Source organism: Camelus dromedarius, chromosome 18 (assembly GCF_036321535.1).
Source record: "Camelus dromedarius isolate mCamDro1 chromosome 18, mCamDro1.pat, whole genome shotgun sequence".
Taxonomy (NCBI): Eukaryota; Metazoa; Chordata; class Mammalia; order Artiodactyla; family Camelidae; genus Camelus; species Camelus dromedarius.
The window spans coordinates 23,062,116-23,193,298 of record NC_087453.1 but is presented as its reverse complement, the minus strand read 5'-3'; the positions used below and the strand labels follow the sequence as shown (position 1 = coordinate 23,193,298).

The 131,183-nt window shown below is 46.8% G+C and overlaps 4 protein-coding genes across 12 annotated transcripts; 1 reads left to right on the top strand and 3 right to left on the bottom strand.

The window, feature by feature from the left end:
* The first annotated feature begins 18,714 nt into the window (after positions 1 to 18,714).
* On the top strand, positions 18,715 to 42,698 carry SDCBP2 (syndecan binding protein 2). Of its 4 annotated transcripts, XM_064475812.1 has the most exons (11): positions 18,715 to 18,808; positions 19,688 to 19,763; positions 19,971 to 20,045; positions 33,835 to 33,906; positions 34,574 to 34,643; positions 35,253 to 35,353; positions 38,785 to 38,925; positions 39,592 to 39,767; positions 39,847 to 40,018; positions 41,876 to 41,967; positions 42,211 to 42,698. In XM_064475812.1, exons 3-11 carry the CDS (start codon positions 19,989 to 19,991, stop codon positions 42,263 to 42,265), a joined length of 936 nt encoding a protein of 311 aa, XP_064331882.1. In that variant the 5' UTR covers positions 18,715 to 18,808; positions 19,688 to 19,763; positions 19,971 to 19,988; the 3' UTR covers positions 42,266 to 42,698. The 4 variants fall into 4 exon arrangements, with proteins under 4 accessions (XP_064331882.1, XP_064331884.1, XP_010996277.1 ...); XM_064475814.1 differs by lacking the exons at positions 18,715 to 18,808; positions 19,688 to 19,763 and adding an exon at positions 25,600 to 25,787 and having other exon boundaries at positions 20,015 to 20,045; XM_010997975.3 differs by lacking the exons at positions 18,715 to 18,808; positions 19,688 to 19,763; positions 19,971 to 20,045 and adding an exon at positions 25,466 to 25,787.
* Positions 42,699 to 43,237: 539 nt separating this feature from the next.
* On the bottom strand, positions 43,238 to 84,013 carry SNPH (syntaphilin). 5 transcript variants are annotated; one of them, XM_064475810.1, is made up of 7 exons: positions 83,450 to 83,534; positions 75,052 to 75,221; positions 57,018 to 57,045; positions 55,597 to 55,693; positions 54,804 to 54,911; positions 50,460 to 50,609; positions 43,238 to 47,513 (listed from the first exon to the last, which is right to left on the bottom strand). In XM_064475810.1, the coding sequence occupies exons 4-7, from the start codon at positions 55,644 to 55,646 to the stop codon at positions 46,340 to 46,342; spliced, it is 1,482 nt and encodes a 493-aa protein (XP_064331880.1). In that variant the 5' UTR covers positions 55,647 to 55,693; positions 57,018 to 57,045; positions 75,052 to 75,221; positions 83,450 to 83,534; the 3' UTR covers positions 43,238 to 46,339. The 5 variants fall into 5 exon arrangements, with proteins under 5 accessions (XP_064331880.1, XP_031289908.2, XP_031289910.2 ...); XM_031434048.2 differs by lacking the exons at positions 57,018 to 57,045; positions 75,052 to 75,221 and adding an exon at positions 83,801 to 84,013 and having other exon boundaries at positions 83,450 to 83,556; XM_031434050.2 differs by lacking the exon at positions 57,018 to 57,045.
* A 5,472-nt stretch (positions 84,014 to 89,485) lies between these two features.
* On the bottom strand, positions 89,486 to 109,986 carry RAD21L1 (RAD21 cohesin complex component like 1). Of its 2 annotated transcripts, none has more exons than XM_031434046.2 (13): positions 109,838 to 109,986; positions 108,523 to 108,652; positions 106,897 to 106,990; positions 105,059 to 105,165; positions 103,161 to 103,331; positions 101,976 to 102,071; positions 100,898 to 101,008; positions 99,311 to 99,537; positions 98,973 to 99,072; positions 97,836 to 97,960; positions 95,747 to 95,842; positions 93,383 to 93,460; positions 89,486 to 89,755 (listed from the first exon to the last, which is right to left on the bottom strand). In XM_031434046.2, the coding sequence occupies exons 1-13, from the start codon at positions 109,979 to 109,981 to the stop codon at positions 89,567 to 89,569; spliced, it is 1,668 nt and encodes a 555-aa protein (XP_031289906.2). In that variant the 5' UTR covers positions 109,982 to 109,986; the 3' UTR covers positions 89,486 to 89,566. The 2 variants fall into 2 exon arrangements, with proteins under 2 accessions (XP_031289906.2, XP_031289907.2); XM_031434047.2 differs by having other exon boundaries at positions 95,747 to 95,839.
* A 13,924-nt stretch (positions 109,987 to 123,910) lies between these two features.
* C18H20orf202 (chromosome 18 C20orf202 homolog) lies at positions 123,911 to 126,189 on the bottom strand. The gene is made up of 2 exons (XM_031434450.2): positions 126,061 to 126,189; positions 123,911 to 124,144 (listed from the first exon to the last, which is right to left on the bottom strand). The coding sequence occupies exons 1-2, from the start codon at positions 126,124 to 126,126 to the stop codon at positions 123,911 to 123,913; spliced, it is 300 nt and encodes a 99-aa protein (XP_031290310.2). The 5' UTR covers positions 126,127 to 126,189.
* Between the last annotated feature and the right edge of the window lie 4,994 nt (positions 126,190 to 131,183).

The window sequence follows — 131,183 nt, the reverse complement described above, 5'->3', positions numbered from 1 at the left end:
GGTTTTAAATCAGTGTTCCTCAGTGAACACTTGGTGTGGATATTTTTTTGTCATGTGGATGGTCTGGGTGGTTGCAGTAGCTTCCCTGGCCCTACCCAGTATATGCTAGTAATACTCCCCTCCTCCCTCATCACAGACACCAGAAATAGTGGTGGTCCACACCTTTCTAGACATCTTCCAAAATTTCCCTGATTGAGAGCCTTTGTTTTAAACAGAGAGAGAGTTCAAGGACTTGCTTAGTGATTTTCCAAATCCACCCCTGTATTAATTTAAGTCACCAGAGTATTATTTCAGGGCTATTCTTATTGTCCCCAAAATTCATCTATAAAAATTGCCAGACAACAAATAAAAGATTTTTCCAGTGAACACCCACCCGTATACCTAACTACCTAGATTCTACCATAAACATGTTACTGTACCCCTATTTATCACATATTTATCTATTCCTCTATCAATCTGTTCCTTTATATCACATTTCAAAATAAATGGCAGATATCACTACAATTTCTCCTAGATATATATTAGAATTTAGTATTTGTTTATACTTTTGTACCCTAAAACCCTATCAAAATATAGAATGTCACTATCATCTCAGAAAGTTCCCTTACACCCTTCCCTCATCAGTCCCCACTCCACCCCCACAGGCAACAATTGTTTTAATTTTTTCTACCATACTATTGCCTGTTGCAGAATTTAATTTCAGGAAGATTTTACAATGTCTTGCACTCCGACACATGGGGAAGCTATTAGTTCTCATTGAACTTAAAAGTTCAAAGAAATCATCTGGATAGGGGACAGGGATCTGTGACAGGCAGAACCATGGCCCCCAAAGATGCCACATCCTGATTCCAGAAGCCTGTGAGTATGTTAACTTACATGACAGAATGGATTTTACAGATGTGATTACAGTAAGAACTCTGATGTAGGGAGACTGTCATGGATTACGTGGGTGGGTCCCTCGTAATCACAAAGGTCTTTAAGTGAGTTAGAGATGTGAGGATGGACGGGAAGACATTTGAAGATGCTGTGTTGCTGGCTTTGAAGATGGAGGAAGGGACTACAAGCCAAGGAATGTTGGCGACCTCTAGAAGCTGGAAAAGGACAGGAAAAGAATCCTCCCCAAGGGCCTCTGGAAGGAACCAGCCCTGCCAACACTTCGGTTTTAGGCCCAATGAGACCCATTTTGGACTTCTTAACTCCAGAGCTGAAAGATGATAAGTGTAGGTCATTTTAAACCACTGTTGGTGGCGATTTGTTACAATGGCAATTTCAGCAAAAGGAAACTTATACAAGGTCTTTGTTTCTTTTAGTTTTTAATGTATAACAAAAACCAGAATAATAATAAATCAGGATTTAAAAAAAATCTATAAGATCCTGCCACCCTAACAAATCAGACTTCAATTTTTTTCTTCTTCCCCTCCAATTCTTGCCCTAGGCGCTTACCGTTTTTAGTTTTAATCACAGTCTAGTACAAATTTTGCATGCTGCATTTTTTTTTCCCCACTGCATGTTTCTGATCAAGAGTATTTGTTAATGTAGTTAATGTGGTCTTTATAACTATTTTAAGAGGGCTCTAAATGAAATCAAGTGAATGTACTATGTTTATTTAACCACTTTGTTAAGGGATAATTTTTTAGAAAGTAAAATCCTGACTCAGATGCAAACTGAACATGTTAAAGATTTTAATTCATTAATTAATGAGAGAACTAGTAAGATGTTTTAATAATAAGCCTAGTAGGAATGCTGAAATGAATTTGCTTAATAAATAAAAAACTGGCAAAATTGGCCAGTATCCACAGAGCAATAATGTTACATTGTGCTGGATGAAATTTGAATTTCTCTGCACAGGAATCATCTGCATTATCAGTTTTCCCTTAATTTACCTCATTCTAAAGTAGCTTAAAAAGAGTGAAAGGTAGAGACAACCCAGAAGTGGGGGTAGATGGAACACCCAGTAATTGCCGGGGGGCAAGAGAGGGGAGCTATTTCAAAGTCTTCCGCAATGTTTCCTGACACCCTATTGTTGGCTACTTGCCGTACTTTCAATTTTTTGCTTTTATTAAACCGCTTTTGAATGTGTACTTTTTTCTTTACTAACTGCCTTGTTTTTATAGGATAAAATACTAGAAGGAGGACTTGTAGGGTCAAAAGAGATTTTTATAACTTTCAGTTCATGTTGCCAAGCTGTATAAGCCTTTTCCCATGCTCTGAAAACGAACCCCACTGGTGTCCCATGGCAGAAAATGGGCTATCACTTCCATGGTCTCCTAAAAAAAATGAGCACTTTCTTTTTCCAGATACCCACCCACCCACTTTTCCCTCATGCTTGTTGGCCAGAATTAAATCTGTGGAGAATTGGCTGATCCAGACCGGTTGAGACACATTACCCACTAGTGCTGGCTCTCCTGAAGCCCAGGGCCCCTGAGCCCCAGAATGCATCCCAGATCCAATACCAAAGGAGCAGGGCCACTGGTGGGCCCGGCTGGAACTGGTTTATGTTGATACTGACTTGATTGTTCCTTTTTTTCCTCTTTTTATTTTTGAGAAGCATGGTGGTTATAGTCACAGCCCTGAGATTCAGGAGCACTTCCTAATTCTGCTTCTGACCTTTGCTATGGCTTAGATCCTGAATTACCCTGTGTCTGAGTTTTTCCATTTGTTGAATGAACTTGGGGTGGGCGCTGAGGTGTGTGTGGTGGGTCAGAGTGACCAGATGTATTTTAAGATAACTTCCAACTCAAATTATAATCATTTCAAATTCAGTGATCGTGTGGGAAACTTCAGTTCATGTGGTTATGGCAGCCACACACCTCCTCTACTCGCTAATAACTAGGATGACAGTTTGACTACAAAAAAGCATTCCATGGACTCCCCACTTGCTCCAGGAAATGGCTGGCCACAAAAAACCCTCCACCTCTTCCGCTTTTGAAATGTCCCCAAACTGCTTGCCTTGCCCCTTGCAGCCAACCAAGGAGGGCCCAATGCGCTTGAAGAGCCCTGGTCTCTCCCTCACTCTACAGACCCTACCCTACCAGAACAAAACTTGCTGATGAGACGCTGCACCAGTGTTTTGTTTTTACTCAGTTAGCATACTCCCTGACACCTTTGAACCCCTGTTGAAGCAAAGGTGACGGCAGAAGGGTTTCCCTTGCTTCAGGTTTCTGAGTGAACAGGCTTTGTTCATTTTGTCTTGGACTTAGATTTATCTTTGACACATGTGGAATATGTGTCTAAGAATTCTGCCCTCTGCATGCACCTGCTTTCTGGATAAATGTGAGTTCACTTCAGTTGACAGCCTTGGCTGCACTGGGTTCTTGGGGACCATCGAGAAGCCAGAGCTTAGGGATTGCTGTTCAACCCTCTAATTAAAGCCAGTGAATTAATAAGGGACAGCTGACACCAAAAATGCATTAAATTAAAAATGCCAAGGGCAGCACTCTCCTGGCTTCTGCCCAGAGTGGTTCTGATGAGTTCCCCACGTGCATCGGGCAGATGGATTACGGACCATCAAGGGCTGGGCTTTGCCGCAGCTGCCCTGTAGGGCACACAGGAAAACAGCTGCCAGCTTTTATTAGGAAGGTGAAAATATTTGCCAGGAGGGTATGTAGGACTGGTAGATTATTGGATCTGTCTGCCAAATACCACAGTTCTTCCTAGTTTAGAATTAATTCATATATTTCTCAAAGCATTAGTTCTTCCTAGTTTAGAATTAATTCATATATTTCTCAAAGCATTAGTTCTTCCTAGTTTAGAATTAATTCATATATTTCTCAAAGCATTAGATGCCCAAGATTTAGGGAAGTTCGGTTAACCACAGAGTGTATTTATGGTATGCCATCCCTGTGATCAATGCTAGTCTAGGTGTTAGGAGTGAGTTACAAGAGAGCAAAGAGAAAAGTGCTGCCTGCAAGGACCTTACGTTCTAGAGGAGACCCAAAATGTGAGCAAATAAGTAATGTCAGCTCTCAGAGCATGACAGCAGGGAGAGTGACAAAGTACCCAAGTGAGGGCTTGGAGGAAAACTGTTCTGGGCTAATGGAACTGCTCATGCAAAGGCTCTGAGAGGTGATGATTTAGGGGTTATGAGAAAACAGGCCATATGGGGAGAGCAGAGGGTGAGGGGCAGAGTCGGGCAGGGGCCTGGTAAGGCAGGGCATTAGGGTACAGGTATAGTGAGCACTGGTGGATTTCAGCAGGGGAGTGATGTATGTTTAAAAGATGTCTCTAGAAACTGGGAAGTTGAAGTAGATCGTAGCTGGTCTCCACAAACGGCCCCCAGTGATTCCTCCTCTCCCCTCGAGTCTGTGCTGGCCTTGTGACAGCTTTCACCATTAGAAGGCAGTGGAAGGGATGTTTCGGGACTTCCAACCCCAAACCTGCAGAGGATTTCCAGCTTCCACTCCCTTCCTCTTGGAACACTAGCTCTTGAGCCCAAGCTACATGGAGAGGCCATGTGGAGGAGAGCTGTGGGCCATGGCTCACAGTCCCAGCTGGGGACCCAGCCAACTGCCAGCACCAACTGCCAGCCAGGTCAAAGCCACCTGGACATTCCACTCAGTCAAGCCCAAAGACGCCCACAGCCCCGGCAACCTCTCGTGAAAGGAGGAGCCACTTCACTCAGCTCAGGTCAACCACAGAATTGGGGTTGCTTAGGCCAGAGGTGAGGGAGGCCTTGACCAGACTGGTGGAAGCGAGGGTAGTAGATGGTCAGATTCAGGAGTCACTTCATCAGTGTAACTTTCAGGCTGGTCTGTGAGGGACAGAGTCCCCATAGAAAAGCAGTGCCCTCCTGCCTGGACCTCCTCACGCCAGCCCCCCCCCCCCCCCGCCCCCACCCAGGGATGACTAGTTTAAACTCTCAGTGCTCTCTTCTACAGTCACCACCATACTGTACCAATTGCTTATACTGTTGGGGTTTTTTAAAATAAAATAATATTAACATAAATATCTTTGAGTGGAAGGAGCCTTGTTAATCAAGAAACAAAACCTCACAGAGGAAATTAATAGATATAACCACCTAAAAATGAGATTAAAAACAAAACTTCTGTGTCATAAAGAACAGCATAAATGAAAGATAAGCCAGAATAGAGAGAAAATATTAGCAAAATATAACAAAAATCTCATACTATAAATACACAAATAAATCTAAAGAAAAAGAAAATTTAGTAGAAAATAACATTAAACTACTCTAAGAATTTTACATTATATTGCTGTGTCTTGGCATCTCACTTTTAGATTATCTTCTCAGGTGGTCTCTCGTCCCACAGTAGACATGCCCAGGCCTCTTCACATCATGACGGTCTCAGTTCCATGCGGGGGCCTCTCATCCAGAAGATGAAAGGAGATGTGTCCAGGCTTTTGTAAAGCCTTGGCTGTGGAACTCACACAGTGTCACTTCTGCCATGTTCTACTTGTTAGAACAAGTCACAAGTCCAGCCATGACTCAAGGGTCTGAAGAGACAGACTCCCTCTCACTGGCAGGAACAGCAGAATCGAATCCCAAAGTGGTGTGGCTGAGGAGGAGGTGTGACTCATTGGGACCACGACCATAACACTGCCACACGGTGGCGTCAGAAAATGGCTTTCTTCTACTCTCTTGATTGATAGTTTGGCTGGGAATATTATTCTAGACTGGTAGTTATTTTCCCTAAGAACGAAGCTTTGCTGCAGTGTCCTGTAGTTTCCAGTGTTGTTGAGAGTCATGATGCCATTTTGATTTCTGTTCTTTGTAAGTGATTGCTTTTATTCCTCTCTGAAATCTTTCAGGATCTTCTGCTTATCTGTGGTAGGATGAAATTTCATAATACAGCCTTGTGTGAGTCTTCTTTCTTTTATCTCCTCCTCCTCCTGTTTTTCATTTACTGTGATGGGCATTTGGAAGGTCATTTTAATCTGGAAACATATGTTCGTCAGTTTGAAAGTTTTTCTTATATAATTTATTTGATAGCTGTATTTTCCATAAATATATTTTCTTACAAAACATAATAGAATAATGGTGTTATTTTACATTTTTTGTACATCTCTTTAATGCCTGGCTTAATAGAAGATGGCTGAATTCTCACAATTCTGCATTCCTTCTGTTGCAATGTGTTGTTTTCAGTTGAAGTATAAGAAGAAATTTTGACTAGGCACATTTTATTGATTGATTAATTGCAGAACAATAGAGAGGATTTAATAAGGGGAATTAGTGTACAAAGGGGTTTGGAGGATTTTCAAATCAAACATGAGAAGGTCAGGTAACCTAAGAATTAGCAATGGTGCAAAGCTAGTGTCTTACCTAGGGTTGGAGGAAAAGGGTGAGAATCAGAGCCCAGAATTGGAATCACCTGGAGGGGACTAGAATCATGAAGAACCAGAGTTGGAAAGGAATTCCCTGCGTTACTCCTTCTCCTTGTCTTCCAGTCTCTTGAGAGTCTCACATTGGTTTGACTCTATCTAGAAACCAGATTTCAAGGAAGCCTGGAAATGTTAGTTTGCAGGGCACAGTTTCCTACAATACAGAACAAGAAGCAGGAAATATGGATAGGAAAAGTAGCAAATGATCAGCAGAGTGGTTTCAGTTCATTCCCAATTTGTATATAGGACTGCATCATTATCTCCAGATAAACAAGACTGCTCAACTTTCCTTGATAACAGACTTCAAGTTTTACTGTCATAGTCAAAAATTTATTTCTGTTATTTAAGATTTAGTTCATTTTAGTAGTCAGTTAATTCATTTTTGGTGGATTTCAGTGGATAATTACATCACATGTAGAGGCTTTGGCATCACTGTATTTTAAAAACTGTATAGATACTTTTTTTTTTCCAGAGAAAACCAAGTTAAATCATGTTACATACAAGACAATATCTTTTTGAAATTACTTCACTGCTTTTTGATTCCAGGAAAATGGTGGAGGGGAGTGGGTGGCTTGGAGAAGGTAAGAAAGATTTTGGCCAGTTTTCCTAGATGGGGTGGAGGAAGCCACAGAAGTTTGGCATGTCCTGCCACCTACCCTAAGCATGATTAGCCCTTCAGGGCCCTGTGGTGGGACGCGAGTCTATGGAGTAAAAGTGGCGGGACTGGGGGAGGCCCCTCAGTCTACTTTACAGACTTGGACCGCAGAGGCTTCTGGGAGCTCCTTCCACGGCTGGTGCGCATGCGTGGGAGTGCGCTGACAAACGTCTTGGCATTTAAGAGACAGCCAGCCGGTCCTGGTGTGTAAGGGCCGAGTAGAGCTTCGGCTTTTTAGTTCTGGCGTGATGACCAACGCAAGCTCCTTTACTTCGCGGGGACAGCAACTTCTGAGGCTCCTCTGAACTGGGTGTGATTGAACCGAGCCCTGACTGGGAGCCGTGCTTGTAGGTATCTCGTGGGTCTGCGGGCGATGAGGACGCAGGCGCATGGAATTGGAAATCAGACTTGAGGGCGTCCACATGGAATGTGCAGTTCTCCTCGTCATGTTTGCAGTTCCCTGGATTCCAGCTCTGTGCTCTGCAGTCTCTGCAGGAAAAGCTAGAGGAGGGCACAAGCTAACAGAGAGGTGGAGGCCTGGGCTATGGAAGGGAGTGCATGAGAGAGGGGAGATAGAGAGGGTTAGGCGTCGGATGTTGGATGGCTGGGTTCTAAGTCCAGTTCTGCCATTCTGTAATGGGGGCAGTCTCCAGGTGCTTAACCTGGTAAGTGTATCTTGCTGAGGTGGTTTCAGAATGACTAGTATGTGTTCCATAAGAAATGTGACTGAATCAATCAACTGGAGAATTTCCTTTAAAAATTTTTGTAAAGCTGGTTTGGTGGTACTGAATTCTTTTATCTTTTGTCTGTGAAGCTTTTGAATTCTCCATCATATCTGAAGGACAGCTTTGCTGGACAGAGTATTCTTGGTTGTAAGTTTTTCCCTTTCATCACTTTAGATATATTGTGCCACACTCCCTTCTGGCCTGTAGGGTTTCTGCTGAAAAATCAGCTGATAACTTTATGGGAGTTCCCTTGTATGTTATTTGATGTTATTTGTTGCTTTTCTCTTGTTGATTTTAATATTTTCTCCTTTTTTTTTTTTTTTTTTTTTGTCAGTTTGATTGCTATGTGCCTCAGTGTGTTCCTCTTTGGGTTAATCCTTTGTGGGACTCTGCACTTCCTAGACTTGGGTGACTGCTTCTTTTCCCAAGTTAGGGAAGTTTTCAGCTATTATCGCTTCAGTAATTTTCTCATGTTCTTTCTCTTTCTCTTCTCTTTCTGGGACCCCTATAATGTGAATATTAGTGCACTTCATGTTGTCACAGAGGTCTCTTATTAAGCTATTCTCATTTCTTTTCATTCTTTCTTTTTTCTGTTCTGCAGTAGTGATTTCCACTAATCTGTCTTCTAGATCATTGATCCATTCTTCTGCCTCATTTAGTCTATTCTTGGTTCCTTCTAGGGTGTTATTCATTTCAGTTATTGTATTCTTCAACTCTCTTTGGGTATTCTTTGTATTATCTAGCTCTTTACTAAAAACTTTACTCTGTGTATCTTTTCTCCTCTTGAGTTCTCCGAACATCTTCACAATCATTAAACTCTTTCTCAGATAGACTGCCTATCTCCTCATCACTTATTTCTTCTGGGATTTTATTTTGTGCCTTTGCCTAGAGTATATTCCTCTGCCATCTCATACTGTCTAACTTTCTATTTGTATTTTTAGGTAGATTAGTTATGTTTCTTGGCCTTGGAGAAGTGGCCCTTTGTGGGAGACATCCTATGTGTTCCAGCAGTGCACTCCTCTCTTGTCACCCAAGGGCCAGGGTTCAGCTGGTCCCAGAATAGAGTCTGGCCTGTGTTTGCAGATTCCTTCCACAGGCTTTGGGATTGTTGTTTTCTTACTTCTGGTATCTGCCCCCTATTGGATAAGGCTGGACTAGAGGCTTGTGCAGGCTTCCTGGCAGGAGGAGTAGGTGCCTGCCCACAGCTGGGTGGAGCTTGGTCCTGGCCCTCTGGTGGGTAGGGCTGTACCTTGGGGCATGTCTAGAGGTGGCCCTGGGTTCAGTAAGTCTGCTAATGGGTGGGGCTGAGTTCCTACCCAGTATATTGTTTGGCCCAAGGCTTCCTAGCACGTAAGCCTTCAGGCTGTTGGGTGGGGCTAAGTCTTGGTGCTAATGACCCAAGCAAAATATCAACCTCCAGGAAAGCTCATGTAGATGAACACTCCCCGAATGTCTGCCACCAGCTTTTATGTCCCCAGGGTGAGCCACAGCCTCCCCCTACCTCCCCAGGAGGACTTCTTCCAAAACCAGCAGGCAGGTCTGGCCCAGATTCCTATGAAGTCACTGCCTCTGCCCTTGGACCCGGCGCACAAGAGATTCTGTGTGCACTTCCCAAGAGAGTGAAGTTTCCCTCAGTCCCTTGGGGCTCCTGGAGTTAAACCGCACTGGCCTTGAAAACCAGATGTTCTGAGGGCTCCTCCTCCCAATACCAGAACCTTGGGCTGGGGAGCCTGACGTGGGGCTCAGAACTCTCAGTCCTGTGGGAGGGCCTCTGCACTTTAATTATTCTTCAGCTTGTGGGTCGCCCACCTAGGGGGTATGGGGCCTGATTATATCACAAGCATGCCCCTCCTACCATCCCACTGTGGTTCCCTCTTTATGTTTCCAGTTGAAGAAGATCTTTTTTGCTAGGTTTCAGGCTTTTTTTTTTTTTTTTTTTTTGATGGTTGTTTACCAGTCAGTTGTGGTTTTGTTGTAGTCATGAGGGGAGACGAGTTTGTGGTCTGACTGCTCCACTATCTTGACCAGAAATCGACTAGGTACATTTTAAAAGAAGCTTATGTCTGAACAGAAACCAATATAATTAGTGTTTTTCATGTACCTTGGTCTGAGCATGTGATTGGTATATGATAGAGCAGATCAATTCAGGTAAATATGGAAGAACCCATCCTTTTACTCAGATTTTATCCTAGCCACACCTTGAAATAAGTACTTAGTGATACATCAAGTGTTCCTTCCTTGGGTCAAAGAACAGGAACTTTGAGAGCAGAAATAGCAGTGGTGGTGGCAGGAGCAAGTGTAGTCCATTAGCTCTCGGGGTTTGTCAGGAAGGAGCAGAGGATGGTGACAATCTAAATGAAAGCATAGACAAACCAGAATGGAATACTACTCAGCAATAAAAAGGAATGAACTGCTGATATACCCAATGATGTGGATAAATCTTCACAGATATACCAGGTAAATGAAGACAGACTTTTATCAAAGAATACACTATGTGATCTTCTTTATCTGAAACTAGAAAAAAAACAAGTCTAATCCATAGTGACAGAAATCAGATTACTGCTTGTCTAGGCCTGGGATGGGAGTAATTGATTGGGAAAAGGCACAGGAGAACCTTTGGGGATGATGGAAATATACTGTATTTTGACTGTGGTTACATGTTTATACCTTTGTGAAAATTCATGGAAATGTGCACTTTAAATGGATACATTTTATTGCATGTAAATTATACCTCAAAAAGTTGACTTAAAAATTAAAATTATGGGGCTTCCATTTCCAAACAAGATGGAATAAGTGGATTCCATCCTATTCCTTCCACTTACTACAACTAAAAACTTGACAAAATACGTAAAGCAACTATCAAAATACTCTGACAGCGGGAAAAAGAAGGTGGACTGGCTAGGAAACTTAGGTCTCAAGGAATGACCTAGCCAGGAGTCCTCAGGGGTTTCATTAGAGGAGGCCACAACCCAAAACCACCACCAGCACAGACCGAGTCTCAAGGAAAGCCTACTTCCTCCAGTCAAAGGACTGGGCAGGACAGACCTTTAGACAATACTTGCTGTTCTCCAGGCAGGCACCATAAAATAAGCCCCAGCCCTCCCCCTTCCAGCCGGCTCTGGGGAGACAAGTGTGGACCTTGCTGACCATCCCTGCTGTGCATTAATGTGTGGGTAGCCCTCCCCTCCTCACACCGAGGGCTGGGATGTGGAGCTCTGTTGGTTAGCTCCACCCTGCACTAATGTGATCAGAGAGGACACTCTTCTCCCCACCCCATGGAGTTCTGTGAAGAGTGCAAACTCACTGGATGGGCACAGTGGCAGGATGGAGATGACAGAGGAAAGAAGCAATGAATCTGAAGATAAGCCAAAACAAATTACACAACCTGAGCAAAGAAACAATAGGTGAGAAAACCAACAGAACTTCAGGGGCCTCACAATACCAACATACATTTATGTCATTGGAGTCAGAGAAAGAGAGGACAAAGAGTGCAGTGCAAAAAATGTACTTAAAGAAAGAATAACAGAAAAAGTCCCAAATTTGGCAAAAGAACATAAACCTACAGATTTAAAAGGCTGAGTGAACCCCAAACTAGGAAGACATAAACAGTCCCCAAATAGTATGCAATGAAATCCAAATTTATAGAGAGCAGAATGGTAGATTCCAGGGGCAGGGCATGGAGGAAATTGAGAGATATTGGTCAGAGGGCACAAACTTCCAGTTAGAAGGTGAATAAGTTTGGTGCTCTAAAGTACCGTATGGTTAGTATAGTTAACAATACTGTATTATGTACTTGAAAGTTACCAAGAGAGTAGATCTTAAATATTCTCACTACAAAAAAGGAAATGGTAATTATGTGAAGTGATACAGGTATTAACTAACCCTATTGCAATATATGAGTGTATCAAATAATCACACTGTATACCTTAAAATCATTTGCAATATACGAGTGTATCAAATAATCACATTGTATACCTTAAAACTTCCACAGTGTTATATGTCACCACTATCTCAGTAAAACTGGGGAAAAAATAAAATGCAAAGTGGAAAGGAAAAAAAAGAAACCTGGAACAGAATATCTGGGAACTGTGGGACATTTACAAAAGATGTAACATACACATAATGAGAAAACCAGAAGGAGAAGAGAGAAAGAAGCAGAAGACATATTTGAAGTAGTAATGGCTTACAATTTTCCAAAGTTAATGATAGACATAAGACTACAAATCCAGGAAGCTCAGAAAATACCAAGCAAGATAAATACCAAAAAATCTACACCTAAGCATATTATATTCAAATGTAGGGAACCAAAGACAAAGAGAAAATCTTGAAAGGAGCTGGAGGTGGGGAAACCTTACCTGTAGAGGAACAGGGATGAAAATTACATTGGACTTTTTCATCAGAAACCATGCAAGCAATAGAGGGCGGTGTGAGATATCCAAATGTTGGAAAAGATAACCCTCAGCCTAGAATTTTGTATCCAGCAAAGTTATCATTCAAGAATGAAGGAGAAATAAAGTCTTTCTCAGACAAACAAAAACTGAAGGAACTGTGGCCAGTAGACCTGCCTTGCAAGAAATGTTAAAAGAAGTTTTTCAGAGAGAAGGAAAATGATACAGATTGGAAACTCAGATCTACATAAAGAAAGGAAGAGTATCAGGAAAAGAAGCAATGAAGGTAAAATAAAATCTTTGTTGCTTGTATACCTACCTAACCTTATAGATGGTTCTTTGTTCAGAGTAATCAGAGGCCACGGCTCCCTGTTCTGGGCTCCCTACACCTTCCCTCATTCACCCCTTTCTGGGGATGCCCAATGGTTAAATCTTGTTAAGATCATCAGAACAACACTTACCATGAAAGGAGCGCAGTGGAGTACCGCGGCTGGCCAGAGGGAGGCCGCCCGGTGTGGACAGTGAGGGAGGTGTTGTCTGTAGAGAGTTTAGAAGCAATCATGAAACCACCGAAAGTTGGCTTGCTTTTTACTATCACTCTGACAGGCAGTTCTAACCAAAGGCCGTGATTAAATTTCTCCTCCTGGTAAACTCTTTGGTGAGTCTAGGTTCTGAATAGTCACTGTGGTTACTGTTAAATTTTAATAATGTGATATTAGCACATTTTAAAATGACTCTTCCTGTAATAAACATGGAAGTTAATCCAGAGAACTTCATTATACACTTGGCTCCCGGCACACGCAGACCCAACTGCCGGCATTTGTTTCAAGTTTGATAACAATTTGTAATGGTTAACTCAGCTTCAGACACAGTTGGTGCACCACCCGGTGTTCTGTATACCCCTGCACTGAAACAGCAAATGCGAAACACACAGTGACAGCACTGATTGTGAGAGGAAGAAACAGGCATGAGAGGGACCTCATGCTGTCATTCCACGTGCAGATCACACTCTGAGCATCTTGGATTCACTCTTGTGCAAGTGTTTCTTAATGTGTTGTTTTTCCTTTTGGGAAAAAAAGACATTACTGTGACTTAAAAGTATTAATTCGTTACTGTTTTCCTTTGCACTGTAATATTGTATTTATTGATTTAGTTCATTATTTTTCACTGCCACAATTACATATATGTCAAGACTAATAAAAGAAAATTTTCATGGTCTGAATTTCTTTTCTGGTCATTATTCTTATTATTTATTTTGTGGTGATTAAGGATAATAGTTATGTTGCCTAGAGGAGGGGCAGCGAGAAAACAACTGATCGTGAAGGCTGATTCCGTGTCAGGCTGTGCTCAGCCCTGAGCTCACCTGAAACCACATCAACCCCATGAGAGGGACTTTTGCAGCCCATTTTACAGGTGAGGAAACTGAGGCTCAGTGATGGGGAAGGGAACCCAGGTTTACACTGTTAATAAGTGGCAGGAAGCATATTCAAACCCAAGGTTGGCCCAAATCCAAAAGTCCAAAGTCTGAAATGCCAGCAAGCGTTGAGACCCTGCCAGAGCTAGACCCGCGGACATGGATTGGGGTGATCAGGGAGGTTCTCTTGGAGGATGGGGTGCTGGGAGGGTCCATGGGGGGCAATGAAGAATCAGGACCATGTGGGGAGTCAGAGAACAGAGGTTCCAGCCCGAAGCCTGGTCACTCCCTGGGTATATGACCTTGGACAAAGTCCCTGGGCCTTGGTGTTTCCTCTCGAGTTTTCAAAGGCCCAGGATTCCACAAATCAGGCCAAAACAGTGGTCTGGGCAGTGAGCTTAGCTGGTGAGTGAGTATAATCTTTCCTTGCCCCACGTTTAAGAGCTGGACCCCCAAGACCCCCTGGGCTTCCCCACCCCCCACCACTGGGGTTAGGAGCCCAGCCGCTGGCTGTTAACTCCAGGTGGCATTAGGGTTAAAAACATAAGCATGAGCACTGGACAGGCCTGACTTTGAGCCCCAGATCCACCACCTCCTTCTCAGGTGCATGACCTTGGACATGCCGCTTCTTGTTCCTGTTCTCAGTGTCCTAAACCGTACTGTAGGGTCATCATTTTGATCTCAAAGAGGAGTTGTGAGAACTAAACAAAATAATAATACCTGATATTTATTGAGCAGTTACGATATGCCAAAATGTTCTGGGAGTTTTACATTGATTTTTCTCATTAAATCTACTCAACAACTCTGTGAAGCTATTAGTCTCATTTCTAGACGTAGCAGTTGAGAAACAGTGATGATGTTACTCGCCTGAGGTCACACCTCTGTTCTGCTTAGATCAGTGAATGTCCGACAGGAAATATCTCACAGTTACAGTCATAACCAGTTCTGACACGTGGGTTCCCCACACACATCTAAACATTTCTGGAATGAGGATGTGTCCCACAATTGATGTCCAAAGAACATGCCAACCAACAGTCAGAGGGTGAGTTTGGTGTTCTCACTGTTTGCTATCCAGTTGTTTGGGTGACTGGGATCGAGACTGGTGGAATTTTACCAGCCTGGATCCCTAATTATTACTTAAAGTGAATTCTAAAATGATGCCACCTAGAAATAAAAGGTTATCAAGTGTTCTGAAGGCTATCAACAGCCAGGCAAAATAAAAATTGCTAAGTTCATCCAAAGAAGATTTAGAGTTGAAATGTGAAGACCTTTGATCAAGTCACCAAAAGAGGCCAAGACGTGCAATTTTAGAGATTAAAAACATACTATTGTCAGTTTTTTAAAGAGCACACCTGATATGCTCCTTTTTTCACCAAAAAGTTGTTGAATAGATATATTTACCTTTAAAATGCCATCTTACAATTCACAGTATCATAAAATCAGGTAAACCCAACGAAACAGTCTTCTGGTTGTGAGCAACAGAAACCCACTTCAAACTGGCTTAAGTGAAAAGTGCATTTTATTGGACTTAGAAAATCTAAAGGCAGGCAGTTGGCTTCAGGCACAGCTGGGTCAGAGGGATTACACTGCAGCGTCAAGGCCTGATTTCCTGGCTCCCAGCTCTGCCTTCTCTGCAAAGGCTCCCCCCCCAACAGAGGCAGGATGGCCGCCAGCAACTCCAGCTGCCAACCCTCCCAGGTTTGATGCTTCCAGACTTCTCAGCATTTGGGACAAGTCCTAAGCCTGACTGCCGGTAACTGGAATGGGACCACATAACTACCCACTGGACAGTTCCACTGGAGGCTCAGGGAATGGAATGTAGGCATTGGCCTGGCCAGGTCACTCTCCTTCCTTTGGAGTCAGGGGTAGAGTCCACTCCACCCACTGTACAAGGCTGAGGGGAAGGAGGGAGGCTTCCCTTGAGGAAGACTGGGGGCTGATACCATAGGAGGGGGAAGTGGATGCTAGGTGGCCCCCAAATAACAGCCATCTTTGGAAGCTAATAATTGGTGATGAAAGGGAGGTTCAGAGAGTTGACTTGTACCAGATCATCCACCTGGCAGCTCAGGTGACCCCAGGAAGGGAAAGCATCATTGTCAGACCACCTGTCAGAGTGGGAAGAGTCCTTGAAGGTCCCTGGTGTGGTAGGGGTGGGAAACTAGAGACCCAGAGAGGGAGAACGACTGGTCCAAGGTCATACAACAGCCCCTAAGTGGGGGTAGGGGGTGAAGTAAAACTAGACCACAGATCGCAGGTTCTTGGTTCCCCATCCGGTGCTCCCAGCTGGCTTCGTGAGGGCCCAAGGGAGCTTTGAGGCAGGGGTTCCAGTTGGTTCATCATTCTTGGAAGAGAAGCCCCATCAGCCTCTGGGGGAAGTGCTTTCTCCCACAGATGTAGTGGAGTGTCTTGAACAACTACCCCACCCCCTTGCCTTGCAATCACCACTGCAGTGAAGTCTTCCCAGTCTGTCTCAGGAGGAAGGGAGTTGGGTAAGAGGTGCCCTAGATTCCCACAGGCTTTCCCAGTCATTGATGGCGCCCATCTGAGCCTGTATAAAAAAACAGGAAGCGCAGCTCCAGGCCCGCGCCTCTACCTGTTCCAGCTGCCCATGCCTTCTGAAGATTCTGGAGCCATCACCGACCTGCTGGGTCTTCCCGTGTCCTCCGCGGTCCTGAGAAGGGCCAAATCTTCACCCAGCCTGATCCTAAGAAACCTGCACTGTTTCCTCACCTTGTCTTCAAAGCCTAGAACCGCACAAGCAGGAACCCACCAGCCCTGCTGTCTCTGGAAATTCTCTGTGGGCGGGGTTTGGGTGCAGCAATGTGATTGGCGGTGAGAAGGAGGCCTGTCTTAAAGTTTTATTTGCATAATAAGCATGTCCTTTTATCTAGATGGTGCTTCTTTTTGGATGGTGATTAGGAGGGGCTTAAGCACTCACCAGTCCACCCCTTGGTGCCACTACTGTTACAGCCTATTTAAATTAGAGGAACCACACCTAACTCAGTGACAGGGCACCAGGGGTGAAAATCCAGGCCCCTCGAATAGTGGGAAAGACGTATGGAGTCGGGGCTGGGCACATGGACATCTTTCCAGCATGTTAGGACTTTAAACAAGGCATATATTTATGACATAGGAAGCTATCAATGCTTTAAGTGAAAAAGGAAATTTATGAGAGTGTGTGTGTAAAATTTATGGTGGTTAGAGCACAGGAAATGGAGCCAGACTACCCATGTTCAAATCTTGCTTTCACCTCTTACCTCGGACATTTTATTTAAATTCTGTACCTAAATTTCTTCATCTGTAAAGTGGGGGTATAATAAAGGGTAAGGTGAGGATTCCAAGAGATTATCCATCTAAATCTCTGAACGCAGGTCCTGGCATACAGTGAGTGCTCAGATTATGTTAGTCGCCTGCACAGGGACCTGGTTCCCACGGTCTCTGTGGCGGCCAGGCCGGAGTTGGCCCCACCCTGTCTCCGGAACCCAACAGCCCGCTGCTGCCACAGCCCATTGTTCCCCCTTCCTGCTCAGTCCCGCTCCGGGAATCCGGCAGGAGCAGCTCCCGCCCCCGCTGCTGCGCATCCGGACTGCGGGCGCCCTCCCCCGCGCCACCGCCGCCTCGCGCTCAGCCAGGTCCCTCCCGCCACGAGCACGGATCTGGGGTTGCGAGCGAGCACGGGGCTGAGAGCCCTGAGGCCTCAGTCCTACTGGCCCCAGTTCCCTCTCTGGAAAAATCGAAAACAGTGAAGGTACCCACCTCCCAGGGTGGCCTGAGGGTTAAAATGAGATCGCGCGGGCAGGAGGCCGAGCTCCATGCCAGCCTTCCTACCCTGAGCACAGATATCTTCAGTTTTACCGGCTCCCTGGGGTCAGCTTTCAGAATGCTGTGGCAGGTCAGGGTGCAAGGGCGACCCGTTCAGCCCTAGTGTTTGGGCCTGAATTGATTTCTTAGATCACGCTGCCTCTCACCCACCACCCCAGGCACCTTTTCCCCAGCAGGAGGCAAAAAGTGGGTGAGAGGGCTGGGCAGCTTTCCCAGGCTGGCAGCCGGAAGAGACAGAATCTGGAGTCCTTGAATCCTGGTTCTGCTACTGAATTACTGTGTGACTTTGGGCAAGGATCCCCCTCTCTGTGCCCCAGGTTCCCCCCTGGTTACAGCACTGACTAACTGGGTTACTGTTTGACCCCTCCAGGGCTCAGTTTGTTCTGTCTGCCAAATGACCTGCCTACCTAGATTAATGAGCGAACTCCTGATCTCGGGATCTTTCTTGTCTTTCTGCTGTCCTCTCTCCCATTTCTCTGCTCAGACAAGGAACTGTGCCACCAGCCTGGGGCTGGCTCTGTGAGGCTTCTGAAAGAGCACACCTGAGCCTTAGCAGCAAGTCTCTCTGTGCTGGGCAGGACCAGGATCCAGTTTTCAACGTGTTTTCTGTCCACGCCCACCCCCAGGAAGCAGAGTGGACCTCCGTGTCCACGGGTTGGCTTTGACTTGACATGGAGGACACAGCATGTTGAGTGACAATTGTGCAGGAGTGAACCCTCTGTCATCAGAGGGAGTTTACTCAAGATGTGAGGAGAGAGAAGGACCTGGGGCTTCCTTACATCACACCACAGCTTCAAAGCCTCACCCTGTTCTCAGAGTACCCTCCTGCTGCCTTCACCCTCCCGGGGACGTTCCTGGCCATACCTGCCAGCCTCTGTCCATCGGGCTCCTTCCCTCTCCTGCTCCCCTCCTCTTGCTCCCTGATCTTGTGAACCACCGCAGGAACCCCCAAATCTTCTCTTCCTACATAACAACTGACCTGTTCCCACTTCCCATGGGGGCAATCATGGGTGCTTGGATGCCCCCATAATCTCCGTCAACTCCCCCTGAACCATCCCAAATGAACAAGGTCACCCCCAAAGAAATCTTAGGAATATTTTGTTCTTTGTGAACACACAGTCTTCAAATGAGCCCCTTCCAATCTACCTCCCCCAAACCCCTCTTTGCCAAGCTCCTGCTCTCACATTTGCCCACCCAAGTTCACCAAGGGGCTCAGGAGGGCAAAGGGTCTTCCACTGAAAACATCCTCTTCCGTGGAAGGCTGCTGGGAGTATAAAGTCACATTTCCCCATGTTACTCATGTATTTTAATTACTCTTCACTAGAATCTGCCGATTGGGAAATAGTGTCCCGATTTTACAGAAGAGGAACCTGAGGTTCCTGGCGGGACTGAAAGTTCTGTCTGGCATGATAGTCCCAGGCTCCGGAGCGTCAGATGTCTTTCCTTCTCTTCAGCCCCGGAGGCCCAGGTAGGTCCCATCTGGACTCAGTGCAGCCTCTCCATCCCCTAGGTCAGAGCTGCTCCCTCTGCCCCTGCACAGGTGATCACAGCCACTTGGCAGACACCCCAAACAGAGGTCTGAGTTGGTCCTTAATGTCATTCGTCCTGGGCCCTGGAGTGAGGGGACTTGAGAGCCCTGCCAGTCCTTGATGGATGTGTAGGGTGAGTGAGAAATAACTTTGTGTTTGGAGCTGCGAAGATTTGGGTCATTTGTTACTGTGGCATGACTTTGCCTTGACTGGTACACATCTCCAGAAAGCAAAACCAAGATGGACCAGAGACATGATGTGGTGGACTTTCTGTCTCTGGAGATCTGCTCTGTATCCCTTTATGAGATGGTACGTCAGGTGCAGCCACAGAGGAGAGGTTCAGAAAAAAACAAAGGTTCTTCTACGCACGGGTCCTAGAGACAGGAGGCAGCACACCCTGTGCGTAGAAAAACACCAGGATGGCCAGGAGGGGGAGGGGAGAACGCTTAGACCACAGCCTTCATTGGGGTTTCTGTGGGAAAGTCAGGGCAGGGCGGAGTGAACAGTTTAGGACCGTCTAGTGTGGATAATTTCGGCAAGCTCTGAGCTATAGGGGTGCTCTGTAGTTCCTGGGTACCTGGCCCTGGGATAATTAAGGCTGAGGAGTGTGGCCTCCTGGGGTACACAGCCTGATAGAGTTACGGCTTGGGATTTAGGATGCTCAGTACCCAGGCTGGGTACCTGTGTTGTCTCAGGCCCAGCAGTGGCCAGGTGATGCTGAGTTGGCCCTTTGTTGGATCTGAGCACTTCCTGACAGGAGTGGCTGAGACTGCTTCTTGCCTACCCAGGATCCATGCTCCCCTTTTCCTTTGTAACAGAACCCCAATATTATCTGGTGGAGCCAACAGACTCCGTTTCCCAGCCTCCCCTGAAGCCTTGTGGCCTCCTGACTAAGTAAGTTGAAGTCTACCTGGTGGGCTTCCCAAAGGGTCTGACTCAGCTGGAGGGTCTCTGTGCCCTGCTTCCTGCTGCAGGAATGTCGCTGTCACATCTGCAGCCCCAGCAGCCATCTTGGGTGGTGCAGGTGGCACGTGGTGAGTGTGAAAATTGGGAAGACTGGGAAGAATGTTTTAGTATCTAATTAATAAAATCTCCTATCAGAATCGACTGTCCAGGAAGATGTGCCAAGAGTCTCATGTGGTTTTGTCCCCAGCTAGTGAAACCCTGCTATATCAGGTGAGTCACAGGAGGGGCTGGGAGAGACATCTCTGGGTGGGCTGGATGGACTGAGGACATTTCTCCAGCCATGGAGGAGGGCAAGTCTTTGGCAAAGCAACACAGACAACTGGAGAAGCGGGGCTTTGAACATACATTCTAGAGCTCTCCTTGCCTTCCTTCTCCTGCCCAGGTCACACCAGGGCCCATGCACCCCCACCCCACAGCCTCCACCAGGAGCTGGCTCTCTGCCAGGCAAAGATAGGAGGGACGGGTGCTCCCAGCTGGCTCTCCAAGCAATCTTCGGAAGGGCAGCCAGGCCTCCCCAAGAGGTCAGGCAGAGAATCAGTGAGAGAAGCCCGATGAGGGAGAGACCCCAGCCCTACAATGACTGACTGCTCCCTGAGCCAGGCAAATCCTCCCACCCTGACATAGGTTCCCCAGCTATAAAATGGGGTAATAACACTCACCCTGCCTCCCTCCCAGGGATGCTGAGGGGTCATCCTGCTGAGCCAGGAGACATGCAGAAGGCAGGGGAAAGGCAAGTGTGCAATCTGGCAGGGTGGGGTCTGGTAGCAGGAAGCAAAAAGCCATGACGTATGTCCTGGTGTCACCAGCCCTAGCTCAGGCGTCTGACGTATTTAGGTTCAACAGTGCGACCTGTCACTCATGCATCTGTAAACTGGGTGTTATTCCTGTAGATAAGGATTGAAGCTAACACTTGGGAAACACCTGGCACCGTGCCTCAGGAGCTGGCGGGGCTTTACCACCATTCCTGGTCTTGGTGGACATTCGCATTCTTATCGGCTGCCCTGTTTTCCAGCTGCCTTCCCAGGTTGGGTGAATCCCCTACCTAATGCCGCTTCTGGTAGGGCAGTTTTCCAGCATGCTTTGCAGTGAGGGCTGGGCACAGGACCCAGGCTCCCCCAGTCACAGGCCCCCGGCGCAGACCTTTTGGGGGAATCATGACCCAGGGAAGCGGGAGCACACAGCCCCACTTTGGCAGTGCCAGCATCCAGTGTCTGGAGTCATCGGGGACAGAGGTTCTGCAGGGACTGTCAAGTCTGGGTGTCAGCGGGACAGGCTGCCACACCAGTGTCCCAGGGTTGGGGGCTGGGGGTGGTCTGGGCCTTGAGGCCCCCAGGCCGGGCTCTGACTTTCTCAGAGCTTGTGGGCCCCAGTAGCTTTAAATTACAGTTCTTTTCCTGCTTAAGTAACCCGCAGCTGGTGTCAGTTGACGGGCGACCACAAACCCCGGCTGACTCCCCTCCCCCGGCCCAAAATGCTGACACTCCCTTTGAAGACAGCTCTCTGAACTGCTGACCTTTCCCTACCCCGAGTTGCTAGTTTCTGTTTAGATGTTTCTCCTGTGCCTCTGGCCAAAAAGCTTGGCTGCGGCAACCAGCTTTCACCAGGGAATTACAAAGTTAGACCCAGGCCCAGACTGATAAGGGTGGCTTGCACTTAAGGGAGAGCACACATTTGCAAGGGAACAGCAGACAGATTCTGGGTTCAAGTCCCAGTTCCATGACTTACCACGTGTGATCATGGGCCTACGGCGTACCCTTTCTGAGCCTCAGTTTCCTTATTTGTCACAACATGCAAACAGTCATTTTTTTTATTTTTAGGGGGTTAATGGCGGTAAGGGATGGAAAGCCCCTGGCTCCAGGCTTAGCACACTGTAGGCACTGGATCCGGGAAGAAACTGGGTCAGGAGGGAGCAAGACAGTAGTTCTCACGTTGCGTTTGTGTCTGAATCACCCAGAGAGGTAAGTCAAATGCAGAGTCTGATGCAGCAAAGCTGGGTGTGCCCCTGATATCTATATTTTTAACAAGTGTCCCCTGCCAAGAGGTCTCTGTTGCAAGTGGCTGGGGCCACTGCAGTTGGAGAAATACAGGATCGGAGGGGGAAGATGGAGGAGGCGAGGGCCCAGATGGCTGGGCCATCAGAGCAGTGGGGCCTCTGAGGACGGTAGCTTCTCTCTTGCTGGAAGCTTCTAACTGTCTCAGGGAAGAATCCAACCTGGGCTTATGTTCCAGAAAGGATATAAGTAATTTCTGTATGTTTGATCTTTGGTCACATTTAGAACAGTAATGGATAACATTTTTCTTACTTGGATAATATGATAATCCAATAATGTGGATATTAGAATAGTTTAAATTTAGTTAGCTCTTTCCATGAGCCTGGCATTACTTGAGTACGTCATCTGTGCAGTAAATACAAAGTGAAACCATTCCCCCATGTCACAGGTGAGGACACTTGAGGCCAAGAGGCCACGTGGCCTAAGAGGAGGGATTTAAGCCCAGGCAGCCTGGGATTCCACAGCTCATCCAATAAGCTGTGCCCCTTTCAGGATAACACTTCAGGGTATTTCAAGGGCGTTGTAGGTTGGGGTCTCTGGCAGACGCCTGCGCTTCCAAGCAAGGGGCTGAGATGCTGGGTGGGACTAAGCGGGGTACATGTGTGAGGGAGTGTGGGACGTCAGCCCCTTGGACCTCTGACTCCTTGGGCCCTTGGCCACCACCTGGGAAATCTGTGATCAGCTGTGTGGGGCTGGGAAAGACTCCTGGAGCCCTGGGGGCCCCATTCAGTTCACATCCAAGGACTGTTCACACTCAGGGCTGTGTGTCCTTGGGCGAGGTGCTTCATTCTCTGAATTGAGGGGCTGCTGGGAAAAATATGAAACTGGGTTATAGCCAGTGCCCGGCAGAGTGCCCAGCAGGCAAAGGGAGCTCTCTCTCTTACCATTCAGGTCTGTTACCACTCAGGGCTGCCCACGCAGCTGTGGTGACGTAGCCTGGGTTCTCTACACCGTCCGATTCCGTGCCGAGGGTAGAATGTGCGGCTGGTGCTTCTCTCTGCCCAGCAGCCATCCCCGCTCTTCTGGGAAGAGCACCTCCGTTTTCAGTTGGACCAGAACACTTTTGTTTCTGTAACTTGGAGCTGGACTCATTCCAAGAGGAAGTTGGAAACTGACATTTATTGAGTGCCAGATGTGTCCTAGGCACTGCCTGTGACTCATTTAATCCTTAGGACAAGCCTGTAGAGCAGGTAGCAGTGTTCCATTTGAAGATGTAGAAACTGAAGCTCAGAGAGGTTTAGGAACGTGTTGCAAAGTCACAGAACTGGGACTTAAGATCTGATGCCCCAGCCCCGCCTATGTTTTAAATAAGAGTTAGTCATTAAGCTTATGACTTTGATTGACTTTCCTAGGAGGGGCATTCATTTATTCAATTAATACTTACTGAGAGCCTACTGTGTACCAGGCTTGGTGCTATACCCGACGGATAAGGACCCCACAGACAAGCCCTGCCCTCATGGAGCGCCCATCCCATATGGCACAGAGTTTTCATCTCACAGGCCAAAGCCGGTGGCATTAGCTGCCAGCAGCACTATTGTGAGAGAATTCTGAGCCTCCTCTGGGCTCAGCAGGAAGGGGAATAGTGGCTGATGACTCAGGTCTGCCAGGGGGGCTGTTCAGGAGTTTCTGAGTGTCTGCCGCATATTGGATCACCTTGTTTTAGACTTTTGAAGATTGTTCACACAAATGTATAGCAAAGCAGAAATATATCCTGGTCAGAGCCTAGGAGCTACTTTTTATTTTGCAAATAGCCCCTAGAGATCTAATAATAAGTCCTGACCCTCATGGAACTTCAGGTCTAATTGACAGCCTAAGGTACACAGGAATAAAGGATGATTAATATCAAAGAGCTGAACGGGACACTCTGATCCAGACCTCAGAAGTGGGACAGGCCACATGGATGGGGATGACTGGAGGGCTTCCTGGAGGAGAAGCTCAGTGCATCTGGAGAGGTGCAGTGGGGTGGGGGGAGGCATTCCAGGAGAAGCAGCAGCCCAGGCAAATGTATGGAAATGTGAGGTTGAAGGGGAGAGGACTGTGGCTTGGCTGGGTAGAGGCGTTCAGGGAACAAGATTGAAATGGTAATAAGGGGGTGGACCAGGAGGCCTCAGTGTCAGGTCTGGAGTTTAGTCCTGACCCTGACCCTGACCCTCCTTCCCTCACCCTTCAGAGGGAGCCACTGAAGACTGAGCAGGGACATGCCAATGGAAAGGACTTCTTATTGGCTGGAAAAGGGATGAGCCAGAGATGGGAGGCCGCTGTAACACCGTGGAGCGTGGAGCGGAATGAAAGCCCCTGCATGTGGGTAGGAGTCAGGGGACAGGAGTTCTAGTCCCAGATCTGTGTGACTTGCTGTGTGACCCGAGGCGAATTCCTCACCCTTCTGGGCTGGTTTCCTCCTCTATCTTCTTGAAAAGGCCCTTTCAGACCTGGACTGAGTGAAGTGAGCTGTGTGTGTGTCGGGGGGAGGGGAGGGTGTCACTTGGTTCAGTTGAGGGTCTCTATTTTCTACTTTTGTTTGGTCATCAGCCAGGGTTTATCACATGCTTCAGGCCCACATGGCTTAGCCCTGGGGTGTATCCACGCCTCAGCTTCAAGGGCATTTGTCTCACAGAGGAGAAACCAGGAACTTGGAGCCACTGTGCAGCTGTGTAGCTTGCAAGAGGGACTTTGCCTTTGCCCTATTGCGCAGGGATGGCAGAAGCCACTGACATAAGGACTGTAAAGCCCGTGGGGCGGGCTCTCCATGCACTGAGCGCTCGATGATTGGCAGCTGCCTTTCTGGAACACTAGCCCGCCCTGGGCGGCTGCCCTGCGTCACTCCTCCTGGGACAGCCCAGCACGCAGGTGCCAGGCCCTCCCCAGACACCGAGTGTGACACGCACCTCTGAACAACCAAACCCACTGGGACCTCAGCTAAATTCCTCCCCCTTTTCTGTTTAATTTTATACAATTATTAGGAGGGAGAGTTGAATACAATCAATTTTTTCAAAATTTAAAAGGCACCAAAAAGTGCGCTATTAAAAAATCCCCTCCCTCCTGAGCACACAGTCCCTCAGTTTTCCTTCCGGGAGACAACCCACCTAACTTCCTTTTTAAAGCAGTTGGTCTTAATTTGATCCCCCCTTACAAAAATCATAAACATTGGAAGCAAAAACTAACTTCGAAAGAAAACAAAACCAAACCCCACTACCCTGAAACTCGCACAAAATTACAAACCAAAAACCCCGCCCACAGCCCCACCATCCAGAGTTCTAGCATTTTAGGATCTGTCCTCGCAGACTGTTCCAGTGCCTATTCACTTTTGAAAAAACAAAAACAAAACACAAGATGATTATCACAGTATTGATTTTTCAGTATGTTGCCAGAACATCTCCTCATGGCTTCTTCCTTAAATGGCTTTGACAGATTTATAATCTTCTACAGACACTGCCTTAATAAGGCAGCTCTAGTGATGGGCGTTTTCGGATGTCTAGATGTCCCTATTACAAGAAACATGGTGTTGGGCCCGGAGACCTCACTGCCTACTTTATTTTCTTGTAACAAATTCCCAGAAGAGGAAATACTGAGTCACAAGGTTATGGCCATTTTGTAAGACCCATCAAACTGCCCTCATGTTCAGTAGGACTAGGTGTTCAGTCCAGATCCGATGCTTGGTTTATACCTCTTTCAACCGCAGCTGTGTGAGCCCCTAACCCTAATTCTACATCCAGACTAAGGCCAAAGTCTTCCTCGGGGCCTGGTGACCTGCCTTGTTGACTTGGGCCCATCCCAGGCCGGGTGAGTCAGCTGACCGGGGAGCAGGAACCCAGCTGGTACAAGGGCCACCGCCTTCCAGGGAGAGGAGCAGACTCCGTCAGCAGTGCCTGGAGGAAGGCACGCAGCAGCACCTGGTCTGCAGGTAAGAGCGGAGCCCCAGAGGCTGGGACTGGGATAAGCGAGACCTGCTCTCATCCGTCTTCTTCCCTCCCTGTCCTGGCCATTCTGGGACCAACAGGCCTTTTCCTCTCAAGGTGCTTCTCTCTGAGGTTTCCTCTTCTGGCCCCAGCTCTGCGCCAGGTTTGAGGGCTGGGTGGTGTTTATCCAGACATCACTAGGGCCCCAGGCTCCTTCTGACTGCCTGGGCAGTGCTTTTGGAGGTGGGACCCACACTTTGCTCCTTGAAGAGGGCCCTTGGAAGGTCAAAGAGCAATTTCCACCGGGAGCTGAGGGTACCAGCTTCAGTTTCTGTTACTTCTCCGGCTGAAGCTGTTCCCATCAACAACCTCCCTGCCATGGCAAGGAGAGTGTGCTGGGGAACCGGGCTGGTGGCCTGACCTGAGGACTGGCGTCCTCACTGGGAGACTCCCACGCGGTCAGGAGAACTGATGAGGTAATGGATGTAAGGGGCCAGGACCTGCCCTCCACACAGCAAGCCCCAGAAAATGGAGCTTTGAATGGGGTTGCTAGGCACTGGCAGGCTCTGCACTGGCTTCTTTACCTACAGTGGCCCAGATACTGACAACTCCACCATCACTTCTCACCCGGGCTCCCTGTCCCTCTAATCGATCTTCCAAACACCAGCCAGAGGGGGCCTGTTCGAACGAAAGTTAGATCATGTCACTCTGCTGCTCAGAATTCTCCAGTGGTAAACGCCAGTCCCCAACATGACCCACCGCCCCCACGGGATCTGGCCCCTCTTGCTACTTCTCCAGTCTCCTCTCCTACTAACCCCCGCTCTGAAGAGCTGACTTCAGTCTCACTGGTCAGATGTTCCCTGAACGCAGCAGGCATCCCCACCTCCGGGCGCTGCAGTGGCTGTGCCCTCAGCCTCAATGCTTTTCCCTACCCACTTAGGCTTTTACTCAAGTCACCTGTCACCCTCCACCCCCGGCAGTGAGGCTCTCCTGGACCTCCAGGCGGGCTGTCTCTACCCACCACCCTGCTTTATCTTTCTCCCCATCACTTCCTACCATCTAACACAGCATCACACTTATTTATTGAGCCAGGAAGTAACACTCAAGGACAGATTTTTCTTTTGTTTCTTGCCTTATAACTGGTACCTAAAACAGTCCTGGGAGAGACATTCAGTACATATACTGGCTAAATGAACAATCGCTAATGATTACTGCATGCCCTTTATGTGCTAGTCCTTTCCATACACATCTTATCTAAGAATCTTTTCATCTCCATAACTCTCTGATGTCAGTATCATTACCCATATTATAAAGGAATAAATGACACGCAAAAGGGACTTGTCCATGCTCGCTCTCCCACATCAGGGGCAGCAGTCTGAACCCATCCTGCCTGCCTCCAAGGTCCTTGCTCTTGCTCTGCCTCGCCTGGGCCTGGATTCGGGAGTGTCTGCGTTCCTTGAAGAAGTCCAGGGTTTCTCCAGCAGGCAGTACAGCCTGAGAGAAGGAGGGGAGTATATGCTGGTGGCCTAGCAACAGCCTCTTCCTTTCCGACTCACCATATCCCTGGGCTAATTTGGCCTTCCAGGAGCTATTCCTCTGACATGCTAACCCACGCTTCCCTCCCGCACACTGTCTTCTGAAGGATGGATGAGCTGTCCACAGGAACGAGTGGGCGTCCTGTAGTTTCAGCTCTTTGGAACAAAGTGTTCCAAAGGCGCGCTCTCAATCCAAAGTCCAAAGATGGGGCTGACGACCTCTTTTCAGCCGTGCTGGTCTCTGAAGACCTGATGGCTGCTTTGTTGTGGGGGCTGTTATTGCTCAGAATGTCAAAAAGTATAGAAAGTCAGGGATGGAAATTCTGGAAAGTGCAGTGGAGAGGAAAATTTCTCTGGGTGAGATGGGTGAGGTTGGTTCTTTTCCTTTCAGAGGAGCCCATTAACTGCAGGAAGCCATCAGCACCGAACTGAGCAAACTCTTCCACTGTCAGATTGCAGGAGCCAGCCTTTCAGTCTACCTCATCAGGGCAGAGTTTCGTCTCCCTTTCCAGGCCCAGGGTTTTTCTTCAAAGGACTTTTTTTGAGGGGCTTTCTCTTCCCTCTCTGTCTGCTTTTCCATTTCTTGCAGAAATAGTAACTGGATGACTGCTATGTGCCAGGCACTGGGCACAACACTGGGGCTTCAGAAATGAGTGCCATTTCTGACCAGAGAGGGAGACAGGCAAACAAATACAGCACAGCGGAAATCCAGGAAATGCAGAAAGCCAGGCTCAGAGCAGATGCTTAATAAACAGTAGAGGAATGAATGATAAGGGAATATGAGATTCCATGGTTTAGAGATGGAAGGCTGCCTAACTCTGTTTGGTTTTGAGGATTTGGGGGAAAGAAGAGGAGTTCACCAGGTGAAGAAGGGGGCAGGAGAAGGTGGGCATGGCATTTGAGACAGAGGGAACAGCACCTGCAAAAGCACAGAGGCATCAACTAGCAGGGTGAATTTTAGGATAAGCAAGCAGTCTGGAATAAATGAAATGCAGCGTGAGTGTGGAAGAGTGAGGAGGGTACCGGGAGTCCGTGGAGAGGGTACTAGGAGTCAGGTCATGGAGATTCCAATGTCAAGTTGAAGTTCGAGATTTTATCCTGAGGGCAGCAGCTGGGTATGGCTTCAAGAAGGAGCTGAGGATAACTCCCAGATTTCTGGCTCAGACCACGGGGTGGATTTGGTGCGGTCACTGTACAGGGGCAGCAAAGCTGGGGGGAAATGAGTTGTCTGAATAACCTGCAGGAGGTGGTAAAAGATCTGGAAGGCAGCTGTACTGTTAGTCTGGGCCTCCCTATCCGTGTAGTAACATACTCCACTCTCACCCTTCTGAACTCTCCATCCTTCAGGATCCAGTCAGCGCTCCCTTCCGTCCTCCAGGAGACCTTCCTGGCTACCCTAGCCTTTTGTCCTGCACCCCATAAACCCAACTGCCTGAATCTCTAACAGGCTGTGGGTCCGATTTCGCTGTGGGAAGTGATCTGCCCGGCGAAGCACAAGACCAGAGTCTTGATTTTTTTTACCTAGTAGGGTGAACCACCGCTCAGGATGAACCCGCCCTCTCCCTCAGCCTTGATTTCCCGCTTTGCGAATACAGCCAGGCACAAAGTGCGCTCACTGTGGCACCGGAGAAAGCCCCAACTGTCCCTAGGGCCTGTTTTTCACTCCAAGCCTCAAGTTCCCAATCTGTCCGACGATCTCCGATCAATGATCTCCAGACGACTCCCACTCTGATCCTCCTGTTGCTGGTAACCGGGAGGGAGGCGACCTCCCCTGGTTGCTATGGATTGCGGCGCAGGGGCAGAGGCTCCGCCAGGCCGCTAGGGCGCGCTGCGGCAGCTGGTGCGCACGCGTCTCACCCACTCAGGCTTGCGCGCCGTGACGCGGGGCTCCCGAGGCCCCGAGAATAAGAAGCGGAAATGGGGGTGTCCTTACGCCCGGGTTGCTTTCCCGGTGGGTTCCTAGAATCCATCCAGCCTCTTGCTTTCTCAAGGCGCTAATGGCTGGCGCCTGCATCCACAAAAAAAAACAGGTAAAGCAGCAGAGTAAGATATGGGAAGGCTTGGCCGGGCTCCGTGTCCCCTCTTTACCGGACTGGAGGATGCGCGGTCAGATCGAGCTTTAAATGCGCGAATGTCCCTTCGCTTCCCCACACTCCGGACCCCTGGACCCTGTACGGCCTCCCGAAGGCGCGAGGCGCTGCTGACTGACGAGATTCCGTTCTAAGGCAGCCGTGGGAGGGGAAGAGGGCAGAGGCGACACATCTGCGCTTCCCGCTGCGCGTTGCTCGTGCTGAAAAGGAAACCCTCTCGCTCCCCCCGATTTCGGAAGCGCCTTCGATCCTGGGGTATTTCTTACTCGCTGTGACCTCATCGTCCCTCCCATTCTTTCACCGGTTTCTTGCCGGGCCCCGACTCCTGATCCGGTGCTGAGCTGCAAGTGCCCCACCCCACTCTACGCAGTTTCCCCACAAGAGTAACTTAGTGATGGAGCCCCTCCTAACCAGGGGAAGGCAACGTGATGCCCTGTCTGTGCTATACGAAATGAGGGCAACGAAAGTACAAAAGATAAAAGAATATGCCCTTCACTACGTAAAAGCTCCGACTGGATTGTACCTGATCATGCTTTTATTCTAACTTAAAATGAGTGAGTTTGGATTGACGGTATTCAACTGAATTTTGCCACAGTTTACATTTGGCATCTTGAATCCAAGGCAAAATGTATTGTATACAGGGGTGGCGTCACTGTGATGGCTACAAATGCAGACACACATGGGCGTGTTCTGGTGACTCACCTGAGGGAGAAGGATCAACAGTGATTTTCCAAAACGGGAACAAAACAAAGTGTAACTTCCCTCGGTGAACTTGTTATATACATTTCTGGATGATGTATATTAAAACTAGGGAAAATCTCACTGTATTTGTATATAAAACAGGTTGTAAACATACATTTTGCCTACATGAAGGTTTGGCAGGATATTGGCAAGTCATACAGGACAAAGGACAGTTTGTTCTGTTCTATGCATTACAGGAGGTCCAGGTCTCTGCTCCTTGCTTCCTAAATGCTCAATCTCTTTAGTCTTGTGACACCCCAAAATGCCCACAAAAATTTCCAATCTATTCCTTGGAGACCTACAGATTTATTCAGTCAAATAACAGTTTTTGCCAGCATACATGTGTGGGGTGCTGTTTTGGTGGGGAAGCATAGGGTGGTGAGCTGGACAGTCGCTGCCCTTCTGAGATGGGGTCCACTTTGAGAAAATACCCAGATAGTAATCATATAATATGATAAATAACTTGGCAATAGGGGCACTACAAGGCGGTTTAGGAACACAAGGAGACCCAGCCAATTAGCAGGGGGTCTCTTGGCCTGAAACAGCCAACCAGAGAAGTAGCATTTGAGCTGAGCATTGAAAGCGCACCATGCAGAGAAGGGTGGTGTGCCAAGCAAGAGGGACCAGCATGACTCAAACAGGTCCAAGGTCATTGGCACACAGTGAACCTTCAGATGTTGTACATGAATAGATGGATGATTGAGTGAGACACAGCGTATTTGCTGGCACAGAGCCATTCCCCACTGTATCATGAACTGCTGAAAGGGGAATACCTGCTTCATGATTCCACCCAGAGCCCAAACCTTAGCTGCGACCAAAGAAAGTGGCAGTGGTGAAGGGGTCCCAGACACAGAGGAAGGGCTGCGTGGTCCTAGCCTGGGAGTGGTTCCCAGGAAGTCAGTCTCTGATTCTGCACTCCCAGAGGGCAGCTGCTAAAAATATGACTGCTCTGCTGCTTCAGTGTTTGAAAAAGCAGGGCAGGGGTGGCCTTTTATTTTCACATCATGATCCTGGTGGCAGAGCATGTTTTGGGCAGATGGTACCTCCTCAGGACTGTCCCAAGATGCAAATCTCCCAGAGTGTGTGCAGAGTGAGGAAGACCACAGGCAGAGGAGTCTCTTCCCCCCCGCTTGTCTAAAGGAGATCAGAGCCAGTCCCCCTCTCCCCCAGGACAATACCTGACCTCTTGAGATGACTATTTCTGCCCCAAAGGTGAGGCTAGGGCAAAGATCTGGAGCTGCCTGCTTCCAGGAGCCAAGTAGCGCACCGGCTGGATGATACTTTGGGAAACAAGAAGTTGCGTGCAACCCCATGTAAGAGGGAGATCTGGCTGAGTGTTGCCCCGCACGATTGCTGCTCTTGCATTGCCGAATATTTCAGTTTTTTTTCCCAACGCAAGTTAGAAGTGAAGAATTTTCTATTTACAGATTGTAAAATATTGGCACTAATTCAAATAAAAACAAAAAAACAATGTGTGAGAGGAGAACGAAACCTGTTTGGGACCTCTTATCTTTGTTTCCATCCTGGGATGGTGGATGTCCTTAGGACGTCACAGCTTTACTTTACAAGGAGAAAAGTGGAAGCTCAGGCAGGATGCATCACTTCCGGAAATATTATTGAATTAGTGTCCCTGCTCCAGGCTAGGTGTTCCACAGCAAATTAGCAGGTCCAGTTCCTGACCTTTTGGAACTCCCAATCTGGGTAGACAGATAAGTAGAGTCAACTACAGGAGCAGTGAATGATCAAAGAGTAAGGATAAGGGGTGGGTGAGATTGGAGGGCAGGAGACAGAGCAGAAATCAAGGCAAGCTTCTCAGAAGAAGAGTCCTCTGGTCTGGGACTTGAAAATCATTGAGAGTTAGCCAGGTAGGGAGTGGAAGGAGTGGAGGAGTGCTCCGGATAGAGAGAAACACGTGCAAAGACCTGGGGACATGAGAAAATGCGATTAATTGGAGGATCTGAAAGTAGCTCATTGTGGCTGGAGCTGAGGGTGGAGGTTGGGAGAAACACCTGTGGCAAGAAATGAAGCAGGAGCCTTCCTCAGAGGTTGCAAGCAAACGTCTATTGGAACTCAGCTCCAGTGAGTAAAGCAGCCTCGATGTGAGAGACGATAGAGGGTGGGAGGTCTGGGGCGCCCTGGTCGGCTGCAGACTCAGCTGCAGTCCAGGGTTGCCAGAGTGTCCTGTTTTTCAGGAGCAGTGTGAAGTTAGAATATTAAACGCAGTGTCCTGAGTTCTGTGTTTAGGCTGCTAATTTGCATGTATAAAGTACTCAGCACAGGTCAAATACAGGTCAAATAAAATGTGTGCCTCTGGCCTGTGAGCCACTGGTTGCCATCTCTGGAGGAATCGTTAAAAGCCTTGTTGGCCACTTTAGGGGATGTGGGCTGGATTCGGAGAGTGGGGAGCCACTGGGGGGCTTTAAGCAGCGGCATGGCATCCCAGGCTCATGCAGAAAAGGTCTGTTGCCTGGAGGGCAGCATTAGAGGAGTTAGGACCGGTTGGAGGATATTGTGGTATCTATGGAGGGGCAGGGGCGTGGTGGAGGTCTGTATAACAACATGGGGATTAGGAATGGGATATGGGAAGAAGGGATCTGATGGAAGATTAGAAGGGATGGTGGTGGGCAGAGCATTGGGGAGGGTTAAGTTTGACACAAGGGTCAAGGCAGCAGGTACCAAGGAAGGAAAAAGAGCAGTGATGGGTGGGGATGACCTGAGCCCATGTGGGTCACTCAGGGGAGATGCCCAGAGGATGTGGGCCTGGCCCAGGGAATATGGGCCCACTGGTGAATAGGACACCCTTTGACCTCAAGGAGGGTGGGGCAGGGGTGTCCAGCTGGAGCGGAATAGCCCAGCAAAGGCCTGGAGAGGTGAGAGCCAATGTGTTAGTGGATAAACAGAAACAAACCAGAAAGACAAACTGCTCCTTCCTCCCATTTCAGCTAGGAAGGAAGTAAAGCATTTCTGCCAGGTGATTCCTTTGAATTTCTTGGGATCCCTTGCTCTGAGGTCCTACTAGTTCTCCTCTGGGATAATTAGAAGGCATTTAGTAAATGTTTCTGGTGCTCCCCCAAACCCCCATGCCCTCCTCTCTTTAGAGCAATGCTCTGTTGAGTATAAATTATGCTGCAATGTGCCTGTTTTTTTTTTTAAATTTCCATCGGTCTTTATTGTGATCAAGATCAAGGGTCGCTAGTGAGGCTGGAAATGGGTGGTAAACAGTAGGAGCTCAAATGCCTAGAGGCGAAGAGGGGTATCGGGGCAGGCGAGGACTTCTAAAGCGCCTGCCACCATTGTGTTGTGATATTAAGTCCCCACTCACTTGATAACAGGTTGAACTCTATGCAGTTGAACTATGCACCTGCTGGACTGAATTTAGGTCTTCAGACATCAGACCTCGTAAACCTGTCTGACCTTCGAAACCTGGCAGGGAAGGATGTGACCCTTGGTCGTGCTCTTCCTGGTCAGCATGTCTAGGGTGATCCTGGGGCCCAGGTTCTAAAGCCCAGAGTCTAAGGAAGATGTTGGGATGGGAACCAAGCAGACTGGTTTAAATCCCAGCTCCCCCGTCTCTAAAATGGGGATAATAGTACCTTCCTGATGTCCTTCTCGTCCTGAGAGTGCTGAGGGGCACGTGCTCGTGCCTCCTCTCACCCCTCACCCTCCTCATCCCCTGTGCTCCGCAGGTGTTCCAAGGGGCAAACATGTCCACCCTGTACCCATCTCTGGAAGACCTGAAGGTAGACCAAGCCATGCAGGTAATCTGCCAGGCCTGTGTTAGCCTGGGTCCCCTGACGGGGTGTTTGGGATTACCCCAGGATAAGCTTGTCTTGGATCAAGTGTTGGAGGCCCCTGGGAGTTCCCGATAGGCCTGCCCACTGCAGGGCCGGCTGAGCAGAGCAGGTGTCCGGAGGCCAGGGCAGTGGAGTTTCAGCAGGAATGGAGAACGAGCAGCTGCGAACAGGCTCGTCTCCTGCTGGCTCTGTCCCAGCGCTTCCTCCATCCGGGCTCGGTAGACCCCACGCTCTAAGGCGAGTTTCCCGAGTAAAACCTGTGGCCATGGCGTGTGGCCTGCTCAGCCCCCAGAAGCCCTTTCCTCCTTCCATCCCACATGTGGTTCCAGTGGGTTTTGAGAACTGGGGACTTTTTGACTGAGAATTTGGTTGGGAAGTGGGCCTCAATGTTCCAGCTGCCTCAGGTAGTGAGTGAGTCGTGACATTTGGTGGGTGGTGGGCCCCTGGGAGAACCCCAGAAGCATGGACATCTGCAGGGACCACATTTACACATGACCTCGAAGGTTCACAGACACCCCCCTCAGGCCCGCTGGCATACCTAATGCCCTGACCCCCAGTCTCAGGGAGCCCCAGGCTCCGAGAGTTCAGGGGGTCCCTTCACAGCTGATCAGGACTCCCTCTCCCTCCCCAGGCCCAGGCCAGAGCTGCAGCCAGGATGCCTGCCCTGCCAGCGCAGGAGACCAACGACTCCCAGCCTCCAGGTGAGTGAGTGGCTGGGTGATCCTCCCCGAGAGTGACCTCTCCTGGCTATTTCCGAGTGTCTGCCTCTTGCCAGCCACCGAGCTGTGGGCACAGTGGACCCTCACTAGAACCCTCTGAGGGGGACACTGAGAAAGCTAAGGCTTTGTGAGGGCACCAACTGTGCTGAGTTAGGGCCACCAGGGAAGGCCAGATGTGTGTGGCGGCCCTGGAATTGCTCGTGGCCGGCTTGATTCAGGTCCTGTGGTAGCAAACTTGAACTCAGGATCAACTCTCCTCCTCCTCACCGTGCAGTTTCCCCAGAGGTGCCCTGAGGTCTGGCCGGGGCCAGGTGAAGTCAGTTGAGTTGAACACCAACGTGTTCACGAGGGACTTGGTGTTCCGGCTGCTCCTGGAGAAAACTGACCATCAGAGGGGAGGACCCCCATCACCAGCGAGCGTTCCTGGGGATGCAGCATGCTCTCGGGAAAATACTGTATTCTTGGGAGTAAACCGCAGTCCCAGGCCCTGTTTCTTAATACAAATGAGTGACCACATGGGAGCCAGGCAGGTTCGGCTAAGCTCATGCCCCACGTAACACCTTTCTTCTTCCTTCCTTCCCTTTCCATCAGTTCTGTACCCAAACCTGGCGGAACTGGAAAATTATATGGGTCTTTCCCTCTCCAGCCAAGAAGTCCAGCAGAACCTGCCTCAGATTCATGAAGGTGCCAGTGTAGGTATTTGTCTCTTGCCTAATGTGAACACAGAATGTCCCAACTGCCCCTCCCTGGTCTTGCTGTTTAAACAGACTGGAATCTCCTCTTTCCCCAGCATTCCTGTGGCTCTGTTCCTTAATGGCACGTTTCATCCTCAGCCTTCATTAAAAGTGCTGTGCGATTTCATGGTTTTCCTCAGGGGCCTTGGGGCTGGAGGGCTACTGCCTGCCCTTTGACCTCTGACCTGCTGACCTGGGCCTTTTTGATGAGAAGGGAGGGCATTGAACCCGGCCTGAGCCTGGGCGCTTGCAATGAAGGGCTGCCTGGGACCTGACAGAAGCTGCGTTGCTGGGCCGGGCCTGGAGGGAGGAGCTTGTCACCCAGCTCCTGTCCCCAAATTAAATAGTAATGCTTGATTCCTGCTCTCCATGTCTTCAGGGAGCAAAAGAAATCATAACGTAGAAATATTCACTTCTGGGAATGTATTCACTTAGAGAAGCAGTCCCAAACCCTCTCCCAGTTAGCTCCAGCATCCCTGCGGGCCACTTGCTAGTGTCCTTGTCCGCCAGCCTCTCCCTGATCCAGTGCAAATCGACTGCACAGTGCAAACGCAGATCTTGCTAAGGCGGCAGGATTTCACAAAGTTGTTGGAAGCGACGATGTGTGCTGCGGCACTGACACAGGAGGGTCTCACCGGAGAAGCGGACAAGGATGAGGGCATGTGGGACCCTGAGAGAAACTGGTGACACCCTGGGGTATTTCTCCAAAATGACCCCCTTGACAGTCGTGTAGGGAAGTACACACGTGAAACAAAGTAGGTCATGTTGTATATAGTCCAGTTTTAATTCGGTGATTTAATCCTTCTTTGGTCCAATAATTAAGACAACCTAAATTTTGATAAAAATATGACAGATAAATGTATTTTTATAATTAAAAATTTTAAAATTGTTTTTTATTTAGTTTTAACTTTTTATTTTTAGGTTATTATAGGTTCATAGGAAGTTGTGAAGATAGAGAATTGTATTCTTCACCCAGCTTGCCCAACAGTTCCATTTTATGTAACCACACTATAGTATCAAAACCAGGTCTTTTTCATCGGTACAACGTGTGTCTAAGTTTCTATGTCATTCTCCTGTCTGCAGCCACCAGGGCAGTCAAGATACAGAACTATGTCATCACTGCAAAAGTCTATTTCTCTTGCTGCCCCATCATAATCATGTCCAGCCCCACCTTACCACCCTCAACTCCTGGCAACTACTAGTGTGCTTTTGTCCCTGTGATTTAATTTTGCCACTTCAGAAGGTTGTGCAAGTGGATTCATAGCGTGTGACCTCTTCAGGTGGGCTCTTTCCACTCCTCCTCATAGCCTGCAGAGCCTTCCAGGCTGTCGCGCGTGTCAGGAGTCCTTTCTTTTTTATCTCTGGGTTGTGTTCCATGCTGTGGATGTACCCTAGTTTGTTTAACCTGTTGAGGGACATTTTAATTGCTTCCAGTTTTTGTCTGTTACAAACTAAATTATGATGGATGTTTGCATCCAGCTTTTTGTATAGATGTAAGTTTTCGTTTCTCTGGGATGAGTGCTCAGGGGTGCAGTTGCTAGGTAGTGGTAAATGTATGTTTAACTTTAAAAAAAAAAGAGAAACTGCCAAATGTTATTTCCAGAGTGACTGTACCCTTTTACTTTCCTGCTAGCAATGCTTCAGTGTTTCAGTTTCTTCACATCCTTGCCAACATTTGGTGTTATCACTCTTTTAAATTTTAGTTATTATGATAGTGATGTCTTATCACAGTCTTAGTTTGCATTTCCCTAATGGCTAGTGATGAACATCTTTTCATGAGCTTATTTACTAGTTGAATAGTTTTGATAAAATGTTTCTTCATGTTGTTTGCTCATTTTCTAAATGGATTTTTGATTTTTTAAGTCATCCTTTGAGCTTTATTCCAGAGTCCTTTGTCAGATATGTGGCTTGTAAATATCTTCTCTCAGTGTGTAGCTGCTCCCTTCCAAAAATAAACCCTTCTTGAATTAAAATGGTTTCTTGCAGAGCAAAAGTTTTTAACTTTGACGAGGTCCAATTTGTTGCTTTTTTTTTCTTTTAGGGATCATGCTTTGGTGTCCTAAGAAACTTCACTGAGCCCTAGGTCCTGGAGATTTTTCCTTTTACTTCCTTCTAAAATTGTTATAGTTTTATGTCTTGCACTTAAAATTATGATTGAATTTGAGTTAATTTTTGTATTAGGTCTGAGGTCAGAGTTCATATTTTGCCTGTGGCTGCTCAGTCGCTCCCACATCCTTTGTTGAAAAGACTGTTCTTTCCCCACTGAATTGCTCTTGTGCCTCTGTTAAAAAAGCAGTTGCCTCTACGTGTGTGAGCCTCTTTCTGGATTTCCTCTTCTGTTCTATGATCCAGATGTCTGTCCCTCATCCAGTATCAAACTGTCTTGATTACTATAACTATATAATAAGTCTTGAAATTTGGTAGTGATTCCTCCTGCTTTACTCTTTTTGTCAGAACAGTTTTAGCTCTTCTAGTTCCTTTGTCTTTTCATACAAAGTTAAATAAACTTCTAAAGGTACCTTGCCTGTATCTACAAAATATCTTGTAGATATTTTGATAGAAATTGCATTAAATCTTTATATCAATTTGGGGACAGTTGATAGCTTTACTATGTTCTTCTGATCCATGAATACAGAATATCTCTCCATTTATTTAGATGTTCTTTGATATATTTTATCAGTGTTTTGTCATTTCCAGCATACAATCCCTGCATATGTTTTGTTTGACTTTTTTGTATGTTGGTCTTGTATCCTGTGACCTTGCTGAGCTCACTTATGAGTTCTAGGAACTTATTTGTGTATTCCCTGGAATTTTCTGATGGGTGCCATGCAAACAGGGGCCATTTTATTTCTTATTTTCCAATCTATATGCCTTTTATTTCCTTTTATTGCCCTGGCTAGTTCTTCCACTATATTTAATAGTAGTGGTGAGAGTGGGCATCCTTGCCTTGTTCCAAATCTTAGGAGGGAAAGCATTCATTCATTTTGATACTTTAAGCTTAATGTTTTTCAAGGCAAAAATCAAATTGAGCCTGTTCCCCCCACACCCCAATTGTTCACTATGTGATGTGAAATTTTTCTTTACTTTTAAGTGTATTTAAAGTGTATTCTCCTGATACCAGTTTGCCTTGGAAAAGGAGGGCCCCTTTCCTTTTTATCTGTCCTCTCTTCTCCCCGTGATTTCCTGGCTGTTTTTTATGGGTGTGGACTTTGACGCCCCCTAGTGGTTTCATGGAGCCATGTGTGTGTGGAGACACATGTGGTCTGGGGTGGGCTGGGGCCCAGGGTCCACTCCATTCTCCTTTCCCCATCTCTTCTTCTGCCCCAGAGACCCTTGAGGCACAAGGCCCCAGGGGCCAAGCCGACCCCCTGCTCCTCTGTTGTCTGCAGACGACGGGTCAGGTGGTGGCGCCGGTGTCCGGAAACAGCTTGGGCGTGCTGCGTGCGGAGATCAAGCCCGGGGTGCGTGAGATCCACCTGTGCAAGGACGAGCGTGGCAAGACGGGGCTGCGGCTGCGGGCCATCGACAAGGTGGGGCTGGGGGCCCAGCGGGAGAGGAGGGTTCTGTCAGAGGGCGAGCGCGTGTGCTGCAGCGCTTGGCCGCATCGCAGCTTCCCACGCTCACTCCCTCGCTGGTGTCTGGGGTTCTGGACGCGTCACCAGGTCGAGAAGTGGGCAGCCTGGGGAGCCCCGTCCAACCCTGTAAGGAAGGTGTCCGGCGGGCTGGGAGTGGAGGCCCACCTAACCCCCAAGGCCAGGCCCTTCCTCTCAGTCCCCTCCCGCAAGGCCTAAGGGCTGGCGCTTCTTTGCCCCAGGGACCCTCCACCTGCCCCTCCGTGGGCTCAGCTCAGAGCCTGCCTTCCTCCCTAGCCCCGGTCACAGGGGTCTGGCTTCTGGCCGGCAGTCTACAGACAGTGGAAGCCAGGGGCGCCAGATGCTGTTGTGAGAGACCTTGCATTCCAGTGGTTGGGGGTGCAGCCTCCAGTCCGGGTTGAATTCCTGACTCTGCTGCTTCCTAGCTGCGTGGCCTGGAGTGTTTCCTCACCAGGAATATGGGGTGGCCTGGTCCTGTGGTGCAGAACTGTATTTCCATACCCTGTAGGCTCCAGGAGAATCAGGAGGCAAACAGCAGCTTGGAGGAGGGACATGGGCTCAGGGTGGACCAGGGGAGCTGACTGTGGGGCCTACCTCCCCCAGGGGCTCTTTGTGCAGCTGGTCCAGGCCAACACCCCCGCGTCCCTGGTGGGGCTGCGCTTTGGGGACCAGATCCTGCAGATTGATGGGCGGGACTGTGCTGGCTGGAGCACGGACAAAGCCCACAGTGTGTTGAAGAGGGCATCAGCCGAGAAGATCGTCATGGTCGTTCGGGACAGGTGAGTAGCCAGGTCCCAGGATCCTCTCTGTCTGCCCCCGGGCACGCCCCAGATCCAGCTCACTGTCCCTCCCTGCCAGGCCATTCCAGCGGACCGTCACCATGCACAAGGACAGCACTGGCCACGTGGGCTTTGTCATCAAGAAGGGGAAGGTCGTCTCTTTGGTCAAAGGGAGCTCTGCGGCCCGCAATGGGCTCCTCACCAACCACTACGTGTGCGAGGTGAACGGGCAGAACGTCATCGGGCTGAAGGTAGGCGTCGGTGGGCTCTGTCCCCGGAGTGTTAGGGGCTGGGAGACTGCCGGGCTGCAGGAAGATTCGAGTCTGTGGGGGCCTGCTGCCCCCGCCCCAGCCTCAGTTTCTCATCCTAAGGCTGCTGCAGGGATTCAGCGAAACTAGGTACATTGAGGTCCACGCACAGTGCAGGCATGAGGTCGGTGCTCAGTAAATGTCAGCTGTTGTTAGTTACACACGGAGGCCAGAGCTGTGACAGGGGTGTGTGATGGCGTTTGTGAGGACACGGGTCCCGGGGGGCTTCTGGCTGTGTGGATACCTCCCTACTCTGTGTGGCACCTCTGTTTGCATCTTGGATCACATTCAGTGATGGGGATATTTCAGAAAACTACTATTCAGGACTGTATTTCTTCCCTGTCCCCCTACACCGAGGAGGTGTGTGTGGTAGGCTTTATCCTTAAACACAAGAAGGAGCAAGTGGTCCAGGCCAGTGCTGTGACATGGACTGAGGGGTAGGTGCCTTCAGTCCATGGAGGAGGATGAGTCACGTGGCTTTGGGTCCCTGGATAAGTGAGAGTGATTTATCCTGACTTGGTGCCGCTGGGACCAAGAGTGGTTCTTAATCCCAGTTGTGAGTTTGAGTTGGGGTCCCTTCCCTTCCTTCAGCCAGGGCTTCAGGGCTCACAAGGCAGGGCTCCCTGGTGGAGGTGTCGTGGGCAGTGGCATCTCACTTGACAGATGGCAGTCTTTTAAGCCAGTTCTCCTCCCCTCACAAGAGTCATCAGCAGGCCATTCATGTGTATCTGCTTCCCTGTGCTGGACGGTCTCCCCACCTTCCCTGGAGGCTTGTTCTAGTGGCTCATGAGCATGGTGATCAGGAAGTTCTTCCTAATGTCTGTCTAAGATCCCTCCTGCTGCAGCCTCCCCTTCCTCTGGGACCAGGCATGATAATCTGAAGGAAACACATTATACTAGGAAGCTGAGTGCAGTAATGCCGATTCTGAGTAACTGGCTCCATCAGATGTTAGTAAATTCACTCCTTTCAAAGCAGGACAGTTCTTTCCTCTTAAGATTTCTGAAGAGCATTCATTCTAAAAGGTGCTGCAGATTCTCTCATCCTCAGTGGTGGCTCAAGGCATCACTGTGAACTTATCAGTTACCCTGCCAAACCATGGTGGTGTAAGGCTCTTGGGAATGAGTCTGCCCCTTTGCTGAATGGCCCCAGAGAGTACCCTTCTTGAGGTCATTTTTATCTTTTCAAACATCTCTCTGTTTCCACCCTGTTGCCATCACTAGTCCTATGGATCACATCTTCTCCCATTTATCCTGGAACTAAGAAAATGCATAACCCAGTTAGAGACCCGCAATGGCCATAGCATCAGTCTTTGGACTGTTTGGCACATGCTGTGCAAAGACTTCATTTGTTGTTCTGCCTGTGATCTGAATGGCATCTGCAGGCAGGCCTCTCTTTTAACTGGTCAACAAGATGTAAGAGGAATGGGAACCCCGTGGGCTTGGCTCAGGCTGGCTGGCTGCCAGGAGCCCAGTGGGGGTGTGGCTGAGCCTGGGAGATGGCTTGGACGATGTGTGCTTGGTGAGATTCCCAGGCTCTCTGGGGGAAGGGGAGGAGAGTCACGTTTGTGAGGCCCTATCAAGGTGAGGGTGCGAATGGCGTGCTCACTTTACCGAGAGATCCTCGGGTGGGAGGCCCATGTTCTGGCCCAAGCAGGGCCTCACGTGGGGGCCTGCCACCCTCACCTGAGAGGCAGCTCTGTCCCTGCCGTCTTCCAGCAGGGGCCACGCTGACTTCCTCACAGAGGTGCCCGCAGAGTTGCCCCTGGCCCCCAGGGTGACCACTCACTCAATCTTCTCCAGGACAAAAAAGTTACGGAGATTCTGGCCACAGCTGGGAATGTCATCACCCTGACCATCATCCCCACAGTGATCTACGAGCACATGGTCAAAAAGTAAGCCTGCTCCCCTCCCACCTTTCCCTCATCGCCCCGCCTCCCGGCCACCTGGCTTCCTTGAGGCTTGTGCCCTCCGCTCTCCTCCCTTCGCCTCCCTTCAAGGTGGTCAGTGGCGTCTGATGATCTGAAAGTCTTAGGAATGGAAGTGAGGGCCCACAGGGCAGCACAGGCCGGGGGCGGGGCCGGAGCCGGGGAGGAGGAGCTGCCAGTTTTGGCGATGGGCATTGTCGCTGTATCCAGGTTGTCCCCGACGCTGCTCCACCACACCATGGACCACTCTATCCCGGAAGTCTGAAGCCGCAGGAGGGCAGCTCCGCCCTCCTCGCCTCCTGCAGGGAAGGGAGAGTCCTCGGTGACAGGCTGCTTGCGGAGGCCTGCCCCCTGGGGGCGGGGCTGTCTCTAGGCGGGTGTGTTCCAGGTGGGTCTGTCATTCATACACACTGGCCTCCTTGGGCTAAGGGGACTAAGGCGGGGGGTGGGGGCCCACTGGCAGCGGGTCTCTGTGCCGGTTTAAATGCTGGGCGTGTAGGCAGGCCGGCCACTCTCCGAAAGTTGCATCTGGGTCTCTTTCAAGATTTTGCCTCTACCAGAAAAAACAGTTCCATGTTTTGAGAGAACAAATACATGCTTTGTGAGAATTGTTTTTCCTTTACTTGCTCTTTGTCACAAACTGTATATAGTCATAACCCTTCACTGTCTTTTGAACAGAGATTTGATTTTAAATGAAATCCCTTTCTCAGAAGTAATTGAAATTCCAGAATCCTCGGTCCCAAAATATGCCAGAGCTGGTTTTCTTTCAAGCTGTGGTGAGACCAAGGCCTTTCTACGCATTGCCTCTGAGAGCAGTGATTTGGCTTTGCCGCTGTCACACGGCCCCTGCCAGTCTGAGGCAGGGGTGACTAGAGGGGAGACGTGGTGGGACTCTGGAAGGGGGCAGTGGCTTTAGAGCACCCCTGCTCAGCGACGGTGGCCGCTTCCGCACCTGCAGGATAGGTGTGAGAACACGTCAGGGGGGCTGGAGAGGGTGGAATATGATGCACTTACAGAATCTAGCGAGTCTGACACTTGGGGGGGGGCAAGTGACCCCCAAGAAGGGAGTCAGAGGCACGGCAGAGCTGAACCCTCAACCTCAGAAGAGATCTCTGCCTGCTCGGCTTTTGCCCATGTGCCTGTGATGACTCATGCAGGTGTGGACAGTTTGAGCCTCCGTCATGCCCCCACCCCCCAAAAAAGACACGATATAAAGAAAACAGGCCAAGGGTCTTGTTGTGTTTTCATGCTTTAATTCAGAGCTGTCGGCTGCAGGTACAACTCTGTCTGAACAAAAGGACCAAGGAGACAAAAGTGAAGACCCCTCCCCACCTCCCACCTTCCTGTATCCCCTGAATTCTCTGTTAAGGGCATGGCCGAATATGATTGCACACTGTAAGTTGTTTGCGCTGAGAGGGGTCATGAATTCACCGGGCAGAGGCCCCTCCGCAGGCCTTGGCCCCAGGACCTTGTCATTTGTGCACCCCTCCCCGAGGCGCTGCCAGATACCCCTGTGCTAGTGGCGACTGGGAAGGGTGTTCAGTAAAAAGCTAAGTTATCCCGTTGGGAGATATTTGGAATAAACTCCACTTGAGGCTAGCTCTCTGGGCAGAGTCCCGGCCCCCAGCTCTGATTCCTGCTTGAGCCTGGACCAGAGGAGCAGTCAGGTAGCTCCAGCCTGGGCCCCGCAACTTAGGAGAAGCCACTTCTGGCAGCGAGGCTCCAAAGGACCAGCAGTTCCAGAAGCTGATTCCTGGGAACATTGTCCCTCAGGATCTAATCAGCTCCAGCCAGAGGCTGGGGAGAGGGGAGGCCCCAAAGATTTCTGCTCCAGAAGCGGAGGGCAGGAGGAAAGGTCACAGCCCACAGGAGGAGGTATCAAGCAGGAAGGAAGAGGGAACCTTGGAGGGTGAGCACTCAGCAGGGGGGCCCCGGCCTTGCCCTCCAGCCCCACGTTCGGAGCCCTGCGGTCAGGGCTGGGCAGCGCCGCCCCTTTTGCATAGATGCGGGATTCTGAGCACACAAGCGCAAACACGCGCGGGCCGGCGGCCCAGCGTCTGTCCCAGGCCTGGGACAGCGGCCGCCTCCTCCACTGACAAGAGGCAAAGCCCATGGAAAGCCCCACCAAAGCCCCCAAAAGAGAGGACCCCCTGTGCTGTGGCCTGGGGCCCCTATGATCAAACAGGCAGGTCTCGGGGGCCAGAGCAGCAGCAGAGGGTGGCCCCGGCCCCACTCACCTCATCCACAGGCCTCGGGGTCCGTGCTCTTCACAAGTGGCTCCTCCAGCATCAGAGACAGAGTGGACCACAGCCCTGGGCCTGACCACATCCACCAGAACACAAGACACAGTAGGAAGGCCACAGACAGCAAGACGCAGACAGGAGCAGAGGGGCTACGTGGCTTGACTAGATTCCATTGGTGAAAAATATATAGATTTTATGTTGTCAAATATAGTCGTACATTTTCTTGGCAAAGCCTTGACTATCTCTAAGGAGACACTACGCAGCTCTGTGGGTACACGGCACAGGAGGCGGGGTCCGAGGCCAGTCCTGGCTTGGCTTTGGATTGGGTCTGTCCACTGCCCCTCCATGTCGCGACCCCAGGGTCCTGTGGGGCAGCCCAGCCCGGCCCCCAGAGTTCAGGTTTGGTTCAGCTGGGGCGGGAGGTGCTCCACAGAGGCTGGCAGTTTGAGGCCTGGAGCGAGGAGGGGGAGCTCTGGAGGCACAAAGCGCGTGGCAGAGGGGCTCTCCCCACGATGGCTGGGCCGGCTGCCCACTCCCAGTGCATGCAGGCGTCCCCCCTGGTGCGGAGGGCACAGAGAAGAAGGGCGGAGCCCACGAGTCAGGCAGCGGCTGTCAGAGCAGCAGGGGTGGGCAAGCAACCTTGGCAGAACCAGAGTGGCCCCTAGGCCAGAGGGGTGGGTAAGACACAGGGTCCCACCAACTGCCCCCCACCAGCAAATGTGGGGCCTGACTCTGGAGAATGAGTGGGACGACCAGATGGGTAGAATTCCTGCAGGAGAAAAGGAGTGGGTTTATTCTGCAAAATAATAATGCTAATAAAATGTCAGCAGCTTTGTTAGGAGACCAAGATGTGGTCCCGGGGAAGGAGGCAGACTGAACCTTCCCAGGCCCACTGGGCTTGGGCTGGGAGCCTCACTCCACCCTGATCTGGGAAACAGCCCAGGGCACCCTGCATGTCCTGCACGGATGTCGTGGCTTCAGTACCCCATCTTGCCATTCATCCCACCAGAACTGCCCCTTAGAGGATGACAGGTATAAGATTTAGGAACCTTCACCCTAGAAAGCAAGCAGCCACCTCACTGGAGATCCTGGGATATGTGAGAACCAAGCCCCCACAGTGCAAAGCAGAAGTTGGTCCTAAGGTCCCCAGAGAGACTCAGGCAAGCTCCAGGGAAGGTCAAACCAGTAGGGGAATGGCTAAGTCCAGCCCCATCCCCAGGCTCCAGGGCCTCGGCTCAGAGTCTGGAGGAGCCCCTTTGAGCCGCCAGCCCCTGTCTCCTCCTCTCATGCTGGCAGAGTCTCCAGACGGACCTGGAGCTCAGGTGAGCATTCGCACCCCAGCACTGACCCGCCTGGCCTCACAGGAGAATTCTCTGACACACCATGCCCAGGAGCACTGAGGGGAAGACAGATGTGGGGAAGGTCTGGGATGAACAGACAGACACAGAACCACACTGCTCTCTGCCACCTCTTCCCATTGCTACCTGTTCTCCAGCCCATGGCCTTGACTGTGCTCCTGAATCCCAAACGGGGAGCAGCTGGAAGAGACTGGAGCGCAGCCCAGGCCCAGTGGCTGCAGACCCTGCCTGAAGGGTTGCAGCGACCCCCATCTGAGGAGGGAATACTGGCCCAGAAGCCTTGGCTGAGGGCAAGGGGTGGCTTGGGAGGGAAGGTGTGGGGTGAGCTGGGAACTGGACAGGATGCGGGGGTGGGGGACAGGGAGGCTCAGAGGACAAGTGAAGCCCAGCCTCCCCAGATCAACACACCAGAGACTTCCTGAGCAGGGGCTGCCCTGTGCGAGGGACCAGGTGGGCCGGGGGGCCAGGTTGGGGACCTCACCCTCTCTCTCTGCAACGTGTCCCATCAGCGTGCCCCTCTTGCCTTGCTCTCTCCTCCCTTCTCTCCTGTTGAAGCTTTGGGATGCCTTTCCCCAGCCCCGACTCCCAGCCTCTGACACTGTTAACAGCCAAAAAATACCACTTCCAAACCCAAAACTAAATAAATAAGATGATGCCCCACGGGAACGTACGAGAGGGAGGATGGCACCCCTACAATCAGTAGTCAGGCCGCTGGAGCCCCGGCCAGGACGGGGCTTCTCAGAGCTGGGAGCTGCCACCCGTCGTGCGCACGCTCGGGCCCTGCTGGCTCAGCGAGCGGCAGCTGATCCTGCGGATGGAGTGCAAGGCCACGGTGCAGCAGCCCCGCAGCAGGGAGCTGATGTTGTAGATGGGCTGGCCCTGGCGCCGCTGGGAGCGGCAGAGCCAGGCCACCGTGGGCACGGCCGGCACCACCACTGCCAGCAGATCCACAATGTAGTGGCGGCTCCAGTAGCTCTTGGGCTCCTTCTCGGCCGCGGCCGCCTCCTCCTCCTCTTCCACGGGGCACGCCACGCTCACCGACAGGCTGGGGTTTGGGGTGGCACCGGGGTGGTGTGGGCTGGGCCCCTGAGTGATGGGCTCCGGGGCTTCGAGCTCATCACCCACCGTCACCACCACCACAGAGTTGGGGTCTCTGGGCCCCGGAGGGTGGTGATCCAGCTCCGGGCGCCCGTCCCCTGACTCGGGGATGGCCCCACAGACCTGGGCCTTGGTCACTTTCTCCAGGATGGTGTCCGGGTCCGGCTGGTACTGCACGAAGTCCGTCTGGATGGCGCGCTCCTGCATGCAGCTGGCCTGCACGCCAGCCTCCGTGCCGCACAGCAGCTTCTCGTAGGTGTTGCTGGCGGGGAAGCGGGGGCCCAGGCTGAAGGAGCTGTGCAGCGAGGAGGGCTCCTCGGGGCCGCAGTCCACCCCTGACGACAGCAGGCTGCTGGCCTCCAGCGCATCCGTCCGGCTTAGCGTGTCCTCGGTCGCCACGAAGCCACTGTCAATCCCGTCCTCGGCGGAGGCGCCGGGTGGGCGGTCACCACAAACGGCAGGGTCGCTGAGCTTGGTGTAGGTGGAGCTGCGGGTGAGGGAGCGGGCCGGGGAGCCGCCGGCCGACTCGGCAGCCCCGTCCTCCTTGGCCAGGCCGTTCTGTGCCACCTCCATGCTGTGCAGCAGCGTCTCCAGCTTCTTATTCTGGATGTTGATGTCCACGAAGTACTTCTGCAGCCCCTTGTCCTTGTCGATCAGGTTGTTTTTGACAGTGTCAATGACCTGCTTGAGCTGCTTGATCTCCTTGCGGGCCTCCTTCAAGGCCAGCTGGGCCTCCACACGGTGGCACTCCTCCTCGATCCAGTCCTCCTGCATGCGCGACAGCTGCGTCTTCAGGTCGTCAATCTCCGTGTCCCTGTGAGCGGATGAGACACACATGCTCACTGCCTGGCCTGTCACTGCCACCAAGGCCAGGCAAGAAGGGGGCTGTCACCAAGGACAGAGGGCCTGGCTGCTGCCACTCAGAGCGAGAAAACAAACGAGCGATTCGATGCCTCTTTCCTCATTCTCTCTATTCCCCAGGGAAGCAGTGTGGGCGGGAGAGGGACCACGGGGCCAGGACGGGCCCTCCTCGGGGACAAGAAGGAGCCACCGCCGAGTTCTGACCCCCTAGAGCTGAAATGCAGAGGACTATCCACATTTAAATCTGTCACCCAGAGGAGAGTAGACAATAAAGACTCTCAGTTTAAGAATGCCACTGCTATGAAAACTTAATACATCCATTTAAAAATCTTCACATAAAACGACAGAAACGAAACCTTAAATCTCTGCTCTGCAGAAGGGCACGTGGCCTGCCAGTGGTGGGCATTTTCAGTGGAGAGCTGTTTGGCCAGAGACCCCGGGGAGAGGGTGAGGAGCCACTTAGTTTTTATGAGAGAAATGACTGCCTCCAAGGTAGCCGGTAATTTTACATCTTCCCTCAAGTGGAGGGCCGAGAAGTGGTGGCTGAATGGGAGGAGAGTGATGAGAACAGGGTGGCTGTCTTTCACCTTTGCTGGATGTTGCATTTTTGTATCTACTGCAGAGAAGAAAGGCCAATAAAATCGCCAAAAAAAGCATAGAGCTACTCCTGCAAGAAGAGGCGAGAGCAGGCAGGCAGACAGTCAGAAGACGTGTCTAGAAACTCTCAGGCTTTTAAAATCCTTGAGTCATAGATGCATCCAGGGTGTGCAGGAGAGGGAGGTGAGGTAGAAAAAGCTGCTATTAAGTCCAGAGGTAAAGCCAGGGTGAGACTGAACAGGACAGACTAAAAGCAATGAGAAAGGAGGAAAATAATTCTTGAGCCTGAACTCCAGCCCTGGACGTTCCTCCTCCAGCAAAACGGCCCACATGCAGCCCAAACCCTACATTCACGTAAATAAAATCCAAAATGCCCTGACCACCACTTTGGGGTTTATGACTCCAGCAGAGTGACCATCCCAGATCAAGTACCAGGCACTGTGCAGTTCAGGAAATGGGACCAGGAATCTCACTCCATAAAGCACCGCAGGGACTGGGACTCGGGGGCTGCAGTGGCCACAAGGTCCACAAGAGCATCACCTGGAAGGGGAGGCAGGGGACAGGCTGCCCAACAGAACGCAAGTCGGTGACGGCGGTGGGATGGCGGCGGGGACCCGGAGCTGCTCCGAGCCCCACCAACAGACAAACAGGCAGGTGTGGAGACACTTGCTCATGCCTCCTGCTTCAGGGTGGGGGTGCTCATCCTATGGCAGCCCTCCTCACTGGTGCTGAGCCCTAGGGGGGAAGAGTGAGTTTGGAGAAGGCACTGGCTATGCTCAGCTCAGACCCCTGAGCTATGGCTTCCCAGCCCTGTCCAGGTCTCAGTGGGCTGCAGGGTGTTACACTTGAACAGGGTCCTGAAGGATGGATGCGTGTGCCAAGGAAGCAAGGTGGGGAATGGGCATCTCGGAAGTGGGGACCCAGCATATGAAAGCACAGAGTGTCAAAGCATCTTTGAGCAGAAGGTAGGCTACCGCGGAATGAGAGGTATCAGGCTGGATGTTCAGAGTGTGTGTGGAGTGTGACAGCACAGCCAGTAAAGGACCGCCACCAGTACTGCATGGGTGCCAGGCAGAGAGGCCGGGAGCTGAGGGGCGGGCGCCCTGCCCAAACTGACAGGCAGATGGTCTGCTCTGAGCCGCACCGCAGCCCTAGGAGGAAGCAGGGAGGTGGGCTGTCTGCTTCCTGAGGACATCAGTGCAGGTGGCCAAGCAGACCCAGGGCATCACTGAGGAGACGATGGGAAATAATAATAGGAATCCTAGCTCTGCAGACAAGGAGGCCCACAGAATGCCACCTGTAGCCTCCCAAAGTTCAAACCCACAGCAAACCCAAACTAGATGGGCTGGTGGTGGAGCTCTGGTCAAGAAAGACATGGTCAATGCATACTGTGTGCTCCCATTTACACAGAATGTCCAGAATAGACAAGTCCACAGAGACAGGATTAGTGGTTACCAGGGGCTGGGGTGGCTGGGGGGAACTGGAGTGTGACTGCTACTGGGAACAGTGTTTCTTTTTGGGGTGATGCAAATGTTCTGGGATTAGACACTGTTGATGGTGGCACCATTCTGTGAATACACAGAAAATCCCTGAATTGTTCACTTTAGACAGGTGAATTGTATGGTATGTGAATTCTATCTCAAGAAAGCAGTTACATTTAAAAAAGAAAAAAGGCGGCGTGGTTGTGGTGGCCTGACCTCCAGTGCTCTGCACGGCACCTTGTCCAGCTCAAAATCGGGTGCATATTTGAATCGACTAATTGTCTAGAAAAGACGCTGAGGCGATGAAGAGCTCAACCATAAAGATGAAGCTGCCGGCCGGGAAAGGCAGAGGTAGGAGGGTCAGGACTGACCCAGGGGTCCGGAGAATGAGTTCAGACAGGCCCACGGGGGTCCCTGGGAGACCCCGGGCTGGGTGGGAGCTCAGACATCATCTGTAAGTGGATGAGGAGGGAAGCTTCTGGGGCCGGAACTGCTGGGCCACAGGCCCTGGTGACTCTCTGGAGGAGGCAAAAGAGGGCTAACGGGTTGTTTTTCTCCCGCGGAGAGAGACGGGAGAGCCAGGAAGGAGCCAGGGGAGGAGAAGTGGCAAAAAGGGGCCGCCAGGCTGCAACACGCAGAGCACCACTCCCGGAGGGAGGCCGGACAGGCACTCCCAGGGCACACTGCTCCTGGCCTGGCCCCAAGGAGTGGGCAAGGAGCGGCTGAGGAGGGGGCAGGGGCATGTGGGCTTTTGTTGGGAAGGGAGCCCCCAGCTATTCCGTCCTCCCAGAGATGCCGCGGGGCCCCGGCCTCCCGCTCACCGGTCCTGGAGCCGGTCCTGCGTGTCCTTCAGCCGGGCCTTCAGGTGCCGGATGCACACCTCCTTCTGCTGCAGGGGCGTCAGGTACTGCTCCGGGGTGGGCGGCTTGATGCCGTGGTTGTCACTGCACAGCGTGTACTTCATGGAGCGCCTGCAAGGGGACGCTCGTCAGCCGCAAGGGGCACAGGTGCCGTGGCTCCAGGGAGCAGGGGGGACTCCGGCCTCACCCTCCTGGTCCCAGGGCCATCAGAGGGCTGTGGGCCAGGCCTCCCCCACAAGGCCCCTGTGGGCACGAGAAGACCCAGCCCTTCTGGAAAGCAGGTTTTATTAAGGCCCTTCTGAGTGATGAGCACAGTGTCGGGGTAGGGAGCTCAGGGCTCTTCTTGCTCGGGGTGGGAAGACACGTCACAGAGCACGCACACAAGCCTGGCGCCCCCAGGGCATGCCACCAGCAGCATCTCCATCAACCCAGTCCCGGGGTGCTGCCCAGAGCTCAGGTGTCCAGCCTCCCAATCCAGAGGACGATTTTGGGGGCCAGAGACTGGAGAGGGAGAGGCCTCCCCCTCCGTGTGACTATCCCAGGGCCTGCATGGTGGGCGAGGACTTACCTGTGAGTGACTTCATATGAAAATCTAATAACGGTACAGCAAGAACTGAATGAGACGTTTTTGTGTCGTCCTCATCATCACCTAAGCTTTCATGGTGCAGAACACCGTGTGCAAGACTGGTGTGGACGTGGACAGCCTATCCTTGCACTGGCATAAGGTGAGTGATAGTTCATAGAAAATCAATAATGTGTTAGTTTTCTTACTGTTCTATCACTTTGCTTTTAAAGAATCTCATCACTGCATAGTAAGCCTTTCTCTCATAATTGGAGACACTGCATATCGGCCCATCATCACAGGTAAGTGGTTTTTAGAAAAATGTAACAATGTTTCTAATACCGTATTATGAATATGGCTGTAACACTATATGCCATAAAAATTTTATAATGATTCATTCATTAGATAGGCTTGGTTACTGTGGTGCAATCGGGTTGATCACAAAAAAGCAATCATAGTGTGGCTCCTTTGTTATCAATGCATGCATTGTATCAGTGCATGTACCTGTAAATAAACATGAATTTCCTTTCACATTATCTTTTCACTTTCCACATCTTGCCTTAGTAATATGTATAACATCTACAGTGTTCTGTATCATATAAGACAATGTCGATGTGGGTACTGACAGACGATTCATCTTGGAAACAAACAGCCTAAACTTACAGTATCAATAAATTCAGTACCATTCTGTAAATGCCTTTTCTCTTCCTTATGATTTCCTTAACATTTTCTTTTCTCTAGCCTATATTATTGTAAGAATACAATTTATTACACATACAACATACCATGTACGTGTTAATCAACTGTTTAGGTTGGAAGGCTTCTGGTCAACAGCAGGCTATTAGCAGTTAAGTTCTGGGGGAATCAAAAATTATACGTGGATTTTCAACTGCACAAAGGGTCAGTGTCCCTAACCCCTTCCTGTGCCAACGTCAACTGTACTAGGACACCAGCTCATGAACGCATTCACACGAATGCAGGCAGGCCCTTTCCATCTGCACGTGTCCACACACGCTCTGGGGGCACAGAAGCGCACACGTGTGAACACCTGCCTGCTCTGGGCATTGACCTGTTAGCAGCTGGACCCGGAGGTGGCAGCAGGCACTGCTCCGGGCAGCCGCGCTCCCCGGCACGGGGTGGTACAGAGGTGCGTGTGCGGTGAGCTCGGCCTGGTCCCCCCAGGACGGGGGAGGTGGGAGGGCCAAGGCTTTCACCCAAGGAAGGGGCGCCCCAATCCCACCAGCAGACCACGGCTCAGTGCCCCAACTCATAGCTTCCTGCTGGTTGTTCTGTTTGTGAGGAAACCTCGGTGGATCTTGGCTTAAAAATGTGCGTGTGTCCTAACTACGGTTACCAAAGGGGAAAGGGCAGGGAGGGATAAATTAGGGGTTGGGGAATAACAGACATGCATTACTATATATAAAATAGATAAACAACAAGCACAGGGAACTATATTCAATTTCTTGTAATAACATATAATTGAAAAGAATATGAAAAGAAAAAATATATATGTATGCATATGTATAACTGAATCACTTTGCTGTACATCTGAAACTAACACTGTAAATCAACTGCACTTCAAAAAAAAAAAAAACCAAAAACCACCCAGCATGTTCTCACACACATTAGCAGAGGGCTAGCTGCCATGCAACTCCATCCCTTTAGGGGACAGGGACTCCCAGGTCTAGGGAAGGACAATGACAATTTATGGGCCTCTAAACGACAGGCCCTGGTGGGGCCCATTCGCTGAAGCAGCCAAGTTGGAGGCAGTTTTAAAAGTTTTGTGGAATGTTTACTGTATCTGTAAATTATAAACTATTGGAGAGAAAGTGTGGATAGGAGTGGAGACAAAGAGAAACGATTCTCTCCTGCTCACTCAGCTCCTGGCCCCCAAGTTTAGCTCAAGTCAAGTCACACACTGGCCTGTTTTCTGGGTGGCAAAGGGCAGAGGGGTGGTGTCAGGCTGGAATGGGGGTCCCCCTCTGGTGTTCCCTAAGAAATCTTCCAAAAGAGAAGCCAGCAGGGGCCCTGAGCCCCACATGCAAGTCCTGTGGACATCCTGGTGCCTTTCCCCATGCTGGGCATGGAGGAAACAGGGTTACTTAAACTAGTAAGAGTTGATGATTAGAGAGGAAGTAACTGTATTTTTAGTCACTAGTTCTATCTTTGTGGGAAAAAATATTTTTTAATCTAGTATGTATTCACATATATGTAACTGAGAAGAAAAACATACTATGATTCGTATCTCAGCTATTCACACCTTGAGCACCTGGCTATTTGCAGCGACGCCAGAATCGTGACCCCGCAGCTCAGCCAGTAGCAGCAACTCTGATGGTGGCAAGAAGACCCCTCCATGGAAGCAGCTCTCAGCCGCAGGGTTGGGACTGTCCCTATGGGCATTTTTGCAACATGATTCGTGTGGCAAAAACCTGCTACTAGTAAGAAAATATTAAAGTTGCCAATTATATACTTTTCAGAATGTAAGGCTCACTCATGCCCCCCCCCACCCCGCATTCTGGAGTGGGGTTACAGACAGGATGCTGGGGCCTGGGGTCTGCACACGTGTGTCACCCATCATGTGTGTCACGGTGGGAAAACTCAGAACTGCTGCCTCAGTGCGGTATGGACATCCCTTCGCACAAAATACACTCATTCTGCTGGAAGCAGCAAGACAGCCTTCCCAGGAGGTACTCTGGCCGTGGGAGCTGCAGACCAGAGTCTCCTGGCCTCCTGTTGCCTACGACTCTCAAGTTGAACCAAAGTCCTAGTGGTAGCAGCTATCAGTTCAGGGCCACCTGCAGTGTGGGGCAGGTGCAGATATCAACTCACTGAAGCCTCCAGGTTATTATCTCCACTTTACAGATAAGGAAAGCGAGACTCAGAGCCAAGAGGTGAACAAGTCCCAGACTGCACCCTAAGCCCGTGCTCCACCCCCACAGGAAACAGGATGGGGCGCCACCATCACAGCTCTCACTTCCTGGTCCTCGAGGACCCACAGCCCCCCCCCGACCTGCCTCCCCACCCCGATCCTGCCTTCCCTGCTTGGCTGAGAGCACAACTCAGCCTGTGCCGCATTTGGAACACGCCTCGCTTTCCAAACCGACTCCACCTCTGCCACCCTCGCAGTGTCTTACCTGGAAGAGCAGGCAGGCAGAGCTGTGAGCTGCCTTCCAGAATCCATTCTTGCCTTTTCCCCCAAAAGAACGCTCACCTACCCTGTCTGGGGACAGCGCTGCACCGGGAACCACTAACCCCCCCTGCAGCCAGTCAGTCACACCCAACTCCAGCCAGGACAGCAGAGACAGAATGTCCTGGGGAAGGTGTTCTGTCTCAGAAAACATGGGCCTCTGGGAAGCTTGGGGGCTTTGGCCCTTCTACCTTCTTTCCTGGATGCCGACCTGATGCCTGCAGGAGTAGCCATCTCGTAATGACGAGGAAAAAAGCTATACACCAAGGATGGTGGAGACAGGGCCCCCACGCTTCAGGGAGCTGCCTGCTTCTGGACGCTTGTTCTGAAAGCATCACCCCTACTTCGTCTCAGCCCTTGTCTTCAGTTATGTGCAGCTGGGTGTTATCATATGCATCTCACGGACAAGAACCGAGGCTTGGAGAGAAGGGACTTGCTCAAGGTCACACAGCCAGGGAGTGTGCTAGAGTAGGGGGGCTGTTTGAACACCCCCCCCCCCCGGGCACCCAGGTTCCCAGCCAGCTGGGCCTGGCGGGCGGGAGGCAGGGCTGGTTACCTGGGCGTGGGGCTGCTGTCACTGCCCTTGCAGGAGCCTGAGTTGCTGCTGCTGCTGAGGGAGGAGGTGCCGTAGGCATCCCGCACGCTCACAGGTGGAGAGGTGCGCCTGGAGGCAGGAAGAAGAGGCAGGTGCTCGTTCTGGCTGGGGGGCAGCTGCGGACACTGGGCGAACACCGCCAGGCCGCTGCGGCCCAAAGGGCCCCCACTTCGGGGTCACCGCCGGGGAGAGAAGCAGAGGGGGGGACGCACAGACAAGGGTGACAGAACAGACAGTGCAAATCAAGATGGAAAACCAGAAGGAGGCCAGTCCTCCTGGCTCCCCAGGATAAGAAGGGAGGCTGAGCAGGGCTGTGGGCCAAGGGTGGAGTACCTCTACCCTTATTAAGGGTCCCCCTCAACTTCTAGGGTCCCCCAAGCCTAGAGGGGGAGGTCACTGCACAGACTGAGACAGAGGTGGAGAAGAATGGGGCAGGCAGGAGTCGGGACAGGAAGAGGGGCACACGAGGAGGCCAAGTGAGCTTGGGGGGGAGGCGGCAGGACATCCCTCGAGTAACTGTGAAGGTCAAAAATTGACAGGGATCCAACGGTTTATGTCTTCAGAGAACTTTTATGTCCACTGTGTCATTTGAGACCTTAAGTAGTTCCTGAGATGAGCGTTAACAAGCCCATTTTAAAGATGGGAAAACTGGGGTGATGACTTGCTCAAAGACAAGTTAGTGGCAGAGTGGAGACAGAGACCCTCCCTCCTCCCACCTTCAGAGGCCAAGGCTCCGGGTAAGGGGGAGACTCACCTGCGGGATCCAGCAGAGGCCCGTCTACTGCCTGGCAGGGACATGGCCATGAGGCTGTGGGTCCGGGTGAGGGGCGGGATGGGCGGTGTCCCCGGGGCTGAGGAGAGAGGGCGGGTTGGGGGTGCCGTGGGGAGGGCCGGGCCTGGCCACGTCATCCTCTCGCTGGGGCTGCTGCCCGGCATGGCTTCTCCTCTTGCCCTTCAGCAGGACACCCGGGACCGAGCGAGGGGCTAGCAGGCCAGGCTCTGGCCACAGCTGCCTCCACCAATGAATTTAGCTGACTCCCACCACTCGACTTAAAATCACAATCGTCAGTGCCTCAGGGTGGCCAGAAATCATCAGTCTAACCTCGTGTCCTCCAGATGAGTGGGTGTGCCCCAGAGAGAGACAAGGCCTTGCCCAAGGTCACACAGGCATTGGGACAGGGTTTCCTGACCGTCGGCTCAGCACAGCACTGAGTCCTCTATGCTATGAGCCAGGCCCCTGGATCCCTGAGTTTCGGACCCCACCCTCAAGTTGGTCAATCCTCCCTCCTTGGCGGGGGCTGCAGACTGAAGGACTCCTGGAGCAGGACCAGGAACCCCAAATTAGGCTGGGCTAGTCTTGACGTCACCTTCCCAGAGTGCCCGCTGGCGTGTGGCTTGGGGCTTCCTGTCTACAGGGGAGACAAGACAGACCAAAACACCAGCACACGTGTAGAAAGACACATGGACACACATGAACATGAAAAAGAACCAGGTCCCTGCCATTCCGAGGCAAGCAGCACATGGCTCAGTGAACATGCTCAGGAGGCCCGCCCACAATGCAGGACAGGCAGCCCCGGCCCGCCCCCACCCCCTGCCTCACCCACGTGCCACACACAGGCATGCCCGCACCCTTCTACGCAAACATGCACGCTCATTTCGGGATGCACCAGGAACTCAGGACACAGGCTAGAAGCAGAAACCTCCCTGCCCAGGGGTGTCTCTGAACCCTAGACCCACGAGGAAGTGACCACGCCTTCAGAGATCCATCCCTGGCCTCTTGACAAGTGGGTAGGGAGGCTCAGACCTGGGGTCCCTCCCAAGACTCTCTAGGCCTCCTTCCTGAGTAGAGGCTTGGACTCCAAGGGCAGCCCTACAGGGGTTGAAGGACAGGAGAGGCCACATGCTGGGCTGGGCGTCAGCTGCTGTCGGGGGAGGCCTCGCTGGGCATTAGCTCAGAGCCCCTGGAGTCCGAGATGGGGGGGGCCTGGGCCCTTTGCAGTCAATGTGCTAGTTCCATGCCAGCTCCAGAGACACTAGGCCCCTCCTTCCACGTTCAGAGCAGGGACTAAGGACAGTAGCCTGTTACGGGAGACTCAGCCGAGGACACCATGCTGGGAGAGAAGCGTTCCCCAAGCCCTGCTCCACACCAGACCCCGTGCCAACCACGTTACGTACATTACACCATCGACTCGTCCCAACAGCCCTATGAGGAAGTGCTGCGGTTAGTCCCTGCACGGATGCGGAGTCCGAGAGGGAAGGGCTACCCGAGTCACAGCCCCAGCGTGGTAGGGCTGACACCTAAACCAGGCCAACACCAGATGCTGGGGGGCCGAGTCCCAGACCCCGGAGTCCCCGCCCAGGACAACACCCTTTCCCACGTCCCGGCCTCTGGGAACCCGGCCATCCCAGCCAGTGGCGGGGCTGCCTCCTGAGCCGACAAAGGCGCTGCTCAGGTGGCCTGCTTCCTGGCTGTGACACAGACGTGGCCTGTTCCCTGGAGGGCCCAGACACAGCCAGCATTGTCTCCCTGGAGGTGTTGGGTGCCGGGCACAGGAGCCGTCGACACCCTGCCTGTCACCTGAGCTGCTCACCCCAGCTTGGTGACATCCCACCCATCATGCCTCCCTGGGCAGGGCCTCCTGCAACCCAGGAGGAGGAACCATGGGACAGGGGCTGGGGGGACAACGGCGCTCCTCCGTACTTGCCAGGAAGGCCACCAATGGCCCACTGCCTCCTGGGCCCAGGAGGGCCTGGACTAGGGGCAGTGGGGACGGGGATCTAGTCCTCGCTCATGGGTGGGCAAGGGCTTCAAGGACCACCTGTCATTGACTGAACCCTTCTGTGGCCAGGTGACCATGCTGAGTGCTTTCATGTGCCTTGGCCCATTACTTCAGATAACATTGCTTCAAGACAGGATGTGTTATCACATTTGTGCCCAAGGTCACACAGCTTCATATCCAACAGACCCTGGCTTCTAGCCCCAAGGAGCCTGGCTTCACCGGCCATCCTCCCATCATCACTCCCTCCTGTCCAGGCTTTTGGGAGGACTTCTTAGCAGAGGCAGGACTCAGAGCTGAGGCTGGGCTTCACTCTTTCAAGCCAGCTCCAGTGAGTGTTGCTAAGGCGCTCGGAAAGTCCGGGCAGAGTTCTAGGCCTAGGTCCTGGGAGGCAGGCACGCTGCCTGGTTTGCCTCGGAGCTGCGTGTGGCCTTGGTACAATGAGGGCTTTGTCCCAGCTGTCCCTGCTCCTACCTTGTTTGGCAACTCCACTCCTCCCTCCTCTTGTGCTCCCTCTTCCTTCCTTTCTGGCTGGGGCTGGGAAGGGGATGGCATTTGTACTGGGATGGAGCTGACAGTCTCCTGGGAGGCCAAAGCCAGCCATTCATCCAGGACAGAGGTGGAAGTGGCATTTCCCCTGCTGGGACAGGACCTTGCAGACTGAGGTCCCTCGTGGGAGGGCAGAAGACACCAAGGCCCAAAGGGCATTGCCTCTCCAGAATCCAGCCCAGAAGCCTTGGTGCACACCCTGTGTTCTCTCAAGTCCTCCCTCCCCTCTGGGCCCCATAGAGGAGGCAGGTTGCTATGGCATTTGTCACCATGCCATCTGCTCGGCCTGGAGTCCCGCAGGCCTGTCCCCAGGTGGCCAGAGGCTGCCACTTGGAATGGAAGGTGAAGAGGAAACCCTCAGCTGTGGGGAGCTGGGCTGACACTCGCTCATCACCTCCATCCAGGCCAGGGTAAGCCCAGCCCCTTCTCACCCTAGCTTCCTACTTCCCCATCCTGCCCACACCATGGCAACTCTGCTGCATCCACCCCTTTGATCAGTCCCTCACATGCCCAGTGTTTCCTGAGGGCCCACAATGCGGATTCAGGGGATCTAGCAGGATCCAGGGAACAGGAGATGGAAGGAGTCAGAAATAGTCAGAGATCTGGGCTCAAATCCCAGTTCCATCACCCTCCAGCTGTCTGCCTTGGGCAAGTCACGCCACTTCTCTGAGCCTTCGCTTCCTCATCTGTAAGTGGGGCTCTAACTCAATGCACCTTATATGGTTACTGTGAGAATAACACGGGGTAACGCATGCATGGGGCTTAGCCCAGGGCCCACCACACAACACTCAAAATGGGAACTGCCAGGATTTTGGAGGTAGATAACTGCAACGCAATATGAGTTTCAAAACAGAAGCACATTCAGGGCTTAATGGTGGCTTCAGGAGGGTCAGGGAAAGCGTCTCCAAAAGAAAATTTACATTGAGTCTTGAAGGATGAATAGGAGTTCACCAGGCAGAGAAAGTGAGTGGGAGGGATGGAGAAGCCTGGGCAAAAGCAGTGAGTGATTCAATAGCGTGACTGCTCAGGAAACTAGGCAACCTGGGACAGGCAGAGGCACAGCGAGAGTGAGGCTGCAGAAGCGGGGTGTAGGCAGGTTATACAGAGCCACAAAAGCCAGGATCTTGTCCACTGGGCAATAGCGAGCCATGGAAGGGCTTAAAAGGGGGATGGACAGAATCAGATTTACATTTGAGAAAGCTCCTAAGCAGGGGCTTTTGTGGACTATAGCTGGAAAGGTGCAAGAATAGAGGCGGACAGATCAGTTAGAAGGTTATCCGAAAATTAGAAGGGCCTGGGTCAGGGCAGCAGCAGGAGCAATAGAGAAAAAGGCCTGGAACCCCAAAACTCATCAGAGGCCCCCAGTTGAGTAAATATTAGGGCAAAGCTCTCGATCCTGGCATTCAAGGCCCTCTCGTCTATAACCTTTCCAACTGACTCACAGCTGCTTGCTGACCCCTGAGGAAAGCCCTGTAAGTTCCTCCCACATCTTTGCACAAGCTGTTTGCCCAGCCGGCAGCACCTGCCCTGCCCTGCCCAGCCCTGTCCTCCTGTATACATCACACTTTCGGTAAGGCTCTGCCTGCCAGGCCTTCCCTCCTGGGACTTCTCCCATCACTTACTCTCTTGACCACTTAGCAGGCCATGCCTTGGGTTGAAATTCAGGGAAAACCACCCTCTGGAGTTCATAAAATAAACATAATCAACACACAACTGTTAGTAACACAATGGTTTAAACAGGCACGATTGATAGACCAAGGGGGTTGGATTAGATGGTCTCTGAGATGCTTCTGGGTCCAACATTCTCTGATTCTAGGGCTGTTAATGAAATGATAGACTTCCAGTTGATGCTTCCTTCCCTTTCAATCACTAGAACTCCTAGATTTCAGTTTCTCCATCTGTAAAACTAAGAAGCTGCATCCTCCAAGGAGACACTATGGCATTTTATTCTACCAGCAAGTCATGGGGGAGAAAGCAGGCGCTTGGGTCAATCTAATATTCCAGCTAAGTGAAAGTCCCTGTATGTACTATAAGTTATCTTTTTTTCCCCAAAGAATTAGCCATCGATAAAAGAAGAAAGCTATCCTAAAATCCAAGGGAACAGAACAGTCTGTGTCTGATAACTCAGGCCTCTCACAGCGGTGGAAAGCAGAGCAATGCAACCAACAGAACAGACCGACTTGGGAGGAATCGTCTCCCTGCCAAGGCAACACTAGAATGCAGAACATTCTGCCTGCCCGTCAAACAGCAGGGCGCCTGGTGCTCCTAGAATGCTAATGCAGAGGGAATTGGAAGGTGGAAGACAGCCGGGAGGGTTCCAGCAGCCATCCCTGGATCTCAGGGGATTAGTGCTGTGAGGGCTACTCACGTGGACCTCCCACTGGCTTCACGACCTCATCAGCCACTACACTTCCCTGAATCACCAGCGAAACCCAGGACCCTTCTTCCCCGACTTGGGGAGGGACGCGGTGGTGGCATTTTTCCAGTTTGCTTCCTGTTTCCTGCACAAACTGCTCTCAGAGCTGGAACCACAGATGGAGCCACTGGACTCCTCACTGCAGCAACCTCAGCACAGCCCGGGGCAGACCCACAGCTTGGTCAAATGCTGCAAGCACCCCCTCTTCCCAGGCAACCAGGATAGGAGTGAGGGCTGAGGAGGCTGCTAGGCAGGAAGTCTCTAGTGGTTAGACTCAGATTCCAGAGCTTGGAGGGCATCGAGCCCAGTGGTTTCGAAACCACCCATCTGTTCTACATATGGAAGGTCTGAAATAAGGCTGCATTTTCTAAAGGATTTTATAGGCTAAAAATCTACACCATGTGTATGTAAAAAAAAAAAAATACACACACACACACACACACACACACAATCAATTTATTTGCATCACAGCCCAGTCCCCATCACTTCAATGCAGCACAGGAGTAGAAAAGAGCCACACTGCAAGAATCATTTAGTCCAAGGCAGTACTCCAAGCCTCCCAACACAGCAAGCCTATCTTCCCCAGAAGCCCACGCCCAGAGCCAAACCGAACACACAAGCAGGCAAGCCCAGAATGAAGTTGGCAATAAGATACTACTTCACATCCACTAGGATGGCTGTAATCAAAAAGACAATAACAAGTATGGGCAAGGATGTGGAGAAACTGAAACCCTTGTGTGTGGCTGGTGGGAATGTAAAATGGTGCAGTCACCATGGAAAACAGTCTGGTAGCTCCTCAAAAAGTTAAACACAAATGACCTAGCAATTCCCCTAGTGGGTATATACCCCAAAGAATAGAAAATAGGTGATCAAACAAAAGTTGGTACAGGAATGTTCATAGTAGTGCGATTCACAATGGCCAAAAGGAGGAAATAACCCAAATGCTCATCAACGGATGAAAGGCTAAATAAAATGCAGTCTATACATACAATGGAATAACATTTAGTCATAAAGAAGCACGAAGTATTAACACATGCTACAACGTGGATGAACCTTGACAATATTACGCCAAATGAAAGAAGCCAGACACAAAAGGCCACATGTTGTGATGCCATTTATATGAAGCGTCCAGAAGAGGCAAATCCATAGAGACAGAAATCTATTAGCCGTTGCCAAGGGCTGGGGGACGGAGGAATAGGCAATGACTGTTAATGGGTACAGGGTTTCTTTCTGGATTGATGAAAAATTTTTAGAATTACATAGTGGTGATGGATACACAACTTTGAATGTACCAAAACCCTTTGTATTGTACATTTTTAAAGGGTGAATTTTATGGTATGTGAATATATCTTAATAATATATATATACATGTATGTGATATATATTTTATATATATATATACACCATTGTAAAAAGACAAGCATGGTCCAGGAAGGCGAAGGGAATAGCCCAGCATCCTGGCTCAGCAGGCAGCGACAGGACAGGAATGAGAAGCATCTCTCCTGCCTGACTGCAGGCAGCCGGGCCCAGAATGGGTGCCTCCCTGGTGCTCCTGACTCTGAGTCAGCCTGGAGGAGACATGAGACTAAGGCTGCCCCTTTTGAAGGTTTGGCACATCCCCAACCCCATCTGATCCTCACAGAGTCCCTGTGGAGGGAGGCAGGTGGAGACTGATCCATCGGACACATGGGAAACCTGAAGCTGCAGAGCTTTCAAGATCACTCAAGGTCACACCTGGGCTTCCAGGTCATAAGCGCCTGCGTTTCTACTGCATCATGAAGGTCTCATAGTACGACAGAACTGGGGCACATACCGTTACGCTGCGTGAAAAAGGAAAAATCTACTTTCCCAGGAGACTCTAAAATACCACGATGGAGATGCGGGGGTTATATCCCTGCATCCTGGGCTCCTCATGCTTCCACAAAAGCAGGACATTGCATGTGGAGGAAAGGGAACTCTCCTATGCTGTTGGTGGGAATGTAAACTGGTGCAGCCACTGTGGAAAACAGTATGGAGGTTCCTTAAAAAACTAAACATAGAACTACTGTATCACCCAGCAATCCCATTCCCGGGTATATATCCAGAAAACATGAAAACACTAACTTGAACAGACACATGCACCCCAGTGTTCAAAGCAGCACTATTTACAAGTAGCCAAGACATGGAAGCATCCCAAGTGCTTACTAGCAGATGATGTGGTCTATAAGCATGCAATGAATATTATTCAGCCATAAAAAAGAATGAAATATTGCTATTTGCAACAATGCAGATGGACCTAGAGAATATTATGCTTAGTGAAATAAGTCAGACAGAGAAAGACAAATACTATGAGATATCACTTATATGTGAATCTAAAAGTAATACAAATGAATCTATATACAAAATAGAAACAGATTCACAGATACAGAAAACACACTTGTGGTTACCAAAGGGGAGAGGAAGCGGGAGGGGCAAATTAGGAATATGGGATTAACAGATACAAACTACTATATATAAAATAGATAAACAACAGGGATATACGTAAAGTACAGGGAGTTATACCCATTATCTTGTAATAACCTATAATGGAAGATAATCTGCAAAAATACTGAATTGCTAAGCTGTAAAATACAATATTGCAAATCAACTACTCTTCAATAAAAAGATAATAAATAAAATAAAATAATATAGTTCCTGGAAAAAAAAAAAGCAGCACATCACAGAAACAGGACGTTAGCAGAGAAAGGGAGATTATTCAAAAAGAAATTCTTTCATGTATCTTCTCCGTAACCAGTGTAGGTCTCTCCATGTCCCTCCAGGAATCAGCCACGTGGGCAAAGGAGAAGCCCTCACCATGAGGACCACCATGTACAACCCTTCTGACAGCAGGGGAACCGGGTACTGTGCGAGCCCAGCACCGAGAGACCCTCAGCTCCTCGAGCCACATCACATGGTCCCTCTCAGTGACCGTGGGCCCTTGACCTGTTTGAGTCGCAGCCACCTCAGGCATTCAGCGAGAACCACCCTGCCTGTCTCTTCATGACTCAACCAGGATAGTGAATGGAGGGACAGGGGAAGTTCTTAGACAAACAGAGGATGGAACATTTCTCGCTATTACTACCAATACCTCTTGAAGGGGATCATTTCTTCTTTTTCAGAGGCATTCCTTGCTTTAGGATCAGCCAAGCAGACCCAGGGGGTGACTCTGAAATTACTAGAACCTCTACCAGGCCGACTGTCTGGCAGCGGCTCTCCGGGGCAATGCCTGGCAGGTCTCCTATATGAGGAAGGTCAGCAGAAGTAACCCTGGTTTCTATCCCTTTGCTGTCCAGCTGTGCCCCTCTGCAGACTGCCATGGGATGTGTGGGGGACAGACAGCCCACGGCGCAAGCCCCAGCTTGGCAGCTGCCTGGTAAGTGGCTCCTAGCAGATGGAAGCCCTTCAGCGACCTTGGCCACAGCATATGCCTCCCTGGGCTTCCCAACTGATAGAGCTGTCAAGCCTCCGCCTGGCTTCTCTCCCCACCACCTCCCCCTGAGGTCCCAGCTCTGAAGCCTCATAGGATAGGGCCTCTGACCCTACGGATTCTCTCTTTTTCCCCAGATCTCTGCCTTAGTTCTTAGGATCCTTGAGTCAGTGTCTGCTTCTCCCCTGCACTGACCCCAGGTGCCTATAGGCGCTAATACACAGAATTCTAGAATGCAGAGGCTCTTGGGTAGACTGTCACAGGCCATCATTTTACAGAGAGAAACTGAAACTCACTGAGCATGTGATTTGTCTGAAGCTCGCCAGCAAGTGGGGGACAGAGTGTGGGCTGGGAGCGCAACTCCCGACTCTAGTGATGAGGCTGCTGCTTTACAGCCCCCACCCCACGCCCCCATCTGAATCAGGCAAAAGTTCAATAAAGTAAGAACAAAGGGTGGCTTTTTGAGTAAAGAAACCATGAAAGGAAAGCCGAGGATAAGCCAGAAGTCCCAACAACTTAAGGCAGCTCACAAATAACATAGTAAAATATACACTGAAATCAAGCCCTGAGGAAGTAGGGATGTCACAGCCTGACTGCACACACAGACATGGTGGTGATAATGAGGTTCACTTTCCACCCTGAGCTTCCTGGCCACCAAAGCAGAAAGAGAAATTATACTTAATCTTCTTGTTCTTACAGTTAGGGGAGAGCGGCGAGCAGAGTAGTTCTTCAGGGGAAATAAAGATCCCCCTAAAATGAATGCTAAAAGAAACATTATTGCAGGGGGTTTGCTGTAAGGATAGAGGACTACCCGGTCGGGAACCTGCAAGGGGTGGGGGTCCCAAGACAGAGGAAAGACGGTGCCCTCAGCGCTTACCCAAGTCATCCTACATGTGCTGTGCTTTGCTGGCACGAGATTGAAGGACCCGTGGAACACAAGGACCAAACGGCTAAAGGAAAGCACAACATCCTCTGACCTGCCTGGGACCACATGCGTTTCCATGGAGTCAGAGGGCTTCTGTCTCCCTGGGAATCCAAAACAGGGAACCACGTAAATTCATGCTGTCTCTTGCATTCTCTCTCTTTCTCACTCTTGCTCTCTCTCCTGGCATTTCCTGACAATCTATTCCAACTGCCACATTTTCTAAGCAGAAAACCGAGGACGTGCCAAAGGCCATAATGTGAGCTGTAGGAGCAGGGGACATGAGACTGAAGGTGGGCCAGCTGATTCCAGTCTCACCGACCACCCTGGGCACGCCACTCCTGTTGGAAGCCAAGTTTCATCTATCTTCTTGAGGCTCCTGGTGGCTTTGCGAGGAGATACAGGCTCACCCAACCGTTCCTGTTTAGTCCAGGAGCCATGTCGATCCCACATCAGCATCCTTTTCCTCTCCTCTCAGACCCACTTTCTTTCTCCAGTTGCCAGCTCCCTGCCATCCTCAGCAGGTGATTCCTGTTCAGCCAATTTCCAGTGGCATTTCCCCTGTCAAGCTGAATTCTTTTTCCTTTGCTAAGTTGCAGGGCCTTTGACAAGGCCCAACATAGCTCACGCTTGCTGGAGGATGGTGGGTAATTATAAACCCCTCTCCCAAGAAGACTTCCAGCTCCGGAGAAGCTACCCCACCCCTTAAGTTAGCTAAAGTGAGCATTTAAAAATGTTTTAAGGGGGAAGATTCTGGAAACATCTATGTCCTATATTAAAAGCCCTTTGTCTCAGAATGAGTTTTTCCCCTTTGCCAAGAGGCCAACTTAACAGAAAGAAACCATGGCTTTGGGCTCAAATATGCCTGGATTTGAATTCCAAACCCCATCACTCTACCTTTATGCCAGTGGCAATGCCACTTTACTTCGCTAAGCCTCAATCTTCTTATCTGTAAAATGGGGCTAATCACAGTTGGTGTGCCGGAGTACAGTCACAGTTAGCAATAACACATGCTAAATGCCTAGCAAGGACCTGGCATAGGGAAAGCACTCCATAAACAGCACTGATTTATTTACCTATCTAGTCTTATTCTTAATGTTATTCACATATGTTACATCTTTATCCTACCCCAAAATCTTAATCTGAAATATTACAGTGGTTTGTATATCAGTGATGGGTCCCTCTCTTTCTTCCCATGCTTAATTTTCTTCACAGTCCTTGGCAACTGCTAATATAATTACGTATTTATTGATTTTGTTTATTGTCTCTATGAGCTCCAGGAAGGTAAGGATATTTGCCCGTTTTGTTCTTAGTGTAGTCCCCAGTGCCTAGCGCACTACAGGCCCTCAACAAGTATTTGCTGGATAAATAGTTGGTTCTGCACTCACTTGGGTTGATGTCACTACCCAAGTAAGTGTGGGCTTCTTAGCAAGTTAAAATGGGGCAAAAAATCTTTGTGGTACTTAATTTATATTATTATAGCCCTTTTTACACATGGTGTCCTATTTAGTTGGGTCTGTCTCTCCTGCTAGATTTTAAGCCAGGGTTTTATTCATCTACAAATCCTCAGTAGCTAGCAGGGTCTTGAGTGCAAAACTCTTAAAACCTGCATCTGAAGGAAAAACATGAAAGCAGCACAGTCTTAAAGCTGCCATTTCATCAGTCTCTCGCCAGGCACTGTCCTGGCCGCTCCACATTTATTCCCTCAATTCACCCTTATGTCCCCCCACAGGTTAGGGGGTGTTCTCTCCATTTTACCACCAAGGAAACTCAGGTTCCAGAGGCCAGAGAACTTGCATGAGGGCACATGGCAAGTAGGTGGTAATGCTGAGAGTGGAACTCAGAAACGATTCCAGCGGCCTCTCCAGATTACACCTCCACACCCAGGAAATCCATTGTATCAACAACCTCAAATCCTGACAGCAGACCCCGGAGAAAGATGAAAGACCCAGCAATTACAGTGGATCCTCATTGTTTGCAGATTCTGTTTCTGTGAATTCACCTACTGGCTGACATTCATTTGTACGCCTCAAATCAGGACCCTGTTCCTTCATGGTCGTCGGCACACACGTGCAGAGCCATTAAAACTCTGAGTTGCCTGATGCCCACGTTCCCAGATGAGATGGAACAAAGCAAACTTCTTGTTTTATTTCTCATAAACAAGTGTTCTTTTTGTGGTCGATTTAGATCCATTTTTTAAAACACTTTTGTGCTTTTTTTGTGGGGGAGGGGGGCAGATTTTGCGATTTAAAATGGCCCCAACCAAGCATTGTGCTGAAGTGCTGTCCAGGGTTCCTAAGCTCGGGAAGGCTGTGACACACCTTACGAAGAAAATATGTGTCAGGTAAGCTTTGTTCAGGTGTTTAGTTATAGTGCTGTTGGCACAAGTTCAATGTGAATGTTATCAACAACATATATTGAAGAAGGCGTTTTTAAACAGAAAAACAAATAAAGAAAACAAGGTTACGTACTGGTCAGTTGATTAAAATGTTAGAACCAGAGGCTCCCAGGAAGTTAACCCTGTGTTTTCCCTCAAGAGCAATGGTTTCACACTAACTCAGGGTTTGCAGCAGCTTTATATAACATAACTATTGCAAATAATGAGAGTTGACTGTACTAAGCACAGGTTCCCAGAACACAGATTTGCACACAGTAGGTCCAGCTGTGTTCACGCACAAGTGTGCACACCTAACACACTCATCTGTATGTGCTTGGCTCCGTGTCCTAAACAGTGCCATTAGCACCGGCACCAGCCGACCCCTCTGAGGGGCGTGAGGACTCAATGCAGGAGCTCAGGGAGTAGAGTCAGACGCTCCTGGATTCAAATCCCAGCTCAGCTGGGTGCTGTGTGCCTCCGGGCCAGCCACAATCAGGGCCAGTTTCCTTACGTGTACGTGAGGTTAGCCACTGTCACGACGGTAAAGTGGGGCTGTGAGGGTCAGGCTGCCAAGCACAGTGCCTAGCACACAAGCCCAGGCAGCAGGCCAGAGGCTTTCAAGGCCTGTGTGTTAGCGGAGGGCATGTATGGGGGCCCAGGGGAGCCAAACTGAGGGCCTCTCCCCCTTAGCAGACTGGCCTTTCTGCTCTCGCAGGCCTGGGCCTCACTGTGCCCGGAGCTACCTCCAGGAGCACCTGCAGACCAGGAGTCCAGGAACCAGAGGATCAAAGCCAGAGGTGCTCAGAGGCAGGTGATTCCAGAAGTCCCAAAGTGGCAGCCCATAGCCCGTACTGTGGCTGTAAGGCCACTTTCCTTTGGGTATTTTAATTTCAGTCAACACTTATAAATTGAGAGATTTCATACTTAAACCCTCTAGATTTCTAGCTTGTACTTAACAACCCCAAACACCCTGCAGCTCTGGGCCCACATTCTTGTCTGGCAGTGATGGGCTAAGGCTGAGAAGTGGCTCCTCTCTCCCAGTTCTTACCAGTGCCCTTGCTCTTAGACCTGGGCTGTTGTGTTCGTCAGCCGCCTAGCACTGGAGTTTCGAATCGCTAGTCTAGTCCAGTCCCACTTTATGAGCAGAGGATCTGAGGTCAGGGGAAGAGGTGGCACTGGCCCAAGGCCCCAGGTAAATCACTGGTGGAGCTGGGACTCAAACCCTCGCAGCTCTGAACCCAGGGCACTGGACACACAGGGAGGCAGGGAACACAGAACAGGGGACTCAGGCTGAGGGGGAAATCCAGTTCAGGAAAAGGCTGTTGGGTCCAGAAAGCCACAGCAGAGACCAGCACTCTGGTTGCAGTCAGCAAGAGCTTTCTCCTTCCCACCTGCCGGCAAACCCGGCCTCCCCGGCCTGTAAGGTAAACTCCTACACGGCTGTGTTGACACAGTGCTCTCAGGTGTCCTCTCCCCCGCCTCTTCCCCTGAGCAGGCCAAGATCTCCATAATCACAGGGGCTCCTGGGGCGGCGTGCCAGGCAGGGGCTCTTCCTAGGGCATAATCCAGCTGCCGAACCTAGTTCTCAGCAGAGGACTGACCATGGGCTTTAGCTTCCTCGTCTGCAACATGGGGTTTCAGCTGCGAAGGTTTAATCAGATAATGCCCGAAAGGAGGCTGGCACACGCTGCCCAATGAGCGATCATTTCTTTCCCTAATTTTATAAACCAAGGCCCAGACAAGTGAGTAATTCATCCCAACATGGTCACAAAATTACCTCCAACTGGATAATTTTGAAATGTTAACTAGAGTTATATTTATGAAAGTTGTCATTATAGCTGTAAAAGTAGCACATACCTTTTTTTTTAAAAAGCCTTCAATCTGCTACTCAAAGATAAACCCCTGATTAATTTGATTGCTGCTCCTTCTAGGTTTTTTTCTAAGCACAGGAAAAAAAATCCTCTTTTTCTGCGGGGAGATTGTTATTTTTACATAGTTAGAACCATGGTATAGAGGCACCATTATATCTCTGAAAAATTTAACGTAATTTATGAACTGCCAATAATAGGGCATATTCTGTATAAAAAGTATTTTATGGGCTGTATAACATTCCATGGATCCATCATGGTTACCGTAACATCCCCCTCTGTTGAACATGTAGACTTTCTCACTATCAAAAAGAACGCTACAGTAGACATCTTCGTGCATAATGATTCTTCCGTATTTAGAATTATTTTCTCAGGATGGATTCCCCAGCAGTAGATTTATGGGGTCAAAGAGTGTAAACATGCTGCCACACTGCCTTCCTAAAGGGCTGAGCTGCCAGCTGATTCTCCCCACATCACACACGCACAGCAGCTGTGTTTTCCCCTGGACAAAACCTGGGCATTTAGCCTTGCCTCTTGAAAGGCAAGGAATTCAAGCTCAAACACAAGAATTACCCAAGATGATCTTTCTGTGTCTCTTTGGCCTTGCGATAAGTGTCTTCACCCCCGAGAGGCAAGGAGGGAAACTGAGGCCTCCTGGAAAGACCTAGCTCAAAAGTGGCCCAGCTCCAAGATTGAAAGCAAGTCTCCCTAAGCTTCTCCCCTCTCCTCATCAGCCCTTCTTATCTGTGCGGCAGCCCTGGTAGGGCCATCTCAGTCAGTGTTCACCAAGTGTCTGTGCACTGGGTCCTCCCTGATAGCCCCAGTAATCAAAGTGTGTGTCAGGGAGGGGCTGAGCAGAAGAGAGAGGGAGTCTCTCTGCAGAACTCAGGAGCAGGCTTCTGAGGATGGATGCAGAGCCATCTGGGGAGGAGCATTCTGGATTCAGCACAGGTGGCAGGGCTAACATTGCAGAGGCACGGAGGAGTAGGGGAGATAAAGGGCGGGGTACACTAGACACCAGTGTAGGGGCCAAAAGGGAGCAGAGAGGAGACCAGGTGCTAGGGGAACAGTTTTGAGACTACAGGAAGATGTTCTGAGCAGATGAAGGGCAAGGTCAGGTTTAGGTTATAGACGATAATCCTGTAGCAGCTCTGTTGGAATGGGCTGGGAGGGGATGAGAGGCACCAGGAGAGCTAAGATGGGAGAAGAGGAAGTGATGAAGAAAAGATGGCTTTGAGAGAAATGCAGGGGGTAGACTCTTCAGGGCCTGGAAGAGACAAGCTGTGGGGAAGCAGAGAGATGCCCAGGTCTCTGGGGAGTGGAGGTGATGTGCACTAATCGCCGCCCACCCAATGTTCATCTCCCCTCCTTCCTTGATGACAGAACCCTATCTTTGTTCAGAGGCGGGCAATACATCCAGCTTAAAACATGCAAGTGACCAGAGTGGCAGAGGCCGTCTGGCCAGTGTGCTGTGAGCAGCAGCACCTGGGCTCGAGAATCTGGTGCGCTGCCGCTCAGCCTGCGAGGGCCAAAAGGGAAATGGGCATCGTGCCTTCAGGGGCTCGGAGTCTCCCCAGGTGTCAGGAACAGGACTGGATTCAGAATCCAGGCCTAGCAAACACCAGCTGAAGGAAGTCAGGCAGCCAACCAGGTGATCTGAGTTCTCAGAACCCCACATAGTCAATCAAGGTATCAAGAAAAGGGCCCTGAGGGAGCGCCACCATCCATCTCCTGCGACACAGGCCAGCACAGTAGAGGCAGTGCAGAACTAGGAACCTGGACACTCCGCTCTGCCACTGACTCACAGGCCTGAAGGCACACCTCTCTTGACTTGTTGGGACCTCAGTGCTCCCATCTATGTGTGGAGGTAGCGCCCCACCTCACAGAGCTGCGTGACAACCTGGCCTCTGCCCTCCTTGTCAGCCTCGCCTCAATCACATCTTCCCAGCCATCCTCACTGATTCACCTTGTGGGCTCACCATGCTTTTGCCAATGGGGTGCCCTCTGCCTAGAAAGCCGTTCCACGCTTCTTCTACCTACTTGTCTTCCAAGCTCTATTCAAACATGGACGCCCATGCCTCCACAGAAGACAGAGTTCACGGCTCCCTTCATGGTGGTTCCATTGCCATGCTCCTTTTGGAGCACTTCTTACATCAGCAGGACACAGGCTGGCTACACACATCTTCTGTGGACCACAATTTTTCCATCTTTTGAGGGTTTCTAAGTCTATGAGCACGTGCACACATACACACACATACAGGGGCATCTGGCTTGAGCAGCATGTGTACCGCTGGTGAACTGTGAAAGGGCCCTGGCAGAAGAGGCAATGATGCCCTCAGCCAGGCTTCACACAGCCCAGAGCAAAGCACAAGAGGATGCCCTGCACTGTTCCAGCCGGTGCATCCCAAACTGGCCCGGCACAGCACGGAGCTCGACAAACCTTCCTTAATGAGCGCATGGTCCCTTCTTCTCTGTCTCTGAAAGGCCTTTTGATGGCAACAGATAGATGGTGCCGACACACTCCTTGTGCTTGGAGTTGGGACGGTCAGCTAGGAAGCTCCGCACCGGCCTCTCACCCATAGGAAGGCACTGCTGTGCCCATTGTACAGACAAGATGAGGGAGGCTCGAAAAGGTAACCTGACTCGCCTAGAGTCACAGGGAAAGTGACTGAAGTCATTAAGGTACCCAGCATGGACCCTCTTCCTCTAGAGATCAGAGGTCTGGGTGGCCTCTGATGCTACACCCTATGGGAGCTCAGGGTGATCTCAAATAGGCTCCCTGTTTGTAAAATGAAGCTGTTGAGATGTGTGAACTTTGAGCACCTCTAGGTGCTGTCCTGTGACTCTGCATAATAGTAGGGAAGGACTGAATTCAGAGGCTGCAGTCTCTCAGGAAGCCAGCCTCTCTCTAAGTCTTTCTCTCTCAGACCCTCTTTCTCTCTCTCACACACCCACACGTACACATGCACAATGAGTCTGAAACTCCCACGGTGCCCTCTGGGGCAAGACACAGATTGTGAGAAAATATTTGCAAAATATATGTTTGACAAAACTTATATCCAGAATGTATAAAGAACCCTTACAACTCAAAAATAATGAGACCAATAACTAAGTGATTAAATACTTAAATGCAAAATATTTGAACAGATACTTTACCGAAGAAGATATATGGCAAATAAGCACACAAAAAAGATGCCGAATGTCATTAGTCATTAGGAAAATGCAAATTAAAGCCATAAGGAGATGCCACTATTCACCTGTTAGAATGATTAGCAGTAGAAAGACTGATCATACCAAGTGCTGGTGAGGATGTGGAGAAACCAGAACTCTCATACACTGCTGCTGGGAATGTAAAATGGTACAGCCACTTTGGAAATACTCTTGCAGTTTTTTAAAAGTTTAAATATACATTTAGCGACTTATCTAGCCATTCCATTTCACTCTTAGGTATTTACCCTAGAGAACAAGAAGGTATATCCATATAAAGGCTTTTATACACAAATGTTCACGGCAGCTTTGTTTGTAATAGCAAAAAACTAGGGAAAAAACAAATGTCCATCAACAGATGAAAGGAGAAACAAATGATGGTTTATGCAGTAGAATACTACTTAGCAATAAAAAGGAATAAACTATGGATGTACACAGCAACATGACTCTCTAAATAATTATGCTGGGTTAAAGAGGCCAGACCTGCCCCCCCCACCACAAAGTACATGTTGTATGATTCCATCTATATAAAATTCTAGAAAATGCAAAGTAATTGATAGTGACAGAAAGCAGATCAGTGGTTGCCTGGGGAAGGGAGGGGAGAGGGAGGCATGAGAGGAGGGGATTACAAAGGAGCAAGAGGAAACTGTGGGTTGATGGATATGTTCATTATCTGAATTGTGGTGTTGGTCTCATGGGTTACATACTATGTCAAAACTTACCAAATTGTATACTTTAAGTATGTGCAGCTTAATGACTGTTGACTACACTTCAGTAGAGCTAGAAGAAGGAGAAGGAGGGGAAGGGGCAGAGGGAAGAAGGGCAAGCAGCAGCACGCAGGAGGAGTCTTTCTTGGGAAGCCTGGCACACGCACACAGTACTGGACACAGACACACAGACGTACATGCACTGAGTATGAATCTGCCACTTGGGCTCTAGGGAGGCTCTAAGAGTCTCTCAGCTCAGGACTCCGACTGCTAGAAGCACCAAGGCTACTTGTCATTTGCTCATTATCTGTCTAGAGTACTTCCTGTGTGCCTGGCTTGTGCTGGGCACTGGGGATTCAAAGGTACATCAAACCCAGGCCTTGCCCCAGGTGGTTCGTGCTACGGGCCATGGTGGAGCCTTCCCAAAATTCAACTTAAACATTTAGCCTCATGCCTCAAACATCTCAGCCAGGTTCTCTTCACAGGATCTATTAGAATTCTTCTTGGACCTGATTTTGTTTCTAGCCTTGCCATCTCGTGGGAGAAAGCCTTCAATTAGCTCATAACTCCTGCAGTATTCTGTCTTTTATCTGAGCTAAGCAGACATCCAAGCTGAACCCCAAATGATTTCTAATAACTGACTAATGAGATCTGAGTCAAAGCCTTCATAGGATCACAGAAATTCGGTGCAGGAAAAAACTGGAAGGTTTCAAAGCCTCAAATCCATCTGATTGAAGGTCCATTTCTCTAAACAACATTCCTGTTCTGCAGTCACCCAGACCTAGCTTGAATACCTCCAGTGAGAGGGGAGCTCACTATCAACTAAAGATATATTTGAAAAACTAGAGAAGTTATAGAGTTCTTTCCTTCTAACTGTGGATGGAAGGGTAGTGGCATTTATTAAACACCGACTGTGTGCTAAACCCTGTACTTGGGGCTTTACACATATGGGATTTCTAACTTAGTTTAATTTCCCCCCCGGGTTTGCTCCTGTGAGGCTGGGATTATAATTATAATGCCCATTTTTACTACTGAGGAAACAAAGGGTCAGAGAAATCAAGTGACTTGCCCATGGTCACAAAGCCAGTCCACGGTCAAGATGGAGATGGCAGTTCAAGTATGTCCAACTTTAAAGTCTGTACTCTCTGTTCCCGACCACTCAGAGGGCAGGGCGAGTGGGTGTGATGCTGTCTAGGCTTGGATCCTGGTCTCCTTCATCTGAAGGCTGACCTCTGGGATTCCTCACAATGGCAATCTCTTGCCAGTCCTAATGAACTCCAAGGCCCATCCTCTCCCAGGCATGGGAGAGCACTGAGCTTGGCATGGTGACTCAGACAGAACCTGGGCTCTGGGGAGGAGCTGACAAAGAGGGACCCTTAAAAGATGGCATGTGAGCTGGGCCTCGAGACAGATGGGAACATGGAAACGGAGCAGCAGTAGTAGGAAGAACACTTCAGGCAGAGGGGACCGGGGTAAGTAAAAGTAATGGAGGTAGAAAAGAAGGGCCCATGGAGGGAACCCTGCTGAGCGGGGCTGGAGTGCATCCAAGGGCCCCCGAGGGACATTTCTGAAGTGACAAAGCTCCAAACTGCCCTTCTCGAGCTCTTGGGCCCGCTCACTCCAAATCAGGCCCAGGGCTGGTAATTTCACTCGTAAGAGCCCAGCTGAGGGCTGAGGAGGGAGGAAGGGACGCTCACAGGCCTAAGAGAAGAGAAATAGGGAGAGAAGGAGGATGACAAAGCAGCAAAGAGAGAAGAACGGGTGGGTTCTGGAATCAGATATTTGGCAGCTCAGCCACATATAATGGACACGTTGCTTACATTCCCTGTGACTCAATTTCCTCAACAGACAATAAAATAGCACCTTCTTCAACAGCTGCAGGAGGATGTGCTAGGTCACACATCCCTGCACCTGGTAAGGAGTGTAGCCCTCCCCACTTACCGGGACAAGAGCTGGGACCCGGCGGCGTGGAGGAGAGACTGAGGCTGTAGAGAGGGGAGGCGTTTGTAGGGACATCTGCTGTAGGCCAGGCCCTGTCAGCAGATTGTCCCTTGTCCCTTCTCCTTCCAGGCAGGAATGATCGATCCCCCTTTGGTAGATGAGAACATGGCCTGGGGGAAAGACACGTTGTCTGAGTTCCCAGGCTAACAAGCAGCGGAACTGGAGATGAGCCAGGCCTGACTCTAAAGCCAGTGCTCACCCTGAGCAGCAAGGAGCTCCTAGGAGGCCCAGGTTGGCTTCAGTGGAAGGAGCTGAGGCTGCCCCCTTCTGGCTCTGTGCCCCAAACGTGAGGAAAGTGGCCTTCGTCAGATGCCCTGGGCTGCCCCTCAGCCACCACGTTTGGCATGCCTTTCTAAGCCCAATGTCCAAAATTTGCCACTTCTGAAAGGGACGATGGGAGGGGGTGAATGGTAAAGTGAAGAGAGGAGGGGATGGCTGGAGGTAAGAGGGGGAAGTGGTGCCAAACCAGCCTCTTATTTTTTTTTTTTTAGGCAATGTTATTTATTTTCATTAATTTATTTACTTACTTACTTAAAAAAAAAAAAACTGAAGTATAGTCAGTTTACAATGTTGTGAAACCAGCCTCTTAATGAGGCTTTGGGAAAGACTCAGGATTCACTGTGCCTCCATTTCTGCCATTTTTCAAAAAGCTCCAGAGAGCAGGGGAATGCCCTTTGCTAAGAGGTACCAGCCCTACAGCCCAGCCAGACAGGTGGGCTCACTGCCCTAGGACTTGTTCACCTCACACAGTCCTACTCCTCTCCCCTTCCCCAGCCTTCTAGGTCCTGCTCTAGTTCCTCCTCCTCCTCCAGGAAGGCCTCCTAGATAGCCCCATCCTACAGCTACTCTTTCTCGTGGGCACCCACTGCTTGCATCGCCTGTGACCAGCCCTACACTAGGATTCCAGATCCTCTCGACTGCAAGACTGTCAAGCACAGCCCCGATACTAAACTCCCCCACGCTGCAAGAGTTCCTTCTAGAACATCCAGACCTATGTGAGCGGCCCAGAGATGAGGAGCTAGCTCTCAAAAGGCAGTTTCATTGCTAGATGGTTTTTCACTTCAGCATATTCTTCCTTGAACTGAGCCAGAATTTGCCTCCCTGGCTGGCACTTGTAAATGCTGCTCTGGGGTCTGCCCCTCCGGTCACGTGGAAGCCCAGCTCTCTCCTGTGACTGAACTTCGAGTATCTGCAGACCATTCTCTTTACCCCTGAAGACTACTGTTCTGTCCCAGCAGTATGAGAAACCACATCCAATACACCTGGGTTGGGGTCCCAACCCCACCACTTTATGGTTACAGAATTCTGGCAGTTCCTTCTTTCCACTAGTCCCCATTTCCTCACCTTTTACAAAAGCTCCCTACCTCACCAGGTGGCACTGTGCCTCACCTGTCATAGGGGTATTTGTTTTGTTCACTAATCACTTCTTTAGAGGCAACATGGCTTAGAAGAAAGAACAGAACTTTGATGCCAAACAGACTAGCATTTAAGTGTAGGCTCTGTTCCAGAGCAGCTGTGTCACTCTGAACAAACTACTTCCCCTCTCTGAGCCTCAGTGTCCTCATCTATAAAATGAGGGTAACATATGCTAAGTGGGCCTCAACTGTTTTGCTTCTTGTTTTCCCTGACGCATCTGTGTCTTGGCCTTTCTTCGGGATCTGCCCAGTTTTCCAAGTTAACAATAATGCAGCCACCCCTTTATGGAGCACTAGTATGTGGTAGGCACTTGCCGAGAGCTTCAGATGAAGGGTCCATTTGATTCCTGCATTATTGTCTCAAACAGGTACCATATGGCTAGCATCTCATACTCAGAAGGCTCACAATCAAATGGCAACTGTTATTAATATTTCTATGAGCCAGGCCCCGTGCACCTCCAGACATCTTTATCAGGCTAAAAAGCTCCATGAGGACAGGGTCCACATCCTGGTGGCTGCCTGTAGACACTTCATACAGATTGGCTGAATGAGTGGTTGTAAACACTTCTTTGCATTCCTGCACAGTGGCCAGGATAAAGCCTGACCACGGTAGGTGCTTGATGAATATTTGATTAACTGGAGCCACAAAAATGTAAACTGTCCTCAGTGGTTTTAGTCTGAATCCCAAAATGCCGTGAAAGCCTGTCAGCAGAGCTCCTCCTGCTAATTAGAACTCCTCCGAGTTCCTTCTCTGAGAATGCTCCAGGCCTCCTCCACAACCAGGCCCCAGCTTTTTCCTCAGTGGTGGCTGTGTGGCTGTCCGGGGAGAGACCGCTTGCCGTCCAGACCTCATCACAGCCCAGGCAGAAGGTGGCAGAACCAGCCAGGAAGCACCCCTCCCACTGAGGAGCTGCCCGGGCCTCTCCTCACGCCTGTCCCTCCTGGGCCGGCTTCACAGGCCATCAGCCAAGTTCCCTCTTCTGAGGCTGCTGACCAAGCTTCCAGAGACCTTGTGGTAGGAGGTCGGCTAGTGCAAGCTTTAGTGGGGCACAGAAGTGACCCCAGAACTCAGTCCTTAAAAAACTCAGTCCTGACAGTGCTACCAAAAGGGAAGGGGCACAAACAGGGCCTTTGAAGCTGGGGGCCCAGAAGCAGGAGATTACATGTGCTCCTTAGCCTTGCAGACAGGGCATCCGTGGCCCAGGCCTGCACTTCCAGTTATGTTTCCTTTCTCCCCTCTTCATCCTCAGCTGACAACCATGAGCACTACGTGCCTGGCATCTAGAAATTCACATTAGAGGACACAGACTGATGGCCTGCCACAGACACACTTTAATATATGCATTTAAAAATGTTGCCTAGTTGGCCACATTAAAAAAAAATCAAGAGATGTCACAAACATCCAGACTTCTGCCTTATAAATCAGAAGATCTGACAACATTGGGCCCGCACTCTTGAATGGCAGGAATGGGGGCAGCAGGCCAGCAGCTGCCTCTTTCAAGCAAACATTCTCCAATTTGCTATCATTCCCAAACAGCCCTGCCGACCTACATTGTCTCTAGACAACTGGGGTTGGCGTCCCCTGCTATACATGTTTTATTAGCTCATACAGACCTCCTAATGACCTTATGAGGCAGACAGCTTCATGTCCCCATTTTACAGATGAGGAAACAGAGGCTCTGAGAGAAGAAGTAAGTTGGCCAGGATTCGAACCCAAGCAGCCTGAATCCAGAGACAAACGCAAGGACACTGGTCTGCAGCAAAATGAGCAAAATATGGACAATGCGGTGAGTTTTTAAAATGTATTCATTTGAAGGAGTACTTTTTTTTTCCTGATTTTACACAGCCTTCTTACTTTAGGGATAAAGTTATTAAAATGCTCTTTCTCTCACTATGTAATAGTAACAGCAAACAGAACAAGTGTTGTTTGAATGTCCTTGTCTGGCAAAATAAAAAGCTGGCCAACCTAGGATAGATTCCCAAATGCACTGACGTTTGAAATCTAAGTCTGAGGACCATTTCTCTGATATACAGCCTTCCTGTCCCAGGATGACAGCATGTTTCTGCTGCTCCTCCTGGTTCAAAAAACCCCCACCTCTATCTGCATCTCATCCTATCTTTGAAGAGGCAGCTTTTGAACCTAGCCTTTCCCAAGCTCTCTCCCTCCAGCAAACCCACAGAGCATTTGTTCCCGCCTCTTGTTAAATTTATCTCACTCTTCCTCAGGTTACAGTTACCTGTATCCTACCCACTCTTGTACCCCCAAAGTGGTTCTAGAACAGAGGAAAGAGCTGCTGAATTGTTAGTCAGTCAGCGCGTGACGAGCCCTTAGAAGGGCACCACCTCTGACTATCACTTTGCTGGTGTGGGAAAGCAAAGAGCCGTGCCTCAGGCCACCCAGGGAGTCATGGCAGAGCTGAGAGGAGTCTCCCCACCCCTGGGTGCTGGCTCTTTCCACTGCACCAGGCTGCTTCCCAGACACTCCCTTTTGGTTGACTCAGCACCTCAACCCAGAGGTGCTTGAGCGTGTGACAAACACTTCATAAATATCTGCCCATTAAGCCCAGGGAGCACAGGCCTCCCTCTCCAGGCTGGAGTTTCGTATCACCTGCATCAAATCCCCACTCAGCGCCAGCTGCCCATCGAGTGAAGAAATGGCCCTTCGAGTCCCTGGTGACCTAGATGTAGAAAGACTCCCATATGGCTCAGAAATGCAATCCGCATTAGGCCAGAGTTATGATCTCAGCATTGCTGAGTACTCTTGGATAAGTGTCTTCACCTCCCCAGGTGTTAGGTGCTCCAGAAAGCTGGAATGCTGAGAGCAGATAAGAGGAAGAATTCCGCAAGCCTACTGGATTCTTATAGACACTAGATGGCTTTCTAAGAGGAACCTCAGACTCCTGCCTCTAGAGGCCTCTGAGGACAGGGAAGGATCTGGTCCACCAGGGGCAAATGGATGGTTCCACTGGAACTGTGCCAGAGTGAGCCTGGATGGTCCCTCAGACTCTGTGGCCACTTTTGGGGTTGCTGGGTCAAGAGCCAACAAGTCTTTTAAAGTTTTGTTTTAATGCAGTCTTTTATTATCATTTTTTAGAGGAGGTACTGGGGACTGAACCCAGAACCCTGTGTATGCTAAGCATGCACCCTACCACTTGAGCTATACCCTCCCACCAAGAGCCAATGAGTATTTAGAACTGTTTGGAAATGTCCTAAGCTGGGCAAGACATTATTATTATTATTATTATTATTATTACTATTACTATTACTATTAATATTACTATTATTATTCACGAACTCAATGCAGAAAAGAAAGCGATGACAGTGGCATCACCTCTCTAAAGCCTTCCTGCCCTGCTGAGTAGGAAAGACCATCCCCCTCTCCCTGTCCCATTGCACCCTTATCAGCATTATCACAGCTCCTTGATGGATCATCATACCTACAAGTTTAGACACTTGTCTCCTTGTTAGCCGTGAGATTCTTGAAAGTGGGGAGTCACCTCTTACTCCTTCCTATATTCTGTGTACTTGGTCCAAGGCCTGATAAATAAATAAATAAACCAATGCTGCTCAATGTTTAGCTAGAGAAGGAATCCCCTCAACTCCTATTCTGGGACAAGGTAGCATTTAGGTCTTTTAGAGCCATAGGTGCCTCCAGTCCCTTTGGGACATGCAGAGGGAAACTGGCTGACCCAGAGTTAGTCAGTGAGGAGGCTCAGACTGAAAAGCAGCCCTTTCAACTCCCGGTACCGTGCACTTGCAGCTAAAGTGTCTCAGGTTGTACAGCACACTGGCTGTGTAACTCGGGGCAAGATCCCTGGCCTCTCTGCCCTGGCTTCCTCACCTGTGAAATGGGTAAAATTATAGTGCCTACATAATGAGACTGTCTGAGGAGGAAGTGGCCTGTGTAAAACAGAGCACAGCCCACTGGAGGTGCTCAAAAAGTGTGCCTGTCACGACTGTCAGTCACTCTCAGCCGCTCTCCTTGGTAAAGGGGCACCCGCCATCCATCAGCAAAGCAGAGCTCACGGTGAAAGGAAGACTTCCCAGCACTGAGCGCCACGGTCTTCAACCTAGGCATGCGTGCAAGTGTACACACAACTCACAGCCGCGACAAGCAGGGGAGGTAGTGGAACCGCTGCAAGAACACGCTCCTCCCAGAGTCAGGCAGCCCGGGCGTCGCGTAACAGTTGTACCACTTACTGCTGTGCAGCCTTAGGCAAGCCAGTCTCTCTAAGCCTCAGTCTCCTCATCGATCAGACTGGCATAATCTGTTACGAGGATTACCTGAGACAGGTAATGGTCAGGTGCTCCATAAATGACACTGAGAGTCTTAATAGTTATCTCATTTTTATTTAACAAAATCCACCTGACAAAATGTCAGAACCAGAAGGGGCCTTAGGGATCACATAGTCCAGTTTTCTCATTTTACAACTGGGGACCCAGAGGTCTTGAGAGGAGGTGTGACTGGCCCAAGGTCACACAATGAGGTGGTGGTAGAACGAAACTCAGGATGTGAATCTCCTGATTTTCTACTGTGCATCCATTCTGGTCCACTTAATGCTCCTTTTCTGTCCCCCTCCCCAACAGGGGAAGTGGCTGGAATCACTCTCTTTCCAGACCCCTTCCCTTCACACTCATGGTTCACCAGCCAGCACCTTCTGTTTGCCAACATCACCACTCTCCCAGGCACACCTCGCCCCTTCAAGCCTGACTCAAGGAGCAGGTAAAACAACTGTTGGCCACTGGCCATAGCAATAACAACAGTATTAGCATAAGTAATAATAATGACAACCAACAATCTGCACAGTGCCCTATACTTAAAAGTGCTTTTACCTACACTGTCAACACATTCCCACAGTTTCTCCCTAACCCAGTTGGCTTAGGGACATAATTTCCTCAAATTTATTCTGTTCAACACTTACTGAGGGCCTACTTTGTGCCTAGCCACAGGCTAGAGGGTGGAGACACAGGAAAAAGACAGGGCCTCTGCAGGGAGGAACCCACCATTGAATAGGGATTTAGGGCAGGTGGGGATACAAGTTCTTTTGCCTGAATGGTGCAGCAGCGAAATGCCCTGCCCCAGCCTATTGGCAGCCATCTTGATCATACTGTCAAGAGGCAGAATGTCTCTGTAGAATAAGGTAGAGCAAGAAAGGGTGAATGCAAGGCGAAACAGGAGAGCAGGAGAGAAGATAAGGAATAGAAAATACAGACACCAAAAACTGGACCTCCTTGTCTCAGGGAGATTCTAGCAGAGACTCCTGGAAGGGCAAGGGAGCAGCAGTGGGATCCATTGAAACCAGGAAGCCTTGGTCCCTGCCTCCCTGCCAGCACATAAGATTCTGATGCTTCTGTTTCCTTAGGGACTCTGCCCTCTGATGCCAAGATTTTCCAAACCCAGAGCTGGGCTATATATGCCTCGCTGGGACCATCATTTGCTAGAATGATGTCAGCGCCCTTGCAGTGGAAATGTCTGTACCTCCTGGCTGCTTCCTAGGCCCTCAACCTGGCAGCCCAACACACTCCAGCGTTCATTATCCCCTGACAGGGACACCATCTGCAGGGATGTGGAAGAGACCAGTGGGGTGGGGGAGGTGGGAGAGAACAGGACTAAAAGCAGCCACCCCTCCTCCCTTTCCCTAATCTCCTAAGTCCCTCATTCCTGAGAACCTACTATGTGCCAGGCACAGGGAATGTTTTAAATGCTTCCATATACATCTCATTCAATCCTCACATCAACCCTCTAAGACATGTTCTTCCCGGATTTACAGATGAGGAAACTGAAGCTTGGGGAAGGGAAGTAACTTGAAAAGGTCACCCCAGTGATGGTACAGGGATGCCAATATAGGACTGTCTGATGCCTTCAGTTCCATGAGGCCCCCAAGGTCAATGTTTCACTTGAGAAGTCCAGAGTTGAAAGAGATCAACTGAGGAAACATCAATTAATTCATAGACCTAAATTTATATTCTGGATTACTCTAATAGAGACGTCCCCCTGACATATACGAAAGAGCTCCTTGAGTGGCACATTAAAATTGTACAGACCATCTAATCCAACTCTTGCATTTAACAGATGAGCAGACAGACACCCATGCCTAATGAATTTTAAGATGGCTACTTGTGGCCTACTGGCAAGCTGAGGGACTAGAACCCCAGTGTCCAGCACTTTCCCTACCCCACCCGCCTGCAGAGATCACCCTTTTCTAGGAAGCAACTCCTGCCCATCCCACCTCCAGATGGGCCAAGAAGACAGAGGAAACAGGCAGTGTGGCACCAGGCCTCTCCTCAGTCTGCAGGACTGACGAAGGGAATAGGGGGCTTCCCAGGCTAGTTAGTGTTCACAGCAAACAGCCCATCATCTCCCTGCTGAAGAGCGGGAGAAACCATATCCCGTGGAAGCTCCAGGGAGACTGAGGCTCAGATCGCCTACTCTAGGGGTCACGGACATTTTTTCCAGATCTACCGCAGGGCCCTGATTCTTCTCAGGGGGGAATATGGGAAGGAAGAAGTCATTGGCACTTGACCTTGGGCTGGGTGTGGGGTTCCATCCTTCTCCCACGCCCAGGTACCCTTGCTCCTCCTCCAAGAAGGAAAGAAGCTTAAATGTTTGCCGAATGCGGGAGAAGAAAGACAAATAAGAATGGGGTGGTCCCTAAAATCCTCCTAATCGCCTGCTTTGAGCATCTTCTCTGTTGCCACCAGCATCTTCTAATTAGTGAATTTCACACTGGGGTGTGTGTGTGTGTGTGTTGGGGTGCGCTTAGAAGGAGGTAGGGGAATGAAGGGAGGGTAAGAATGAGTCACAGTTAACCCCTCCTCGGCCGGTGCCCTCTGAGGGATTCTACCGCAGCGAGCAGCCCCCGCCCGCCGCCCGCCGCGGTGCAGCGCAGGCCCCCTTCCTGGCTCCGCCGAGGCCTCCTCACCTGAGTCCACTTGCCCTCCGCAGCCCCGCCGGCTTTCACCACTCCGGCCCGGCTTGGCGCAGCGCCTCTGCAGTCGCTGCTGCAGCTGCCTGGCTCTGATCAGCAACCTGCGGCAGGGGGAAGAAAGACAGGGGCGGGTGAGCGCGGGCGGGGACACCCGGGCAGCCGAGCCCCCGGCCGCTGACAGCTGGGCCGCCGCAGCCAGAAAGCCCGCAGGGCAGGCTGCCCGCCGGGCGCCGGGTCCGTTCCCCGGTGCGGCCCGCTCCTCCCCTCCCCCGCATTTGGCACTCCGGGCTGCGGCGGGCACAGCTGAGCGGTGGGCCCGGAGGCCCCCGGGGTCCCAGTCATCACCTGCGGAGGCTTCCATGCCTTCGGCTGCCCAGCCCAGGCCGCCGAACTGCTCTTCGGAGCCCCTGCTGGAGGCGGCTAGTTGAGTGCTCGCCGGGGCTGGGGCTGCCGGGAGGGAGGCGGGGGAGGGTGAGGTGGATGGAGGGGACGAGCCAGTCGGCGGCTCGCCGGCAGCTGCGTAAGCCGTCCGTCTTCACTTTCCTTCTTAAAGAGATAGTTAGCATCTTGCTCCCTCAGAAGGCGCGGGAGCGAAGACGCCAGCATGCATGGAGTTGGGGCCTCTCCCACCTCCACACCAGCGTGTACTTGGAGCTGGGCAGCGGGGCAGGGCGGAGAGCACGTTGATCCACTGACAGGTCGTGTGACCCTGGCCAAGTCCCTTCGCCTCTCTGGGCCCCAGCTTTCTCATCTGTAACATGGCGTGTTGATACCATGATACCAATCTTACTTCCTGGGACACGGTCAGTAGGCTTAAATAATAATTTGATCCTAATTCTTTTAGGAACATTATTCACTCTCCAAACCAAGTACCTCTGAGTACCAGAACTATTTACTGCAAACAGAATCTTATATATCTGAAAACAAAAATGTTTTTCTTTGAAGTATTAAGATGGAGAATCATTGGCAAGATGGAAGGAGAAACAATCACAACCCAAAGTGTTCATTATACACCTTTCTCCTCTGTCTTCCACCCACTATCACAGGGGAAGACGGGGAAAAACAAGTGGGAAAAGTCCAGAAAACTGGATTCTCTGCTTAGCCCTTCCATTTCCAGCTCTGCAACTTTATATAAATTAATTCATTCTCTGGGACTGGTTTCTTATCTGCTCCATGTGTGGGAAGTGGGGTGCAATGGGAAGGGGCTCCCTCCTCTGAATCAGTCCTGTCTATTTGATCAGTCATTCCTCTGCTCAAAACCACCCCTCACTTCTTCCAGATCTCTGTTCAAATGTCACTGTCCCAGGAAGGCCTTCCTTGACCAATAAAATAGTAATTCCCTCCTTCCTCATTTCCTCTGCCCTAGTTTTGCTGTGTTTCACCACCACCTGACGTATTGTATTTTTACTATTTGTTATTCTGTCATTATTGCCCCCACTAGAACAAACACTCCATTAGGGAAGGGACTTTTTCTCCTGCTATATCCCCAGTGCCTAGGATGCTGCCTAACACATATCTGGTGCCCACTAAATATTGACTAAGTGAATAAGAGAGTAAGCATGCATGGTGCCAGGCCCTAGTCTTCTTTAAGAACACTAGGCCAGATGTTATCCTGGTCTCTTAAGACTCTTTGGATCCTTAAGTCTCTGTCTACTCTTGGCAGGATTGAACTTGGTACCCTCCACCCTAAGCTCACTTTTCCAAGAATTCGTAAAGTGACTTTACCAACTTCATATCATGACTGCAATACTGGCCTGGTGAGAAATAATTAATATTTACAACATACAACACACATTTAAAATAATTATTTTAAATTAACTGTTACTTCTCAAAGTTAAATCTTTTTAGTAGCTCTGATTTGTGGTAAATCCATTGCTCTATAATAATATACATAATTTTGCAACAAATGTCTATGAATTTTTTGGCACTGGTTATATTTTTTCCTTATTCAATGAAATTGAATTCCCGTATCAGATGGCCACCATTATATTACACTTTGTGATAAAATATGGCAGAGCAATTGTAGCAGGAATAGGAAACTGCAGTTGAAAAAGCCATGTGAAATAAGGCCTGCTGTCTTAAAAAAACAAAACAAAACAAAAAAAACCAAAACCCTAATGCTAAACTAGCAAGTGAATTAATGGAATGTTTTCATTGCCCTAAGGCCCATCTAAATTATATAAGTGAATTATTTACGGTTAAAGCAAAGCCAAAGGAAGCCATGTAATTATTGTTTGTTCATCAAGAGATAATTTCTGAGATCCTCATCTAAAAAACTTTTTTCTTGCCTATCTTCATATTTTTTTCACTTGATACTTACAAGAATACATTTCCCAGAAATATCCACAAGGAACTTTCCCCCCAAAACAGAGAGAACCTCTATCCACATTACTCCCTTCTGGAATGGTGTTAGCTAGTAAGAATTCTCCTCTTAGTGTCATAAAAAGCGCAAGACTGAGAAGGAGACAGCCAGTGTTTAGTAATAATATAAATTGCAACAAATGAGGATTTTAAGCATAAAACAAAATTATTCTAAAGAAATTAGTAGTTTTACTTTGTACAAATTGGGAAATACTTAAATTTTTTTAGTTTCAAAAGCAATTTTGTTTCCAATTCTGGGTAAGCACACTCATCCCACTGAATGCAGTAATAAACTGAACAAAATGCATACAGCAGCTACTTGGGGACTCTGAAGAGAAAATACTAGGAGGCAAATTGGGGAAGAAGGCCAGAATTTGACATAACACTGATTAGTGAATTTACTGGTTTTGTTTCCTCTGGTGTCCCCCAGCCTGGTCTCAAGGCAGCCCCAAATCTGGAAGTGGGGAATCAATACAGAGAGAGCTCCCATATGTCTTCCTAGTTCTGACTTGAGGATCAGGAAAGGAGAACTCCCCAATGCTCAGAGTGAGTAGAAGAAGTAATTTTTCTTTTCTTTTTTAGTCTTTTCTCCTTCATCTCACAACCCAGCCTCCAGGCAATCCTGCAGTGGTGGCTGTGACACCAGGGACACATAGGTGCCTAAAACTCTGAGGGAGGAGAAGCTTCTCCACTCAGAGTAGCTATGGTCCTGAGAAAGAGTGAGCCTCTGCTGTTTTTGTTTGTTTGTTTGTTTGTTGTTGTTTTTGTCTTTGGGCTCTGTCCTTCCACCATTTAGCTCCAGCTGCAGATGCAATTGTGGGAAGAAGGCAGCAAAACAAAGAAGGGTAAATAAAGCTCCAAGTTCCAGCTTTCTGGTGAGTGAACCCCCAAAGAGGTTAAACCAAATTATAATAATGATAATAATAGAAAAATAATAATTTCAGTTACTACTGAAAACTAAAAAACTTGAAAACATTATGCTAAGTGAAAAAAAAAAAAAACAGTAACAAAAGACCATATACCCTATTAGATACAGAAAAGTTGATTAGTTGATGCCAGGAGATGCAGGGAAGGAGGTAGTGGGAGTCATTGTTTATGAGTATGGGGTTTCTTTTGATAATGAAAATGTTCTAAAATTAGATAATGGTGATGGTTGCATAATACTGTGAATATACTAAAAACCATGAACTGGACAATTAAAAAAAAGAGTTTAACACTTTAAAAATTACATGATACGTGAATTACGGCTCAATAAAGCTGTTAAAAACCATATTAGCAAATTGAATCCAGCAATACATAAAAGAAATAATATACCATGGCCAAGTAGAGTTTATCTAAGAAATGCAAAGCTGGTTAAAAATTCAAAAATCAGCTGGTATAATCCACCATATTTAAAGAATAGTCTAAAGAAAAACCTCACTAATCAATTCAGAAAAAGCATTTAACAAAATTCAACATCCACTCATGATAAAACAAACAAACAAACAGAAAACAACCTCTCAGCAAACTAGGAATAAAAGGGAATATCCTCAACCTGATTAAAAATACCTCCACATGCCCACCCTCCCCCACAAAACCAGCCATACTTAACATCATAATGGTGGAAGAGTGAATGCTTTCCTTCTTGCATTGGAAACAGATTGCAATGGAAGAAATGAAATCGTCCCTATTTGCAGACATGATTGTATAAAATATCCCAAGGAATCTACAAAAACAAACTCCTAGAATTATGAGAGTTTAGCAAGGTCAGAGGATACAGAGTTAACCCACAAAAGTCAATTGTATTAATGACAAAATTATAGAGATAGAGAACAGATTCATGGTTGTCAGGGGCTAGGGATCAGGGCAGGGAGAGAGGCGGCTGTGGCTACAAAAAGGTAGCACAAGTGATGAAACTGTTCTGTTTCTTGACTGTGATGGTGGTCACGTGAAGCTACCTAGGTGATAAAGTTGCACAGAACTAAATGCACACAAACAAATGAATGCATGTAAAACTAGTGAAATATGAATAAGGTGAGTGGACAGTATCAATGCCACTTTCCTGTGATATTGTGCTATAATTATGCAAGATGTTACCATTGGGAGGAACTGGGTGAAGGATATACAGGGTCTTTCTGTATTATTTTTTACAAATTCATGTGAACCTACAGTTATCTCAAAATAAAAATTAAAAGTCAACTGGAACTCTCACACATTGCTAATGGGAGTGCAAAAAGGTACACATGGAAAATAACTTGCTAATTTCTTATAAAGTTAAACATGCACTTACTGTATGACTCAGGCCTAGATATTTACCCTAGAGAAATAAAAACATATTCACACAGAAACTGTACACAGGTGTATGTAGCAGGTCTATTTATAATTGTCAGAAGCTGGAAACAACTTAAATGTCCTTCAAGGGATAAATGGATAAAAACTGTAGTATATCCAGACAACAGAATACTACTTAGCAATACATAGGACTAAACTACTGACACATGCTACAACTTGTCCTAATCTCAAAGACACGCTGAGTGAAAGAAGCAAGTCTCACGAAGGTTACATTACTACATAATTCCATTCGTATAACATTCTTAAGAAGACAAAACTATAGTCATATAGAAGCGTGGTGGCCAGGAGTTAGAATGGGGTAAAGGTGTGACTACAAAGGGACAGCACAAAAGAGTCATTTTGGGGTAACTTTATTGGAATCCTGGTTCTGGTGGTGGTTACAGGAACCTATCCATGTGCTAAAATTCATAGAACTGTGCACCAAAATGAAAAAGTCAAATTTTCTGTGTGTTTTTTAATTTTAATTAAAAATTAAAGGAAAAATTTTAAAAGGCAAATTTGACATAAAAAACTTGTAGTTAATACATTTAAAGAGGCCATTTAGAATTAAGTCTGTAGCACAATTCCAGATACAACAGTATTTTAGAGAGTACCATGGGCTTCGTTTTATAGTACGTTATGGAGCTCACAGAGCATTATATGAAAATTTCTTAACTCAAATTTCAAATAAGAAAAAAGAAAAACAATGGTTTTAATGTCAAAAATGCTCAGTAAACACCAAGTAAAGGCATTTATTTTAGTGACCTTTACTTGAATTGTAGCTGCAGACAACATGCTGAATAAGTGTCTGCTAATTTTTTAATGAAAGAAGCAGATTTAGTTTTGCAGACATATGAATGGTGGCCATAATAATCATTAAATAGTAAATAAATAGGTTGAATGACTTATAAATAGACTTATAAATAAAAGCCATTCAGATAATTTAATACAAAGATGAATTTTATAACTCTTCAATTAAGATATTAGATTAAAAATCATGGCATTAGGTCAAATCAAGAAAGATATGCATTAGAATCAAATAATTATAGTCTATGGGGAATAAGAAGTATTAATTATAAATATCCATAAAATTTAAGTAAATAATCTAATTTTTAAAATTCCTTGAATGATTCTTGAAGGCATATAGTATTCTAAAAATGTGCCCTAAATGCAACATTCAAGTCAGGGAAATGGTTAATGATATACATTCAAGTCAGCTAAGTTAAAAATATTACTTAGCTATAATTAAGTATTTCTGTGAGCATATAGGTTTCCAATTCTGGCTATGATTATTCTGAACTTACAATGAAGAAATAGGAGGTCAGCCTATCTATGAAATGGACCAGATCTTCAGCTGCTTCCAGATGGCTTCTGCAATAAATTGAGCAAACTATACAGAAATTCCAATAATGACACAAATCTGCATGTTCCGTATTTCCTTCACATTGTATGGAACATTGGTCCCACTGTAGCTATAATATCTGCATAGGGAGCACTCTGGCTCAGCTCAATAGCCTGCTGTTTTTTTAGGACAAGAAAGCTATAAAATTTGGCAGCAGCTTGTTTTCGGTCACTATTTCTGCACAGATTCATCAGACTAAAGTACTGCATTCCCATCTTGTTGGATTCCTGGGAAAACAATGACAAAAGAGGAAAGGAAAGGGAAACAAGGTCATTAGAAGCACAGCAGGCTGCGGATGCATAATGAACAACAAAATATTGATATTTTTGATAAGTGACTGTGAAATCCTTAGATGAAGAAATGCAAATGACTCATTAGGAAACTTAAAAAACATCATAGGTCATTGAGCATAGCTTGGTTCATTGAGAAAATACATGCAAAAGAACTCTAAAGTGTAGTACAAATTTCTAATGTGTTATACAAATGTTAGGTCTTTTACAAAATTGATGTTAACATAAATGGCTCCTATGGAAAATACAATTAATTTAAAAAAATTATCCACAAGACTTTGTGAGTCTTCAAAAACAATGAAAATTATCAGCCTATCAGGTTTCTTTTCTTTAAAGGTACTTCGAAGTGGAGGTGAATATAAAGAACTCTGGTGGTAAATGTAGTGGCAGGGGAGTATGAATGAATAAACCTCTCCTAGTTTCTCTGCACAGATTAAAAAGATGTTGGATTCACTATAGGGCACCCGTGAACCTAGTAGAAAAAACTGAAGCACAATAGAGTATTTAATTAGACTATATACTTGGAATCAGATTCCTAGACTAGAAGTATTATTTTTGAGTTAGAAATACTGTGGTGAATACTGGCCAGTATCCCTGTGAATATTGTACAAATTTGATAGCTGTGAAGCATCTGCCAGTCCATAACATTTAACAAATTAAAAAGTTAAAATACTTTATCATACTTTATCTCAACCAAATGAGTGGCTCAGTGTCAACAACATTTCAGAGATGACATGCCAAGCCATCATTTATTCCCTCTCTTGAGGAGACAAGATGTGGATTGGTGGCTTTTTCTCCAGGGAAAGAGCAGGGACAGCATTCTCAATTTCCTTTCGAAAAACACCCTGAGAGCTCAAATATGCAAGACTGAACACATCCTTATTCTGATTCCTCCAGAAGCTCCTCTAAATTGAAGGTAAAGGAAGGAGATAAAGTGGAAGACTAACTGACTTAGGGTAAAGAAAGCTGGAACCTAAATGCCAGCAGAGCAAAAAGCAAGCCAATTTGAGCTACAGAATCTTGACCCTGTTTGAGGAAAGCATTTTAGGAATTTATTTGGAGAACAAGGATTTTTGAGGAATGCACTAAACATTCTGTCTCTAGAGTGAGTTTTCATTCTGCTGTTCTGATCTATAGATCCTGGATTTGAACTGCAACATCCAACTGGATTTTCAGCCTCTAGCCAGCTCCACTCACTTCCGACTGGCCAGTCCCCACAATCTGAATTGGCATGTGCCAATTCTTTAATCTATCCTGTTACTACTGTTTCTCCCAACTAACAGGGATTTTTGTACAATTCAGTGGTTTATGTACACTGACACAAAGACTTCTTAGTTTGTCTAAAGTTTGAAGTTAAGGGGAGATTCTGTCAGCAACCAAAGGCCTCTTGAAAAGGTTCAGTCCTAAATTGGTTTTCCCTCCAATTGCAACCCAAAGCTTTACATCTGTCTTCTTGCCCCTATAGAGGGATTATAGCTTTGTTCACTATCTTGATTGTGGTGATGGTTTCACAGATATATACATAACATTTATGTATACATAACACTTATGTATACATAAATGAAAAAGACCCATAACACAGCACATTATCATGAAATTCCAGGCCACTAGGGATAAAGAAAAGATCTAAAAGCTTCCAGAGAGAAAATGAAGGTCATCTACGAAGGACCACAAACCAAGCAGCATCTGACTTTTCAATGACAACACAGAAGCCTAGAAATGTTACAAAGCCTTTAACATTTGAGAGGTATTATTTTCAAACTATGTTCAGATATATCCAATCAAGTTAAAGGTAAAATAAGGACATTTTCAGACTTGTATGTAAGGTCTCTATCTTTTATGCACTCTTTTAAAAAAATATTTTATTTTAATTTATTTATTTTTTGTTTTTTGGGGTTTTTTTGTTTGTTTATTTTAAGAGGGAGGTAATTAGGTTTTATTTTTTTACTTATTTATTTTAATGGAGGTATATGGGTATTGAACCCAGGACCTCGTGCATGCTAAGCGTGCACTCTACCACTGAGCTATACCCTCCCACCATCTCCTATGTACTCTTTACCTCAGGAAATTATGAGAGGATGCCAACCACCAAAAAAATTAAAGATAAAGAAACAGAGAAACTACCATAGAAGAAATAGAGGAAAGAGACAAAGGAATTCCCATGTTATGGTAAAGGAATGTCCCAAGACAAACTATGGAACAGATCTAGAAAGCAACCAGTCATGATTACAACAGGAGAAGGATGAGCTCTGGGAAGGATACCTTCAAGAAAAAAAAAAAAAAAAAGGAACTGATGAATCAATTGATCTGTCTGACCATACTAAAAGGGGTTTTATTATACTGTCAAAGAGTTTAGAAAAAGAATTAAGGATGGGTGTGATATAGACATTAAGCAAATGAGAAAAATGAGGTAACGATAACTCTCCCCCTCCCCCTAAAACCCATAAAGTTGACAAGAAAAGAAATGTAATTACATTATGAAGCTTCAATGTAAACTAATTTTTGTATAGTCTTTGTGGCAGCAACTACCAGTTGTCCCTTAATATCCATTCTCTTCTTCTTCCACAGTAATAGAATTATTAGCTGGGCCCATGGTTGCCAGGTAAGGACTACATTTCCCAGCTAGATGTGGCAAGGCAACTAAGCACTGGTCAATGAGAGGTGAAAAGTAATACACACTGTTGCTGGGTTGTACCCTTAAAGGAAACCTTGCTGCTGATTGGAATGCCCACATGGTGGGTAGTTAGCCGTTATGGATCTTAAGAATAAAGAAAACGAGATAAAGGGAAACTGGGCCTCTGACAACTTTGCGAGCATAGCTGCCATACAGGAGAACACTGAGAGAGAAATAAACTTCCGTCTTTGTAAGCCATTGGTATTTTGGCTCTCTGTCACAACCAAACCTGCACCATAACTATTACAATTATAACACTGTAAACACTGAACACTGTGCTGAAAATAGACTTGGGTGGTGGAGCTAAAACTAAGGTAAATTTTCATTTTCTGTTGAAAGGAGTCAACAGATAAAATGGAAAGCTGAAATATTAGGAAAGAGCAGTAAGAACACATAATTAGAAATATAGATATAAACACTGAAAGAAACGGTTTAAAATAGTTTCCTCTGGTGCACAGGATTAGGGATAAGGAGGGGTACGACAAAGGACGTCTGTGTTTCCTTTTCAGTCTTACAGCATAGTACCACTGAACTTTCAAAATTATATACATGTATCATTTTGATAAAAATATAAGTTAAGTTGTTAAATGATCTATTTCATTCTTAAACTGTTATAAATTTAGTTCCATATTGAGGATTAGTTGACAGCCTGTTAAATGCAAGAATGGGACACAGACTAGATTTCTAGGGGTATGAATATGGATAAGAAGTGCACCAAAAACACTCTCATATTTAGCCCTGATTATACCACTCAAAATCATTTTACTCTAGTGTAATTTGGCCTCAACACAAATACAATGAAAATGGTTTCATTTTTATTAGTATCTAGAAGATTGAAGTCAACATTTTATTTATTTAAAAAGTAGGGTTGAAAAACCCTACCATCTTACTCGCAAACTGTTTAACACCTGAAGTATTCTTCGATTCCATCTCTCTTCCTCAATATTTCGTTCATTCCCCAATGACTCCTGTTTGAATAAAATATTTGAATAAAATATTTCATTTAAGCAACTTTTACTGAATGTTTACTACTTGTGAAACATACATTAGCTGCCACAAGAAACACAACTGTAACACTGGGTCCTGCCAAATAAGGAGCTAACAGTCTAATAATAGAGAGAAAACACTAACATACAAATATAGCTCAACCTTTGCAGGATTATATCTATGCTCCCAGGCTATCTTCTGACAAGGGGCTCCAGTGTAGGAGATTTCACCATCTTTATTAGTGACGCAACCCAGGCATTCTTACTTTTAAAAGTAAAGATGACCACTGTTGGCTAGGACTGTCCCAGCTCTGGTCAGTCTCAACTCAGTTGACAGGAGTAAACATAAAACTATAGAAGAACTGCCCTGTAAAGGCTTTTATCTGAATTTATCTGGTGATCTAGAAGTTCTAACAATAACTGATGTTTAGTAGGTTGTGTACAATTAGGTTAGAGACTTTTTGAATTTCAAGAGTGCCTTATCCAAAAAAGATCAACCCAGTGACCATCATGTTATCTGAATAGATTCATTCTTTTCAGTCTTTGACATTTAGCCACCTTCAGAAACACCTTAATATTTAAAAATTGTGAAGTTGAAATCCCTTCACAGGAACTCACTCTAAGTCCTTACCAACTAACACCTTATGAGCTGAGAACAGAACTGGGCACAGGAAAGGTGCTGATGAGTATGATAAAAGAGCAAGCCAACAAGGGTTGGGGGAAGTAAGTGGCGCAGATCTGACCTATTTTATCATTTTTCCTACCCTGTCTCCGACCATGCAATCCAATAGCTTCTGTGTCACCCTTATCACGGCTCCACTGTTTGTCAAGCCTTTGTGCATACCTCTGGAGTCCAGACACTTTCTAAAAGTGTTTTCAATTTCATGGACTCCAAAATGATTTCAGAAAGCTCCAGGATATCCTGTATGACATTTTAAATCATTTGAGGCGAAGGAGACTGCCAAGTCTCCATTCCTACCAGCTATACCGGCTTCCTGGCTCTGCCTGGGCAGCATCCTTCCTTACATTCCAAAGAGGCTGATATGAAAATATGGTCACTTTGCTCTGAAGAGTTTTCTAAATTCCTCCAGCTACGATTTATGTTTATTCCTTTTTGGTCTGTCCTGAGATAAATGAATTCACCCAATTACTATGTTTATTTTATTGTTAAATACACAAATGCTATTTTTCAAATGTAAAAAATGGCCCAACTCTTTGTTAAAGAGCCAGGAGACTGCAGCTTCACCTACATTGCACAACTAAACTAACCAGGAAAAGGCTCAGAAAAAATAGTCTGTGCACTTTGCTGAAGCCTGTCCGCTTGATCTATCTGGACACCCTACAGCTGAGTCCATTGTGTGGAAAGCCCAGCGGATTATTAAAACAGCTGAACTTGTGCTGTGTTGTGGTTTGCTTGACCATGTATGAAAATAACCTGTGTCTAGAAGCAAAGAGAAAGGCAAAAGTGACTCAACCCTCTTCTGGCTCAGCTGTTTGGATGTTTCAGGTACAAAGTTCAGGTATTTATTCTGCCCTAGATTATCCAGAGAATTCAGTCTGATTTCCACACATTAAAAAAATTAATAGTTTGGGAACTTATTATAAAGGTAATTTATTTAAAATCAAACATTAGGCATCAACAGGTGTTCTGATATTATTTACTAAGAAACTTTTGTTAAAACTCGTTCCAATCTTCAAAATACCTTCAGTGCTGTGGGGCAAGGACTAGAGCAATGAGACAGGTGAGTCAGATGTTGGCTCTGGCTCTACTGCTGACTTGTGGCCCTCTGAGCACACCATTCTCTTTTTCTGATCTCTAGAAGTTTTGCAAAGACATAGGCCTTGAGCTATGTAATGTTTTGGGAAGTAATGCCTATTCATTTTTCTTTAAATAAAATGAAATTTCAAATGCCCTTGGATACCCCTGATGTAGCTCTATTTCTTTAGAGATGTTATAAGAATAACTTAAAACAATGATTCTTAAAACATTTTTAACCTGTGACTACCTTTGATAAGCATAACAATCTCATACCTTTCTTTACATTATTTGAAGTTTCAAAATATATTAAAGAAAGAAAAAAGATCAAAGCAATTTTGAATGTGTTTTATCAAGCTACTCGTACACATCTTTGTTAAGATCACCAATTTAAATTGTAATTTTAGAAAGTAACATGACAGCTCTATAAAAGCAAATTTTAGGTAAATAAGGTGTTAACTATTCAGGAACCAAGTTTTTAAGAACATTCTCAAAACTACACAGATATTTACCAATTCAACTGGACAATTTTCAATTTCTTGTGTCAAGATGGTATTCATTAAGGACAATTCCCCGGCAGCTGATGACACCGTTTCAACAATATCCTGCTAAAGCAAATTAGGGAAATATAGGTAAGTCATCCCAGTAGTAATCGTCATCACAGGGACAATCCCATGTTGTTAAGTGCTTAGTCACATGAATGCTCATTTCTAAACCTAATTTAAAATACTGCCTGCATTCTCAAAATATTATTTCTGAAACATCCCAGATAGGTAGCCCCTGACTTAAATATTCCTGTTTTCCTTCTGCCCCCGACAAATGAAGAACTTGCATGTCCTTGCCCTCCTGGCTGCCTATCTTTTCCCTTCCTATTTTCCCTTACCCCTGCTGACCTCTTGTCAAAAGACTGCTGTGCGGCTGAGACCACTTTCCTTTGAAGCATGTTGTCTTTGCCCCAGTCCCCTACCTCTATTCTCAGGCCAGAACCAGGTGGCCAAGGAAGGACTGCAAGCAGAGGGAATAAGAATGGGGGAAGGGATATTAATGTTCCTGCTGAGGTCTAAGGCAGGATTCTTGCCACCACAGCTAGAGCTGCCACTGGCAAGAGAGAAGAAAAACTATGTCCTCGGAAAGGGGAGTGAAGACATAAAGAAAGAAGGAAAAAGAGAAAGCCAGAAATTCTCCATGCCCCAACATCTCCCCCTTTTTATTGCTGTGGAAGCTATTGGCCCCTTTTTCATCTTCACTCTGTCTCCAAGTTTCATTCCCCAGCTGTCATCTGTGATGATGATTAAGTTAGAAGCTTCCAACAACATAGCTTTCTTGATTTTTTCCCTTTAGCTTTTTAAAATTTTCATGAATATAAGGAGCTGCATTTTATTCTTTGATATACACGTTTGTGGTGCCCTATCATGTGTTTTCCCTTTTAATTTCTATGAATAGCCTACATTTTAGATACTCTCAATTGTGCAGTTACCTTACGTAAAAACTCTGAATTGTTGAAGGATTTGAAAATGAATAATCAGAATCAATATTTTTCTGCCCCTTCAAACTGACTGTGCTCCTATTCCTGACTATATTTCACATCTTTTTGGAAGCAGAATAGGAATGGAATTGAAGGTTAAAGCATAAGCATAGGGTAAAGGAGTAAAAGGTTCAAAAAAACTAGTACATCAATCTCTTTCCTTCACTTCAAGCACTTGGGGAAAACTCATTTTGTTAATGTTAAAAATCACAAACTGAACAAGCTTGCCTAATCATAATTTTCAGTAGGTGCACTCTAAGAAATGCCCAATCCCAAATAAGGAAGACAGTCATACTGGCAACCGAGTATCTCAATATCTAGTATATTATCAAATATTTAGTAAAACACATTCTGTTTTAATGCATCATGAAACTGTCTTTCCTTCCAAGGCATTCAGTTTCAATGTGGATTGACTGAATTCCCTGAGTGGTTATCAAAATACAGTGATGACTGAACAAACCAGAAAAGCACTGGTTTATTTTTATCTGGTATAGTGTAATATTTACACTTGTACAGTCAATAAAATGACATTGGGAAAATGTTTTAAAGCACACTGTTTTCACCTATGTTTTTTAATAACTATGTTTTACAAATAAAAATTATGTCTTCAGGGTATTTTCTTTCCCCCAGCTGGATCTTTAGATAGCCTTTCTGATTCAGGGCTAAAGTAATTGGTGGGTCTAAAACATACTATTCTTAGAGGTGGGAAAAGTGTATTTTTGATCAGAAACAAAACATATGTGTATTGTCTAGAGTCCTAAAGGATTCCATGACAAATTGAATGTGAGGCCTCAGCATATAACCAGATTTGTGTATAATCATTTATTCAATGTACCATGCAAAATACTAAATCAGTATCTTGTGATTTACTATCCTAAATTTCTAGAAAATACTGTTCTGCAGATGGAAATTATGTTTTACCCTGTGCTACTGGTAATACTAAAGAAATTATAGAAAAACATAAGATGAAATATAAACTATAAGTGTAAGAAGCTATACCAGAGTCTCAATGTTCCTTTATCATATCTGTGTCAGAAAGATAATAATATTTTTATGATTCTCTTTGATTAACTTACATCAGAGTTAATATTTTTATTGGTATCCTCATGAGAGCTACCCTTAGATCCATCAGTCACTTCCTTCCAAGTTTTGGATTGATTTAACTCTTGCAGGGAATTTAGTTCTTCCATCACGGAGGTCTCTGAATTATTAAAGAAATAAAAAAGATTTCACCAAAATATCTTCCAAACTTAAAATTGGGGTATAATTGTTACGTAAGAAAACTTCTGACAGACAACTTAGAATTCAAGAATTTAGGCAAAGGGTACATATACTTTCTTCTAGCACCCGAAGTCTCACATATTTATCTTCCCTTTCCCCTCATCTGCCTCTTTATCACTCCACTCCCCATCCTCTCCCAGTTACCTCCTCCACACTCATTCCTACACATTCACTCACAAGACAACATGGATAGTTCAAGCCCAGCTTGATATATTGGTTTAGCAGATTTTAATGCCTTCAAGAAGCAGAGGTTCACTTACCATATAAGTTGGTTTTATTATTCCTTTATAATGGTTACAATAATGGTTAATGATTAATATTACTAATATTCCACGTATCCTCTGGGTGATGGAAATATCTCAGGTTAACTGTATTGTTTATTTATTATTTATTTATTTATTAATTATTGTATTATTTAATTATTTTATTTTGGGGGGGTAATTAGGTTTATTTATTTTTAGAGGAGGCACTGGGGATTGAACCCAGGACCTCATGCATGCTAAGCATGCGCTTTACCGCTTGAGCTATACCCTCCCCCTAACTGTATTGTTCAAATGCTATTCTTATTACTAAATTTTTCATGTTAGTTGTCTTAAAGTGAAACATTATTCTACTAGATATAAAATTTTTCTTTGTTGAAGGTTTGTGAGCACTGCCTTTGGGAGTGGGGGAGGTGGGAAAGAGTGAGATTAATAATAGTCCACATAGTGTATATACTTCATCTTTTTAAGGTAGCTAGTTGGATAAAAGTTAATCCATACAGCAGAAAAATACAATGATGATGTAACAGTTTCTTTTAAGTTCAAGTACTCTTCTAAGAGCATTTATACTTGGGAATATGGAATTGGATCCCAACTTCATTTTGAAATGTAAAATGAAATTTTTGTGTCTACAACATTCCCCTCAACACCTTCAGAATTAGGATGTCTTACCTACTATGTTTTCGCTTCCCATTTCTTCCCTTACTGATTCCTTCTGCATCAATTTTCTTCCAAGTTTAAAGCCAGAGGACAGAAAGCATTTTGTAAACAACTGTAAAAATATACATTTTTGTTTCTCATTTTTGTGTAAGTAAAGCAATTCAACAAAATGCAAGCACATATGCTAAAAAGTAAAAACTATAATCGATGCACACACATCCAGCAAATTAATTCCAAAGTAAGGAGGTATTTTTCACAAGTTTAAATTCTGTTGTACATATGAATATAAATATACATTTATTTATTTACAGCCAAACATCTCACCCATGTAAAAGGATGGAAACGATTACCATTTTCAGTTCAGCATGAGTCAAATCCTGGGCAGCAGTTGACAGAAGTGTATCCACTCCTCCCCTCTTCTTCCACATCATCAGTCTTCGGGTAGGAGGTGCAAGTTCCAAAACCATGAGTGTGTCCGTAAAGGAAGTAAGCTGTTTATGCATAATTTTGCTACTGATCTCCTTGACTGGATCTATGAGCAATTTCCTCTTTTTACCTTTCATTTTTCCAGCAATATCTAAACATAAGAAATAAGTACAAGTGTGATTGGTTGTATAGCTCTGTAAAACGGCATTCTAGGCACTGCATATCTAAGAAATGTCTACCACAATACAACTTACAGAGTTGCCTTGGGAAGAAAATCCCCTTTTCTCTACTGAAAATTATGCTTTATAAGGTTTTTGCACAGCTAGCGTGTCTGAGCTGCCAAGACTTGACACATTTTGTAAAGTGTTGCTCAAAGGTGCTTAGGAGGGGACCCTGTTGACCTACTAAGTGGACAACTGAGAAATGTGGAGTGGAGAGTATATTGAGAGGGAAGTCCCTCAATTTTGAGGTTCTTTAAAATAGCTACCTAATAGGATAACTTTTTGAAATATTAATTTGTATTTGTCCAGGGTATTTTCCTTGCCCCACTGAAAATGCATACACAAAATCCAAGTAGGTAAGGCCCATGGGATCTCGCTCCTTTAAGTAATTTTGCCAGGGAGAAAGCAGAAGTCAAGCTTTTCCTTGGTAAAGATGCAAAACGGATGAGAGGGTTAGATTTCCTGGAACAGGTGAAGATCTGAGATCCGATGGAACCAGAAGGAACAAGAACCTCCTTGCTGATGTGCCTCAGTAAAATCCTGGGAACATGACAAGATCCCAGAGGGACTGGTTGTGTGATGACCCCAGAGGCTATGTAGGCTGGGACGAGGGGTACCACAAACTGATGTGGCTAATGACTAGAGGTTCCCTTCCACCTGCCACACCCATCCCCCAAACTTTGATACAACACGGCTCAGGGCAGACAGGGGAGCTATGCAGACTGCATATCCTGCCAACCAAGTGGGATAGAAGCTCAGAGTTGAACTTGGTAAAGAAAAAAAATTTGAGTGCTTTATTCTTTCCATTGCTTGAGTTTATAAACTGAAATTCATATCAATTATACTACTTAAAACTGGGAGGTTCTTATAAGGTCTAGCTATATATTAGATTCACATTCAGTGCGTCTCTTGTAATCCTTTTATTCTGTCATATCTTATACTCATCTGCATGTTTATCTTCCTGATCTGATTGTAAGCTTCTTAAAAGCAGGAGCTATATCTTCTTCATTTCTGTGCCCAATACAGAATAATGAATGGCTCGATAACTACTGGAAGTGAACTCAACTTTAATTTTCCAGTTTCCCAACCTGGATAGATGGTTTGACCAGGACTGACTATAATGAAAGGATTATCTCAAATTTCTTTCACATTCTTTCCTTAATTGTATTATAAATGTTATTACTAGATTGACTACCTCCTATAATATTTCAAGAATTATTCAAATATCTAGGAGTAAATAAGATAATATAGTACATCAAAACTAAAAATAAAAACATGAATGATTCTGACCTGAAATATCAATTGGATCAAGGGTAAATCCTTCCTCTTCATTTGATAATGCGATTTCATTCATTTTTTCACTTTCAGGTGGACATATACACTCTGGATTTTCTGGTTGTACTAATCAACATTGCCATAAAAGGATTTATAAAAAAATGGTTATGTTGCAAGTTAGAGGAGTATATGAGAATTAAAGTGAAAGATAAACTAATTGTAGACTGATATTGCTAACTGGAGCCACATCTGAATTCTTAGAATCACATGTTAAATAGAGTTGAAGAAGCTCAGGGATTATATGGTCTGGGACCCACAGAGTCCAGGTGAGTCAAGTATTATCACCCTCTTTTGCACCTGTGACATCTAAGGTTGGACTACAGTCACAGCAGAAGTGAAAACAGTGGTAACAACCACAATAAATGACTGACATAAATTTGACCATATGTCTGCTAAAAATTTGTATTCTGTTAATGATTAGTTGACCCATACAGAACCATACCTAATTTTGATTGCCTATCTTTTTTATCCATTAAATTTCTACCATTGTATTAGAAAGCAAATATAACATCAAAAAGAGTAAAAAATCAAAATGAGGCTAATCATACTTTTAATTCTTAAGAAAAATCAGACTGAAAGATTTCAAATATCTGAGGTACTTTCACATGAATTTCAAGTAGAAAATATCCCCATATTGGTAATTTCTCACAAATTGTACATAGATTGTCAAGTCATGTTAAAATTAATGTGGTATTAATATTAATAATTAATAACAATGTTAATGTCAAACATTAATGATGCTTTTACCATGTAACATATATTATTTTAATGACTCAAAAGCAGGGTATTTTGGTAGAGTATTTAAATGTGCTCTCATAATAAATAAACCAAATCCTGGTTAAATACCCATCACTGTAGCTTTCTCAGAACCTAGCTTTCTATTCTATAATATCTAGAGTTAGATAAGAGTTTGAAGGACAACAATATTGTCTTTCACTATACTATACTATACTACTTAAACTCAGGAGTTTTAAGGCTTAATTTGAATATTAGTATCTGTTCACTTTCTATATAAAGGAAAATTCCAACATACCCACAATAGTACTGGGAGGCTCAGGAGGCAGGGAAATTTCTTTGTTTAAATGCAGGTCTTCTAACAGGCTATTCTGATCATCTTGCAATAGATTATCTTGAAAAACACAATAAACACTTTTTATACAGAGCTGAATCTGTCATTTGTTCACTAAACACTTGACATTATTGTATACAAAGAATTGTGAAGGGATATAAAAATGAGTGAACCCTACTTAATTAGATTTAATTGGTTATATAGACTACCACATTTATGCACTATAACATAGAATTTTATATATTTAACTTCCCTTCCTTTATTAAAAATCTATTTTTAAATGTTTAATTTCAGGAAATACTCCCTAAACTAAGATAGTAGCCTTGTTACAAGCCACGTTTAGATTTCAAATCAAAAAGCAAAGGGGAGGGTATAACTTAGTCATAGAACATGTGCTTAGTATGCACAAGATCCTGGGTTCAACCCCTCCCCGTACCTCCATTAAAATAAATAAATAAACCAAATCCCCACCAACAAAAATAAAATAAAATAAAATAAAACCAAAAAAAAAGTTAAAAAAAAAAGAAGTAAAAGTTTTCCAACTCCTTTGGTAGAGATTGAAGGTAGAGTTTTTCATAGTTTCCAAATTTCAAAAAGTTTGCCATGCACAGCCTTTTACTGTAAACCAGAGAATTAAGAAAAGATTTGATATATCTTTAAAATTATCTTTAAAATTATGTACATTTGGATTTCCCAGTTTTTGTCTACCTTATTTCTATGATGATTTTATAATAATAACATAATATAAATATATAATAATAATATAAAATGCTGGACAGATCCTTTAGAATAGCTGTCCAACAATTTCTGTTAAAGAAAACTATGTTTTCTAATCTATGATCTAGTATATTTTGTGAGGAATATACTAACCTCACTCCTTCACCTCTAAAAACTAGGAATTTGTGAAAATAAAAACAAGAAATATTTCACAGCCTACATGGAAAATATGTTTAAACAGATGGCGATTTACTTAGACCTCGCCTAAATGTTTAAATATCCTACAGACTTTGAAAACTCGTGTAAAAAATGTGTTGATCTATATAACACAGAAGCATATTTGAAATTTTAGTTTGATTGAATAAAACTACTAGTATATTATAGTAATTTGATTGAATAAATATCAAATTTCCATATGACCAGATAACATACCAATCATTTCTCCCGCAGCCCCTTCATCTCCAAATCCATCTCCACTGTCATAAAACAGAGATTTTTCTCCATTAAGGCTTCCGGAACTATGTTCAAGTAAAGGACCACTGGAATTCAGCAATATGTTGTCATCAAAGAAGCTATGTCTTCTGAGAATTTCAGGTTCCTCCCCTAAATAAATACAATCATTAATATTGAGTTAGTCATAGAAATACAGAATTATAGGGTTAGAAGGTAGAATTTAGATATCATCTTGTAAAGCTACTCCAAAAAATGAATTTGGATTATTCAACTAAAGTCACTCTGTTAATAAATGGAGACTGGATTATTAGTCTAACACTTTTTTCAATACAATGAGGAAAAATTGCCAAAATAGCAGGATAGAGTTTGTCATGAATAACTTCCCAGAAGGTTATTATTGGCAGTGGAATGATTTCTTCTACTTTAGGTGGGTCATATCCTGCTTGACCAAGTATTATTTCATATTATTTCAAGGACGATTGCTTGAGTTGTTTGTCCATAATGAGGGTTTGAAAAATAAGAAGCATGTCTTCCTTTTTAATAATGGAAAGATAGGTAAAATATTAAAGAATAGGCTTACAACATTCATTCAATAAATATTTACTGAATGACTAGGTATTAGACAATATGCTAGGGGTTGGAGATACAGCAGTAAAAGAAAGATAAGTAACATAAACTGAGTGCTTATTATGGGCGTTATACTATGTAGTAGAAGAGATTATTATAATCCTCATTGTAGAGATGAGGAAACATCCACAGAAAGGTTTCATATCTTGCACACAGTCACACCGTAATAAATGACAGAGCCACGATCTGAACCCAGCAGCAACAGCCTTAGTATCAGTGTTAGAATTTTGGCAAAATGGAGACTTATGAGAGAAAATTCCTAAGACACTGACAGTAGCAGATAAAATGAACTCCCTGCTTCAAACTGACCTGCTTTCAGATTGGCTGTCAGCACATATGCATTCTTTCCCTTCCTTGGGTTCCAGTCTCTGGGTTCAGAAGTCTGAAACCCCAGGGGTCAGAGGTTAATCCTGTCTTCCCTCCCTCTAACAACCCATGTTAGTGCTAGTCAGGAAAAAAAAATCATGAAGTACCACTCATTGGAAATTCTTCTATGGGCCCATATATTCTAGAAAGAAAGAGCTAAAAAAAGAAGGCAACCTTCATCACACTGGACTAAAGATTTGCTTAACAGAAAAGATTAACTTTTTCAAAAGAACTAAAAATATATTCACATCTTCCAGGTGCATCATGATATAAGACAGAGAGTGGTAAATGCCATAAAAAAGGAACAAATACCGTATAGTTAAATTGTACCATATAGCTCCAATTCTAAAATACATTGAACAGTTTCTATTTCCCAATAAATGTGTATTTAATGTGTATTTTCTCCTCACCCCTAAGCTATTTTAAAATCTGTTATTTTATAATTGGTATCATATTTGGGGGAATACATTTTGAAGGCTCTATATGTAGTACTTGCGTAAAACCTTGTATATATATTAACTAGAGCAACTGTTTATTTGCATATCTCTCCCCAGCCTGAAGCATTCCCTTGAGGGTAGGAAATGCTTCTTTAAACTTTGTATTGCCTGTACCTGTGACAGCACCTGACACATACTAAATATTCAATAAATGGTTGTACACTGAGAAGGGAAATATAAGCCAAGACTTGAGTCTTGGCATTGACTCCTATAGTAGAAAAAGGCAAGGACAAACTTATTGGGGGGTTACATTTATACATCAAAAAATTCATTCTAAAGACATTTCTACTGGCATAGAAATAGCCATTCCCATTGGAATTGTTTCAATACAAAAATGCAAATATAATTGATTATGACCTGTAATTTTAATTTCTCAAATATTCTCACCAAAGCTCCCAGCTTGGTAAAGAGGACCATTGCTATAATCTTCTCTAAGTGTGATTTCTTCTGGTTTGCTTTGGTTCTGAGCAAAGTGTTCTGAAACATCAATAGCACTACAGAGAAATAGAAGGGTGAAGAAAACATATGAACAAACACAATGATTTTGCAGTTCACTGCAAAGCAAAACAAACAGAAATCCTTAAACAACAGGATTTATTATAAAAATAAAAGAATTTTATTTTCTAAATAGTATTACTTATAAATACTAGTATATATGTGTATATATATATGTATAAATGTTCTCCAGGCTGCCAAATCCAATGGACAATTCTCAGTCTCTATCTTACTTAACGTAATTAACAGCATTTGAAATAGATGTTCACTCCTGCCTCAAGGAACATGTTCTCCTCTTGGTCTCTGCGATATTACTGTCTCTTGATTTTCCTCCTACCTCACTGTCTGCTCCTTTTCCATCTCCTTTATTAGTTCTTCCTCATTTCCCAGACTATTAACTATTAGGAATGACCTAACATTCAATCCTCAGATCTCTCTCTCTCTCTTCCTCTCTCTCACTCTTGCTCTCTCTCCCGCTCTTTAAAATCTAAACTCACTCCCTCAGGGATCCTTATGATTCAAGTTTGAAGTTCTATCTATATACTTAACAACTCTCAAATTTATATATATCCCATCAAAGATCTTTCCTGAATTTCAGACCCAGATATTCAACTACCTACTGACTCCCTCTGGATGTGTAATAGTCATCTCAAAATTTATGTTCAAAACCTAGTTTACTTCCTCTACTCTGCCCTCTTTAAACCTGTCATTGTCTAGTTAACCTAATCTCATTAAATGGTAACTCCATTCTCATGCCAAAATATCAGTCAACCTTCACTTCTCTCTCTTAAAGCCATATTTAATCCTTTAGCAAATTCTGTCAGCTCTGCCTTCAGCATATATTCATAATTTGACTGCTACCACCTTGATAAAATGAAGATTGAGAACTGATCACAGACACTGTCATCTCTCACCTGGACTTCTTACTGCAATAATCTTCTCACAGGCTCTCTGCTTCCTCCCTTTCCCTCTTATAGTAAGTAGCTAGAGGAGGCATGTTGAAGTCAAGCCAGAACTGGTCACTTTCCTACTCAAAACCCTCCTGTGCACCCTGTCTGAGTAAAAGGCCTTACTACAGCCTATGACACCCTCCATCATTTGCACCCCCAGCTACTTCTCTGACCCCATCTCCTACCACTGGGCCCTTCATTTACTCCACTCAGTCTCACCTGCTTCCCTGCTGTTCCTTGAACATGCCCAGTGTGCTCTGCCTTGGGACCTTTCCATTTGCTGTACCTAGAACATTCTTCCCCACATAACTGAAGCACCTCCTTCAGATTTCTGTTCAAACCTTAGAAAAAAAGCTTTTCCTGATCTTTTTATTATTTTATTTTCTATTTCTCTTTATAATGCTGCTCATCTCCTAGCATATTGTGTATTTACTTGTTTATTTGTTTATCTCCCAACTAAAATGTAATACTCATGCAGCCAGGATCTACGTTTTATTCATTGCTATCTCCTCAGTGCCTAGAACAGGGCCTGGCCTGGAAGGCAGCCAGCAACTACTGAATGAATGAATATACTGTCACTATTGCAAAATATATCCAGCAAACATAACGATACATTTTTGGTGTTATACTTTGAAATTTCATGCTAAATTTAAATCTTTTTCAACTGCATGTGTATTTCATGTTGTTAAATACATTCCAATTGCGTCCATGAAATCTGAAGATGCAAATAATAAAATATCAGGAAAATCAAATTGAAGGAAAGTAAATAAAATAATTTACCTCACATTCTGGATGTCAAAATCATGAAACTCTTCTGGCAGTGTGATAGCATTGTAAGCTGCTTCAAAATTCTCTTTTGGAAGATCAACCAGTCCTTAAAAGAATTTAAAAAAAAACATATTCAATAAGTGTGTAAAATAAACTCCCAACCAAATCTCTACTTTCTCTCACTGGACTACTGTTTAGTCTCCTAACTAGTTTCCCTGTACCCACCCCTGCCCCTCTTCAGTCCATTCTCTTCAAAACAGCCAGAGTGATATTTTAAATATGCAATTAGATCAGATCACTTAAAATGATTCAGTGACTTCCCTAGTGCACTTAAATAAAATCCAAATTTCTAATCAGGGCCTCCGCAGCCCTACAAAACCTATCACATTATCTAACGACACTCTTTCCCTCACTCACTATACTCCAAGCCTACTGGCCTTTTTGCTCTCTGAGTGAGTCAAGCACTTTAATATCCCAAGACCTTTGCTCTTGCAGTTCCCTCTGCCCAGAATGCTATTCCCTCAGGGACTTCTCACACGGCTGGATACTTCTCATTCTTCAAGTTTGAGCTTAAATTCTATCCTCTCAGAAAGGTTTTTCCCAACTAGCCTAACTAAAATACACTTCTCTGTTATTTTCTGTTGTAGTACTCTTTTTATATTCCTTCATAGCACAATCTACAATTATAATAATTAAAAAAAACCCTTTTTCATTATCTGATTTCCTCACCAGACCAAAAAGGACCTTATTTGTCCTTGTAGCCCAGAGCCTAATATAGTGTTTCATACAAAGTATGGGATCAATAATATTTATGGGATATATAAATGAAATAATGGAAAAAATTATTTTGTTGAATCATATTTGATATGATTATAAATCTACCCAAAGATTCTATATTTTAAATAAAGAAAAAAAAACCTTGTCAATCCTAATTCAACAATATTAACTGAGGGAATAATAATGTGCGAGGCACTGAGACAAGCACTATAAGAGATACAGAAAATAAATATGACACAGATGTTGTCTTCAAAGAGCTTGCAGACTAGTGTGAGAGGCAAGGCCTGTACCTAGATAAACATAATACTAGATGAAAAATGATGAATATTTTAAAATTAAAATTAAATTAAAACTTGAAGGCATTCTATTTATGACACATGTAAATCCCTAGCACTTTGGAATGCCTAGAGATTTTCTATAATATTTCATAAATAGCATGCTCTTAGAGTCTCGAAAATTCTGAGAATAATGGCAATTATTGATATTGAGTTTTGTCAATCACACTATTTCTAATTTGTCTCATAAACGCAGAAACAGATATGGCAAACTAAGTGATCCATTAAAACCGAATATCAGAATTTCTTACACAAGTGTGGTAGCTTTAAGTATATTTCTTATATATTTACGCAGGAACATTATAAATTTTTGAAAGCAGTGTCTCTTCTTGCAACACAGGAAAAGAGCAAGGAAGATAATTCAATTTGTTCTTAACCATGGAAACTTAGATTCAGTCAAAGGAAAGTTTACATTCATTATACTCACCCTGGAATTACAGAGTGCCGCCAATTAAAAGGGCCCACCCAAAATAAAAATGCAAAAGGGAACAAAGACAAATAAGAAAAATCAGCATTGCACATATACCTGGGCGAAATGCCATCTTCATTTTAAGCAACGCTTCACTGCAATCAGCCAAAAGATACTTTGCCTTCCGATTATAGATTCTAACAACTCCCAGAAGAAGGTGTCCTGAAGTTCGAAGTGCAATTTTCACCTTTCAATAATTTTTAAAATATGAGAATCTTAAAAATTTGATTCAGAAACCTTGTTCTTTGAAAATTACACAACTCATAAGAATCTCTTCTTTTTAAAAAGCAGACATTTTGTATTCTTATTTAAAGTGAATCACTTACCTTTTACCTGACCTTGTAAAATGATTAACTTTTTTATTCAGTGAAGATAATCTAATGTGGCATTTAAGTGAAATATGCTATTATTGGTTTTATGGGAAGAGTTTAAACTTTGCAGTCAGGCTGACTTGGGTTCAAGCCTTGGCTTAGTTGCTGAGGCTGAGTCATTTAACCTTCCCGAACTTCAATTTGTTAATAAAGGCTACAATTTATTGGATACTTATTTTGTGCCAGGCATTGTCCTAAGAGCTTTTCATACATTAATTTATTTAATTTGACAACAACCTCTATTTACAGAAGAAAAAACTAAGACTTAGACATGATAAGCAGTATGCTCAAAGTAACAAAACTATTAATTGATGGAGCAGGAATTAAATTTAAATTTGACCAACTTCAAAGTTCATGTTCTTAATTTACCACACTTCACTGAGGCTAAAAGAAACTTATCTCATAGGGTTATTATGACGATTAAGTAAACTAATGAACATAAAGCCTAGCCCAGTGCCTAACACACGGTAAGTTTTCAATTAAAATTTGTCCTTCTCTCATGAAGAAAAATACTTAACCCATAAAAATAATACAATATCTTAATGCAAATTCTAAAAGCCTTGGAGTGTTTTACAATGAACATAGTACTTTATTATTTATGAAATGTACTCATATATATTTTGATTTATACACAATCTTCCTTTCTTTCTACTCTCTTATTCATTTCCTTGTTTTTTTTTTTTTTTTTAAGAAATACTCATTTGGTACCTACTATGTATATTGATTTTATTAGAGAATAACAATCACAAAATATGTATAAAATGTGGTCTTTATCCTTCAGGATCCAATCCATTTATAACAAACATATAAAACAGTTACCAACAGAAACCAATATATATTCATGTTCAGACAATAAATGTTACAGGGATTAAAAGAGACAAGACCATTTGAGAAGTAAAACTTCTTTGGAAATATATTTTATGATATAATGTATTTTATATATATATTTCTTCTCCATAAGTCACGGCAAATACATACTATAATTTAAATCAATAACATACCTTAGGTGAAAGAATTTTTTCAATGGTTATCTCTAGATTACATTCAAATACATGGGCCTTTGTGAGTTTCTTCTCCCAGTGAGCTGCAAGCCAGATTTTGGCCAATGGCCCTCGCTTACTCATAAGCACATGTGTGTAGAACATGTTGCCTGTATTCCTTAGCAGTATTTAATGAACTAGAAAGAACATCAAAAGATATTCAAATTTTGATATAAAAATCTTTTCAGTGTTATTTTACAACAAGCAAAAACATTTTTCAGTAATTCTATAAAATAACACTCAGTATCTTTTAATTCAATGTATTATTCAATTCAAACTATTTTCTTGTAAAAAGAAACTTATTTAAAATACAAAACTATATACTAATGACAGAGTTCTATTAGATTGTGAACCACATGTATTCTAATCCTGATCCCTTCTTATATTTTACATATGATATCTCACAGAGGATTTGAGTTTTCCTAATATATTCAAAAAATAGAAGAGGAAGGCTGAGAAAAAAAAACAGGAGAAGGAAATAGATTTTAAAAACAATAGAACAAGAAATGGTAGACAAAACTAAGAAAAGTAAACACAGGTCATCACTTTTCTAAAACTTAAGAATCTGGGAAGTGTTGAATCATTGATTTATATCCAGGTGTTGAATTTCTTTGTTCTCTTTAAGATGCTATGGTTTATTCAACAATATATTAATTTGTCCCGTTAAAATAATGGAACACCAAAGGACCATAAAGTGGAAAAATTAAGAAAATAAGAAACAACAGGAAAAGAATGAGAAGGGAAGAAAAAAAGAATCAAAACTTTTTGAAATAAGAATGGTAAAAGAAAATCTTCACTTGAAGATAAAAATTTTATGCACATTCCTACAAATTGTAACTATTTTTAATAACATCATAAGGATCCATTATTAAGCAGAGATGTCATAACGCTTTGCTGACTTCTAAAGAAGAATCAAATAATTGCTTACATATAAGTAATCTTTAACTGCCGCTGGAGAAGCTTCTTTTGGCTTTTCTACTTGAAGTTCTGATAAAAGAGAAAACTGAATCAAAATGAATACAGAATCAGCCACAGAATTAAAAATTTAGGTGAACTTTGATCAATGCCCATTTCCACCCCAAGAATCAAACCACTGGGCCCAAAATAAATGTTATGCAATCTACTAAACCACATTCCCCAGTGGGACGGCTAGAGATTCTAACGTGTACGTCCTGTGCCTGCCTTGGCTCCACTTTCTTCCTTTCCAGTCTATCTTTGGTATCTTGGAATAAATTCCAACTGATCTTTTTTAATTGCTCCCTGGTGTATGACTATTAACGTACTTTAAGAAGTAAAAAGAAAAAGCACCCCGCGATTTAATATTCCGAGACCTTGATTTTCTTGAGCCCCACAAGAAGCCCCCACATCCTGTGAGTTATTTCTAGGTTGTATTTACTTCATACAAAGTAAAGGACAGTACATGGAACAGGTTGCCAGGGAGTGGACTTAATTCTTGGAAAGGGTCGCGGGTGAGGACGGGTGAGGGCGCCGAGCGAAGGGGCAGAAATCGAACGCCCGAGAAGAGAGAGCGGGGGAGCCGAAGGGGGCGCTCCCTCGGGCAGGGGGAGGGACGAGGAATGGAAGGTGCTGGGGTGAGGGGTGGGTCCAGGGCTGTGAGGAGACGGCGGGCTCCAAGGGCGCGGACGCCTAGGGCCCCCTCCACACACGACTCCTCAGAGTTGAAGGCCGGATGCTCAAAGAAGACACTGAGGCGGAGGGGCGCCCGCAAGCGCCCGTTTCCTCGCCTCAGGCGGGGTCCCTCAGGGCTCGTGCCAGTGAAGAGCCCGGCGGGGCACGGGGGGGAGATGAGGGTGGCCGCGGCCCCCGTGACCCAGCCCGCCTCCTGCCCTGGGTCCCGCAAGGCCTCCTACTTTCTGCGCGGGATCTGAGGCGAAAGCACCCGAGCAGGGGCTGGAGGAGGAGTCGCTGGGTCCGCGAAGTAGGGTCCAAGGTGTTCAGCTCCCTAGGCGTCAAGGAGCGCGCGGCGGGGCGGGGCAGCCAGCAGGGCTGGGGCGGGGCGAAGGGAGGGGCATCCGAGGATGGGGCGGGGCTAGAGGCGGGCTAGTGGGCAGGGAAAGGGCCAGGGTAAGGGGCGGGGCTGTAGGGGATGGGGCGGGGCGAAGGGCTGGGCCGTGGACTGGAATCCCGGCAAGGATTTGGGGGCAGGGTACCCTAGTCATGGTGTGCAGTCTCCCGCGTGGTGCCAGCTCACCTGTTCAGCGACCCGGTCCCTACAGAACAAGGGTGAAAGGTGGTAATATCTGACCCTCTGCCTGGTCTGTGAACATTGCTAGGATGGAGTCCCGTCTCTTCCACTTACTAGCAAGGGGTCCGTGGAGAAGTTATTCAATCTCTTGGACCTCAGCTTTTCTCACCTGTAAAATGGAAATGATGATAATAAAAGTACCTGTGCTATGGGTCTTGTAAGAGATAAGTGAGATGAAGCGTATGAAGAGCATAGCAATAATAAATGCTCAATAGGTATTTGTTATCATTATTGTTACACTTATTAAAAAGATCACTCATATTGACCTGTCCTTTAGGGACAGGAAACATTTTCCTGCCTGGTATGTCACAGATTTCAACAGCTAAAGCCGACTGCTACAACATAAGAAAAATCATACAAAAGCTTAAGAATCCAAGGCTGGTTTCTTCCCTTGAACTTCATAGTAAATACCGATAAGTCTTGGCATAACAATGGCATCCAGCATATAGATTATTGATAAGGTCCCAGGCTCCTTGCAGATGGGTTGTTTCATTTACTCTTCAATCTGACAAGGTAGTTATTAATTTCCCCCCTTTTGCAATGGGGAAATGGTCCAGAGAGGAGAAGCAACCAGTCCAAGGTCACGTAATTGGGACTAGCAGAGACAGGATTCAACTCAGGTTTAGCTCCCTTTTTCCCACCTCAGGGGATGGTGTCACAGTGACCACTCAACCAGACATCTGGGAGACACCCTTGATGCCAACCTTAACGTCAGTCCATCAGCAGATCCATCACTCTACCTTCAAATATGACTTTATCTACTTCTCACTGTCTCTACCCACTCCACCCTAGACTAAGCCACCTCTTTCCTGGAAAAGCTCCAACAACCTCCTCAGCAATCTGTCTCATGTCACTTACCTCCCTGAAGCCCATTTTCCACACTGAAACCAGAGGGTATCACCCCCTTTAAAGCTCTTTAAGTCTTCCTGTTGCTCTTCGAGTAAAAGCAAACTCCCTCCTAACAACAACAGGGACCTGCGCAGTCTCCCCTTTACTCATTATTCTAGCTTCACGTCATATGGGTGGACTCCTTATCCTGATTGCAATGAACCTTCAGTTTTAGGGCCCTTGCTTGCATAGGCCTCTCCAGGGCCCTGGGAGAAACACAGCAATGTATTCCCCTGGGTATATGTTTTTGTAAATATTGCAGAAGTAAGATATTTAACTGTAATCCTTTAAGAATGATGTCTCTTTCAACTGCAACTCTCCTGCTATCATATTATGTTGCGGCAATGGAGTAAGTACCTGGAGGATGCTGCTAAGGCAGAGCTGAGTTAGGTGTACACTTAATTTAGATTCAGAGGTGTTATGGACTGAATATTTGTGTCCCCCCATATTAGTGTGTTGAAATCCTAACCCCCAATGTGATGCTACTGGGAGGTGGGAGCTTTGGGAGGTAATTAGGTCATGAGGGCTCCACTCTTATAAGATAATAATATGGAATTAGTGCCCTTATAAAAGAGGCCCTAGAGAGCTCCCTCAACCCTTCTGCCATGTGAGGACACAGCGAGAAGACAGTTATCTATGAACCAGGAAGCAGGTTCTCACCAGACACCAAATTTGCTGGCACCTTGATCTTGGACTTCCCAGCCTCCAGAAACGAATGTTGTTTAGCCACCCTGTCCATGGTAGTTTGTTACAGCAGCCTGAACAGACAAAGACAAGAAGGATCTATTTATATGGTTCACAGTCACTTTCATCTATAGTTATGTCATTGCTGTCCATCTCACTGTAGGAATGGCTTCCAGGAATACTCCTATTGTCCACTGTGCTGACTCACACTGCACAGTGACAGGAAGGTGCGGGGCCACACATTGTACTAGGGCCCAGCATTAGGTTAGGGATTGTACAAAGTGGGTGGGAAACAAGATTTGAAACATACACTGCCAGAGCTAGTCTACAGAAAATTCTGTTGAGCATCAGACATACTAAACTATAATGCAGAGGACCTGGTTCTCAGCAAAGCCCAGCTCCAAGCAGAAGTGTATCTGGCAGTGCAGCTGATACAATTATAAACATACTGTTTGCTTTTTCTTCCTTTCTAATAGGAATTGCACAAACTAGAAGATATGAGTCCTATGTTCGTAGGGCATGTGGCAAACCGTAAACAGCTAGTATGTCCATGTGGGAATTTGAGTGTTTTATCTCATTGTGTTGGGTCACGTCTTACTTAACATTTCTGCACTAGCAATGACGTACAGATGAAAAGGCCCGTAGGTCACAACAAAAATAGCACAGTAGGCTCTCCCTATCCACAGATTCTGCATCCGTGAATTTAACTAACCTCAGCAAAAATATTTGAAAAAATATTCCAGAAATTTCCCCAAAGCAAAACTTAAACTTGCCACACACCGGCAACTATTTACATAGTATTTACATTTTATTTACAAGTACTTACATTGTATTAGGTATTATAAGTAATCTAGAGATGACTTAAAGTGGGGGGGATGTGTGTAGATTATATGCAAATACTACATCATTTTACATAAGGGACTTGAGCATCCGTGGATTTTGGTTATCTGTGGGGTAGGGGCTGGGGGGTGTCCTAGAACCAATTGTCCGCAGATACCAAGGGACAACTGCAATTCATTAAAAGGAATAGATACATTTAAAATCAAAGTAATGAATAGACTCATGGATTGTTTGATAATCTAATTAAAAGGAGTGAATTATACAAATACATTGGGGAAAGATTCAAATTTCTCACTTATTTGACATGAAATATTGACATAGATAAAGATAATGTAGAATTCATTTTATGCCACCACATGGGGATGCTGACAATAAAACTAGTTAATGTGCTGTCAACTCAAGAAGTATTTAAACTTGGTTACCATGTAAGCAAATTATAGCTTATATATGAAAGAAATTAAGAGGTTTTCTCAAATCAGATTTATAATAAGCCTAAGAATTTACATGGCATTAAGCTTTACAACGTCAAGAAACTTGTTTAAGCTATCCACCCAAAAATGTTAACCATGCTTGTAAAGACTAAGTTATTCTCTTTATAATTTTACCAATAGACAACAGGAGGATATAGCTCAGTGGTAGAGCTTGTGCTTAGCATGCATGAAGTCCTGGGTTCAATCCCCAGTACCACCATTAAAAATAAATAAACCTAATTACCTCCCCCCCACAAAAGACAATATGAGATAGACAACAAACTCATTGTCTTATGACCATACAGTCAAAGAACACAGAGAAAAATATGTAGAGAAAAAATAATTATAGAGCCATATCATGTAGCTAATTAATATAAATATGATGCTATATTTCAAGATTCTATTGTTTTTGTCAGCCTTAAAAATTTTTTAATTTATTGTTATTTCTTCTATCATTCTAAAAAACAATTCCCTCTCTAACCTAGTTCTGTGTTTATGACTTTGTATTCTTTTTCTTTAAGAAAAGAATACTGCAGATAAATAACAAAGTCCTACTCTATAGCACAGGGAACTATTTTCAATAACTTGTAATAACCTATGATGAAAAAGACATACATGTGTATAACTGAATCACTATGCTGTACACCAGAAACTAACACAACATTGTAAATCAACTATACTTCAATTAATTTAAAAAAAGAAAGAAAGAAAAGAAAAGGATACCGTACATTTTTTTGCTTCGGGCCCCACAAAATCTGGCGACGTCCCTACCCAGCCTGTTCCCCTTGCTCCTGTGCTCTGGCCATGTTGGACTCCCTCTGTGCCCACTGCTTAGGAATGTGCCTGGCACATAGTAGTACCAGAAGACTATTTGTAGATGAATGGATGAATAACTCAGAAACTGGAATGCTAGAGTGCTAACTACAGGAAAACATGGATTTTGTCTGCTTTATTGGTTCCTACATTCCCACATCCAGAACAGTGTCTGGCTCACAGCAGGTGCACAGTATTTTTCTAACTGAATCCAGACCTGTTTTATTGCAGATAATGCTTCCTTCCATTGCCTCCAGTTATTCTGTTTACAAAGCACTTTCCCAAGATCTCTCCACAGCTCGAAGAGGTGTCAATTTCATTTTAAAGTTCAGAGGAGGAGAAGTAACTTGGCCCCGGTCATTTGGTCAGTGGCAGAGCTGAAATTCAAACCTAGATCTCCAGGTCCAGAAAGCCTCACGATCCAACGTCCTCCCAGTAACTCGTCCCACAGTTGGAAATAGCCAGTCCCACAACCCAGAGTGGGCCGGTTCCGAGAAGAGATACTCTGCATGGACACCAGGTGGCACCCTTCCACCAAGTAGTTATTCTAGTCTGCGAGCACCTGATAAGGAATACGAAAACGCTTATCAGAAACCAAACTTTGCACTACCATCTCCTTTTTCTTTTAACTGACCTGCTTTTCCTTCCTGGACCATTGCTTTCGGTCCCAGTTTTCTTTCTGTTAAATGGGAACATTAACACGTACTTCCTAGCCAGGTGGTATGTTATGGTTCCCCGGGTCTAATAGATGCTCAACAACCACACGTTCTTCTTCTTTTGACAGGGCCCAAGGTAATCTCAAGCTGTACAAAACTCTTCTTAGCTCTGCACATTGGACATGGAATGATTTCCAGCAGGAATGAGGGGGAAATCCCCTTTTGTTGACCACCTACTGTGGTAGACTGGAAAATGGTCCCTACATCCTAATTCCTGGAGCTTGTGAAGGTTACTTTATATAAAAAAGGGAGGGAGGGGGTCTTTGCAGATGCAATTAAGTTAAGAATTTTGAGATGGGGAGATTATCCTGGATTATCAGGAGGGGCCTAAATGCAATCACATGTATCCTCAGTAAGAGGAAGGCAAAGAGAGATTTTACACACACAGAGGAGAAGGCAGAGGCAGAGGTGGGAGTGATGTGGCCTCAAGTCAAAGAATGCCAGCAGCCACCAGAAGCCCAGAACAGAGTCTCCCCTAGAGATTCCAAAGGGAGTGCAGCTTGGCCCACACCTCGAATTTGGCCTAGTGAAACAGGGGCAGAACTGTGGCCGAGGGCAGAGGCAGACAGGCAGTGGCAGGGTAGAAACCCCACCTGTGAACTGGGTGTAAGACACGCAGAGAGCTGGGATGGGGGTGCACTACCGGGACACCCAGACTCTGGGTTTACTTCCAACCATGGTGATTCCAGAGGGTGTTGTCTAGAAATGCCTTTGAGTTCCTTTCACACACAGAGACTGCCTTGCCCCAGACCCTGCCAGGAGGATGGGGAGGGTGCACGTGAACCTGACATCACTGCGTCCTTTCTCCCATGGCAACCCGTGCTGCACCTGCTGATTGCAAGAGCACCATAGTGCAGGTAAGAGCTCTGCTTTTAGGCAGACGACAGCTCTGAGATTTAATGCCACCACTGCCGTTTACTCATTGCATTATTTTGGGTGACTCAGTTCCATTCAAACCTAATTCCTTCATCCATAAAATGGAGATATCACCCTTGCAGCACTGTTCAGTGGGTTCAGTGCAATAAGATCTTTACAGTGCTTCCTATGGTGCTGGTAGTTAGGGGAGATGACTGACAGTGCAAATAAATAGCTTGCAAGGCACATGCTGGCCCTTGTTAGATGACAGGGGCTGTTGTAAACATTTTAGATGTGTTAGCAGCATCTGTTCCTCACAACAACTTCAGGCGGTAGGAATGTTATTATTTCCATTCTATAGATGATGAAACTGAGGCACCGAGAGCTTAATGAGTTGCCCAAGGCACACTGTTAGTAAATGGTAGAGCTGGGATTTCTGCATTGGCAGTGAGGCTGCAGGGTATACTGACAACCAGTACATTATCCTGAATTTAAAAATGGTAGCTGTTATTATTAATTATAATAGAATTATAATATCTATAATTGATGTGCCAGGAACATGCTGGCTTGGTGCATTTGCTCAGTAGTTCTATGAGGTAATTTCTCCTGTACCCCCACTTTATAAAGGGGCAAATGGAGGCAAGAAAAGTTACGTTATTTGCTTAAGGTCACAGAGCTAATAAGTAGCAGACCTAGGATTCAAACCCAGGCAGCCTGGTGTCAAGGCCTTCCTTCTTAAACACTCTATCATCTATGTGTCGATGAGGATGATGGAGAAGAGGAGGAAGAAGATGAGGAGGAGGAAAGGAAAGGAAGTAGGGGGAGTTGGAGGAGGGGAAGAAAACAAATGGACCTTACACTAACCACCTATGATGTGCTCAGATGTCAAAGGCTGAGCTGACCCATCGGACTCCCTCCGTATAGACTATGACACAGAGAAAGAGCAGGAGAGTGACATCTTTAGCAGTGGGAGTAGAAATCATAAAAAATGCACAAAGAAGACCAGAAAGTAAAGCCCAGACAGAGTTAAAGGAAGCTGAAGCCACGAGGTAGGACAGACTGCAGATCAGACCCCAGCCTGGTCTGCAGCCTTCCCGTGGGGAGGGAGGAATGTAAACTCATTCCCAGGCCCAAACTCAGAGGCTCTGGTTCAGCAGGCCTGGGAGGGGCCAGGCGCCCTCATCCCTCGTGCCCACCTGAGGAGCCTCTGAGGTGGTGGTGGAGACTGAGGAGGATCCCCTCTGACAGGATGAGGAAGCCGGTCCATTGAGAGAGAACGGAGCATGTGTCTGATCCTGCGCTGCTCACCCAGACTCTCCATCCACGCCTCACATTTCCCAGCCCCCTGCTGGGTCAGACCACGTGACTATTTCTAGCCAGTGGGGCTGTGGGCAGAAGGGACACCTACCACTGCCTGGGTAAAGTGTGGAAGAGCCAGTGTGTGACCCTCCAACTGTACCTTCCCTGCTGTGGCATCCAGCGACATCCTGGATGGTGGCTGGGTCCCTGTGCAGGAGCACCCTCCCTGACCACCCAGTGTGTAAGCCACATAGTGTGAGCCAGGAATGGACCTTGGTGGTGTTGAGGCCATGAGACCTCAAGATATGTTTGTCACAGTAGCAGAGCTGAGCCCACTTCTCAGTGACACATGGAAACACAGTAATGCTGGAGCGACAGAGTGAACTCTTCTAGATCCAGACCTACCCTTTACCTCCCAGAGTGCCTGCTCTTGGATTTTGATCAGATTCTACCCGTCTTACCCTCTACCCGTCTTTACAGTAAGCCCCTCCTGGGTTGGTGCTATTCCTTGCAGCTGGCTTGCCACACTAGAAAGCTATCCAGCCTTACATGGGGTGGTGGCTTTAAAACATGTCTGCAGATTCTTTGATGTCCCTCCCATCAAGAGGTGATCTAATTCTTCTCCCCCTGAACATGAGCTGGCCTTGGTGCCTGGCTTCTGCAGCATAGGATGCAACAGATGTGACACTGTGTGACCTCCCAGGCTAGATTATAAAGGCAATACAGCTTCCTCTTGGCTCTCTTCAGATGTTGCTCTTGGTTCCCAGCCACTATGCTAAGAGGACTCCCAGGCCACATGGAGGGGTCATGTGTAGGTGTCCCAGCTGACAGCCTCAGCTAAGGTCCTAGGCAACTGCCAGCGTCAGACATGTGAGTAAGCCTTTGAGATGCATTGAGCCACAGATACCATCTGACTGCAACCACTTGAGAGACCAAAAGCAAGAACTGCCGAGCTGAGCCCAGTCAATCCCCAGAACGGCGGGAAATGTGATCTACTGCAACAATGAATGGTTGTTGCAATAATAAAATGACTGTTGTTGTTTTAAGTTTGGGAGCATTCTGTTACACACCAGTACACAGCCAGAACAGGCGGGCTCTGCAAGGTGTCACGCCTGGCCCAGGGCTGGAAGCTGGCACCAGGTAAACGTGAGCCTCTAATCCTTTCTGGTTGTAAGTCCTGAACCGTGTGAGACCTGAACTGCCTCTATCACGTCTTGAATTGCTCTTCTGCTCCTAATTTTTCAGTCTCTGACCTCATCGATCCTTTTCCCATCTATGTCCCCTTCTCTCCTCACCCTTGGATGAATGGCTTGGGTGCATAGTCCTGTTTTGCCTGCCTCAGCAGACTAAATCCTAGATTTTCCTTTGCGAGACCTTGATCCACAGGCTCCCTCTGGTGCTCACTGGCTGTCCTGGACCAACATGATCTCCAGCCCGGCTCTCTGGGAACCCACACTGAGGATGTCATTCACTCCAGCTCCACAGTCCCCAGCGTCTGGGCTAAGTCTGAGTTTGTTCTCACCTGGGATCAGGAACTGAACATTGGTTCCAGATATGGTTTCTGGAAAAACAACAAATACCCCAGATGAGGGGCAGGTTTATCTTCCCAGATTGGCAGAGGGGGAACTGGCAGGTGGTTTTGGTCTGGGGGCCCAGCTGTGGGAAGCTGGGAGAGGCAGAGGGTGCTAGTCGTTGGCACGGGTCATGGGAAACCAATGTCTTTGCTACTTTGCAATGCCAGGCAGATATCGTTCCTATGATGATTGCTAACAAGCTTGTTTATTTGTAATTGTCATAGTTTCACAAATCGGCATATTTGTGATTACATAGCAATAATAACCAGCTGTCATTTGTTAGCCTTTACAATGCTATCTGCTGTGTAAAATGAGTTATGTGCATTATCATATATAATATTGTCGAATAATCCTATGAGATAGATACTATTATTATCCTTTCTTTTACAGATGAGGTAACTGAGGCTCAGAGAGGTTGAATAACGCATCTAAGATCAAACAGAAAGTAAATGGTGGAGCTGGAATTAAAACTCAGGTTAACAATCACATTTGTAGAAACATGCAAGTTAGGGTCACAATATATTACCATTCTGTACCCATTATATTGGCAAAAGATAAGAAGATTGATAATACCAAGTGCTGACGAGAATGTGGAGCAACAGGAGCTCTCAGACACTGCTTTCCCACTTTGGAAAAAGGTTTCTTGTAAACTTGAGTTTTCACATACCTTCAGTTCAACTCTTTGCCATACAGGTATCTGTTGTTTTTCAAAAATTCGCTTTACACCACTTTGCTTTTACAAAAGACCTTCACTAGTACCTGTTTTCGTGAACTGAAAGAAAGCCAATTGATTTTACAAAAACAGGTGAAATGTGAAAATGGCATTGAGTGTCGTGGTGTGAGCCATTATAGTCGCAGCAATCACCCCAAGGGAGTGGCGTCACCAAGCGCCTTCCCTAGGAACTGCGCTCGGCATCTCTGCATCGAGCTGCCATAGCTTTGACCTGTGTCTGTGAGCATCTGTGCTTTATCTCAGTTTATTTTGTGCCTCCGCTAGCAAGATGCATCCTAAGGTAATTACTTGTTCGCTTTACACATTTCGGCTTGTGAAAGGTTTCATAGGAATGCTCGACTTTCGGACAGTGGGGAAAACCTGTATGTCCTAGAGACGCTCTGTGCTTATACACTGGGGCCCACGAACAAAAGTGATCACAGCAGCATTGATAATTAAAGCCCAAAACTGAGCCGATCAGAGAAGGGCAGGAGACAGGAACCACCCCAGTTATTGTAACAAAGAGAATTTAATATAAAGAATTGCTAACTAGATATAAAGCTGTTAACTTGGTGACCGAAAGGTTATAAAAAGAACACTAAGATAGAACGAAGTTAGACCTGCAGGATGCAACTATCGTTCCCGGGGCTGAGGAAACAAAGAGAAGAGGCTGAAATGATCAAAACTGGAAAACGAGGAGGAGAAGTCTTGTAGAGCTAAACTTCGGGCATCTGAGAAGCTAGATCTGCTCGGTGGGGGCTTGAGTCTGGAGAGCTGAGAAGGACCAGGGAGGGCAGGAACTCAGACTCGAGGGGATGCTGACCATGTGAGACTGATGTCTCAGCTTAGGGGGAAGGGCCACAGTGGGCTGGGACCTAGAGCCTTGAGAAGGGGGTGCTGGCTGGTGCCACGGGGAGGAGTTGCTGCTGTGAGGTGAAGGAGCACCACAGGAAGCTACAGAGAACAAAGGTGAAGAAGCAAGTCTTTTCTCCCTCCTCCAGCCCTGCCCTGCTCCTTGACAAAGTCAAACAAAATCTAACCCGGAGCAGTTAATAACACAGAAATGTGGTTTCTGAGGCTTCAGTCCCAGTATCCCAGAGCAGGTAATTTAAAATTTTTAAGTATTTATTTTTAATGGTGGCAAAATATAACACAAGATAAATGTGATCATTTTAACCATTTTTAAGTGTATAGTCTCCTCAAGTACATTCCTGTAGTTATGTTACCATCACCACCATCCATCCACTCAACTCTAGTCATCTCGCAACACTGAAACTCTGCACCCATCAAAACACTCCCCGCTCCCCAGCTCCCGACAATCACCACTCTACTTTCTGTCCCGGTGAATCTGACTACTCTACGTACCTTGTATGAGTGGAAACATACTGTATTTGTCCCTTTGTGACTAGCTTAGTTCACATAGCATAAAGTCTTCAAAGTCCACCCATGTTGTGGCACGTGCCAGAACTTCCTTTCTTTTTAAGGCTGAATGACATTTCACTTTATGTATGTATCATATCTTTTTTATCCATTCAGCCACTGACAGGAATATTTTTTTCATTATCATATGTTATATAAAAATTCCAGGTTAGTCTGACTATAAACATTGTACATATAATGCACCCCGCCCCGCATATACACACACTTTGCCTCTGTATGCAATGAATTTACTTTTTCAAAGCCTTAAAAACAATATCCTAACAACATGCAAGAAGATTTTCAAAAATAAAAAGGACTAACAATAATCAATTGGACCATCTTAACACTTTTATTTTCATCTGTGCCATTTTAAAGTCTTTCTTTTAGAATTTTTCAAAGTTACAACTCCAGCACCCCATACAGCTGAGGGTTCTGCCAGGTCATGCACCTCGTTGTCTGCCATATATTGCTGCCAACCCTGAATGAAAGAAACACCATTTTTTCATGATTTCTCTGCTTTGCTGCTTTGAACATCTGGATTATATTCCTCAGGACTGTTTTGGTTGCAAATGAGGGAAACCCTACTCAAATCAGCTTAAGCAAAAACAAACTGGTGCCTGTGTTCGTGGGCGGTGGTTGTGGTGGGATTTACTGGTTTCTGTGCCCGAGGGACGGCAGGACTAACTCACAGAATTAGGACCTGAAACCAGGGACTAAAAAAAGCCAACACCCTCAGCACCCTTCCTCTCTCCCCATCTCTCCTGTGGCCCTCTCTCTGCTTCTCTTTGAAGACTAGCCTCTTTCTTTCCTCCTGCAGGCAGGCCCTCCTCACCTGACAGGGAACACGGGCCCTGACAACCCCAGCTTTGCAACTGCAGCAGAACAAGCATCAAGAGCGCGATACCAGAGAAGGGCCGTGATTGGCTCTGCTGAGTCACATGCCCACCCATTGGGCCAATCATGTTGCTAGGATGACCTGAATGACAATTGGCCAGGCCTGGTCACACGCCCATCCCTACGCCCAGGGTGCTTGGAGGGACTGTTGCTTTCAGATAAAAGGGGAATAAAAAGTCCTGCTGGGAAGACAGAAAACAACCATCAAGTCACTACACATGGGCTGGTTTTTCACCATGGCAACACTAGATAAACATCCTGGCACACTGAGCTCTTTCTTTGTTTTAACAATCACCTTGTGAGAAATTCCCAAGGATAGGATTACTGCCACAGTACTTGTCAGAAGCCATGAAACATGTTTGTCTTTTCCAAGTGTGTTCACATCTGGTATGTTATTTGTGCAAAATCTCTGATAAGAGACAGGAGAGGGAAGAGTGACACAGAGAAGCTGAGTGACAGGTCCAGGGACACACAGTGGATGAGGGCAGGGGTGAACTCCAGCCCTGACTTCCGGACTCCCATTCCAGTGCCCTCTCCCAACAGCACCACAACCGAAGTTTAGACTGGTGGGAGAGGTTTCAAGTCCAGGCTCATCTCTGGCCCATTAAGGGAGGGAGCTGCGTCTGCTGTCTACCCCTTGGAAGAGATGGGCCAGGCCCCTGAAGGAGGAGGGCTGGCGGCCCCTGCCTTCAGAGCCTGCTCGAGCTCTGATGGGGGAGGTCCCTCCACTGGACCTGGCGTCCTCCCAGTGGGCACTCTCTGTACGCAGCTCCTCCAGGACACTGTGAAGATGCCTCAGCGTGAGCAGGAGTCTCTGGTCTTGGACCTGCATCTCAGCCTAGGAGAGAGAATGAGTCTGTGAGGGGCGAGCAGAGCTGGACGTTCCCCAGAGAGCCTGTTCCCATCACCGTCTCATTGAGGACAAGCCCACAACCTCACAGAAGCCATGTCCACCATAGCCTCAGTTTCTTCATCTGCCAAGCAAATTACTTGCCTTTCAAGGCTCTCTCCCCTGTTTTAGATCCCACCAGGACTTTGGGGGCTTACGTGGTCCCAGGAGAGGAGGGAGAGTACTGGACTTTCATTCATAGTAGTCATTGGTGTTCCTAATTTGTTCCTTCTGCTGCATAAAGTGACAGACATGCAGTGACTGACACGTTTCCCTGATGGTCAAGTGGGGCTTCTTGGCTGGGCTCCAGAGGGAAGCCCTTATGGAGTCATGTGAATTCCACAGGATAGAGGTTAAAAACAGGCTTGACTGGGAAATTTACAAGTCAGGGATTAGCAAGTGGAGACTCAAGGCTCCCATCTCTTGGCATCACATGAAGCGGGAGCGTTTGGGCTTAGGAGGCTGTGTCCCAGGCGGGTTTTCCCCTTTCCCCCTGACCTGTTCTCCCTTCTCATGGGTGGGAGAGAGGTACATTATCAGGTGGAAATCAGCAGTCTCAGTGTGAGCACCCAGTGTTTAGGGGAGCACAGGGAGCGACTGGTGGGGGCTGACCCACGGGGCTTCTCGTGGGCCCAGGAGACTCCAGCAGCAGCAGCAGCAGCAGCTCCAATCTCTGGATACCAAAGAACTATAAGAAGCTGCGTCTCCTGCTGCTGGAGTCCCCTGAGCCCATGAGAAGCCCAACTGGTTCAGCCCCTCCCACCTGGGTGAGGACAGGCTTGGGTCCCAGCTAGTCTGTTGCCTGGCAACCCAGACAAGTCATTTTTGGACAATCCTGTCTGTCCCTCCCCAGAAGTAGAAGCTGACGAATTGGGATACAAACCATGGGTGCCCCTGGGGTTCCCCGAACCACCTCCTTCTCTCTCTTGGCTGGTGTCTCCACCTACTTTGGGGCACCCCTCTATTTTTGGACTTGGAGAAAACAGCACAAAGAGAGGCATAAGGCCTGGCTTCCTGAGCAGATACTGAGGGGGACCAAGTAACAGAAGTTCAGGAGAATTAGTGCCCCATGGTGTGGACCTTTACTGACAGGAAATGGGAGACAGGAGTGAGCTGGGCAGATAAACTTCCTCTTCTCTTCCCCAGGGTGCAGACCCTCTGTCAACCGCTGCAGAGAATCCTGCGGCCAGGTAACCAGTGACTGAGAGGGCCGCTGGGCCTCTTTAGGGCTCCTTCTAAAGTGGCAGCCGGCACGGTAGGCTCACAAGGCATCTCCTGCGATAGCCCTGGCCTTTGTCCCCACTTCTTATTTCCCTCACTGCCACTGCTCTGCTTGCACCTCCAAATAATCCTTGTGCAAGCCTCTGCTTTCTAGAGGAACCAGGCTAAGACAGTGAGTGTCCTCCTTATCCAACTGGGTCCGGGTTGTAACAGCCAACATCGCTGGGCCAAGCAGACACTAAGCGAATACCATCTCCTCACCAAATTCCTACAATAACCCTTGGGATACTGGCACTGTGGCTATCCCCATTTTATGATAAGGAGACTGAAGTTCAAAGAGGTAAAACCACTTGCTGGAGGCCACGCCGCAGTAGAGCCGGGCACGTACCAGGACTCAGTGGAATTCTAAAACTAGTCTGGCAAGCACAGCACCCAGCACCTCCTATGTAGGCCACGACCTACTTATCTCAGCACTGGAGATGGCGATCGTGTGCCGTGTGACCCGTCCCAGAGGGGTGCCTGCAGGGTCTACACCCCAGCCGGCAGCCTCTGCCCCAGCCTGGGGGGCACCTGCAAGGGGGGACCAGGGAGCCTCAGAAGACATGGGATGAGGGCGTCAGGTAAAAAGACAGGCAAAGCCTTACCAGCTCCTTTCTCAGCCACTCCAGGGTCTGCCCAAGACTTGAAGTCGGCTCTTCTGCTGTTTTCATCTTGGTGTCCTTGGGAGAGACCTTGACGCTGACCCGGTGACGGGCCTAAGGGACCTTTGACTTGCACAGTGTGCTACTTGCTTCAGGCTGAGAGCAGGGTCTGGCCAAGTCACGAAGGATGGAGTTAATGAGAGCAGGAAGTGGCTCACTTTGGGAAATGTAGCACGTGTGTGTGTGTGTGTGTGTGTGTGTGTGTGTGTGTGTGTGTGTGTGTGTTTTAAAGGGCTTCAGTGCTCTGAACAGAACAAGGGAAGGCGGGAGGGAGATCACTGGGGTTCAGGTGCCTCAGTGCCTGCGGGATCCAGAATCCAAATCTGATGCCGACAGGATCACAGGGACAATAAAGCTTTAAACGATAGAATTAATCATTATTAGGAAAATAGGTGTCCCCTAACTGAGGGCTTGTTTTGCTCTAAATGCCTTATATAGATACAGACAGAAAATCTCATTTGGGGAAGACGCCACATCTGCATCCCCAGCCCCCTTCCTCCCTCTCTTGACTATCTATAGAGTCTATAGATAAAGGGAAATTCTCCCTTTTCAAGCTCTCTTTCTTCTGGATGCCCATGCGACTCATTTCTAGCAAATGAGATCAGAGCAGAAATTTGCCTTTAGACTCCTAGGAAAACGTTACTTACCTGATAAGGAAAACTGTCGATGATGCACCCCCTTTACTCCTGCTTTCTTCTCCTTCCTTCTGCCTTGAATGTGGATATGATCCCTGGAGCTACAGTAATCAAGTCGCAACCCCTAAGATAAAGGCGAAGAAAACTGCAGAGGCATTGAAATCACTGAGTCACAGAATCACCAAAAGCATCTGTCTGTTATGTGAAACAATAAACCTAAGTTTTAATTGGGCAAACAGTCCTAACGGATGCATCATTTATTCCTCACAACACACTTTGAAGGGGTATACCTTAATTCTCTCTTTCAACAACACTTATTGAGTGCCTACTGTGTGCCAAATTCTGCTGTAGGCACTGGGGATAGGGTCCCAAATCAGAGACAAAGACTGTGCTTTCCGGGAGCTGAGGATGAAAACAAACTATAATCAAAGTAATATTATAATGAAAATAAGTAGGATCTATTCACATGTAGGTTTTTAAAAAAAAAACATTTTATCCACATGAACTAGGAACTCTAAACTAAGAATTAATATAGCAATCCCAGACAAAGAGCTGAGGTGACCAGCAAAACAGAATAGCACCTGCCCTCAACCCAGGCTGCACAAGTTGTCCACAGATAAAGCTCCACTGAAGATGAACTCATAACCCCAAATTAAAAAACACAAGGGACCCATCCACCATAAGTGACAGTCAGCAGACACCAGCAATAGCAGGATTAGACCCTTCTTCTCCTAAGAACTTCAGATAAGATAACAAAAAAGTATTTGAGAGGAATTAAAGTCATATGAGAAGAAACTGAAAACATAAGGAAAGACTATTTTAAAAGCCTGATTTCAAAAGAACTAAATAGAATTTATAGAAGTTAAAATTATAGGAAATGTTCATAAATTAAAGAAAAAAGAGTGGACATTAAGCTTAGTCCCAGAAGATAGAGTTAGGGCAGTGGGTACAGGATATAGGGAGGCAGATTGGGACTGAGTAGGAGGAAAGTGTTGCTTAGAATTCTTCCAAGTAGCGGGCACCAGTCAGTGGAGTGTGGACCTGCAGCCTGGATGATCAGGGAGGCTGGAGAAGAGGCTCTGCTGGCTCCAAGGTAGGACCTGTGGCATCTTCCAAGTGTGAGACTGACTGGGCAGGGAAGGGGGCCAGGACACTGTTTGGGAACCCAGGACACCTGGTTTCTAATCCTGGCTCTACCAAACTTTCTATGTGAGCTGGGCCTCACCCTTTCCATCTTAGGCAGAATGATGCTCAAAATAATTACAAAAATGAGTTGTAAGAAACATCACATTTCTTATACCCTGGAGTTTATAGCGTGAGATGCATTCTGACTGCCATACGCAGAGAAAATTCTATGTGCAGTTTCTCCTGGTTTAGCTGTCACTCTTTAGAACCAAAGAGGATCCAAGAAACTCTCGCATGCCACATTTACACCCCTTTTGAATACAGGGACCAGAGATGATTGCTTCCAGGCAGGTCACCGGGCTTTGTGTCACATGACCCTGTAATTATAGGGCAACTGCCTGGATCAGTGCTGGGTGCCCCAGCCCAAAGCAGCCACCTGCAGACCAGACAGGAGGGAGACCCTCGGCTGCCCTGAGGGTGATTGGTGTGACAGTGCTCTGGGTGGTGATCAAATAACCCAACCAGATCTCTCAGGCAGTTTGAATTTGCCACAGATAGAGGGGGTTGCAATGTCACAAGGACACCGTGTAACAAACCTTTCCCAAACTCCATACCTTCAAACAGTAATTGTTATTTTCACTCCTGAGTTTGCGGGTTGGCTGGGATGGTCTGCATCAGGCTTCAGGTCTGCAGATCGCAGCCGGCTCCGTGGGTCTCCTGTCCTCCTCCTGGAATCCCCAGGCTACGGGGACAAGTTCTTCTCTTGGCAACGGTGGAGGATATGAGAGCAACTGGAACCATGTGAGGCCTCTTAAGACCTAGGCTCAGAACTGCCACTGTCACTTCTGCCATGTGAGCAAAGCGAGTCACACAGCCAAGTCTGAAGTTAAGAGGCCAAGACGTATACTCCACCCACGAAGAAATCGTGCCTCATGTGTGGAGTTAAGAGACAAAGGAAGAAGTGGGGCTGGCAATTCTACAGCAGAAGGAAGTTAGTTCAGAAGTGGGGCCACAGGCCTGGAAGGTGGCAAGCAGACACTATGAGGGGGCAGGAGCCGGGTGCCAGTGGCAGGAGACACAGAAAGGACTAGAGAGACTTGAAGGATGATTTAGGACAACCAACGTTTATTGACCTCCTACTCCAGACCACGTGCTGTGATAAGCCCTTGACCTACACAACCTCATTTCTTCCTCCAGACCTTATCACTGCAGGTCCCAAACTGAGTGCCAAGGCACCCAGAGGCTTTGCAAAACATTTTAAAATTTTCAGGGAAACACAATAACATCTGTTGGCCACTGTACAAACTATTATTGTTAAGTTGTTTGATTTTAATTTAACAAGCAACTGTTAGACATTTCTTTGGGCCTGGTGCACTCTGAAAACAAATGACTGAGATGCGAAGGGTGCAATGAGCTGAGAAAGTTTGGGAACCTCTTCCTATGAAGCAGGTACCATGGTTATCTGCATTTCAGAGCTGAGTACAGATACATCCCATTGTTAACCCCTTCTTACATGTGAGGAAACTGAGGCTCAAAGAGGCAGAGATTTTCCTGGGATTATCAAGCCGGTAAGCAGCAGGGACCTGCTCTCCCTGAGCTGTGTGGGAGGGTCTTGCCTGGCGTCCTGCAGGGGCTGGGGGGTCAAGCAGGGGCTTAAGCTAAACCACCTGCTGCCCTCCCAGGCAGCCCGGCGGGTTCTCTGCCCGACACAGCAGTGGTATTGATAGGAGTGCTTGGCAATTAGAGTCTGACACTCTGTCCTTGGCCTCCAGGGCCAACACCTAGTTACCCTGGAAGCCAGTGCTTGTGGTTAACTTGTTTTGACGCGTTTTCATTTATTTTTAATCCCACTCTCAGAATTCTGGCTCAGAGCACATTTTCCTTCCTAGTCTTAGAAAGGCTTGGCACATGGGGATAAGGGGAGGTGTGGAGCCAGGAGGCCTGGAAAAGGAAAGAACTTAAACCCCTCAGTGAGGAAAAGTCTCTTCACCAATGATCAAAGCCAGAATGGCCATCCACTCATCATCCACGGGCAGCCAGTAATATGGCTTCCATGTGCCAGACAGATCCCGTGCTGGATGCCAGGGGTGCAGCGGTGAGCAAGGAAGGCTTCACACACGACTTCACAGGGCTTATGGTCCAGCTACTAAGAGAATCCGTTAGCAGCCAAGTGTTTCAAAAATCGTACTTTATAGCACAAGCCTGGCGTGTATGTATGAACGAATGAATATATGAATGAAGGAATTAAAAAATTTGCAAATGAAGAAATGATGGCTCAGATGAAGATGTGAGTTGCCCAAGCAAGTCAGCAGCTGTGGCAAAATGGCAGGTTGTTCCTTATTTTCCCTTTTCCCATTCACACATGGCAAAGAACAATTCCTAGACTCCCTTGCAGGGAAGTGTGGTCAGATGATTAAATCCTGGCCAGCAGGATATGAATGGAAGTGAGATGTGCAATTTCTGGGTTGTGCCCTTAAAAGGGGGGAAAAGGATTCCTGCCCTTTCCCCTGGTTCTCCTCCTGCTGACTGGAATACAGTCAGAAGGGCTGGAGGTGGAGCAGCCATTTTGGACCGCTGGATGGAGGATGGCAGAGCAACAAGACAGAAAGAACGGGGGTCTCTCGTGATTGGTGAAGCCACCATGTCAGCCTTAACTGCCAAGTATACTTTTACATAAGAGTGAAATGAGTTCTGTTTCACTGAAGACACTATCATCTTGAGCCTCTTTATTACAGGAGTCAAACCAATCTGCTTAAAATACAGCAGCAGAGCTAGCAGGAGAAGCCAGTTTCCTTGTTTCCCCCACTCAGGCTCTTCCATAATCCCACTACCTACATATTTTATTCTTGCCCAAATGTTTTCTTGTTTGTGACCTGATCTGCTTCACATAACAGCTCTGTGAAGTCCATAGCAGGGAGAGGACTTCCGTAATGCTAACTGGGCGAACAGGAAACCCAAGATGCAAGAGTGGTAGGTAACCTGCCCAGAGACACAGGGGCAGAATTATCCCCATCTCTTGGATGGGACAAGTGGGCTCAGAGATGTCACTGAGCTCTGCCTCCATGTCTGACTCCTAGTCCAGGGCCCTACCCACCCTTGAGGGCTGTCCCCTCTTTTATCCTGGGCACCTTAGCCCTCATCCCCACTATTACAAAATACAAATGAGGTGGAAGTTTAGCAGAGAGAAGCTTCCACATTTTGAGAGCCCTCAAATGCACCCTTCCAACCACACAAGCACACACCATCACACCAGCCAGAGGGAGCACAGGGATGGGTACCAGTTGGCTTAGGGGTCCCAACCCTGCC

Excerpts from the sequence above, each read along its gene's own strand:
- SDCBP2 (XM_064475812.1), top strand. The coding sequence starts at position 19,989 with ATGTGCCAAGAGTCTCATGTGGTTTTGTCCCCAGCTAGTGAAACCCTG. Across the intron at positions 40,019-41,875 it reads AGAACGTCATCGGGCTGAAG|GACAAAAAAGTTACGGAGAT; the intron begins GTAGGCGTCGGT and ends AATCTTCTCCAG. Across the intron at positions 41,968-42,210 it reads TACGAGCACATGGTCAAAAA|GTTGTCCCCGACGCTGCTCC; the intron begins GTAAGCCTGCTC and ends CGCTGTATCCAG.
- SNPH (XM_031434049.2), bottom strand. The coding sequence starts at position 55,778 with ATGCCGGGCAGCAGCCCCAGCGAGAGGATGACGTGGCCAGGCCCGGCC. Across the intron at positions 54,912-55,596 it reads GCCTCTGCTGGATCCCGCAG|GCGCACCTCTCCACCTGTGA; the intron begins GTGAGTCTCCCC and ends TCCTGCCTCCAG. Across the intron at positions 50,610-54,803 it reads GACAGCAGCCCCACGCCCAG|GCGCTCCATGAAGTACACGC; the intron begins GTAACCAGCCCT and ends GTCCCCTTGCAG.
- RAD21L1 (XM_031434046.2), bottom strand. The coding sequence starts at position 109,981 with ATGTTCTACACACATGTGCTTATGAGTAAGCGAGGGCCATTGGCCAAA. Across the intron at positions 93,461-95,746 it reads AAAATTGTCCAGTTGAATTG|GAGTCATTGGGGAATGAACG; the intron begins GTAAATATCTGT and ends TTATTCAAACAG. Across the intron at positions 89,756-93,382 it reads AGGTGTTAAACAGTTTGCGA|GAATCCAACAAGATGGGAAT; the intron begins GTAAGATGGTAG and ends TTGTTTTCCCAG.
- C18H20orf202 (XM_031434450.2), bottom strand. The coding sequence starts at position 126,126 with ATGAAAACAGCAGAAGAGCCGACTTCAAGTCTTGGGCAGACCCTGGAG. Across the intron at positions 124,145-126,060 it reads AGTGGCTGAGAAAGGAGCTG|GCTGAGATGCAGGTCCAAGA; the intron begins GTAAGGCTTTGC and ends TCTCTCTCCTAG.